Here is a 144,179-nt window from a genome sequence, read left to right on the forward strand (position 1 = left end):
GGCCTTCTGTCCCCACTCCAGCTCCCAGACATGGGCCTGCAGCCTTCCCAAAAGAATCAAACTTAAATCTTTTTTTTATTCCATGAACACATCACAGCTGGAACCCAAGCTAGACCCAGAGCCTGGGGCTCCTTGACTATCTAATAAAGAAGATTGGTATGATTACTTTGTTTCAGGGTCTTCATCTAATAAAGAAATGTAATAGATGGAAAAATAGAGAGAAGAAAGGAGAAATGAGGAAGGGAGAGAGAAAGATACTAAAGCAAACCTCCCTATACTGGCTTATCTCACTACCCTGGGGGTATTCATAGTAGTGCAAAGCAGTGCATCAATACATACATGCATACATATACATACACACATGCATGCACATACAAACACATGAATGCATGTGTATATGCAGGAGTGCGTAGACATGAATATATATGTAATGTATATATTTGACTCTAATGTATAAAACTAGTAAGGATTGGTTGTACATGATTGTGAGTCATTGAAATGGAAATGCTAAATGCATGTGAAAAGATGCTTCCTGAATGACAAATGCAAGTCATCCATCTCAACCAGTGGAACAGGAAGAGGGGACACTTGGGCATCCCACGATCACCTGGTGGGATCTGAATAGCTCCGACTTCTCTTTTTCCCTGTCACTGGGGAAGGTCGTTAACTGTGCTGGGTGGAAGGTGCCCCGCCCCTGCCTCTGTGCCTTTGCCCACGCTGTTCCTGTCTCCTGAAAAACCTCATTCCCAACTCCCTACTCAACCCCTCAGTTCATCCTCCTCCTCCTTAAACGGCCCAACTTAAGTCTTCCTATTCCAGGAAATTTTTTCCTGATCAACACAAGCTCACAACTCTTTTCTTGTCTGAAACCCTATACAATGAGTTCTTCTTTACTGTTATTTATTGTTGAGATTGTCATGAGGAGTTAGGGAGATAAGTGACATAAAAGCTCCCAGCACTAAGTCTAAAACATGATAGGTACTCAACAGTGAAGACTGCTATGACTATGCTGGAAATAACATAGAACAGGAAGCAAAATAAAAACAAAAATGTAAGTTTCTTGTAGAAATGTTTCATTTTAAAACACCTGGATTTTTTTTCCCACACAATAGTATTAAGGGTCTAGGTGAATGTAGGTTACGTGCTAGACACAGTTCTGAGCACTTAGCATGTGCTGTCTTGTTCTGTCTTCTTTATTCCCCCACGGTCATCCTTGGAAATGAGTTCCACCATCATCCTTGCTTGACAGATGAGGGAACGAGGCACACAACAAGGAAGAGGGTGTATGGGGCTTAACCCATCCTCCAGACCACTCTGCACCCCCTTGCTCTCCCCAACACGAAGCACAGATCTTGTAAGGTCAGAAGGTTCACCTTCAAAATAGCATTTCCTTTAAAAAAATGTTTTTTTTAATTTTATTGAAGTATAGTTGATTTACAATGTTGTGTTAGTTTCTGCCACACAGAAAAGTGACTCAGTTATATATATACATATCGTTTTTCATATTCTTTTCCATTATGGTTTATCACAGGATATTAAATATAGTTCCCTGTGCTATACAGTAGGACCTTATTGCTTATCCTATATATAATAGTTTGCATCTAAAATAGCATTTCCTTTTGTCCAAGCCCAAAGCCCAAAGCCCAAGCCCCTGGTGACTTTAAGTTCACGGATCTGTTTGTATGACCAGCAGAGTTGAGAATTGCAGTGTGCCTGGGACTTCCCTTTAAACAGCATGCTTCCCACTGCCTAGTACAAAAGCACAACACAGGAGAACAACAAACATTATCAACAGCATTTTTTCTCTTGAGTGTATTCATTTTAGCATTTTAAATTCATTTTTCAAGTTTCCTATAAGCAGTTTCTCTATTAAATTGGACTCCTCAGAACTCACGTAAACTCTTCACTCTTTTTTCCTTCCCTAGTAAATTACATTTGTTTTGTTTTGTTTTGGAAATAGGATTTTGATTAAATTTTGTTTCCTTTGAAAGAATAAAGCAGTGAAAAGAATAAAACACTTTTAAGCAGGTAAAATTCGATTCTTCTCAGGAAGTGGAGAAAAGTTCACCAGCAGAACCCAGGGAAGATCTGGGCTGATTCCAGGCTGGCGTTGGGTTAAGCTGCAGTGCCTGATTCAGGGGCAACCGCACTGGGCAACCGTCCATCTGAGAGATGAAAATCCCTCAACTGCTGCTGGCGTGAGTCTCCTTGGTGGCCCAGATGCATTTCAGGGCCCAGCGCTCACTCCTGGCAGAAGCACTGCCCTGCAGTGGGCCCTGGAGCTGCCTCCAGTTCAGACACGGCCAGCTCACTCAGGGATCACGCAGGGGCCATTCAGGGCTCCCCCATTTGGCTCGATGAACCTTCAAGAGAAGGTAGGCCACTAGAATCATTTTCTACATTCCAGATATTTATCTGATATGACCTTTGAGCCCTTTATAAAGATATTCTCTACAGGTGCATAGTAGTAGTATTAAAGATCACCAATTAAGAGAAGACATTTTAATTAAAAACTAATATAGTCATTGGAAAGAATGTTTATATTTTGCTCATTATAGGGAACAGAGATAGAGTTTGCTAAGGACCAAGGACTCCTGGCCCTGGGTCCTCTCAGTGGCTTCAGAACCAGGATGGCCTCTGCCACAGTGTTTCCCAGAGCTGCTCCCATCCATCGACTCCTCCTATTCAGAGAAGCGGAGAAAACCTGTCTATAACAGGTCTCCTAAAAGACAGTGAGGGGTCACGGGGTCCCAGCTCATGCAACTAACTTATTCCTGCCTCTCTGTACCTTGATGGGTAATGGCCGGACCACAGGAAGTATTTGCAACTCCTAGAAAAGAAGGGGATTACAAATTAACACAATGTAAATATAATAAAGTAAAATGTTATCCTAAAACAGAGAGGTGCACAACTGTTTTTCTTTTACAACGTGTCTCTGTCTCTAACTAGCTAGGTGACTTTGAACAAGTCACTTTATCCCCTGTCCTTCCGCCCCTGAGTTGTTCCCTCTGAAAAATGACTGAATTTGAACTTGATGGCTCCTGCATGCCCTTCATGCCCCGCAGTCCCGGGCACTCTGGGCTGCCATGCGGGGATGATGGCTTCTTGGCAGCTGAGGCATCAAGTGAGAGCAGCATGGTGTACCAGGTACTTGCAGCCACAACTTGATTTAATTTAAACTGTATTTCATGAGGTAGATATTAATATCCCCATTACAGATGGGAATACAGAGGTTTAGAGAGAATAAATGATATACCAAGGTTCCTAGAGCTGGTTAAGTGGTAGAGCCTGGATTCAAACCTTGAAAACCCATGCTTTTGGTGGCTCTGCGTTGAGATCCTGCCACTATGCTAGACATTGGAGTAACAACCCCAGGTACACAGCACTTACCAGGAGCCAGACACAGTTCTAAGCACTTTGCATATACTAATTCGCCTAATCCTCACAACGGTCTCATGCCATTTCACAATTGAGGAAACTGGGGCACAGAGAGATTAAACAACTTGCCCAAGGTCACAGAGCTGGTATGTATAGGAGGGGTATTCATAAGCACAAACGATAACTTAGAACTGGGTTTCTCCTTTAAAATAAAGTAGGGAAATACTATTTTTTTACATCTATCTGTAGAATATTGGCACAGAAATTTTTCCAATACCAAATCATCTACCTTTCAAAACTTCCTCCAATACTAAGATTCTGTTCCCCAAGAAACCTAGTCTCAGCGTCACGCCAGGACCCTCAGGTTGGGTATACTATAAAATACATTCGTTTCTAGAACAATTAATTTATCCTTCTTTAAGAGGGCTCTCCTAATTATGTTAATCTGCACTTTTAAAAAAAATGTGTAACGTAGTTATCCAAAACTTGAAAGATGAATAGGATTCTATAACATTATAAATTGTTTATTTGTAGTATCCTGAACTGCAACTTAATAATTTCACCAAGCATAAAATAAGCTCTTGTTTAAGTAAAATGCTGGACAATCATTGCTTGGACAATCTAAGATCACCCTTTTGAAGTTTTTCAGGATTTAGGATTCAAAATAACATTTTTAAATGACTCAGTGTTTATACAACACCAGCACAGGGAGATGTGGGTGAAGGTGAGAGAGCAAAACACAGTGCTCATATATTTTATAATTATTTATTGAGTATGCACTAGATACTTGTGAATACAGTGATGGAAATATTGTCACAGCTCCTATCTTTGGTCAATGGAGAAGGCAGACATTAATTCATACATACACAACTACATACTTAGGTTTTATTACGTGAACCCAAGAAGTGCAGAGTCCTGAAAAATAAAGAAGTGCAGAGTCCTAAGAGAGCTTATAACTCAGGGAGGGGAGAGCTCCCTGAGAAAGTAATGTTTGAGCTGAGATCTGAAGGATATATATCTCAGATCGTGGTTGAGAGATGAGAGCATCCTAGGTACAGAGTGTGCATTCCAGGTACATGTGCCAAGACGCACAGCAGAGGAAAGGAAGGGCTAGTGGGGATGGGACGCAGGAGGAAGGGCGCTTAAGGATGGGGCTTCAGGTAACGGCGTGGCTGGCACAGTGGCACATCCAACTCTACTCCCTCTTTCCCGAAAACAGAACCCCACTTTATTCAGGCAGTGGGCAGAGACCCCTTGATCTCAGGGAAGGCAGGCCCAGCCCCCAGACTCAAAAGATACGTCATAACCGGTTGGCTAATTCTTTGCCTCCTTTCCCAGTGACCGGAGAGGGGTTGGCAAGTGGCCAGTTCTGACCAATAAAGGAAAAATGCAAGCATGCTGGAGGGTTCTTGGGAAAAATTAGATTTCCAAATAAAACCTCAGAGATCAAGAGAAGACATCCTTTTTGCCTTGCCCCTCTTGTCCTGACTGTATGTGGCAGTGCGGCACTGTGGTCATCTGGAATGCATGACAATCTTAACAACACAAAGCCACCGGGTGGAGGATGGCAGAGTGGAAAAGTAGCATCTGGGTCCTTGACATTTCCAAGCCTCTGAGCAAACCCTGGAACTGCCTCCCCCAGGCTCCTTGATATGTAGGATCATGGAAGGCCTTTGTTTAAGTCATTATTGCTCAGGTCCTCTTATTCACAGCCAGATGCAACCAAAACTGATATGTGGGGGAAGACATTTGTTTCAGTGGTCTATTGTTAAGTCATGGACCACCTCAGAACTTGATGGCATAAAGCACCCCTTTATTATTATCTCTCACAGTTCTGTAGGTTGACTGTGCCCAGCTGGGCAGTTCTCACTTGAAGTCTTACAGGTGGTTGCCGTCATACAAAAGCTGCAGTCATGTGAAAACTCGACCAGGTTGGATGCCCAAGGTGGCTCACTGACGTGTATGTTGGCTGGGTGCTCAGCTGGGGCTGTCAACCATTGTGCCTATTCATGGCTTTTTCACGCAGCTTTAGCAGCTCACAGTATGGTGGCTGGTTTCCTAGAGGGAGTATTCTAAAAAACAGTGTTCTAGCAGAAACAGTAAAGTTTTTTATGACCCACTTTCAGAAGCCACATGGCATCACTGGTCAAAAGCAAATTGCAGAGCCAACCCAGATTCAAGATGTGAATACCAGGAGGTGTAATTCAGTGGGAGGGTCGTCTTTGAAGACTAGGTGCCATACAGTTGAAGGATTTTAAGTGATGAGTGATGTAGTCAGATGGTTGCTGTATCGAATGGATCGGTGGAAAGGAAGATAAAATCGGGAGACCAGTGAAGTGGCTTTCGAGGATTGTGATTGACTCCAATATCCATTCTGTTCCTCCCATTGTGTATCAGCAAATCATCCCTTCTCTCCTTTACACTGACTGATTCAGGTGTGGACAGATCCAAGTCATGCAGACCAGGGAGACTTGAGCAGAACTCTCAGGGTCTCTTAGAAAATTCGTTCCTTGCCCTTAAGAAAAAACCTCTTGAAACCAGTCTCTCTCTTTGCCTGGACGTGAACATGGAATCATGCAGAACTGATTACCATCAGCTGCTGTCTTATAGCCAGTGAGGAGTACTGGTCTTAAAATTATCTTGATATTGGTCTTACAAAGAAGTTGATACTGTGGGTAGTGGAACAAAGATCTCAGAAGAACCAGAGGCTTCAATAGCTTTGTTGAGCCACAGGACTGGAGTTATCCAGGGATGACCTGAACCTCACTTTTTAAACTTTTCACAAATTATTTGATTGATTGATTATCACTGCATATTTTGCAAGGCTACGGGTATAATTAAAGACATTAGAGCAGGTGTCCAGAAGGACAAGGGATGAGAATGGGAGTGGGGACTGGAGACAAAGTGGGGGGAAATGAATGGATGGATGAATAAAGAGACTACAAGTGATTTATAAACTTAGCAGTCTGAATAACTCAACTTTATACCCCTACAATAATAAAAATAATACTAATGAATTGAGAGCCCTTAAGAAATATTATCTAAGAAAGGGTTGCAGGAATGGATTCAAGGGTGTGTATACAAAACTACCTGTTTGATATACTGCAGGGTAATGGGAGATTTAAGGGATTTTCAGTTAATTTTAATAATATGCCAACAAATCTATTTGATTTTAGATCCAAACAGAAATTTTTCTACATCCCACAATAAGATATTTTTCCACTGTTCAATACACATAAATCACTGATAACAGTGACTGACACATAATGCTAAATACGTTAGGTAAAATATTATAAAGAACAATTAAAGATACAACTTGGCTTAATTTTGATTTTTTTCCCATTTAGTACATATACTATATACACATATACATATATACTTATGTATATTATAGCTTAAGAATTCAGATCAAAGCACGAGGTTTATAAAAATAAAAATCTGTCCTGGCCCACCCTTCCCCAGCCCAGATTCCCATTTCCAAAAGGCAACTACTTCTTTGAGTTACTTCTAAAAATTTCTTTATATTTTTAAGCAGCTTGCTCTTCTTGTATTTATGATGTTTTCATTTTGCTGTTATTCATTAACAACATGTTATAGAAGATGAAGATTCAGGTGTCTTAACATTATCCCTCACACACATTTCAACATTTCACCAACTCCCATCTTCTCAATATAGTTGAACCCATTTTTCAGTTAAGTCCATTCACAGTGTTTCTATTATTAAATGACTTTAAACGTTGTTCACTGTCAAGCCAAATAGTGATTCCTCTCTGTAACATTTTTCTTCTGGGTTTAATTGCCTCTTTTTGTTAATTTTCTTGATGTTGGACCCACTTAGATCCATTCCTTCTGTTCTCCATCCCGTTAATCCAATTTGGCCTAGTCACACTTAGGTCTGCCCACAGCTGTCATCCTGGAATCTCCTTCCCTTCTTTTCTGTGTGAGGTGTCCCATGCCATCTTCTTCCTTGTTTTGCTACTCATTTGGGAGTGGCATATCACCCAGGAGTTTCTTGAGAAAGAGTACCAAGGTGGATCGGTTATTAAGAACTTGTGTGCAGGCATCAGTGCTGTTCTGTTTTCCAGACATGGAGTAACATCACACCTCCTCGCCACATGAGTAGAAGTGGCATGTCACCTTCATGCCACAGCACTAATTGCTAGTGTGAAACTGGCAGTAACACAATGATAGGTGATGTCCAGGATGGTGGCCGTTGTGTTGGCCTGGATCATGAAAAAGGGCAGTGTTGCAGAAACTCCCCTACTCTCAGGTTTACAAAGGGGTGTAGCATAAGCTAGAAATAAACTTGTTATAATAAGCCACAAAGATTTGGGGGATGGCTATTACTGTAGCATCACCTAACTGATGCTAATTGATATACACTGTATGTCTTCATTCTACTTTTATTATTGAGTAATAGTTAATGATAGACTCCTTTGTTGGAAATCATTTCCTTCAGAAGTTTGAAGGCATTGAGGACTTCCCTGGTGGTGTATTGGTTAAGAATCTGCCTGCCAATGCAGGGGACAGGGGTCCGATCCCTGGTGTGGGAGGATCCCACATGCTGCGGAGCAACTAAGCACATGTGCCCAACTATTGAGCCTGAGCTCTAGAGCCCACGAGCCACAGCTACTGAGACCGCGTGCCACCACTACTGAAGCCTGCATGCCTGGAGCTGGTGCTCCGCAACAAGGGAAGCCACTGAAATAAGAAGCCTGCGCACCGCAAGGAAGAGTAGCCCCTGCTCGCAGCAGTGAAGACCCAACACAGCCAAAAATAAATAAAATTAATTAATTAAAAAAAAAAAGTTTGGGGCTTCCCTGGTGGCGCATTGGTTAAGAATCTGCCTGCCAATGCAGGGAACACGGGTTCGAGCCCTGGTCTGGGAAGATCCCACATGCCTCGGAGCGACTAAGCCCATGAGCCACAACTACTGAGCCTGCGCGTCTGGAGCCTGTGCTCCGCAACAAGAGAGGCCGCGATAGTGAGAGGCCCGCGCACCGCGATGAAGAGTGGCACCCACTTGCCGCAACTGGAGAAAGCCCTCGCACAGAAACGAAGACCCAACACAGCCAAAAATAAGGATAAATAAATAAATTAATTAAAAAAAACAAAAACAAAAAAACAAACAAACAAAAACAGTTTGAAGACATTGGTCTATGCTGTCTGGCTTCTAATATTGCTAATGAGAAGTCTGACCCTATATTTACACTTGATCCTTTTTATATGACCTGTCCTCCTATCCCCCCTTTTAGAAGATTTAGGAGCTTTCTTTATTTTCATTTTTCTTTAACTTTACAATGGTATAAGTAGTTGTGGGACTTCTTATAATCAGTATGTTGGGCACTTGAGGGAGCCTTTCAATCTGGAAACTCATGTCCTTTGGGGAATTTTCTTCTATTATGTCTTAGATTGTTTCCTCTCCATCTTTTCCTATGTGCTGTCTTTCTGGAACTCAAGTATATGAATCTTGCAATTCCTAAACTGTTTCTCTCATCTGTATGTCTTTTGTCCCTAATTTCTATCTCTTTGTTTTTTGGTTATATTTTCTGGGACATTTCTTTAACTTTATCTTTCAATACTTTTAACACATTCTTTCATTTCTGCTTCCATGTTTTTTGTGTGTGTTTTTTTTTTAATTTATTTTATTTTTATTTTTATTTTTGGCTGCATTGGGTCTTTGCTCTCTCTAGTTGCAGAGAGCGGGGGCCACTCTTCGTTGTGCGGGCTTCTCATTGCGGTGGCCTCTCCTGCTGCAGAGCACGGGCTCTAGGGGCGCGGGCTCCAGAGCGCAGGCTCAGCAGTTGTGGCACACGGGCCTAGCTGCTCCGCGGCACGTGGGATCCTCCCGGACCAGGGCTCGAACACATGCACCCCGCATTGGCAGGCGGACTCCCAACCACTGCGCCACCAGGGAAGCCCTGCTTCCATGTTTTTAATTCCCAAGAGCTCTTCCTTATTACCTAGATGTTCCTTTTTATGACATATGGCTCTTGCCTCATGGTTGCATTATATTCTTCTTCTTTCCATGAAACTATATTTTTTCCTTCTTCATTTCACATTAACCCTGTTTCCCCAAGTTCCTTTTTTGTAAAATAAGCTTTTTATTTTACAGTAGTTTTAGATTTACAGAAAAAATTGTGACGATAGTAGAGTTCCTATATAACTCACAACTAGTTCCCCTATAATTAAACAGCTTATACTAGTATGGTGCATTTGTCACAACTGCAAAGCCAGTTGTGCCAAGCTCTTTTTATTCTTTGTTTTGGTGTTTTTCTTTCATGTTAAATTATTTTTTCAACTCTGCGGTGACTCTTGGATGACCATTAATATTTAAGAGTTAGGAAAATCCTGATATATAAAGTAAATGGGATTTTACTGGGCTTTAATAAAACAGTCTTTTCAGTGACTATGGTAAAGTCTGTCACTATATTAACATTCACTTTATTCAGTGTCTGAGTGGGCAGCAGTCCAAGGTAGGAAAAAATTAAAATTCTAGAAAATTTTTTTAAATTTTAGAAATTTTTTCAAATGTACTGGAAACTAATACCTAATATGACCAAATAGAAGTAATATCTGAGGAAATATGGTTAATAGGGAAAACAGGAGGCCATCTTAAAGTAAATGTAGTTAATATACCCAGAAAGTGGTGCTTTAAGGCAGAGCCTTTATACCTCTTTTCTCCTGTATCTACACTCATTTCCATTTCTATTCCTTACCTCTCTTCTGAACTTCAGATCCAAACATCCACCTGCCTATGGGACATCTCCATGTAGATGTCTAACATTTGCTTTCAAACTTGCTCACCTTCAGTCTTCCCCATCTCAAAAAATGGTAATGCCATTCACTCAGTGATTCAGGCTAAAGACCTTGGAGAATCCTTGATCTACCTTTCTCTCCCATCCCACAGTGGCAAATCTTATCAGTTCTATCTTGAAACTGTCTCTGGTATGATGACTTCTCACCTCATCCAACTCTACCACCAGCGTCTAACTAAGTCAGGGCCTTTGCAGTAGCTCCCCTCATCCTACACCAGCCACACTCTCGTCTTTGGTATTTCTTGAACTCCCAAAATATTTTCTCATCCCTTGGTCTTTCCCCTACCTATAACACTCTTTCACCATACATTCATAAATTTCATTCCTTTATTAAAAGTTCTGCCCAGGGCTTCCCTGGTGGCACAGTGGTTGAGAATCTGCCTGCCAATGCAGGAGACACGGGTTCGAGCCCTGGTCTGGGAAGATCCCACATGCCGCGGAGCAACTAGGCCCGTGAGCCACAACTACTGAGCCTGCGCGTCTGGAGCCTGTGCTCCGCAACGAGAGAGGCCGCAAGAATGAAAGGCCCGCGCACCGCGATGAAGAGTGGCCCCCACTTGCCACAACTAGAGAAAGTCCTCACACAGAAACGAAGACCCAATGCAGTCATAAATAAATAAATAAACCCAAAGTTTAAAAAAAAAAGAAAAAGTTCTGCCCAAACAACAACTCTTTAGAGAGCCTTCCCTGTCCACTTTCTGTAATTCTTTATCTCTATACATACTTTCCCTTTCTTCATAGCATTTCATGACATTAAGCCGTATATTTTGTTGTTTATCTGTTTATTACCTGTCTACCCACTAGAGTGTAAGCACCAAGAGGGCAGGGATGTGACATTTTTTGTGCATTTCTATGCTCCAGTGCCTTAGGAAGTAAATGCTCAATAAATAAATGTTGATGAATTCCACATCTAGAATTTTAAATAATTTACTTCTCTAGAAATTAAAAATGATCACTGAAATTAGATTTTAAATCAATGACCTGATGGGCTGAATAGGCACAACTAAAGACAAAATGGTGGACTAGAATATTGACACCAGGAATTTTACCAAAATGAAGCTTAAGAGGACAAAAATTGGAAATGTTGGAAAAAAAGTTAATCTATACAAAATTTAAATACATACATATAAAGAAAAAGGAGTTCTTTATTGTGGTAAAACATACATACATAACAAAATTTACCATTTTAACCACTTTTTTTTTTTTTTTTTTTAATTTTATTTATTTATTTATTTATTTATTTATTTTTGGCTGTGCTGGGTCTTCGGTTCGTGCGAGGGCTTTCTCTAGTTGCGGCAAGTGGGGGCCACTCTTCATCGCGGTGCGGGGACCGCTCTTCATCGCGTTGCGCGGGCCTTTCACTATCGCGGCCCCTCCCATTGCGGGGCACAGGCTCCAGACGCGCAGGCTCAGCAGCTGTGGCTCACGGGCCCAGCTGCTCCGTGGCATGTGGGATCTTCCCAGACCAGGGCTCGAACCCGTGTCTCCTGCATTAGCAGGCAGATTCTCAACCACTGCGCCACCAGGGAAGCCCCCATTTTAACCACTTTTAAGTGTATAATTCAGCACCATTAAGCATCCTTTTATGTGCTTAGTGACTATTTGTATACCTTCTTTGGTGAAATATCTGTTCAAATCCTTCGCCCATTTTTTAACTTGGTTGTTTGTTTTGTTGTTTTTGTTCAGTTGCAGGAGTTCTTTATACATTCTGGATATTAATCTCTTATCACTTACGTAGTTTGCAAATATTTTCTCCCATAAATAAAAAACTGTTTTAAAGGTAACATAAATAATGAGGTAGAAATAGTCAAAAAAATTGTTCTAGAACTGAAGAAAGACATAATGCTTCAGCTTGAAAGAAACCACCTAGTACCCAGCAAAATAAATGAAAAATGTTTAACATTACTACATATAATACTTGTGTGTGTTGTGTTAGTCTCAGACTCTTGATAGTGATGCTTATGGTTAGGAATGCCTGAGACACTTGCCCAGGGCCTATATTACAAGCAGCCAGTCCCCACAGACATTTCCCTGACCTGAGCCAATGTTGTGGCTGGTCTGGTCCTTGCAGTACTTATTATGATTGCAGGATGCACTTCAGCAAAAACCATCAGGGAACTTTAAGGAACAAGGTTTATTACTCACAGGTCTTGGAGGGTACACGGCAAGCTCCAGGGCCACACTGTGAGGTCATGGAGAGGGAGGGAGGGAGGGAGGGAGGGATGGCGGGGCGGGGGGGGGGGGGAGAGAGAGAGAGAGAGAGAGAGAGAGAGAGAGAGAGAGAGAACCTAGCAAGAATCAGGGGCTCTGCCTTTGTTAGGGTCCCAGGTTGGGGTGTGTAGGGTTTTGCAGGTTCACTCTGTCAGGAGGAAGAAATTTTTCTCTACCCTTCTAGGTTCTTCTGGCTGGTCTAAGAATTAAATTGACATGAAACAGATTAACAGGAGAAAATCACACAAAATTTTAATAACATGTATACATTGGAGAGACCCAGGAAAACCGCATAACTCACCAAAATGGCAGGAACCCTCACCTTACATATCATCTTCAGCTAAAGACAAAATAGGATGTTGGGGATAGCAGTTTGGGACTTCAAAGAGGGGGAAGGCAATTTACATGGAGATGGAAAAGCAACTGTTTGGTAAACAGATGTTTGCTGGCCATGCAGAGACAGTGAGACAGAGAGGAATTTTAAAAAACACACTGCTAGGTTCCTCCCTGTGTACACACCCAGTTCATACCATAGTTATCTATGGTGATAGCTCCCTTCCTGAAACAGGTCCTCTATCTACATTCTTTAGGCAGTTAGGAGGAAGGTCAAAGGTTCTTCCTGAGTCTTTTGGGCTTTGATTTTTTTCAGCTCAAAATAATCTGCATGCCAAAGAAACATTTTGGGGTGAGAAATTTTGCTCCTCTGTAGTCCCACTTTTGAAACTTCAGTTTCACAGTCCAGAAGTTAAGTTGATAGATTGCTTTATATCTCACTGAACCAGTATCTCAGTCCTGATCAGTTCAGTTACTCATTTCAGGAAGCAGAGATGCAGGTGGGCTCCCAAAGCTAGGCCTATAGGGTGTGAGAAGTTGGGTATTTAATAAGAGGCATTTCTACAGAGACAAAGGAAAAACAATGGTTAATGATTGGAGCAAGTTATATACTCACTGTCTGAGTGAGTTCTGATTGCTGCCAGTGCAGAAGGTTTCTTGATGTCAGGATTGAAGCATCTTTTGCAGTTTGAAATGTCTCTGAGGATGTCATCAGGTGTTCAGGTAAACTTTCTGAGTGCCTTACACAGCAATAAGCACAGAGATGGTCTAAACATGGGCTATTGAGGTGTAACCTCTCTTAAGTTTATTCAAGTTGTTCAGTTTCAGTTCACAGGGCTTCAGGAAAAGGGCAGTTTTAGTTCTCAACGATTCCAAGTCCAAAGTGGGAGAAAAATTGGAAACATTAGTTTGAAAAGTTGTAGTAAAAGATTTGAGTAAACTAGAAGAATTCAGGATCCAGACCAGCTAACGAGTGGAAAAGCAAAACCTTGAAGACAATTAACAGAACTAGAATCTAATACCCATGACTGTGTATTAAAGTTCTGCTGAAAAACAACTTTTTTCTCTAAAGTCATCCTCATTTCTAACAAAGATAGCTGAATTAACATTTAATTTGTTTGCCAAATAAATTTAGTTTCATTAAACCTAGCCTGATTACTTAAATCCAGAAAGAATAGTGATTGACCATAAAGACTATTTTAAATTTGCTTCACTGGAACTTTTCACAAGGAATCCCAGATTAAATTTTTATTAGCCTATGGAGGCCAGGAAGCCATGAAGCCACACCAAGGACTTGCCATCTGACTTGCCTGTAATACCTATATATTTGGGTGAATTCCTCTCTTCTTGAGGTCCCCCAAATATTCTGAGATTCTTGTGCCTGCCAGGAAGTGACCTTCCTTACTCACCTGGTAAGGCCACTGAGAACCTGTTAGCAGGGTACCAGGCTAACTTTCCAAGGGATTTTATGGCTCCCTAAAGTCAGCCTCAGTTCCTTAAGGCTGTCTGGTTGTATCTGATTCTATGCACATTCTCAAATATGACTTTCCAGCCAAAGCCATAGCCAAAGTTTCCAATTGGGTCCTGTTATAAGGGGAACAGATTCTTAGTGAACTTATACAAATAACTATATTGCCATGAAAATAAGAATACTCACGAAGAGTCTCCAAATTCTGGAGCAATCAGGTAGGGAGAAAAAAAGATAAATGTTTCAATGCTACTTACAAATGTATAATTTACCAAGTAGCTATAATATTGTCAGCTTAAGAGGAAAGATTTCCTTATATCTGGAAAGCAAAGATTAAAAAGCCTGTAATAGTTCAGATGAAAAATCATAAAACTTATGATCATGTTCATCAGTTCATTCAGTTTGGTATAATTAATTCTTATTGATCTTGATCTTTGTTAGCAGTTTTATGAAACCATCAGGGTTTTCATTAGAGTTCTGTAATTTCTTACTCAGTTAAGTATATGATTTGAAAGTTATCAGAAAGGTATATATGTCAAAAAATTCTTTCTATAAATCTTCTTGAACATGAAGCATTTTTGTAAAAGCATGAGAGTAAAACAGTAACTGTCTATAAATGACAAAATACTTAAAATGGTAAGGTTAAAGATCTTATTATAATGCAATTGACAAGGAAATTTGGTTATTTCTGTGACATACAACATTATAAAATAATAACTAGAATTGTGATGGATATTATACCAGGACATATCTGAGTTTTAAGAATTTTATATAATTTCTATAACATTTATATTAGTAACATTCATTCATACAATATAACCTAAGGTTTATCTCAAATTATCACTCATTTGACAATGCTTTCCATGTAATTTAACATACCAAATAAGCCTAATAAGTTTAATATCTCTCTTTGAGGTTTTTCAGGGGCGCTCTGAAAACCTCAAAGTTAGCTAGAGGTCAAAAAGACTTCATCTAGAATTTGATTTGGGGAAATTTGTCAAAGATATCAAAAGGTTTAAAACACTTGGTCAAATAGGATCATAGGTCACTGTGAAAGAATACTTATTCACTTAACCGAAGTGACAATAAGATATTTCAGGGGCTTCCCTGGTGGCGCAGTGGTTGAGAATCTGCCTGCTAATGCAGGAGACACGGGTTCGAGCCCTGGTCTGGGAAGATCCCACATGCCACGGAGCAGCTGGGCCCGTGAGCCACAGCTGCTGAGCCTGCGCGTCTGGAGCCTGTGCGCCGCAACGGGAGGGGCCGCGATAGTGAAAGGCCCGCGCACCGCGATGAAGAGTGGCCCCCACTTGCCGCAACTAGAGAAAGCCCTCGCACGAACCGAAGACCCAGCACAGCCAAAAATAAATAAATAAATAAATTAATTAATTAATTAAAAAAAAAAAAAGAATTGTTTAAAAAAAAAAAAGATATTTCAAAGGCAAATACAGAAACTTACAACAGATTATTTAAAAGGTAAAGAAATTTTACAATCTGCTATCAAAAACAGATCAATATTGCAAGATAACTTTGTCCACTTAACAGAGAGAAAAATTCAAATTCTAGTTTTGAAACAGCTTAGTTTTAATATTAAAATTCATTCACTCAATTAAATTTATTATATTTATTCTAGATTTATTCTATTTTATTCTTAGCCAGTCCTAACCACGCAGAAAAAGTTTTCTCAGGGTTTCTTTTCCGTAAACCTCTATAACACCTTTCTTTTGTATATTCAAATTTTGTCTTATGCTTTCCCTTTCTCTCTCTCTCTCCTTTTTTTTTTAACTTCTTTTTAGGACAAAATTACTTGTTTTCCCCTTAAGAAAATGCATTTCCATTCCTTATACTTTTTTCGCCTTACATATAAAGATGTTTTCCTTATTAATTTTAATAATTTTAATTATTTATATTAATTAGAGTTCTTAACCCATAGAAACCTTAATTTCTAGTGAAAACTAAGGAGTGAGCAATTGTGACCTGTTTGTTATACCAGTATTTTTTGGTTGGCAAACATGTGAATACATTTCATAATTTCTAGAAACATACATTTCCTCATAACATAATAATTTTTTTTCAATGTGGTACATGACGTGTTTCTAATAAATCTAAACATATTCAGTTTTTCTGTAATAAGAAGACAAAAAGTAGGTACATTTATACTTGTTTAGCAATTAATATTTCAGCAATTTATCATATTTGGAAATGATCTAGACATTCGATGAATTTTCATCATTTAATTTAACTTAGCAAAACTGTACAGTTTTGTTGCCAAATTATTTTGGAAGCTGTTTTTAAGATTTAGCTTACTTACATTTATCTACATCACTTGTTCCCCAAGATTATGTTTAGATCACCCTTGAAAACTTCAGGACACATTAGACAAAGTCGATCAACATCCCAAGCTATTTTTCTTGCTGGCAAATTTTGTATCAGAGATAACATAAACTTATTTGACTTTTAATACATTTTTTTGGGAATTATTTATTTATTTATGGCTGTGTTGGGTCTTCGTTTCTGTGCGAGGGCTTTCTCTAGTTGCGGCAAGCGGGGGCCACTCTTCATCGCGGTGCGCGGGCCTCTCACTATCGCGGCCTCTCTTGTTGCGGAGCACAGGCTCCAGACGCGCAGGCTCAGTAGTTGTGGCTCACGGGCCCAGCTGCTCCGCGGCATGTGGGATCTTCCCAGACCAGGGCTCGAACCCGTGTCCCCTGCATTGGCAGGCAGACTCTCAACCACTGCGCCACCAGGGAAGCCCCCTTGACTTTTAATAAACCTAGGTTAAATAAAAGTTTTACATTTAATGCTGACAACTCTAAACACATGCCTATTTTAATTGAACTGATAACCTTAAATTTACTTTTATTTGTTAAAGATTAATCCTGGATCACATGAACTTGAAAAATATTTGGGTTTGTTTCTATTACATTTAAAAATATTCAATTTGTAAGCACTTTTAAGCAAAGTAAACAGAGCTCTTTTACAAATTAATTTCAATAATACTATCAGAGGTAGAAAAAAATACCGTATCTCCAACATACACCACAGACATACAGACACAACCAGTGATCTCATAGCTTCATTTTAAAACTTCAGTCATGAATCAGGTATTACAATATAAAACTCACTAGTTTCTAAATAACAGTTGGAATAAGCTGTTTATCTGCTCAGAAGACTAAGGTTTTTTACTATTTGTGGAAGAGACTTTTAAGATTTGCATTTGTCCTTGAAAAATCTTTACAGAGAGTATGAATTAGATTTTGGGGCAAGGAAGTCTTTCCAGCAGGTTGTACTTTTTTAAAGCTCTCTTTCCCTCTTTTTTCCCCCTTTGGTTTCAGGTACTACCTGACTGAGGTCACAGGGCCCAGTCTTAGGCAATAATGAGCTGTGTTTACATTTCTGATTAGGTAGAGATTACAAGACAATGTTTTCAATTTCCCCAAAGAACTGGGTTGCTGCCTAAATGATAGGAAAAGGCTGACTTGCTGGTCCCATTACATTTTCTTTCACTTGCTTCTTTATATCAAGGAGATTTCCAACAACTAAAATGGAAATCAAAATATTTCTATGTTCTAGAATTTCGGGGTTTATGTACCACATCTTTAAAAAATCTGCACAAGGCATTCAACAAAGGCCCTCTATCTGAGTGCATAAGTCAACCCTAAACCAGTTCACCCTAGGGATAAAAATCCTCCGCTACTACTCCTGTCAACCCCCAGTTTCCACCTTACACTACGTGGGATCAGGCAACCCTATTGACTTCTTTTATATGTTCAATTCACGTACGACGTTGCCCAAAAGGTGGATTTATATGGCCTGTCTTACAATACCAGGCAGGGGAAGCATTCCACAGTGAGACACAAAGTTCACTCCCACAAAACAATCAGGCAAAAGAGACACAATCATTTTACATAAAGCCCATTCAAATATTCCCATTTTCTCCAAACTGAGGTAAATAGAGCAGACTTGTTTGGGGCCCTTTAATGTTGGGGGGATGAGTAGGGGAGTAAGTACCCACATCAGTGTTTGTTTTATATATCACACTTCTTAATAATTATCAAAAGATTTTCATTCCTCTGTGATGAATCCCATGATTCTTCCTTTTTTGATTCCTCTTTATTCTGCCTCTAGCAATATTTGTTAGACGTAGGTTGTTGTGAGGTTGCCCCTGAGCAGAGCTATTTACTTAGGTGGCAGCTGCCATTAAAAGTGCTAAAGAAATTCAGGCAGGGCAAACTTGACTCAGAGCAAAGTGTCAGGTTTGCTTTCTCACCACTCAAGTGGCTTATTTTTCCTTGTTAGACCCTAGCTGATACATTGCTTCTAAAATGATCCCATCAATCAATTTTCAAAGAGCTGGCAGAGAAATCCTGGCAAATGCAAGCCAGAGCATGTCTCTCTTCTGTTCAGAACCCTCCAACAGCCCCCATGTCATCTGGGAAATGGCAGAGTCCTGAGAGCGACCTACAATCCCCATAAGACCAGGCTTCTTCCTCACTCCTAACCTCACCTCCTACTCTTCTGTCCTCTGGCTCAATCCAATCCAGCCAGATTGGCCCCTCATTCTGCCTTGAGCATTCTGAGAATGCTCCAACCTTAGGGCCTTGCACCTGTTAGTCTCTCTACCTGCAAAGTTCATAGGAGCTGAGAAATTTTTGTAGTGTGTAGCACAAAAGACAATAGTATTGACTAGGTATCTGCATGGCTAGCTCTTTCATTTGCAACTAGGATTTAAGTCAAAAGTTAACTTCTCAGTAAGCCTTCCCTGGTCATCCGATCTAAAATATCAACCTCGCAAACAATTTATAATCCCCTTCCCTGCTTTATTACTTTCTCTCTAGCATTTATCACTATCTAAGACACTATATATTTTCCTTGTCTGTCTTGTTTCTTTCTGGTTCCCTTAGTAGGATATAAGCTCCAGGAAGAAAAAGATCTTTGAAGATTTTGTTCACTTCTTTGTCCCTATCTCCTTAGGCTTATAGTGGGTACTGGTTAAATATCAGTTGAAAAAGTAAATGAAAAGAAAATGTAACCTCATGAAAGAAGAACTGACTGTTATGAATAAGAAATAATGAGCCAACTGAATTGCTACATTCACCAGAACAAAATACCACAAAACTACAGTGAATTAAAAAAAACATGGTGCAAACCACTTAATGGCAAAGGAATAGTATCTAGATTACACAAAGAACTCTTAAAACTGAACAGTTAACATAAAATCCAGTTGGAAAATGGGCAAAAGACAGAAATAGACATTTTACCAAGGTTGATATACAGACCTCTCTCATCCTTATTTAATAACAAATAAACATATGAAAATTGGAAAATGCAAATTAAAACTACAGTGAGATATAATTACATACCTATCAGAAAGGCCAAAGTAAAAAATTGTGACAACACCTGGTGAGGATGTAGAGAAACTAGATCACTGATATGTTGCTGAGGGGAAAGCAAAATGGTACAGGCACTCTGCAAAATAGTTTGGCAGGTTTTGTAAAACTAAACATAAAATTACCATATGACCCACCAACTTCACTCCTGGGTATGAATCCCAGAGAAATGAAAGTTGATGTCCACACAAAAATCTGTACACAAATCTTAATAGGAGCTCTAAAACTGGAAACTACTCAAGTGTCCTTCAACATGTGAATGGCCTAACAATGAGCAGAGCTAACAATGGCCTAATAATGACCTAACATCCATATCACAGAATACCACTCAGTAATGAAAAGGGAAACACGATTGATACATGCAACTTCCTGGATGAATCTTAGGGAATTACGCTGAAATTTCAATGCCAATCTTAAAATTTCCCCTATGGTATGATTCCATTTATATAAAATTCTAAAAATGCAAAATTATAGAAATGGAGAACAGATTAGGGGGTGTCAGGGGACAGAGACTGAGGAGGGAGAAGGGGAAGTGGGTGTAGCCATAAAAAGGCAAAATGAGGGATCCTTGTGGCAAGGGAATGCTTCTGTATCCTGACTGTATCAATGTCAGTATTCTGGTTTTAATATTGTACCATAGATTTGCAAGATGTTATGATTGAAGAAAACTGGGTAAAGGGGACATGAGATCTCTCTGATTTATTTCTTACAACGCCATATGGACCTGAAAATATTTCAAAATAAGTAATTTATTTTTTTTAAGTAATATTGTATCAGAATGGGCACAAATAAAATAGATTAATGGAATCAAATAGATGCTCCAGAAACAAACTCTATCAAGTTTGGTTTTCCAGAAGCAGACTACGAGGCAAGGATATGTGTGAAAATGATTTGTTAAGAAGCATTCTCGGGAAAAACTGGTGGGAGAGATTGGTGGTAGGATCAGAAAAGAAAGGAGGCTGTAGTAAGTTGAATAGTGGCCCCCAAAGACATGGTCTTATCCCAATCCTAATCCTACATTGTAAATGTCACCTTATTTGGAAAAAGGGCTGTAACAGTTGTAATTAAGGATTCTAAGATGAGATCATCCTAGATTATCCAGATGGGTCCTAAATCCTGTGACAGTATCTTTATAAGAAACACAGAGGAGACATACACAGAGAAAGAGGAGAAGACCATGTGAAGATGGAGATAGAAATAAGAGTGATGCAGCCACAAGCCAGGGAATGAATAGAGCCACCAGAACCTGGAAGAAGAAAGGACACATTCTCCCCTAAAGCCTTCAAAGTGAGTACAGCCCTGCAAACAGCTTGATTTTGGATTTTTGACCTCTCAGAATATAAGAAAATAAATTTCTCTTTTTTTTCCTCCCACCCCATTCGTGGTAATTTCTTATGACAGCCCTAGGAAACTAATACAGATTTTGGTACTAGGAAGTGAAGTGCTGCTGTAACAAATACCTAAAACTATGGAAGTGGCTTTGGAATTAGGTAATGGATAGAGGTTGGAAGAATTTTGAGGTGCATGAGAGAAAAAGATTTGAAGAGTCTGCAAGTAGAAATATGGGCTTTAAGGATAATCCTGGTGAGATCTCAGAAGAAAGTGAAGAGCATGGTAGAGAAAATGTCTGTCATCTTAGAGAATGGGGATCCCATCATGACCAGAATGTTAGTAAATATGGATGTTAAAGTCCTTTCTGTTGAGGGCTCAGAAGGAAATGTGGAACATGTTATTAGAAACTAGAGGAAAGGCAATGGTGGTGATACAGTGGCAAAGAACCTAACTGAATTGTGCCCTGTAGCTACGGTGGAAAGCAGAACTTTTAAGTAATGAACTTGGATAATTAGCTGAGGAAACTTCTAAGCAAAGTGTTGAAAGTGTGGTCTGGTTCCTTCATGCCGTTTCTTCAAAAATATGAGAGGAAAGAGGTAAATTGAGGAAGGAACTGTCAGGCAAAAAAGAACACAGCACTTGATGACTTGGGAGGTTCTTGGGTTATCCATATTGCAAAGGATGAAAAAATTAGTAGAGTCACTGTTGGGAAAGTATGCTCTGGAGAGAGGGCCAAGGATGCAGCTGGACAAACTTTTTGTAAAGAGATTAACTATGTGACTCATGGATCCACTCAATCATCTCAGCAGAGCCAGAAGTAGAGACGGGGTTATTCAGACAAGATCTCTGGAGGACTCTCTGTTTATGGCACAGTCTCATGACGTACATGGGAGACCCACAAGGTTTCTGAGAATGTTGTATCAGCAGAAACACGGTCAGCTTGGCCTGAAGGGACAGAGACAGGACAAAGTGAAAGAGTGCTGTTGAATTTCCAGAATTCTGTTGAATTTCCAGAGTTCTACAGGGCTGTTAAAGCTTCTTAGCTATAAGCATATGCTCCCCTTCAAGAAAAATGAAGAATGACTATAAGGGCAGAGCCATGGACTCAAGAGGTAGAAGCTGGAGGTGTAGGAGCAGAGACCTACCAATCTACCATAGGTGCAGAGGCCTATGGAGCTGTGTGCCCAGATGATGTAGCTTCATAACACAGAATTATTCTCAGGTCTTGAAACAAAATGAAACTGGCCCTGCTGGATTGCTAACTTTCTTGGGACTGATGACTCCTTTATTCCTTGCATTTTCTCCCTTTTGGAATGGAAATGTCTATCCTATTCCTGTCCCACCCTTGTATTTTGTATGTGACCTTCTGGCTTTACAGGTCAATAGATGGAGGATTTTGCCGTTGGATGGGTTATACCTAGAGATTCATTCATATCTGATTTAGATGACTTAGATGATGAGATTTTGGACTTTTTGAACTGATTTAGATGAGGGTTGAAACTTGTGGAAATGTTGGAACGGAGCAAATGTATTTTGCATGTGGGACAGATGTGAATTGTGGGCCAGAGATTGGACTGTAGCTGAGATGAATGGTGGGCCCCCAAAGTACATGTCCATGTCATAATCTCTGGAACCTGTGAATATGGTCTTATTTGGAAAAAGTTTCTTTGCAGATATAATTAAATTAAGGCTCTTGAGATGACATCAGCCTGGATTATCAGGATGGGTCCTAAATCCAATGACAAGTGTGTGTAAAGAGACACATATAGGACAGAGAAGATCATGTGAATACAGAGGCAGAGATTGTAGTTGTGCAGTCACAAGCGAAAGAATGCCAGGAGCCACCAGAAGCTGGAAGAGACAAGGAAGGATTATTCCCCAGAGTCTTTGGAGGGAGTGCAGCCCTGTCGACAACTTGATTTTGGACTTCTGGCCTCCAGAACTGTGAGAGAATAAATTTTTGTTGTTTCAAGCCACCCAGTTTCTGATAATTTGTTATGGCAACCTTAGGAAAATAATACAGGGACCATGCAAGAGTGCAAAAGCCTGCAAGGTTCCACAGGGTACCCATTCCAGTGATCTATTGTAGCAGATAACTTCTACATAGCAACCAATCCCAAAGCAGTGGCTTAGGACAATAACAATCATTTGTCTTGCTCACAAATTTTGGGGTTGTCTGAGCTTAGCTAGACATTTTTCACTCAAAGTCTCTCAGGTGGTTGAACCAGAGGGTGATTAGAGCCAGGGTCATCTTGAAGGCAACTTCCCTTACATGTCTGGCACCTGGACTGGTAAGACTCAAACAGCAGGGGGCTGGAGCAGGTGGGGTCACTTCACCATCTCTTTTCCTGTGTATGAGGTACCCACATGATCTCTCCACATGGCAGCAGCAATCTACTGTAGAAGTTGTCACAAGGTACACCCAGATTCAAGCAAAGAGAACATAGACTCTACCTCTTGATGGGTGTGTCAAAGAATTTGCACACAGTACCCTTGACTCAATCTAGAGGAGATGGTGAGGTTCACCCCTTCGAATTGTCTTGCTCTGTGCGGCCAGGAAGCTCCAATATTTTACACCCCAGCAACCATCAGTCACCCACCCAGTAAAGGGCTGCCTGAGAAAACATGTTCTCAGATCCTTCCAGTTCTCCATGAGAGTAGGAAACATGGGTTCTGGCAGCCTGAAGGTAGGCCTCTGAAAATTGCAGGAGCTGGCTGTTGGGAGTGAATGCACCTGGGTGAGGCAGCGTGCGCAAGCATGGTACTGGATCCCAGGGCACCAACACCATCGGGTACATAGTGGCAACTTCATGTGCAGTGCATAGTGCTGGTGCCATTTCACAGAATTTGGGAAAATCAGGATTACTCAGATAAATGGCACTGAGAAAAATGGTTATTCCTTTAGGAAAAAATAAAGGCCCATACCTCTCATCATACAAAAATATAATTTCCAGAATAATTAAAGAGCTAACTATAAACAACAAACTGAAGCATGGGAGGAAAACCTAAGTGTGGTGAAGATGGTCTTTCTAAGCAAGATACAAACCCACAGGCAATAAAGGAACAGACTGACACATTACATAAAAATTAAAATATAGGTATGACAAAAGACAATGTAAACAACTAGACAGAAATTGGGCAAAAATAATTGTCACATATGAAATAGGAAAATATAAGATATTCAGAATGCATAAAGAACTTCCATACATCCATTAGAAAGTGAAAAATAACTAATAGAAAACTGGGCAAAGAATATGAATTGATGATTCACAAACGGACTACAAATGTCAATAAACATATAAGAATAACCATGAATAATTTTACTTTCCAGCAGCAGGGAAAGTAAAATTCAGTGGAGACATTTTATCTCCATTAAATTAAATTGGCCAAAAATTTTAAAAGATTGATAATATCCATCATGAGATAGAGTGTGAATACACTTTCAAACATTTAAAATTGGTTGAGCCATTCTGGAGAGCAGTATGGCAGTATTTATCGACATTAGCGTGCATATTGAGTAAAATTCGACTCTGAGGAAACTTGTCAGATATACCCCAACACGCACAGAAAGACAATAGGGCACATCAATGTTTACTGTAGCATTGTTTGTAACAGGTGAAAAAGTAGAAAAAACCTAAGTGTTCACCAATAGGAAAATGTTTAAATAAAACGGAAAGAGAAATACACATAACAAATTATTCCAATCAATAGGCTTCTTCGTTGATTAAAAACACAAGATTTATAGCCAAAAAAAGAATGGAAGAAAAGCAATTGTAGAACAATATTGTCCCTATGCTCCCGGTTATATTGAAGAATTCCAACCGAAGTGTGTGTGCACACCACGTTGGGATACAGAGGCTCTTGAAGGTTCCACACCAAACTCCTATATGGCTTAACACCTGCAAATCCTTAGGCTAGGCTTTATACACAGTAAGTGCTATATAAGAGTTGTCTATTTTTTTTTACGATAATGCATTCCTGCATTACTTATGTAATTTAAAAGTAAAGAATATGTTTGCGATTGCATTAATAACTCCCTGCACCAAACTGCCTCACAAGCGCGAGGACCATTCATTAAAATCTCTCCATCCTGAGAGCCTAGCACGGGGTCTGGCACATAAGGGCCACGTTGTGAACACCTGCTGCGGGGACCAGCCTGCCGCTTCCCACCCCTCCCCGCACCCAAGCGAGACCTCAAGTTGACCTTCCACCCCGAAACTTTCCTCAGCCAGCGCAGCCACCGGCCGCCCAGTACGCAGGCGCGAGAAGGCGGGGCCCAACTCACGGCAGCCCCGCCTTCCGGGCGTGTAGACGTCACTGGACCGCGCCGCGCAATATCTGACGTGCCTGCGGCCCGCCTGCCGGAAGGAAACCCTGGCGGCTAACTATGGCGACGGTGGCGGAGCAGTGGGTGCTGGTGGAGATGGTCCAGGCGCTCTACGAGGTGAGCTTGGCGGCCCCAGGGGTCCACGACCACACCCAGCCCTGGGGAGGTGGGACGTTTTGTGTGGATTTTTGGTCTGAGGCCTGGGCAGGCCTGGCCCGGTTACGCCCGGACCCCCGGCGTCCCTCGCTGGAAAGGCTCATAGGCGCACCCATTTCCCAGTGGCGGAATGTAGGGAGGCACGGGCGGGAGCCGGAGCCGGGGGTCTCGTATTGCGCTGCTGCGAGCGCGGAGCCCTCTCCAGGTCCTGCCCGGATACAGGAGAGAGGCTAGTCAAAAACAAGAGTTGGGACTGATGGTAAAACGGAGTGATGAAAGTAGAGTGGAAAATCTCAGTCTGGAGAGGTCCCAGGGAAGACAGGTTCTCGGAACTGTGGAGCAGGGAATAGAGGAAAGAATTGTAATAAGTTGGACTTTGTTTTTGTTGGGACGTGGGGTTAGAAAGGAAGCCGAATGATTTAGGTATGTGAAATAGTTTGTCATTCTTCCCGCCTACGTCCCATCTTCTGTCTCGTAAAGATAAAATTATTTTAGTAAAAATTTAAAGAAAGACCAGTTCGGAGCTTTTTTGAAAGGCCAGCTGTTTCAAGTAGGTAAAATAATATGAAATTTAAATGTCAGTCTTGGAGAATGTTCATTCATTTGACATTTAGTGAGTTTCCATGCACTGTGCAATGGAACTTTCTGCGTGTTCTCTGAGCTGTTCAGTACAGTAGCCCACTAACCACATGTGGCTGTTAAGCACTTGAAACGTGGCTAGTGCAACTGAGGGGCTGAATTTTTCATTTAATTTAATTTAGATGTGTATTGAAATAGTTGAATGATGCTAGTGACTACAGTATTGGACAGCAGAGATCTAGATGCTAGGAATAGTGCAATGAGGGAACCGGTAGAAGTCCCTGTGCTTACAGAGCTTACATTCACTTAAAGTGAATCTGTTTTCTTTTGATAATTTTCTTAAAACTTAATATAGCGTTTACTGGTAAGGGTGATGATGCAAGATGTATTATTGCAAAACCCATCAGGACTTTTTGAAAAAAAAACAGGAGAGCAAATAGAGCTTAGGTGATGTCCAACCTTAGGTAGATTATAGTGACTAAGAAGAACCACTAAAATCTATGATTTCTTTCTTAGAAATGAATAATTTCTACTATATGTTGTTGCTGCCTTTTTGAAGACTGCCCTTTGACTATGTAACTTCTCATACCCTGGTATTGACCATGAGTGAGACTTGAGAGAAGGTCTCCTTGATGTAACATTTCCTAGGGAAGAAATGAAGCCACATTTATGATTTTTATTAATTCAGTAGACATTTCAACTTTTCTTAGGATTTCTTTGTGGAGTGGAATGTTTAGTGACTTGGACTTATGTTTGTCAACTATAATCCAATTATTGATAAAACCAAAAGGATTTTTTTAGTCGAGTCCTCATTCTTAAATGAATTATAGTCAGGAGGGATCAGCAAATTTTAAAAATAGTCTTAGATTTCTGGTTTTGCTTCTAATTTCTGTGCACAGTGTATGCAGAATTTGAGGAGTCTTGCTGTGTACCCATACATATGTAACATGTATGTAGTTTTAAAGTTATTTGTCCAATGACCTGAAAGTTTATTTATGAAATAGTCAGCAGTTTCCCTGGTCCCCGCTTCTGAACTTTTTTAACTATCGTGAATCATCATTGCTTTTTTTTTGTCTAATGTTTGAAAATAATTTGTATTTACGTTTCTAAATACCTCTTTTTTTTTAACATCTTTATTGGAGTATAATTGCTTTACAATGGTGTGTTAGTTTCTGCTTTATAACAAAGTGAATCAGCTGTACATGTACATATCTCTTCCCTCTTGCATAAATACCTCTTTTAAATGACTTTTCAATGACAAACTATTGGAATGTAGCACCCGATAACTGACTTATGGAGGTTTAGTTGATACCTGGAATCTTTTATATGCACTTACTGTATCTAGTTGTGTAAGACATAGAAGTCAGCCTGGCTTTTATCCTGGAAATGTTCAGTTGAAAAGAAGACCTGATGTGGATAATTTCATTAAAGTACCTTTGTGGATGTTGACATGGAACACACTACATACTTTCGGGGAACTGTGGTAGAAAAGAGACCTGCTATTTCTTTAAGCACTTATAAAGTCTTTTTTTCTCTGCCACGTTCCAAGGAGAATTTAAAGAGGCCTATTGGGGATACAGGAAATATAGTAAGTTGTGCAAAAGTCTTTGAGAATTATGGAAACTGGTGTCCAAATAATTCTCAATTTATCCATGGTATGTGGGGGTTGTAGAAGGCTTGTGAAGCTGTGAAATGATTGTTACAGTCATTTCCCACCAGTAAAAATATAAATTACCTGAAGGATCTGATAGTTGATATTGTTTGACTATTGGAATTCTGTGTCAGATTTAATTTTAAAACTTAATTTTATTCCTAAAGATGTTTTTATTCCTAACGCTGCAGTTTTAGAGATTTTTCATGTAGGAGAAATTGCCTTCTGTTAGAAATGGGAAAAGGAATGAGTAGAAATGAAGTGAGCTTTGAAAGTAAATTTTAAGAAGTAATAAATAGGTTAAAGGTCATGGGAGCAGTATATGCAAGTGAATTAAATTTTATGTGCAGGTTTTGCAAATGTTTATTTCACTTCTTGTTTTTGCTTCTGTTTTTGACTGACTCCTAGGCTCCTGCTTATCATCTTATTTTGGAAGGAATTTTAATACTCTGGATAATCAGACTTCTTTTCTCTAAAACTTACAAGTTACAAGAACGATCTGATCTTACAGTCAAGGTAAGAAGTTAAATCTCTATTTTATTATTTGGTGTATGATTATAGTTGCTACATCTTTCGAAAAAGGACTTGTGGTGGCTCAACTATAAATGTTAAAATATTTTCTGGAATGTAAGGAAATCAGGGTAAGCAAAATACGGGGAAGCCAGGGATAAAGTGAATACACAAAGGAGTACCATGTTACAGGCCTTTATACTTTGCTAGGAGTAAACAGCAGCCTGGGAACGTACTAGATGCTGGACGGGAAGCATGGATGCATGCTGCATTTCAAATGTCCGTATACAAGAAAGATTACATGAGTTGCTCGGGAAAAGCACCACTATTCCTGAAGCCTGAATGAAAGTTTTCCCTGTAGTCTTTATAAAGGAAATTCAGAGTTAGAAAGAATCCTCCCCATCCCACTGCTCTCCACCTTCCCACCCCAAATCAAATTTTGATGTGTTCTGTATGGTAAGGGACCCAGCTCCAGCCCAAGCTAGGCAAACCTTAGGAAGCAGAAGTGTCGAGAGGACTTGCAGTCCTGCCCACTTCGAGTCTGTTAGTATGAGGGACCAAGGGGTTTGTGGCATCCCCTACCTTCTCACGCACGTAGGAACGCTTAGTAACTGTGCCCCAGGTGTGAGAGGAAGAGCAGTTTTGACTGCAGTGTGGTTTCTGTAGCTTGGATTGTTTCCTTATCCGGCCTCTGTAGCAGTGTGCCAGAATACTACTTAGGGATACAGAGACGGTGAGAGATGTTTTCCCACAAAAATGCCTGAAACTTTGGTTCACAAGGCAGCATTGAGTGCGGCACAATGATGGAGCACAGCTCTCTTCTGGAGCATTCACAGAAGGAAGTGCAAGTGGAATGGAATTACAGCAATGTGGCGATTGTTTCCCTGGTTTCACTGGCTGCCCCTGCTGTCCTGATCATTCATATTTGTCATGAGATGGTCAGGCAGTATCCCCCCTAGGGGACAAGGGATATGCAGCAAATGGTTCTTAGGGCAAATAAGTTTTGGAAACCTGGGTAAAGAAGACTAAAGAGGTGTCTCATTGCATGATTTCTTGTAACCTTTAATATGACAGTGGCTATCTGAACTGCTGTTTGGAGAACTGCCCTAAACTTGACCGTAGATCCGCAGCCCCGCCTGTGTTTTATGAATACCGTGTGAGGCGAGTGCGCCATAGAACACACCTCTGATGGTGTCGCAGCAGGATCGGGCTCTCCGGGCCAGAAGCCCTGTCGCTGCTCTTTTCCCTTGGTATTCAGGAACTCCACGTGAATGACCGTGAGGCCATGGAATAGATTTCTAGCCCAGCTTTTTAAGGGGTTGATCATTGCTAATATTCTTAGTTTCAGTTTAAACAAGTCAGTCCACACAAATATGCATTTTAAAAGAAGGATACTGAAACATAATTTTAGGATAACCCTCTAAAAGCAGAACTTACCTAGAGCAAGATTCAGTAATCACTGACATCTTACCCTAAAAGCTGTGGAAGAAAAAAAAACGATATGAGTGTTTCTAAAGCTTAACTTATGGCAGCAAAGAAGAAATGCCCTTCTCAGTTTTATAGGTCTGCAGAGTCTCTTTTTTTATTATTAATTAATTTATTTATTTTATTTTTGGCTGCGTTGGGTCTTCGTTGCTGTGCGTGGGCTTGCTCTAGTTGCAGCGAGCGGGGGCTACTCTTCGTTGAGGTGCGCAGGCTTCTCATTATGGTGGCTTCCGTTGTTGCGGAGCACGGGCTCTAGGTGTGCGGGCTTCAGTAGTTGTGGCAGGCAGGCTCAGTAGCTGTGGCTCACGCGCTATAGGGTACAGCCTCAGTAGTTGTGGTGCACGGGCTTAGTTGCTCTGCAGCATGTGGAATCTTCCCGGACCAGGGCTTGAACCCATATCCCCTGCATTGGCAAGCGGATTCTTAACCACTGCACCACCAAGGAAGTCCCCTGCAGAGACTCTTGAATATCAGGCAATCTTGAGTTGATTCTCAAATCTGTCTCTGTGGTAGCAAGTGGACAGTATGCATGATACATACTTCAGGCTTGTTCAGGCTGCTGTTCTGTGCAGTCATTGGCAGAAATAGATGAGGAATTTATTGGCTGATTTATTCAGCCAGCATTTTTGAGTGCCTGAGCATCAGGTGAATATGCTCCTAGCCATGCCCTAGAATTGCCTATTCTAGGATTGCCTATTCTCTATTTCTATTGGAGAAAAGTGCACAGAAGCATTTAACAGGAGTGTGAAAATAGAAGTATTGAGAGTGGGCCTATGTAAGGCAAGAATTACTGTGGCTGTCATGTTCATCAGGTGCCTCATCTCATCCTGTACATCCAGACTACATTTTCAAAATTACATTGTTTTCTAGTTCAAGGAAGGATAAGAAACTCAAAATAGTCAAAATACTTGGAATGCATGAAATAACAGGTAAAAGGAATAAAGTGGTTTTTTATGAGAAATTTCCAAACAACTAAATCCTATTACAATAATTATTATAAGAGAGTCTTTTGGTATATTTCAGTTACTTCTGAATCCTTGCCAATGGCTTGTAGAAACAGTGCTTTGTAGTCTAGTTGATCCCTTCCTGTGACAGTCATGCCTGTAAGAACTTAAGGCATGGCTGTCTGTCATATCTTGCAGTAGAGGCTGAGCTCCCTTACCTGCAGTCATGCCTCTCACCTTTGTGTTATAGACTTTTTGTTTTATCATCAGTAGCAGTTATACTTCCTACTTCCCACAGTGAAAAATCCTGAACATAGAAATACAGTTTTTAAGAAATTTCCAGTCAGCCACAAAGCTTCATGGAAAAAGAGCCTTTAGCCTGAGATAAGGAAAGAGGTGAGGGGTTAAGAGCACAAAACTCAATAGTGATTCTGTGTCATTTCCAGGCACAGCAGCTGGACGTGTGTGTCTAGCAGTGTGTTCATTATGATGGTTCCATTACAACAAACAGCTTAGATACCGCTAGAGTTGCTGTCCAGTAATTAGCACTGCACTGTATTTTAACTGCTTTTCTCCTGTAGGAAAAGGAAGAATTGATTGAAGAGTGGCAACCAGAACCTCTTGTTCCTCCTGTCTCAAAAGACCATCCTGCTCTCAACTACAACATCGTTTCAGGGTAAATTGTTTTTGCTAGTCAAGGGCTTATATTTGGTTTCCTGTAGGAAACCAAAGTATACAGTGGTTTATATAGTATTCCTTTTTTAACTGAAATAAGATTTTTAGAAATTTCTGGAGATCAGAAACTGCTTTTTAATAGTCTCCAATTTGGGTTTCTGAGTTTGTCCCTTTTTAAAAAAATATATATATATATATATTTTTTAAAGTAATACACACATGTAATATTTCAAATGGGAAGACAGTTAAAATGAAAAACAGCATTCCTACTTTTTCCCACCTGGATTGTTTCTGATTTTAGATCTGTTGAAGGTTACCTTCATAGCTAGATATTAGCAGTATGCTTACACTACTGTTTCTTGATTGATTAATGATAGTCAGTGCCTGTTGACTTTCACAATATGAATTATGAAACTTCAGCTCACTTATGCTACCTACCTCCTGGCTTCCAATGTTTTATTTATTTTTATTTTTATTTCTTAAATTTGAGTATACAGAAAATATCAGGCACATATGTATCTACCACCCAGAAGTAATAGGTGTTAACATTTTGCTCTCTTTACTTTAAATCTATTTTTTAAAAGAAATAAAACATTAGAAATGCAGTTGACCCTTGAACAGTATGGGGGTTAGGGGCCCTGACCCTCTGGGCAGTCAAAAACCTGCATATAAATTAGAGTCAGCCCTCCAGATACCCAGTTCCTCCAGATATGTGGTTCTACATCCATGGATTCAAGCAACTGTGGATCATGTAGTACAGTAGTATCTACTGTTGAAAAAATCTGTGTATAAGTGGACCTGCACAGTTCAAACCCATGTTGTTCAGGGGTCAAGTGTATCACTAAAGAAATCCCTTCCCATCTATCACTTACTCTTGCCTCCCAGGCAAGATAACCACCATCTTGAAGTTGGTAGATGTTTTTCCTTTGCTTATATTTATACTTTTGCCACAGCATGCCTGTTGCCATGAAAGTGTTTAGTATTCTATTTAAAAATATGATGTAGGATAGTCTCCTGAGTATGTCCTTCTACTTCTGGTCTGATCTGAGAGAGGCTTGTATTCTTCACTTTCGTGAATTTCTTTGGTCTCATGAAAGTTTTACTTGTCCTGAAATCAGACTTACCAATCATTAATGTTATGGTTATAAAATCCTTCCTACCACAAAGGTCTAATTTGCCTGTTTTCCATATGACAGTTAGTTGTCCCAACATTATTAGTTGAATAGTCCATTTTTTACCTACTGATTGGAAATTTCCCTTCTTTCATATGTCAAGTTCCCTTATAAAGGATCTGTTTCTGGCTTTATTTCTATTCTTTTGGTATATTTATCTCTCCCTGTGCCAGAACCTCGCTTATACCACAGCTTAATAATAGGCCTTGACTAGAGTGAGTCCTTCACCTCCTTGTTCTTCACAATTGTCTAGGCTATCCTTGACTCTTCACTATGAGTTTAGGTTTAGCTGCTCAGATTTGACCAGAAAATGGGTTTGGGTTTGTGACTAGTAATGCATTGAATTTATGGATTAATTTGGAGAGAATTGGTATATTGCTAATACTGAATCTCTTCACCACGTACCTTGTGTGTCACTTGTATACTTAGGTCTTTTATGTCTCTGAGAGAAGTTACATAACGTTCTTCATAAAGATTTTGCTTAACTTTTTTTTCCCTACTTTTTATTTGGAAATAATAGTAGATTCACATGCAGTTGTAAGAAATAATACAGAGAGATTTCATATACCCTTCATCAGTTTCCCCCAATGGTAACATCTTGCTTAACTATAGTACAGTATCACAACCAGGAAATTAACATTGCATATCTTTTAATAGCTTCGTCTCTGGGTTCCAAAGAGTTTTCACTTCTGTCATGAGGCATCATTTTCTTCTTGTTTCTGTGTTATTGCATTGGCTAGGATACCTACCATGCAGTGTTGAATAGGAGTGGTAACAAGGGCCTCTGTATCTTGTTCCGGATGGCTTTTAAGGGATAACCTGTATGGTGTTATAGGCCTTCCTTTCTCTTCCTAGTTTGCTAAGGGAACTTTTTGTTAGTTTTAAAGTCAGTGTTAAATTTTATTAATTTTTTTTTTTATTTATTGAGATGGTTGTGACTTTTCTCCTCTAATCCATTGCTATATTAAATTGTGCTGATCGATGTTTTTTACATTAATTAAGCATATACATAAATTTTTATGAGAAAAATTGCAAGCAACCATGCCACTCATCCTCACCCCAGATCTCAGCTCTGTAGACTTGCAGAAAGATGGGAGATTTACTCTCCGGAAAGGCTAAATATCAATTGAAAGTCCTAAGAATGTGTGAGGAGGCGGGTGCCATTCTAGAACAGAAAGCAAGTATATAATGAATAATGGGATGCTAATCCCGTTTCCTCCAACGCAGCTTTCAGAACGTTGGCAACCAGATTTATATCCTCATATACACCTCACTGGAGGATTCCTCTCTGGTGAAACTCAAAGTCAAGAGAATAAAAACAGAAAATTTTGAGTTTGGGGTCTCCACAGATGAATAAACAAGTCTGTGTCTCATTATCATAGAGTGAAGCCCACCATTTACAAAGAAGCCAAGCCCATTTACACAGTGCTTGCAATTAGCATTTCAGTGTCTTACTCTTAAAAATGTGTGGACAACCTTAAATTATGGTCCATTGATTTTCAACAGAATGCTGAGACAATTCAGTAGGGAAAGAATACTCTTTTTAACAGATTGTGATGGGACAACGGGATATACACATGTAAAAGAATGATGATGGACCCTGACCTCACACCATGTGTAAAAATTAGCTCAAAATTAATCATGGGCTTAAATTTAAGAGCAAAAACTATAAGTTCTTAGTTTAGAAGAAAGAAAACAAAAGAGTAAATCTTCATAATCTTGGATTGGCCAGAGATTTTTAGATACGACACAAAAGCACAAGCAGCAAAAGAAAAAATAGACAAACTGGACTTCATTAAAATTAAAAACATTTGTGCTTCAAAGTCCACTACTAGAGAAATGATACAAAACCCCACAAAAATGGAAGAAAATATTTTCAAGTCATATATTTGTTAAGGGGCTAGTATCCAAAATATTAAATATATAAAAAGAACTCTTACAACTCAGTGATAAATCCTATTTAAGCATGACTATTTGGTTAATTTTTATTAATTGTTGTATTTTTTTTTTTTTTGCTAATATTTGGTATTTTTAGCATCAGTATTGAAAAATGAGTTTAGTCTTTTTCTTTTCCCTTACTGTGCTGGCCCAGCTTTGGTATCAGAGGTATATTAGTCTTATAGTTTTCGTGGCAACACTATTTGTGTTTGTTCTGTTGAGCATAGATTTTTAATCATGAATTTAATGTCTTCAGTGAGTTTTTTTTTTTTTTTTTTTTAAGGATTTTCTTTTTAATTAATTAATTTATTTATTTTTGTCTGTATTGGGTCTTCAGTTCGTGCGAGGGCTTTCTCCAGTTGCGGCAAGCGGGGGCCACTCTTCATCGCGGTGCGGGGACCGCTCTTCATCGTGGTGCGCGGGCCTTTCTCCATCGCGGCCCCTCCCGTTGCGGGGCACAGGCTCCAGACGCGCAGGCTCAGCAATTGTGGCTCACGGGCCCAGCTGCTCCGTGGCATGTGGGATCTTCCCAGACCAGGGCTCGAACCCGTGTCCCCTGCATTAGCAGGCAGATTCTCAACCACTGCGCCACCAGGGAAGCCCTTCAGTGAGTTTTTAAAGCTGTTCATATTTCCTTTTTGAGTACGTTTTTGTTACTGCCATTTAGTAATTGTTCATTTCTTCTTTTGTTTTCAAATGCATTGGCATGAAGTAGTTCATAGAAGTAGTTCATGAAGTAGTTCATAGTAGCTCCTTTCATATTACTTCTTCTGCCCTGGGTCCTGGAGTGTTTGAGATTTTGTGTGCAGTCTCTGTTTCCCACAGCACTCTGGCTCTCCCTAGAGGAAGCTCCACTGACCTTCAAAACCAAATGTTTGGGACTTCCCTGGTGGTCCAGTACGAATCCACCTTACAGTGCAGGGGACCCGGGTTCAATCTCTGGTCAGGGAACTAAGATCCCACATGCAGTGTTGCAACTAAGCCCACGCACCACAACTACACCGAGCCCACGTGCCTCAACCAGAGAGCCCACGTGCTGCCAACTACAGAGCCCACGCGCTCTGGAACCCCTGCGCCACAACTACAGAGCCCACACACCCCAGAGCCTGCACGCCACAACTAGAGAAGAGAAAACCTGCACACCACAACTAGAGAGAAGCCCACGTGCCACAACGAAAAATCCCGCATGCCTCAATGAAGATCCTGCATGCCTCAACTAAGACCCGGTGCAGCCAAAAAATAAATAAAATAAGTAAATAAATAATAAATTTTTAAAAAAAACGCAAATGTTCTGGGGGTTCATCTTCCTGGTGCAGGACATCCAGGCTGGGGAAGCTCTTGTCGGGCTCAGACCCCTCACTCCTTGGGAAGGGCTTCTGCAAGTGTAATTATTCTCCCGTTTGTGGATCACCTACCTGCGGGTATCGGTCTTGACTATACCATGTCTGCACCTCGCCTACCCATCTCATTGTGATTCCTTCTTTATATCTTTAGTTGTGGAAGATCTTGTCTGCTAGTCTTCAGGTCATTCTCATTGATAGCTGCTCTGTAAATAATTGTAATTTTGGTGTGCCCATGGGAGGAGGTGAGCTCAGGGTCTTCCTAGTCTGCCATCTTGGCCACTCCCAATGCAATAAATTATTATTTATTTATTTATTTTTGGCTGCGTTGGGCCTTCGATGGTGCACGCGGGCTTTCTCTAGTTGTGGCAAGCAGGGACTACTCTTCGTTGTGGTGCACAAGCTTCTTGCTGTGGTGGCTGCTCTTGTTGAGGGCTCTAGGCGCACAGGCTTCAGTAGTTGCAGCATGTGGGCTCAGTAGTTGCAGCACACGGGCCCTAGAGCGTGCAGCTTCAGTAGTTGTGGTGCGTGGGCTCAGTAGTTGTGGCTCGAAGGCTCTAGAGCGCAGGCTCAGTAATTGTGGAGCACGGGCTTAGTTGTTCTGTGGCATGTGGGATCTTCCCCGACCAGGGATCAAACCTGTGTCCTCTTCATTGGCAGGTGCATTCTTAACCACTACACCACCAGGGAAGTCCCAATACATTATTTTTTAATTAAGGTGTGTACATTGTTTTTTAGACATAATGCTGCTGTACACTTAATAGACTACAGTATGGAGTAAACATAACTTTTACATGCACTGGGAAACCAAAAAATTCATGTGGTTCTCTTGATTGCTATACTTGCTTCATTGCGGTGGTCTGGAACTGACCCCGCAGTATCTCTGAGGTGTTCCTGTATACACAGTTTTCTTGAGTTCTGGATTCTTTCATTCGTCCGGTTGTCTGTTCTCCCTCAAGTGCCAAACCTGTTGTTAATGGGGGTCTGTAGTATTTGTTTCTTTCTGGTAAAGCACCATTGTCCTATTTCTAAGTTCACTTATGTAATTACTGACTCTCACTAATAGTGTGGTTGTGGGTTTTGGCTGGGAAGGGTTTTATTTTCCCTCCTTTGACTCTTCTGAAGCCTTGCTGTGGAGACGTCTTTCTGTATCGGTTTTATTTGCCTCTGTGAGCAACTTTGAAGTGTCTTCAGCTCCAGTATTCCTGTGTTAAGTGCCCTGTCTGGCTTGCTGCTGCAAGCCTGCATGGGGCACAGGTGTTAGCCTTCCACTTCTCATGGAAACTGTTCTCCTTTCCTGCCCCATGTGCTAGGCAGAAACAAGGTGTCTGCATCCCTACGTCATGCTGGCAGCTTATCGACTCTGGTCAGGGGCTTTGGGTGTACTTATTCCTGATAGTTTGATTTCTCTGTGTGTCACAGTTTTTGTAGAATGGCTTCAACTTTCACAGCAGCAACTGTTAGTACAGACTTGTCTATGTGGATATTTTGTTTTTTCATCTTTTTGTGGGTGCCAACACCTCCACATCAGGGAGGACTTACAAAACTGAAGAAGTCCTGGGAAGTGGGAAACTAAATAACAGTGGATTATTTGAAAGAGAAGAAGCTCTTGAAGCAATAGGAAAAAGGAAGAAAATATGTAATGAACACCTCTTATAATGACAAGTTGAGAGATGAAGTAATTGAGGCTTATGCAGGCCAGGTAACATCCCTGAGTTTCTGAAGTGGTCAGTAGCCATAATACTGATGGGATCTGCCTGACTCCACAACCATGTTCTTTTCACCGAGTCTTGTGTGAGTTCATCTGCTTTTGTGAATTTACTTCAAGTAGTCATTCTTTTCCTTCCCTGGTTTCCCAGCATCTTTCGTTATTTTTCTCATAGAAAACCAGTTCTGTTAAAACATACCAGTGAGAGTGGTGTTCCCCCGTCTTTTCTGACCACAGTGCATTTTACAGAGCAGCTCAGTGCACAGAGCAATGCATGTGTAGAACATTTCCGTGCCACCGTCCTTTCCCTGGCCCTGTTGGTGCATTTCCATTCCGTCCTATTCTTATGGTTTACTTTAGGTGAAATAGGCTGGCTGTGACTAAGTGAATTGATCTCACAACCCTTTAAGAGCTCATGTCCCATAGTTTGGCCAGTGTTTTTGAAGCATGACTTAAAGCTAGAGTATTTGTCAGCAGAGGACATAATAGGTTGTCTCCTCAAGAGCCCATCTCTTGTCTCAGCTGAACTCAATCCATGCTTCTCCTATGCAACTGGCCACTCTGTTTTCCCCCCTTTTTGGATGAGGGGGATTCCTTTTAAATGGTATTCCAGCATTAACTTTAGAAATTGGGAACAGCGCTTACTTATTTTGGTGGCTTCCTGTAGGTAACATGTAATTTTTTTTTAAATATTTATTTATTTTTATTTATTTATTTATTTTGGCTACGCCGGGTCTTAGTTGCTGCATGCGGACTTCTTAGTTGCTGCATGCAGACTTCTTAGTTGCAGCGTGCATGCGTGATCTAGTTCCCCACCAGGGATCAAACCCAGGCCCCCTGCATCGCGAACGCAGAGTCTTACCCACTGGACCACCGGGGACGTCCTAGTAACATGTATTTTTAAACCACTTAACTGTAAGATTGTTGCTTGCTCTGCCTCTTCATACCTTTGATCTTGATCTTTTTATGTTTCCTCCCTGTGTGTCTCATTCCAGGTACTTTATTTAGCAGCTTCTTTCTTAAGTGAGTTTTAGAGCTAAAGCAGCGGTGTGCCAGTAATCTAGGCGCCGTGGACTTCTAGCTCACTTCTTTATCTGAGTAGTGCGGGCGACCTATTAAGAGTAGAGCTGATGACCGAGTGTCTGACTTTTAATATGCTACTGTCTAATTCTACTTCTTAAGAATAAAAAGAGAGAGAGGAGACTAGAGTGCAAACAGAGTAGAATGGCAACACTTGGGTGTCCTGTCGCCTTCCCTCTTCTGGACAGCTGATAATGTGTGTCCTGTAACAAGAATGACTGCTGAAGTATACCACTCTTGTCTCTTTCCCCAGCCCTCCAAGCCATAACATTGTGGTGAATGGAAAAGAATGTATAAACTTTGCCTCATTCAATTTTCTTGGACTGTTGGATAACCCTAGGCTCAAGGTAAGTAGCACATATGCTGAAGTGGACAGATAACATGACTGACATAAGCATCTGGACATAAAATAAGAGACAAATGCAGAATATCAGAAAGGGCTGTGTAAGTACTTACTCTTGACTCTTTAGTGACAGAGCTGTAACCTAGTTTTCAACAAAGGGAGGCAAGGGTGTCCTAATGTGGCTTAGTGTTGGGTGACAACCAGAGAACTATATGAACCAGACCCAGGTAATAGTTGGAGACGTATCTAGGAAATTGCTTCATCTCCTGTTGGGATTGTGGGCCAGTAAACATTTTTTGAGGAAAGACCTATGCCCACAAATGCCAGAAAGTGCGAATGCATTGAGTTAACCAGGTTTTAATGATCAAGCTAATATAACTTTTCCATGTTTTAAGTCGTATACCTAAGTCTTCCCATCCCTCTTTTCTTTATATCCTGTTAGAATGGTCTTAGTACTAAGAAAGGGAAAGCCAGGGTACTGGGGAGCTATGTGGGTTAAAGAATAGGAAATGTCATTTTTAAACTGTTGAAGATATATTATTACAGTCTAATTTTTTTTTTTTACTTTCACGAAGGCAGCAGCTTTGGCATCTCTAAAGAAGTGTGGTGTGGGAACTTGTGGACCTAGAGGATTTTAGGGCACATTTGGTATGTTTTCTGTCATATTTTTCAGACTCCTGCTTTCAAGAATTAAGATTCAGTTTGATTTCAGAACTCCTTGGAAAAGGTACCCTTAATGAGTTGTGGTAATAAGCTGGCGAACTTTCTAGATTTTGTGTTTGAGATCATTGGTAGGAGCTGCACTGGTCTGGGGCTGACTGTCCCTGTGGAGAAGAGCCATAGGTACCTAAGGCACACTGTCTCAGTAGGGCGAAGCCCGAGCTCTTGCTGCATTTGCCCCAGGAGACAGTGGTGTGAGGAAACTGTTTCTGCCGGGCATGACAGTTGTAAGGGGAGGCGTCCGGCTGTGAGTGGCTCTGCTCTTGGTAGTCGTGCAGGAGCCCAGATTCTCCCTGTCTCGTTGCTCTAGGCCTGAGGGCACCATCTTTGTCTGTGTGGCCGAAGCCAGGTGATGAGTATGGGGGAGCAGGCGTGCAGGGCATGGGTACCTGTTCAGGTGGGCGGGTGGGGTTGCTCATCATTCTGCCCACATTCTGTTGGTGAGAACATAACCCAGGTCACGTCTCCCAGCAGAGGGGCTGGAAAGTTGCTCTAGCTGGGCGGCCACCACGTGCCGGGAGGAAAGTGAGAACGGATTTGGGGGATGGGGCAGGTCATACACTGTGTAGCCCTTTTCTTTCTGGAATGAAGACAAAGGATCATTGATTTCCTTGTGTGTGAATGACCTGGAGATGGGCTAACTACATATTAGGATGAGAGTGTGATTTCAAACACTATGAACTCCCTAAATCAGAGTCATCAAAGAAGACCCTGGAATTTTTATGGTGGTTTTTTATTAAACGTATATTGTTCTTTGCTTCTGAAAATTTCAAAAATGTTGTTAAATAATTTTCCAAATGAGTGTATTACTGGAAATAACATTCTGGTTTACAAAATGTCAGAGGGTAGGGACAATGGGGCCAGGGAAGTCTCTTTTGTCTTCTCTACTTATTTTCATTTCTGGGTCTTTGTTGTTTTCACTTTAACAGTTAAGATGTTTTTATTTAAGGGAGCACCTTTCTTTATCCCTTAGCTAATTTAGTGGTTAAATTATTTTTATTGGAAACAGATGATGGGAGTTGGTGTCCAAGAATCCTACAGCTGGAAAGGATCTTTAAAATCTTGTATTCCAGCATCCCAGCTAGTCAGAAGAATAGAAAGCTCAGAGAGGTTAAGTGACTTCCTCATGGTCACATAGCTAATTAATTTCAGCCCTAAAACTAGAAAATAAGTATTCTGATTTGCAATATTAATGGCAAGCTCAAAGACTTAAAAGAGCTCAGATCAGAGGCTCCCTCTTTCCTCTAGCCTAGTGCAAACATGATTTGTTTGCCTGCTTTTTATTGGTAGGGTATTATTTCCTTCATAAGAATTAGAAAACCAGAAAAGGTATTTTTTTTACAGGGTTGTTTGTTGTAATCTGATCAACAAGGCTTTCTTTCCATGATCTGCTTGCGGGGTAAAGAAATTTTTTCTTGAAAGCCTCTCTTTCTAGTAGATTTTATTTGCATGTGTGGCCTTGGCTCTTGCTCGGGAGTTAAATCTGAGAAGACCGATAAGAGATTTATTGCTAAATTTAGTGGAAAAAAAGTTTCAAATCTTCAAGACCAGTTTTCCCAGAGCTATGGAAATATGTTGTTTTAATTGCCCAGTCAATTTTTCATTTGGGTCACCTGAAATACGTGTAATAGGATGCTGTGTGCCTCTAAACTTGGGGAGGGGGGGTCGTTAAATTAATGATTTAAAAATTTTTTAAGTTAAATATAGTTGACATACAATATTATGTTAGTTTCAGGTATACTATATAGTGATTTGACATGCATGCATTATGAAATGATCACCATGGTAAGTCTAGTAACTGTCTGTCCCCAAAGTTATTACAATATTTTTGGCCATATTCCTTATGCTGTATGTTACATCACCATTGCTTATTTATTTTATAACTGGAGCTTTGTACCTCTTAATCCCCTACACCTAATTTTCCCCACCCCTGATCCCCTTTCCCTCTGGCAACCACCCCTTTGTTCTGTGTTTCTATGAGTCTGTTTTCATTTTGTTTTATTTTGTTTGTTTTGTTGTTTAGATTCCACATATTAGTGAGATCATATGCTATTTGTCTTTCTCTGTCCAACTTATTTCACTTTTCATAAAACCCTCTTGATCCATCCTAAATTAATTTTCTTGATTGAATAATTCAATCCATGATATAAACCTCAAAGATTTAAAGAGATAGTGAAGTCTTCTCCCCACTGCCATTCCACCCCCAAAAAAGCCAGCTGCTATCAGTAGTTTCTTGTTCATTCTTCCAGGCTTTTTTCAGTGTGTGCAAACCACTTCCATACATTTTCCCCCCCGTTTTACAAAAATGGTAGCATACCACATACGTGTGGTGTGCTGTTCAAGTGCGTTTTAAATTTAAATTGGATTTCATCTTTCAAGTGTCTGAATAGGCCACCAGAGTCAATATAATGAACACATAATTGTGTATTAGCTACTCTGAACTACTTATTGGTCACTGTGTCATCCTTATCCTAATGTAGTAGAAGGTTCAAACAGACTGTGGTATCTGGACAAAGGTTGAAGGTTAATTGGCAGTGTGATGGTTTTGTAATAAGACACCAAACCTACAGCTTGGAGTAATGTGTATTGTTTTTTGAGTACATTGTCCTTCCTGTAAACTTGTTTTGTTCCTTTTCAGCAGTTGCCCATGCTTGCTTATCATCTTTTTTCCTTTCTTTATGTGTATATCGTATGTATTTTTACTTGGTTTTCCAACAGGGTATTTTCTGTGTTTTTCCTTATTCTGGAACTAATCACTTAAATTACTGTAGTTGTGTTAAATTACCTTGAAATTTCAGTGTTAGATAAGTTCAAGAAGCTACTTGAGGTCAGCTAAGGCTATATTTTAAATCTCTAAAATACCCTTGGGACTTCCCTGGTGGCACAGTGGTTAAGAATCCGCCTGCCAATGCAGGGGACACAGGTTCGAGCCCTGGTCCAGGAAGATCCCACATGCCACGGAGCAACCAAGCCTGTGTGCCATGACTACTGAAGCCCGTGCACCACAACTACTGAAGCCCGCGTGCCTAGAGCCTGTGCTCTGCAACAAAGAGTAGCCCCCACTCGCCACAACTAGAGAAAGCCTGCGCACAGCAACGAAGACCCAACACAGCCAAAAATAAATAAATAAATTTATTTTAAAAATAAAAAAAATAAAATACCCTCTATAATTCAATTATTCTGAATATTTAGGGTACGTTTGCCCTTTGTACTGAGCATTAAAGCAGAAGTGAACTTCCCTTTCCTCTCATTTTAGTAGCTTACATGTGAGGCTAGGGTCTCTTTCCCAGGCCCAACCAAAAGGTTGCTTTTGATTTTGGCTTTTTCTTTTCCTGGAAGTACTAATATCACTCAGGCATCTGTTTTCAGTGATGAAAATGCTCCCTCTTTTAGCTCTTTTCTCAACTTTTCAGATAGTGAATGAAAATCACTTATTGGAAAAGTAAATTTCCTTATTAAAACATTTTCTGTTTATTATTTCATAGTAACATAATAGATGATACTAGATGATTAACACAGAAAAAGAAAATTGACAGTTGAATTAAAATTCTTCTAGTTTCTTAGGCTAAATGTTCTCCTGCCTCCTGAAGGCCCAGCAGGTTCTTAAAATAGTCTTGTGAGGACTGTGTGGATCCGAAGTTTTCCACCTTCTCATCTTATTGTTTTAATGTGTAGTTTAGAATCAGTCAAGTGATTTTATCAGGTTGTGGAGCCTTCCTTTCCTCTAAGGCTAATGGGGCCCCTATGCACTTTGATAGTTTCTCTTGTTGAACCTCTCTGATTGTTTTGTTTGTAATGCATTCAGATCTCATTTACATGTGGTTTATCCCTGTGCCTGGGATCTGCTTTGCATACATGATGCCTACTTGACTCTTTGGTCTTAAACTAAATCAAAAGACAATTAGTGGCAGAGTTTCATGGTGAGAGATAGTGGCATGTAATTGTGTTCTAGAGCCAATAGTAAACAATTGTTCATTTGTTTATTTTAAAAAATATTTTCTCTCTGTTGTAGGACCATGACTACATGTTTTAGTAGGAAGGGCATTTGGTCATAAAATTCCTAGATCTGCCACTTCTTCCTACCAGTCATGGAATTGTAGTTTTCGCAGTGTAGGCAGGGAATGATCTTAGTTGCACAACTTAGAACATTTTGGTAAGAATCACATAAGATACCGTATGTGAAAACATTCTGGAAAACATTCAGCACTGTTTTTAATGTTCTAATGAGTACATAGGTGATATTTGTACTTTTAAGAAAATTGTCCAAGTCTCAAGGGATTTAAAAAAAGTATGTAACACAAAAATATGGAGATTTTAAGAGAAAATATAGTTGGTTGTTTTTAAACTGTTCTAAAGTTGGGTATTTCATAGTCTTTCCTCTGAAAAACAATCAAGAAGGCCATAACACCTCCTTTTATTCTGATAAATAGGAACTTGAACAAGTGGCTTTAATATAAGATAGTCCTTAAATATCCAGGATTTGGATAACTTAATTAGCAGATAGCGTACCTTTTTTCCTTCTAAAAGATTACTTTTTTTTATTCTACAAATATTGAGTTAATTGAACAAACACCAGCATGTTGCTTTTTCGATGCCAGACATCGTTCTGAGTGTTTTATAAGCATTCTCTTGCGGTTCTCCTAACAATCCTTTGAGGCAGGTAGAACTGTTAACCATTTGACAGGGGAAGGACCTGAGAGGCACAGAGCAGTTTTGGGCCTGTCCATGGTTCACACCTGGCAATGAGGGAGCCCAGATCTGAACCCCCTGTGATGACTGCCATGGCCAGGCCTTGTGTTTGGTGTGGGGCATCCTGCCCTGGCCTTGCCTCCCATCTGTTACGTTCTGGTGAGGGAGCAGGTGCCAGAAAGGGCAGCAAGTGCTGAGAAGACACAGAGGCTTTCTGGTCACCTTCCTCCGTGGCCTCTTGCCTACCATATTGGTTCCTAACAGTGAATGAGAGAATGACGCATGCAAATCTGTGGCACTAATTGTTGAAATGGATCATACACACAGAAGATAGGCATCCAAAGTTAAAGAACATGCCCTGGTAGTTTTTCTGTTTGCTGCCTCCCCCGCCCTTGGGTTAAGAGTTTCTTCCTTGCAGAGTAGCTATCAGACATCAAAAGAAGTTATGCAACTGTCCGTGTTTACCTGTCACAAAACCTGCTTTGCAAGGCTGACATCAGCTAAAACCCAGTGTCTTTAGATAGGAGGAGGAAAGGCCCATCTTTTTTAAACTTTTGGGACTAGGCAAGAACCAGTAAGTCATTGATTTATTGTAGAGGGATTCTTCTTACCACTTTATGGCAATGACATAAAAATGGCTATGAGTATGTATAATGAGAATACTAACATAATTTTTATCAACTGGGTAGCTAACTCTAAAGCCCTAAAACAAAGCCAAGATTGTTTTACTGTTTTATTGCTAATCAATGAGGAGAGTCATTTAGAGCTACAGAATGATTTAAAATCCTTTTTTGTAGTTGGCAAAAACAGTTTGTCTGTATCCATAGCATGTTTTTTTCTTTTTAAAATGGAGATACTGAATGAGAGCAATTCACTGTGGCTTGGGTTGTCCATCTGCTAGCTAAATTGTTGAGATTTGGGATAGATAATTCCCAGTTCAGAGGCAGCATTGTAATTTGAAGGAGGCCTCCTATGGGGGACCTGGCCTCCTGTCTCATCAGAAGTGAGAGGCAGCAGAGTGGTGGGGACCTATCTGTGGGCAGGGTGCTCAGAGAGCACTAACAAAGAGGAAAGGAAGACATGCCTGAGACACGCCCGTGCTCAGCTGCATGGACGTAGCTGGTTCTCTGGTGCTTTGCTGCTTTCCTCGTTCTTGCCAGACTTTGCCTGCAACACTTCCCTGGCAGCATATCTCGTGGAAGGGCGGGCAGTCAGGAGCAGGATCAAGTCTTCAGACTTGGTGGTGTTGATGTCACAGATTTGATGCTTGAAGAGCTAAGCACTCTTTTGGTGCCATTTTGATCAACCGGGATGCATTCTTCTACACGTTACTGTGAAATCTCATATTTATTTAGTGTTGCTCTAATGAAAGTGTCACTTCTATAAAAACGACTACCTGATTGGTAATGGAAATCAAATGGTATTTCATGTGTTTTTTATGCAATAAGCTATGTTGGTATACATTTTAACTTATAAATGGGAAGAAGCATGCCTAGTTGTTTATCATTACTTGATGGGATAAATTGGAATGGGATAAATAGTTCATTTTCACAATTCTATATCATCCTTTAAGAAGTCTACAAGTGAAGTGGTCTTCAGTTTATTTTATTATTTGGATATTGCTGCTAAATTTTCTAATTCCTCACTATACCTCTCTTGCCATCAAACTGAGGTGTCGTTCGGACCCTCTGTGTCGTCTCATCTCTCACTCAGTAGCTGGCGCCCACCCCAGCAGCCTTTGGTTCACAATCGAGGGACCTCTGCGCCTTTAGTCAGAAGTCACTGTGAATGTGTTGTAGTTCTGAGTGTAGAAGGGACCCAAGTGCTTCAGACCAGGGGAGTGAAGGCACAGCTTAGCCTTGTATCTGCCCTCTGGGCTCCGAGTTCTCCATTGACAGCTGCCAGATGCTTCTCTTAGCTGTCTCACTTTGTCAAGTGGCAGAAATCCTATATTTCTCTTTGATCCAGTGCTTATCAGAGTATTTTTATGTGATACTTACTAAATGTTTGATTAACAATTGAATGAGATTGTTGGACAGCCCTCATTTAACTACTTATTAAAATTTAGTCCTTTGTGAAGTTGTATCTTTTATAATTCTTAATTTTGTCTTTTACTAGTTAAAAAGCATCACAGTAAGATTAACTTGCCTCTGATAAATCAGTGAGTGGGTTTACAGATTTTAGACACTTTATTCAAATGTTCTAAAAAGTTGTTTATTCCTGTTGCTGAGCTGACCTTACTCACTTGTTCCTCCCTGGAAGTTGGTGGAAATCTCACACTTAACAGCTAACCAGGTCTCTGTTGGAAATATTTAGTCCACTCAGTGTCCAGCCTTGTATCCAGCTGGGTGAAGTTGTTTCTTTTGTATATCTCAGTCCTGCAGGTCTTTTCCCTCTCCCCCTTCTCACCAGGAATGTCTCTGGTAGGGAGGGGCATACTTGGAGGGAAGGCTGATGCTGAAGGGGTCTCCTGGAGCGAGGCTCCCAGCCACAGGTCCTCGACATCTGAGCCGGAGGGCTCTGCCGGGCCATCAGCCCTCTCCACCGCCCCTCACTGGGGAACGTCTGGGTCCCCCTGCCACTGCCTACACTTCTGAGTTCCCCTCAGTGGACATGCCGTGGCTCTGAAAGTCTGCCTTTACTCCTCAGAGTTCCTCGTTTCTCCCGTGAAGCTCCAAGGCTGGAGGGGCCTGGCTGCATCCTTCCTGTATCAACTTCTGAGTTCTCTTTGCGCAGAGCATGTGGTAAAACTCTGATCTCGTTCTCCAGACTTGGGTCCTGCTGTAGTTCAAAGAGCTAAAGAAAGTTTAAAAAAATTTTCTCTGCCTCATTTTAAGACACTTGGAAGTTTTCTAGTTCACAGCCAGCTGGTACACTATTTATTTTAGACATCGCTGGTCCCTCCATCCCAGGGTGTGAAGCCTCATGGCTTAGCCTGGGAAGGTGAAAGGCTATATGGAACGATGATGTAAGAGAGAAAAAAAAATACCAGTTTAATAATTACAGTTTATCCCTATAATTACATCAACATTCTTCTTAAGCTGCTTCCATAAAAGGACCATATTTCTCTTTGTACTATACGTTTGAATTCACCAGTACACTTCAAAAGAAATTTAGACAGAAACTCAGTACTGCAGAGTGATGGCAGGTGCCACAACTAAGTGCTGACACAAACTGTTAGAGGAGTGACCACCACAACTGAAAAAGTTCCTGTCTCTTGATGCAGAGTATGTGGGGTTCTTTTTAACTTAACTACTTTTCTTTTTTCTTTCTTTTCCTTTTAAAAGCTGGTTGACAGTTGTCTTCATGCCTGCTTTGGTCACTTCTCCTAAAATGCAAAACGGCGTTAATAAGTTAATGTCGTACATTGGTAAAGTCTTGGCATTGTTGGTTGAGGGAAGTTAAAGCAGGCAAGGTCACTGGACCTTGAATTCTTATTGCTAGAGTGATATAAAAGCAAAACCTAGAGTCAGAGCTGTCCCAGTCACATATTTATAGACAAATGAGTAGCTGATTCAGCTCACAGAGTATAGAAACAGTTTTGGCCCAGAATTATCTTAGTAGATATTGTATGACTTGTAACTTAAGAACAATTACATTTTGACCACAAGGTGACAGTATTAATAGCTAAACTGCTTATGTTATTTTATTTATTCTTTAGTCAAAGAAAAAGAATTATGAGACAGTTTAACCATTTAACTTTGTACTCTTGAACTAGATGTGCACTTGGATTTGGAAGACCGCCTGGCAAAATTTATGAAGACAGAAGAAGCCATTATATACTCATATGGATTTGCCACCATAGCCAGTGCTATTCCTGCTTACTCTAAGAGAGGGGACATTGTGTTTGTGTAAGTAATCTTTACTGACATTTCTTATCAGAATTCCTTTGGAAATAATATTGGCCCTCCTAGAGAATTCCTTTGTTAGAGGTCATCTGCCTAAAATAATATTGATTTTTTTTTTTTTTTCATTTTTAAAGAAATATATAGTCACCCAGCCAAGTAGTTCTGCAGAACTAGTGAGACCTCCACTGGAAGGATGCCTTAAGGTGTCGGTACTTTGTTATCTGCCATTATGATTTTATTTATTGATGTTGAGAAGACCAAACTTATGTAGGAGCGGACCAGCCCTCTGTTTTCCCTGTGCAGCTCTGTGACAGTGTGGTGTCCTTGTGAGTCCATGGTCGTAGCCCACATAGCCACTCATACTACCTGATAAAGTCACTCCACTTCTCAGTACCCTCGCTGCAACTCTTGGTCTCTGCTGATCTTGCTTCATGGCTTGTTAAGAATATAGAAGTCATGAGTTGCAGACTTCCTTAACTTTCCAGGAACAAATTACACACTTGCATACATGTGCACTAAATGTATGGTGTTGCTTTTTACTGTGGAGGGGAAGAGCAGAGAGGAGTAGAGTGAGGGCTGGCATAGCCCAGGCAGCTGGTTATACCCGTCAGGAGCACCTGCCACTAGCCCGAGCCTCTGTTATCTTTTGAGTGGACAATTAAATGACTCTCTTCATTTAGGTCTCAGAGTGACTTTTGTTTCCTCTTTTCCTTTTTGACACCATAGCCAGACACTCCATTTAAGAGCTTCCATTGTTCCTAAAATAAATATCCAAGTTCTTATTATGATCTTGTACATTCTAGACTACTGTTTTAGGCCCATTTTCTACCATTTCCCCTTAGGTGGTCATGCTGTGTAGCCTTACCAGCCTTATATGCTAGTTTCCCCTCAAGGCCTTTGCACGTGCTAAGACCCTAAGTCCCTACGCCTAGAACGTTGTTCCTCCTCTCATCTCCTACTTAATTCCTGCTCATCCTGCACATGTACCACCTCTGCAGGAAAGCCTTCCCCAAGCTCTCAGACCAGGTCAAGACCCCTTGCTGCATGTGGAGAAAATTTTACAGCCAGAGGAGTTTGGTATCCTTGTGAATCCATGACCACGCAGGCATTTACGTGCCTGTCAGAATCACTGTTTCTCAAGCCTCCCTTAACTTACATATGCAGGTGTGTGCGTGTGTGCTCATGGGCGCCCGCACCGTCTGCTCTTGGCTCAGCTTGCCTCACGCTCACTGTACTCTTTTACACCACTTTCAACAGTTCATACCAGCCCGTTGCCTAGGATAGCATGTGCCATTTAGTGGTGCTCAGTAAATACCTTCAGTAAGAGAATGAATGGAGGCTGGAGCGCAAAAGAGGGGTCCAAGTGACTGGACTTCAGAGCCCGGCTCACCTCAGTCCCTGTACCATCCTGCTGCTTCTCACTCACTGTCGGAGCACCTGTAGTGCAACAAGCTCAAGCACACGCTGCAGGGCTGGCTCTTCCTGGGGGTTTTCAGCACGCTTGTGTCCCATTCTTCCCCACAGCCCTGTGACAGTTACCTGGGAGCACTCCAGCACATGGCCTGGGCCTGAGTAGAATTGTTTCCCAATGTGACCATGAAAATGAATGTTTCTATTAATTTCTTGCACATAGTTTAAAAAATCAGTAATAATAAAGACTCATCACAAATTTGAGAGCCAGTGATTTAAACAGTGATTCTAGGTTTTTAATAAAGCATAGTTGCAGACAACTACAATACAGTGTCAGCCAATATCGCTTTATACAAGCCCCCACCATAAATTCCTTTTTGAGTTTAAAGTCCAGAAGAAGTTTACAGTTACAGTTGAACTTGTATGCTTCCTTTGTCAGATAATAAATACTATATTGTCCTTTTGGTTTTCACTGCTAGGAAACCTAGTCTAAACTCACTTTCAAATCTTATGCCTGGTGTCTTAGAACTTCAGTTTCTAATGAGTCATTAGACAACTTAATTATTCCCTTATACATAATTTTAAATATTCCACCTGAAATTCATTTGAAAGTAGGAACACTAGAGGTAAAAATGGTGTTTAGTAAATTATTTGACAAATTGTTTTTGATAAATTCATTAGGCATAGACAATATGTTCGATGTTTTATTTTCTTTCTTTTCTAGTAAACAGTGATAATGCTTTGCCAGTAGGTCTCAGAACAATGGTTGTTTATATACCTAAGTCTTTCCTTGTCACTCTGTCTGTATATTACTTTGTGTACCCTTTTCTAATGAAATGTTTTATATTGAGATAATTGTGGATTCACATACACTTGGAAGAAATAATACAGAGATTTTATGTGCCCTTTACCCAGTCTTCCCCAATGGTCACCTCTTGCAAAACTGTAATACAGTTTGAAAAGTGGGATGTTGACATTGATAAAGTCAAGATAATCCCTCTTGTTGCCACACCCATATCCCTTCTACCCTACCCACTCTTTAGCCCCTGGCAACCACTAATCTGTTCTCCATTTCTGTAATTTCATGATTTCAAGATTGTTGTACAGGGACTTCCCTGTTGGCGCAGTGGTTGTGAATCCGCCTGCCAATGCAGGGGACACGGGTTCGAGCCCTGGTCCGGGAAGATCCCACATGCCACGGAGCAACTAAGCCCGTGCGCCACAACTACTGAGCCTGCGCTCTATAGCCCGCGAGCCACAACTACTGAAGCCCGCATGCCTAGAGCCTGTGCTCTGCAACAAGAGAAGCCACCGCAATGAGAAGCCTGCGCACCGCAATGAAGAGTAGCCCCCGCTCGCCGCCAACTAGAGAAAGCCCGTGCACAGCAACAAAGACCCAACACAGCCAAAAATAAATAAATAGATTAAAAAAAAAAATGTACAAATGTGAGTCATACAGTAGGTAAAACATTTGAGGATTGGCTTTTCTCATTCAGCATTAATTATTTGGAGATTCTCCAGGGTTGTTATGTGAATCACGAGTTTGTGCCTTTTGATTGCTGAGTCATATTCCATGGTATGGATACACCACAGTTTGTTGAACCATTCACCTATTAAGGATATCAGAGTTGTTTCTAGTTTGGGGCTATTACAAATAAAGGTGCTGTAAATATTCATGTATAGCTTTTTCTGTGAACATAAGTTTTCATTTCTTTGAGGTATATGCCAAGGAATGCAGTTGCTGGTCATAAAGTATTGTGCGTTAAGTTTTTTAAGAAATTGCCAAACTTTTCCAGAGTGGCTGTATTATTTTACATTTCCATGAACAGTGTATAAGTGATCTAGTTTCTCCAACATCCTCAGGAGCATTTGGTGTTGTCGCTTTTTTTTTTTTTTTTAGCCATTCTCATAGGTGTGTACAGATATCTCATTGTAGTTTTAGTCTATATTTCCCTGATGCTACCATACTTACTGTTTTTAGGCTTTGGTCTTGGCATCAGGGTAATACTTCATAAAGTCAATTTGAAAGTGTTCCCTCTTTTATTTTCTGGAGAAACTGTATAAAACTGTTGTTAATTCTTTAAATGTTTGGTAGAGTTCTCCAGTAAAAACAGCTGGACCTCGAGATTTTTTTTTTTTTTGGAAGTATTTTTACTATGAATTTAATTTCCTTAGTACTTGTAAGGCTATTCAAATATTGAGTGAGTTGAAGTAGTTTGTGTTTTTCAAGGAGTTGGTCCATTTCTTCTAAATCGTCAAATTTGTATGTGTAGCATTGTTTGTGATATTCCCGTACTATCCTTCTAATGTCTGCAGATCCCTGTTTCCTTCCTAACTGGTAATTTCTGTCTGCTCTCTTTTTTGTCATTTTTGCTAGAGATTTGTCAATTTTATTGATCTTTTCAAAGAATCAGCTCCTTGTTTCATAGATTTTTCTACGTTGTATTTTTGTTTTCATTTCTACTGATTTCTGGTATTATTTCCTGCCTTCTGCTCATTTGCAGTTTAGTTTGCTCTTTCTAGGTTCTTGAGGTGAGAACTTCAATTACTGATTTGAGACTTTTCCTCATTTCTAATGTATTAGTGCTATGAATTTCCCTGTCATCACTGCTATAGTTGTGTTCCACAAATTTTGATGCGTTTATTTTCATTTTCGTTTAGTTCATTTTTGTGTTTTATTTCTCTTTGACCCATGAGTTATGTAGAAGTGTGTTGTTTAGTTTCCAAGCATTTGGAAATTTTTAATTTGTTACAGTTTGTTTTATGGCTCATGATGTGGTCTATCTTGGAATATGTTCCATAGTCACTTAAGAAAGAATATTCTGGCAAATACAGAGAAAAGGCCACGTGAGGACACCAGTGAGAAGGTATCACTCCATGATAGGACACATGTGATTAATTTCCTTCTTTATACATTTCTGTTTTTCATATAATAGTATTCAATGATCAAATGTTACACTGATCATTATTTTTTAAAAGTCACTGATATGCAAATTAAAAACCAGAAAAAACATACAAATTGTTCATTTGCCACTTCTATCCTTTAATCCAGTAAGAGAGAGTGCTAGTTTTGCATGTCAACTTCCTAAGGTATACTTATATAAAAGTTTTAGTGAGACAAAAAGCAATTTACATATGAAACTTTATTTACCTTTTGAGAGAAATTTTTTTTTTTGTCATTATCATTAAATAGAAAAAAAATATTCTGCTGAATGGAGTGTTCTATAAACGACAATTAGATCTTCCTAGTTGATGGTGTTATTGAGTTCTATATCCTTGCTGATTTTCTGTTTGGTAGTTCTGTCAGTTGTTGTAATTTGTCAGTTTCTTCTTTCACTTTTATCAGTTTTTGTGTCTTATCTTTTGTAGCTCTGTTATTTGGTGCATATTTAGGATAAGTTTTCCTGGTTAATTGAGTCTTTTTATCATTATATAACATCCTTCTCTGTCTCTGGTAATTTTCTTTGTTCCAAAGTCTACTTTATCAGATATTAACATAGGCACTCTGCTTTCCCTTTTGAATGTTTGCATGTGTTTATTGTATGTAATATATATGTATACCCTTACTACCTATATTATTGTATATAACATACATACATATATATAGCATATAACTATATATATATATATATATATATAACTACATGTGCGCCCTCAGTGCGCCCTACACACACACTTTCCCTTACTACCCATCTCATTACATTTGAAGTGAATTTCTTATAGGCAGCATGTTTAATCCACTCTGCCACTCTGTCTTTAAATTGTATATTTTAGCCATTTACATTTAATGTAATTATTGATATATGGGATCTTAACCTCCCAATTTTTATTTTTTGTTTCTTATTTGTTCTCTCTGTTTTTTGTTTTCTTTTTTCTTTTTCCTGCCTTTCTCAGGGTTAATTGAATGAGTTTTGGAGTTCCATTTTTATTTATCTTATTTATTTTATTTATTTGTTTTCAAGTGTTTCCCTTTGTATAGTTTTTTAGTCATTGCTGTAAGTATGATGTTGTATGTACGCATAAGTTATCACATTCTACTGGTGTTATTTTACCAGTTCAGTTATAGAATCCTTTATCTTCTTTTACATCCCCTTACTCTCCTTATTTATAATACAGTCGTTTTAAGTATTTCCTGTAAACACTTTGAGAACCACATCAGATAGTGTTATAATTTTTACTTTAACCATCCACAATGACTTAGAAAACTCAAGAGGGGAAGAAAAGCCTAGTGTGTTTGTTCATACTTTTTACAGTATTCTTTCTTCCTTCCTGATAATCTAAGATTCTTTTATTTATTTATTTTTTCTATGTGGAGAGCTTTCTCTAGCCATTCCTCTAGGGGAAGTCAGCTTGGGACAGAGTCTCTTAGTTTTTTTTTCAACTGAGAATGTCTTCTCCCCCTCATTCCTAAAGGATATTTTTGCTAGTTTTGGATTCTTGGTTGCCAGGTCTTTTTTTTTCAGCATTTGAAATACATTGGGACACTTTTTTCTGGTGTTCATGGTTTCTGATGAGAAATCTACTGTCACTCAAATTGCTTTTCTCTTACATGTAAGGTGTCATTTTTCTTGTGCTGATTTCAAGATTTTTTTCTTTGTCATTAGTTTTCAGAAGTTTGACTATAATTGAATTGGCATTTATTTGTTTGGGTTTACCTGCAAGAATTTTGCTCAGCTTCTTTAATCTATAGTTTTACGCCTCTTCTTTAATCTATAGGTTTTCAGCCATTATTTCTTTAAGTACCTTTTTAGTCCCACCCTCATTCTGTTCTTTAGAACTCTACAGACTTGAATGTTGCATATTTTACTGTAGTCTCACAGGTCCCTGAGACTGTTCTTTCCTTTCTAGTCTACTTTCTCTCTGCGATTTTCATTGACTTGATTTCTACTGTTACATCTTTCAGCTCACTGATTCTTTCCTCTCTCCATTCTGCTGCTGAATTCATCCACTATGCTTTTTCTTTTGACTCTTTTGCTTTTTAGTTCTAATATCCCCACAGGATTCTTCTTTGTATCTTCCTTTTCTCTGCTGCAGCTTCCTGTTTTTTCATTTGTTTCAAGCATGTTCATAATTACTCATGAAACATTTTTATCATGATGGTTTTAAAGTCATTATCAGATCATCCTGACAACTCTGTCATCTTAGTACTGGCATTTGTTAATTGTTTTTTTTCTTTTTTTTTCATTGTTTGATATTTTCTGGTTATTGGTATGACAAGTGAAACATGAACAGTTTCATATTATGCTGTTATAGTTTATGCTTTATTTAAACTTTCTGTTTGAATTGGCTTTCTCTGACAGTCTTCCAACAAGGGCAGGGGGGCACTGCTGCCTCATTACTGTCAGGTGGAAGTACAAGTCCAGGGTCCCCACGGGGACTCCACTGACACTGAGGTGGGGTTATTTTCATTTCTTCTGGTTGTTGGTGAGAGTCCTACTCTTGTCTGAGCCTCCCCTAACACAGCCTAAGCATAGGCAGGGGAGAGTGTCTCTCCCTGCAGGAGATTGGAAGTTAGGTCTCTCCACATGGTCTTCACTAACACCACAGTGGGAGCCACTTGTTACTACCCAACAGAGATACAAGTTCTGGCTCCCTTCTCTGACAGCTCCCACAGGGGTATTGGGGAGCCTTGTTATGGCCTCGTGAAGGCTAGAGTCTGGGTCCCCCTCTCAGCCTTTGCTAGTGTGGAGGGGACAGGCCCAGGTTTTTCTGTGGTTTGGCTGCAGTAGAGACCTTTGCTGGGCTGCCCCCTTTCCTGTCCCTTTGGCTACAGAGAGCAGACTTTTGTCAGAGCTTTTCTGTCTCGCCTGTTGGCATTTCCAGTTTGCCAGCTGCATCAGTTCCAAGTTAGGAAATTCCAGGAACTTGTTTCATGTCATTTCTCAGATCCCTCGCTGGTCTGCCTTTTCTCTCCATTTTTCAGCATCATCTTATGTTTGTCTTATACATGATGTCCAGGATTTTTGGTTATACCCAGTGAGAGAAATAGGGAAAATATGTCTATTTTCTCAGAAGTAGAAGTGTTGCATGTACTTTTAAATAATACACTTAATTTAAGAAATATATCCTGCCCCCCATTAACTCAATTTAGGAGATCTTACTGAAGATTAATCTGCATGACTCAGAGTTCTCCCCTGGGTTATGTAGAGTCAGTAACCCAGTATTCCTTTTGATGGCAAAGTAATGGCAGAGTGGTGGCCTGTCAAATCAGAGATGCCACTGATGGTGAGATGCACCAATATTTCATTTATTTTTCAGAAAGAGAAAAGTACTTTGAATAAACTAATATGCCATCTATATAGTAAGATGCATGCTGATTTCTCAGAGGTCAAAATATGGCAAGAGTTTGCTTCGTAGAACAGAATCAGTATGGTAGTTATGTGGAAAGGTTTGCAGAGTGAAGTGCAAACAATAATATATTAATGTTCAAACATGTTTTATTTATTTGCCATGTTCAGTTTAACAAGTGGATGTTGGTCAACTTACAAAAGCAAGCATTCCTTTTCTGAGAATGTTGACAAGACCCTTTAAACCCCAATTTGGTGGGTCTTTCTTCCTTGCAGAGATAAAGCTGCCTGCTTTGCTATTCAGAAGGGATTACAGGCATCACGTAGTGACATTAAGCTATTTAACCATAATGATATGGATGACCTGCAGAGACTATTGAAAGAACAAGAGATTGAAGATCAAAAGGTATGATTCTTTTGAAGAAAATTACACAGTTCTTTTGTACTTTCTAACCAGCTAAATTATAAATGAAATGGTAATTTGTCATGAAAACTTGCCTGTGGATCACATGTGGACATTAAATAAGGGTGTTTCTGCTTATTAAATGTACCTCAGATTAGAGAGTCAAGCCTGATAGTAATTGCCTCATCATTGCCATAATTATATATGGCAAATTTGGGGGAAGGTTATCTAGGCAGCTTTCTAAAAGAGAGAGAGAAAAACAGCATGCATTTTGGGGGTGGAGGGATGTACACTCAACTCTACAGAAGTAACAACAGAACTCATTAGGGCATTAACAAGATGTATCTAGTGAATTCAAAATAGGCTTATTCATATCAGAATAAATCATGTATCGATTCACCAGAAGAAACCATGGCGGCAGATCTTAATTAATGAATTTATGAACAAAGTGAAGACTCTTTCTCCCTACCCCAACCTCATCCCAGATCTCTGAGCAGCTGCTCCCTGTGGGAAGCAGCTGCCTCACGCATGGTTTCCTTCTACGTTGCAACCTATTTACACTTCTTCTCGAGCACCTGTGTAGTCCCTTGGGACAGGGAGGGAATTAGGCAGGTGGAACTTGCTCCTTGTTGTTCTGATAGAGAGTGGAACAGAGGAAACGTGTTCAAAGCATCACTGTTAGAATTAGCATTTATTTGCCCCTGACAAGATGAACAGAGAAGGTAGTTCTGTGGTCTGTGGTTCTGCAGCAGGAACCACTGTGTGTGAAGTGTACTGGGAACCTGGTCACCACATCCTTTGTCTCAAACACCACTTTCAAGTGGACTTTCCCAGTGTAACTCATCCGTTACTAGAGTAACTGATAAAAATGCTCATCACATCCTTAATTTTGTGTTAATTTCCATTTTCCCAGATATTTGAATTATTCCTTTTGGATTCTGTCATCTTTGTTTAGGTGATAGCCTAAGAGCAGCACTTCATGATTATACACATTCGTGTGGTGAATACGCATAGACTTCTGCTATTTTATGCTAGGTGTGCTACAGACAGTGTTTTATAAGTATACAATGTAGAAGAATGTATAGGGAAAATCTTAAAATTGAGACCGTTCCACCAATGAATTCTTTCTACAGATTGTAAAAAGATGTCCCTTTTCTGATTCAGTAATAGAATGCTACCGTATTGAAAAACACTGCCTTAGAAAGTGTGACCAATGAACCAGTCTGCTGTAGAGTTATTTCGCCAAGTTAGCATTGTACAAATTTGGAAGACAACATATTCAAGTTCTGTGTGTGTGTTGTATAAGATTTATAATCTGTGGAACTTTTTTTTTAATGAATAACAAGAAATAAAGTTATCTTAAAATTTATTTCCATTTTATAGTTTTTACCTTTTTACTAATTAATTTATACCACATATTCCTGCCAAGAGTAGGCTTTCTAAATTACTTTACATTTTGGTTTTTAGAAATAATTCTTTTTTAATTTTGTTTTCACAAAAATAATAAATGTTAAATTTTTAAATATTTTGTACTTAGATGCTTATATTTCCTTTGAAAGTAAGTTAAATAATCTGAGTTTGGATCAAACTCTTTTTGTCAGTTTCCCAACTAATGGAGTTCATATGTTTTTTCATTCCTTTTCTTATAGAGTTCTCTTATCCCATATTAATCCTTCTTAAAAAAAAAAAGATAATAAGTAAAAACAGCAGTTCATAGAGGAAATGCAGATAACTGAGCAAATAGAAAATAGTCTGACCTCACTAACAGTTACAGAAATTAGGGTAAGAGTTTTTGCCTGTCCAATTAGGGAAAACTTTTTATGGTAATAATCAGTGCCACACTGATGTACAGGGGGCCTTCCAAAAACTCTGAGGAGAGCTTCAGTTGGCACAGCCTTTCTAGAGGGTAAATGGGCAGGTATATTCTGGGATTCTTAAATATCTATACCCTCTGGAGTGCTATCTTTAGAAGAGAATCAGAAATGGTGTCAGAGATCGAAGGGTATTCACGTGATGTAAAAAAACAAAATGAAGGAAACAACCTAAATCCAGCACTGTGGGAACAGTTAAATAATTTACGGTGTATCTACAAGGTGGAATATTAAATCTCCATTAAAATCATGGTTTAAATAATATTAAATAATGTGAGAATGTTCACAACATAATATTTTAAAAACTCAGGTCCTAGAACGATTGCAGTAAAATCCTGATTTGAACAAGGTAATTTACAAAGATATGTATTTACAAGAAAAAGTTACCAGTGTGTGGTGTAACGAGCTCATTTGTTAAATTCTTTTTTGTACTTTTCCATTTCCCAAGAATATTCCAAAAATAAAATATTCCTTCATTGAGTATTTTAAGATCATAAGAAAGATACTTTGTGTTTTAAAGGCAGGGAGAGGCGGGATGCCCCCAGGTCCTCAGCTGTGACCTCCCAGCAGACCCGCAGCCTCAGGTTTGACTTAGGGACGGAGTGAAGATGACCAAGAATGGTGTAAACTTTCGCATGCTTCAGCCGACACTTTTTTCAGTATTACATACAGCTGCGGGTTCTAAAATACCCCTTAAAGAATAGCTCTGATATTTGAGTTTCTAGTTGTTCATTAGAAGCTTAGAGGCAAGAAACCTTTGAGTAGAAAGGTGGCGGCAAACTCTGTGGAATTTTTTCAGTGCAGCATACCTGAAACATCTACAGATTCAGCAGTGGGAGTGGTTTATTAGTGATTTGACGTCAGTGGGGTGTGGGAAGGTGTGTGTTACTTGAAAGAGTCCCTCCACTGCACCACCTCCGAACATGACTGGGTGAGGTCATAGTCCAGTTTTACTTGAACCAGTAGTGAGGAGGAAGGAAGGAGAAGGGTTTCATCTGTTTTTTGGTAAGTAAGGGAGGTCAGGGTTTGTCTGTTTTTAAACTTTTTATTAGGAACATTTCTGGCACATTCAAAGGAAACAGTAGTATAGTGAAGCCCCCTGTACCCTTCTCCCGGCTTTGTTTTCAATATTCTGCCACTCTTGTATCATCTGAACCGTCACCTAACTCCCCACTCAGTCTCTGTGATGATGATGATTATCATCATCATCATTAGAGTTCTTTTTATTTTAGGTAAAATTTACATTGAAATACATTAGTCCTAGTTATACAGTTTTGACCAGTGGTTATACCCGTGTAGCCCAGGTATCATGGCCCCCATCATGACATAAAATGCCCCCATCTCCCCCAGAAAGTTCCCTTGGGTCCCTTCCCAGTCATTCTGGGCTTGGAGGGTTTTGTTTGTGTTTTAGTATTCTCAGTGTCTAAACAGTTTGTGTTTGTGTGTGAGGCCTCCTAGTTGACTGTGTGACCTGAAAACATGTCTGAGAGAAGAAAGCACTGTTTTTCATCTCAAAATAACAGGATCGCAAACCTTGAGCTTGAAATTAATATAGTCTATCTATTTGTTGATTTATCTTGGTGAATAAATCTTGTAGGGTGAAAGTGCTAGAGAGCACATAACAGATTTTGTATTTGGAGTTACTGAAATTTAAAACATCTATTTTTTTTTCTTTTAAAGAATCCTCGCAAGGCTCGTGTAACTCGACGTTTCATTGTAGTCGAGGGGTTATATATGAATACTGGAACTATTTGCCCTCTTCCAGAATTGGTGAGCAACTACGTTTATTTATTATTTTAGTATTCAGACTATTTGGCAGTTAGGCCTTTTGTTTATGACCATTTTTAATGTATAATGTCTTCATTGCTTTGCTTAATATGTATCATAAGCACATTCTGATCATACTAGAGAAGTAGATTAACATTAAATGCCAACCCTGACCTTTAAAGAGTAATCAAGACTGAGTTTTATAAAACCAACTTTATGGAGGTATAGTTGACACGTAATAAAATATACTCACTTTAAGAGTACAGTTTGATAAGTTTTGACAGATGTATACTCCCCTATCACCATCACCACAGTCAAGATATAGAACATTTCTGTCACTCCAGAAGTCCCTCATGCCCCTTTGTAATCAGTACCCCATTCCTGGCCGCAAGCCACCGTTGATCTGCTTTCTGTTCCTGTAGTTTTGCTTTTTGTAGAATTTCATATAAATGAAATCATATAATATGTATTTTGTAAAACTCAGCTTTTTAAAAGGGGATACAATACACTGTCTTTAGAAACCATGACTATTGAGATTTTTTTTTTTTTAGGTGAAATTCACATAACATAAAACTAGCCATTTTAGAGTGTAGAGTTCAGTGGCATTTAGTACGTGTACAGTGTTGTGCACTCATCAACTAGCTAGTTGTAAAACCTTTTTGTCACTCCCAAAGAAGACCCAGTACCCATTAAGCAATCACTCCGCATTTTTCCTTGCCCCTAGCCCCCACCAGTCTGCTTTCTGTCTATATGGATTTACCTATTCTGGATATTTCTGATAAATGGAATCATATAATATATGACTATGGCTTCACTCACTTAGAATGTTTTCATTGTTTATCCAATTTGTGGCATCATTTATCAGTACTTCATTCCTTTTTTCTTCTTTTTTTAAAAATTTATTTATTTTTGGCTGCGTTGGGTCTTCGTTGCTGTGCGCGGGCTTTCTCTAGTTTTGGCAAGCAGGGGCTACTCTTCGCTTCATTCCTTTTTAAAGCTAAGTAATATTCCATTGTGTGGGTATATCACATTTTGGTTTTTTTGTTAACAGATATTTGGATTGCTTCACCTTTTGGCATTTGTGAATAGTGCTGCTGTGAACATTCATGTACAAGTATTTGTTTGAATCCCTGTTTTCAACTCTTTCATGTATGTGCCTAGCAATGTAATTGCTGGATCATGTGGTAATTCTATTTTTAACTTATTGAGGAACTGCCATACTGTTTTCCACAGTGGCTTGTACCATTTTACATTCCCACCAGCAATGGAGGAGGGTTTCAGTTTCTCCACATCCTTATTACCAATGTATACTTTTTTTTTTTTTTTAATTTTTGCCATTCTAGTAGGTGTGAAGTATATTTGCATTTCTGATTTGCATTTCTTGAATGACTAATGATGTTGAGCCACTTTTCTTGTGTTGGCCATTTGTATATCTTTGGAGAAATGCCTCTAGAAGTCCTTTGCCCATTTTTAAACTGGGGTGTCTTTTTGTAAAGTTCTTTATGTATTCTGGGTACTAGACCCTTAATCAGGTATGTGATTTGCAAATATTTTCTCTCATTCTATAGGTTGTCTTTTCATTTCTTTGATAGTGTCCTTTGATGCACAAAAGTTTTTAATTTTGGCAAAGTCCAATTTATCTAGTTTTTTGTTGTTGCTTGTGCTTTTAGTGTCATATCTAAGAAATACATTGCCAAATCCAGGGTATGAAGATACACCCCTATGTTTTCTTCTGAGGTTTTTATAGTTTTAGCTCTTATTTTAGGTCCTTGATCCATTTTGACTTAATTTTTGTATATTCTGTGAGAGAGGGATTCAACTTCATTCTTTTGCATGTGGTTATCCATTTGTCCCTTTACCATTTGTTGAAGAAACTATTGTTTTCCCATTGAATGGTCTTGGCACCCTTGTTGAAATCAGTTGACTGTAGGTATATGGGTTTATTTCTGGACTCTCAGTTCTATTCCATTTGTCTATATGTCTAGCCTTATGCCAGTACCATGCTTAATTACTTAATTCATGTAGCTTTGTGGTAAACTTTGAAATCAAGACGTGAGTTCTCCATTTTTGTTCTTTTTCAAGATTGTTTTGGTTATTTGGCGTCCCTTGAAATTCCATTTGAATGTTAGGATCAGCTTTTCCATTTCTGTAAAAAATGGCATTGAGATTTTTTATAGGGATTGTAGTGAATATTTAGATTGCTCTGGGAAGTATTGCCATCTTAATGATACTGAGTCTTCTCATTGATGAACATGGAATGTATTTCCATTTATTTCAGTTTTCTTCAATTTCTTTCAGTATTGTTTGTGGCTTTTACTGTAAAGTCTGGTACCTCTTTGGTTAAATTTATTCCTAAGTATTGTATTCTTTTTGATGCTAAGTATTTTATTCTTTTTGATGCTATTATAGATGGAATTGTTTTCTTAATTTCCTTTTTGGATTGTTCACTACTAATTATAGAAATACAGATGACTTTTGTGTATTGATCTTGCATCATTCAACTTTTGCTGAACTTGTTTATTAGCTGAAACAGTATTTTTGTGGATCTTATTCTGTATATAAGATCATGTCATCTGTGAATAGAGCTAGTTTTGCTTCTTCCTTTCCAAGGATGGATGCTTTTCTTTTTTTTTTCTTGCCTGATTGCTCTGGCTAGAACTTCCAGTACAGTGTTGAGTAGAAGTGACAAGAGTGAGTGTCCTTCCTGCTCTTTAAAGGGAAAGCTTTCAGGCCATCACCATTGAGTGTGATTTTAGCTGTGGGTTTTCCATAAATGCCCTTTATCAAGTTGAGGAAGTTCCCTCCTATTTCTTATTTGTTGAATGCTTCTCTCATGAGAGGTTTGGGGTTTGTCAGATGCTTTTTCTGCATCAGTTGAGTTAATCATGTGGTTATCCTTCATTCTATTAGTATGGTGTATTACACTGATTTTCCTGTAATAAACCACCATTGCATTTGACCATTAAAATCTGAATCTCTGAGTCCATCAATTGAATAGGGATTCAAAATAAAGGTTTCATATCTTATTTTTTAAGTTTTTCACTATTTCTTGAGGAAATCTAGATACATCCTAAATGTCAATAAAAGAGATTTGTTTTCCTCTCCTTCCTTTTGTGAGTGTCAAAGACTGATAGAATAATGTAGGGGAGAGATAGTCGGCCACAAGATGTTAGAACTGTATGTTACAGGGGTACAATAATAAATCAGTACTGATGGGCAAATATACAGCCAGTGAAACAAAATGTAAAGTGTAGGAACAGATCAAGTACCTAAAGTACTGAGTATGTAAAATTACAGTATACAAATTAGGGTTTGACAAAAGGATTCCTGTTTTGTTTTACCTGTCTGTTTGTGTTCCAGTACTGTGATAATATTATTAAATATTTTCTAAAACATGGTTTTTAGAGACTATCTCACTCATATAATACCTCTTATTAATGGATGGGAAAGAATTAGTATTGAAAAGATGTAATTCTCCCCAAATTAGTTTGTTCATTGTTAATGAAAATTCAGGTAAAAGCCCAGTGAGGACCCCTCTCCCAATTTGATGTTGATTCACAAGATTAGCCTGTAAAATCTTTTTTTTTTTTTTTTTTTTAATGAAAGCTTCTTTATTTATTTATTTATTTATTTTTGGCTGTGTTGGTTCTTCGTTTCTGTGCGAGGGCTTTCTCTAGTTGTGGCAAGCGGGGACCACTCTTCATCGCGGTGTGCGGGCCTCTCAGTGTCGCGGCCTCTCTTGTTGCGGAGCACAGGCTCCAGACGCGCAGGCTCAGTAGTTGTGGCTCACGGGCCCAGTTGCTCCGCGGTATTTGGGATCTTCCCAACTCAGGGCTCAAACCCGTGTCCCCTGCATTGGCAGGCAGATTGTCAACCACTGCGCCACCAGGGAAGCCCTAGCCTGTAAAATCTTGATGGTTAAAAAATAAATTATCAGACGCATGATATGAGACATCAACCCATCTTATATATTTCTGTGCATTATTTCTATAGTTTCAGTGGAAAAAATCATAGTAATTAAACATTTAATAATTAAAATTATGATTCTGGCACAAGAGAAGATTACATGAGTCATGGAAAGATTTAAGAGCCCAACTTCTCATGTTATATATATAAAAATTTAGTGGTTGAGGGACATCCCTGGTGGCACAGTGGTTGGGAATCCGCCTGCCAATGCAGGGGACATGGGTTCGAGCCCTGGTCCGGGAAGATCCCACATGCTGCAGAGCAGCTAGGCCAGGGCGCCACAACTACAGCAGCCTGGGCGCCTAGAGCACGTGCTCTGCAGCAAGAGAGGCCACTGCAGTGAGGGGCCTGCACACCGCAATGAGGAATGGCCCCCACTCGCCGCAGCTAGGGAGAGCCCGTGTGCAGCAACGAACACCCAACGCAGCCAAAAGTGATAAATGAATAAATAAATAAATAAATTAATTAATTAAAAAAAATTTAGTGGTTGATAATCACTGTATTTTAATTCAGCTGTGAAACTTATTACATACATATCATAAAGGGGTAAATCAATTAAACACTAGGGGGAAAAATCTGTACATATGTTCAGCCTCCCAATGTATAAACCAAAAAATTTATGAAATAATTAGAAGAACATATAGATAAATATGCATCTAAACCTTAGATGGGAAAGGACTTTCTTATAAGCTGGAAAACAAAGGGGAAAAACAAAGATTAAAAAACATATTAATGAAAACTTTTTCTGGATTAAAAAAATGAATCTAAATTGGAATAGTGCCTCTGAGGGAAGAATATTTACAATATTTCCCTAGGAGTTTTTATGTATAATCAGACCAGTATTTAACAGATAGATTACATGTCTATACTCATAGTGTCTTAACAGTTCCTTCTTTAAAAATTGGCATTGTGCTGTCTATATTACTGAGTTAAATTGAATCATTTTAGAGCATCTAAAGTACAGTTAATTTTCATTATTCATGGTAGTTATGTTCTATAAAGTGTGTGTGTATATGTGTGTATGTGTGTGTGTGTGTGTGTGTGTGTGTGTGTGTGTATATATATATTTATGTTCTATAAACCTGCTGCAAATACTGAATTACCAAATACTGAACTTTTGCTCCTAGGGCAAATACAGAGTTAGTTTTCTGCAACCCTCTAGTCACCACGTTTTCATCAGTTACTCAGTACATAACCGTGTTTTATATGTGTTTCTGGGTAAAGACACCTTATTTAGTGTACACCGTTGACGTAGCCATATTGAACTCCCAGCCGGCAGTGCTCTAACTCCGGCCTGAGTGCAGTTTATGTGACACACGCATGTTTTCCGTAAGGCACATCACAGCCTTCTTGCGCTGAGGCCCTCTGGGCCGAACTTCAGCGCTGTGCTTGGGGGCCGTTGTGAACAACAGAATCACAAGGAAAAGCACAAAATGCGAAAAATGTGGCAGTAAACAGAATGTGAGAAGGACACTTGTTTGCAGTATAAATAAGCTGAAGCAGTAGCCTGTTACCTCAGCTGGGAAGGTGCATTTCAGGTGACTCAAAGTTTTTCACCACCCTGCACATATGCCCTAAGTATTGATTTGGAGGTTACAAATAAATTTTAGCAAGTAGGCAGATTCACAAATACGAATTTTATGAATTTTCAGTATTTTAAAGTTGTGTTTATTTACCACTTAGGTTAAGTTAAAATACAGATATAAAGCAAGGATCTTTCTGGAGGAAAGCCTTTCGTTTGGAGTCCTGGGGGAGCACGGCCGAGGAGTCACTGAACATTTTGGAATCGATGTAAGCTCTGCTTTTTTGGAACATTCCTTCATATAGTAACCATGCAGTTCCATCCTGCTGGGCAGGTTTCATGGGCACAAGACAGTGTTCCTCATCGATGTGCAGGGTGCAGCTTTGGTGTCTGTCACTTCACTGAGCCCACAGAGGATTGGGTCAGCCAGACCAGGGTCCCCATCTTCCCTTGGAACTCAGTGGCTAATCATAGAATTTGTGTTCTGTTTACACGGTAACATTTGATCCCAGCTTTCAGTGTTTCTTCTCTAGAAACAGTTAAATTTGCCTTCCATTTTTTCTTTAAAATCAGTAAGAATTCTCTAAGTTGTCCTTTAGAAAGTATCATAGCAGTGAAAAGATGTTCTTTCTAATATTTAAAATTCTGTATTGTTATTTGTGTGTATGGGGGTGATTTATATATATATATATATTAGAAATACCACCAGCATGGATTCACAAAGCCACTCAAGGTCCCAGACAACTGGAGTGAGTTTTTTATGTTTTCTCTTGCTGAAAGGAAATGAGCCTCAACTAGCCCTACTCTTAGTGGGTTTTGCTCCTAGAGCCTCGGAGAGGAACAGTGTGGGCCCATCTGCAGAACCTGTCCTCACCGACCACTGTGTAACCTGCCCTTACCCACCGCTGTGTGGTTGATGTGAAGGAAGCTTTTCTCCAAATCTTGTGCATAAAAGTTTTGCAGCTTGTGTTAAAATGTTGAACTATAAAATATAAACTCACCTTAGATTATTTGCATCCCTCTACCCATACAGACCTAGAGAAAAATGTAGAGCAGAATGACTATCACACCAAGTTGACTGAAGCATACTCTTCAAAGACAAACTGACATTTGGCAATGAAATGCACTGAAGAATTTAAGATAAATGGAAATTAATTCAAGTAAAATTTACACCAGAGCAATTTTTAAGGCATGAAAATTTTAAAGAAGGAAAAAGCACTATCTAATTTCACTGTTCTCGTTTTCTCACTGCTTCCAGCAGTTGTCTCAGAGGTAGTATTTATAATGGCTTGAGTAAGAGTGCAGAATGTATGGACCTTATTTGGACCCTAATTCAAACAAATACTGTGAAAAACAGGCTTTGTGAGACAGAGATACTTGAACACTCAGTATTTGATATTAAGAAATTTTTCATTTTTTAAGTGTGGTAATGTTTTTGAAAGAGGGCATATCTTTTAGAAATGCACACTGAAATATTTATAGATGAAAACATGTAAGGTCTGAGATTTGCTCCAAAGAGATGAAGAGGGCAGTAGGGGGCTTATACGTGGAACAGGATTGTCCGTAAGTTGATAATTATTGAATCTGGTGATGGGGATTCTTTATACTTTTGTATATGTTTGAAATTTTTCATAATGAAAGGTTAAAAAAAAAGAAGAAGAGTGCGCAGGTTTCCTTGTTGGATCTGTGGAACACTTGGAAAAACACCAGATGTGATCTGACCAGTCATTATTATGGCCATCAGTGAGTAATTACAGAATGGCTACTGTATGCAGGATGGAACTTGGTGCTGGGGGCTGGAGCAGACGGTGAGGACCAAAGGAGTGCTGAGCCGTTGAGAAGGTCGTGGGTACTCAGGAGCCCAGTGGGCACATTAGGTTCATCCACTGCCCAGTTGGTCCACTTTGGTCAGAGCCCATGATGGCCCATTGCCATCATGTTTGGATAAATTGATTTCATTTTTGAAAAGGTGGAAAAGGTAAATGGAATGTAGTACTTGTTCCAAAGTGCTCAAAACCCTGATAGATTTCTTTTTATTTCTCTCAAGTACCTTCTATGGAGAAGGACAGCTGAGACCACTGTTTTAGCAAGGAAATGATCTTATCTTGTACCTCTGAATATGTTTAGTATCAAACAACTTTAGATTTCATCTTTTATCTAGCTCTTCCACTGTGAATAAATTGTCGATGAATGATGGAATGGCAAAAACGTATAAAGTGAGACATCTTCAGAGGTGGGCTATGAAACATCGGTCCTTTTAACAATTGATTTTGTATGACTTACCCTTTATTTTCAAGGAGGTAGTTTGAATCCAGATGTTGACATTAGTGCTGAAATTTTGTCTCTAGGATTGACATTGGCCTTTTTTTTTCCCCCTCCTTTTCTTTAAATTGAGAAATAACTCCCACTGTCCCTCTTTTCTGACAGATTGACGATATTGATCTTATCAGTGCCAACATGGAGAATTCACTTGCTTCTATTGGGGGTTTCTGCTGTGGCAGGTCTTTCGTAATTGACCATCAGGTGGGTTCTTTTTAAAAACAAAAGCAAAAACTGAAACCCGTTGCTCCACTGGTCAACTAAAAATGTAACCGCTATTACAAAATTTCATTCTAACTTAGTTTTTCACACAATTTTTATTTAGAAGTAGATTTGTTAAAGAATCATTCAAAATATTTACATTTAGAAATTATCTCCCTTTCTAAAAAAGTTTTGGTTTTGTTACATAACTTCTGTACATGCCTGGGTCTTAGCACCTCACCATTTATACGTGCTATTTGGTAGGGAGTGCAGAGATTTGGTGCCTTTAGATTTTTTAGCCAAAGAAAAACAGAGCCAAAAATAGTGTTTATGTTTTATAACTTGTTTGTTTCTTCTCAGCGACTTTCCGGCCAGGGATACTGCTTTTCAGCTTCATTACCTCCCCTCTTAGCTGCTGTTGCAGTTGAGGCCCTCAACATCATGGAAGAAAATCCAGGTATAACCTTTAAACCCAGGAAATCAAAGATATTTCAAGTCATGTTAGCCATGCTGCTGGTTTGCCTTTTTGGAGAAATTAGCTGGAGGAAATGATTTCCCAGACAAAGCTCTGGCTCTGAATTACATTATCTGGCAATTTATGGGAAAAATGATGGTGAAGAAGTTGTCCCTGCCTCAGGGTTTCCGGGTTAGAGCTTCTCTCATGTTTCTGGAGATGAAGCCAGAGCCAAAGCAAAGCTCGCTCCCTTGGTGGGCAGAGATGCCAGAAAAAGGAGGGACTAGCTCTGGGCCAGTCATCATTTAGTTTATCGGGTTTTTTTGAGAAATTAGCTGAAGTATGCTAATTTTTGGTACTTATAATTTTATAACTGTTGTCTAGTTTTCCCCATCAGCCTTTGATTCATGAGTTGGTGCTGAGGCCATACAGGTTTACCAACTATTAAAGCTTGCTTAATGGGCAGTCGACTCAATTTAAAATGTGGTTCTGGGCTGTGATAGCGCCTCCTCACCAAAGACTAAAAGGAAAATGGAAAAGCAGGCCTGGTATTTGTAATTTTAAATTTTATAAATTTCTAAAGATTCAGCATTGGTTTTAATTCAGAGAATCAGTAAAAGTGAGTGTTTCTGTGTGCACATTCATATACTTGTCAGATACCCTGCCACTCCTGTCTCCTCAGATCTTTCAGTTTGTGGATTTTCCTTAAAAGAAAGTGAAAATATCAAGAAGAGATCATAAACATGACTGCAGTGTCTATTTTTTTCCCAAATTGTTTAGGGTCCAGAAATATTTAATATATTTGTACCCTTTTGTTCTTGGCCAGATAATTTATAGTATCTTAATAAGAACAGAGCCATTGTTTTGTTGTGGAAAACTTCATCCCAGATTTTGCTGAAAGTTGGGTGAGCAGGTGCCAGCTAGTATATGCCACAGATGAAAGTTGGGGACCTTCAGAGGAGTTACTGGCTGTCTATTTGTGTGTTATTAGTGGGCAGAAGGATTTGCTGCATTTTAAATTGATGAACTGGATCTTGAAAAACATTTTTAGATTAGTATATCCAGTCTTCCAAGTGTACTATCAAATGTATTTGTTTCCTTCAGGTATTTTTGCAGTGTTGAAGGAAAAGTGCAAACGAATTCATAAAGCTTTACAAGGGTGAGTTTTATATATTTTCAACCAACTCAAAAGTTTATCTGCACAACATTTAAACAACTTGTGAAAAATTTTGAGTGTCACCTCTTTGGTTTTCAGTGCATTTAATAGGCTTGAGTCAGTTTGTCTAAATCGCAACTAAGAAACCAAAAACACAATTCATTCAAATTTGTCTCTGTGTGTGAAACCAGAGCATCCATTTTGTCATTGTTTTAAAAAATCATAACTTTGTTTTTCTAAAAATGATACAAGCTCATTGGCAAAATATTACAGTAGTACAGAAGATAACAAAGATGAAAAGAAATAACAACATGCTGCCACCAGAAATAACCAGCATAAACACTGGAGAATTCCCACACATCTGTACGGGTAAAAGGATGTAATTAGATGACAGTGGGTTCATACTGTCCATGCTGCTTTTTAGAAAATTACTCATTTTTTTAAGTTACTTCAAGAAAAAGAAACAAGTGAAATCAAAGTGAACCTTACGAGTGTTCTGTCTACTTTTGTCTTAACTACACAAGAGTAGTTCTTTAAGATTCCTCTAGAATTGAGAAAAACATTGAGGCTAGTGACATCTTCAGGCAAATTTCTTATCTTACAGAAAATGATCTCACCTTGCCTGTGGTTTCTTTTTGCCTTTCCAAGTTGAAACCTGCCTTCTCAGTCATGGAAGTCCTATCCCTATTGCCAGATATGGAAACTAGAAACTTTTCTAAAAAGGACAGTTAATAAATAAGCGGGTCACAGATGTTCCAGATAAAGTAGGGGGAGAAATAATTGAAGTCTGGGTCTGACTTATGATCCTAACAAAAGTTCTTGCATGATTTGTGGTAGAGAGATATTATTGTTTCCAGTTACATTAGCTTATGAAATCTTAATAAACCAGCTCAGCCTAGCACATTGGAGTCACTGTCAATTCATGAACACCTACCTCAGGTGCCCTTTATTCTATGAGTGTTAATGTGTTTATTTTTTAAGTCCAGTCCTCTACTTTTCCCAGCTCTCTCTCACTTTTTCTTCTCTCCAAAATCCCTAACCCTCTGTCTCACTCCACCCGCTTTTAGCTGACAGCCTTGCCTCATGCTGTCACTTGGGAACTCCCTCATTTTCCCTCACAAACCTGTACACCTGCGGGTATCCGAACCAGTCTTCCCTCGTGTTATAGCCAAAGAAACGTTCCTCCATCCATCACAGCTCTCCTTTCTTAAGGACCGAGTGCCTTTGGTTGTGTCCTCTCCTTTCTCTTCAGTCTCTCCCCTTTCCTGAGTCATTTGATTAGCATTCAAGTACACTCTGCCCTATCTTGTCTTAAATTCTTCTTTCCCGTGACCCCATACTCCCCTCTAGCAACTAGCCCATTGCTCTGCTTCTCTTTGTAGCCAGTCTTTTTCCAGAGTTGTTTATGCCCTCTCCACATCCTCACCTCTCATGTACACTTGAAACTACTGAAACCCACCTCTGCTCCTGCACTTTACTCAGAGTGTTCCTGTGACTACCGAGGGATGACTGTATTTTCTGATGTTAAAACATCCTTGCATTCCTGAGTAAACCCCTCCTTGATTACAGTATATTTTTCTGCACTGTTAGTTAGGATTTTGAATTTTTATATCCATATTTATAATTTAAATGAGCCTATAATCTTTTGTTACAACAACCTAACATAACCTAGAAATCAATGTTGTGGTAGCCTCAATAAAGTATTGAGCAGTTTTTCCACTTCCCTGCATTATGAAGCCATTGTATAAGACCAGGCTTGATTATTTGTTTCTTTAAAGTTGAGCAGGACTCCTCTGTAAGACTCTCTAGACTTGGGGCCTTTGGGCTGGGTGTAGTCTGTGATTCTCTCTCTTGTGTCTGTATTATTTCCCCTTTTTATTTTCTGTTTCTGTCGTTTTCATTCTTACGATAATCTTTCCAGGATTTTGCCCAGCACGTTTTTTTAAGTTTGGTTTTGTTTTTTACTCATATTTTGTTTTCTTTGATTGATTTTTTTCCCTTATTTTTCTGCTTCCTTGTTTCATTGAATTGTGTTTTTTTACTCTTTTTTAGCTTTTTACATTTAGGTTATTGGTGTTATTATTTTCCAATAAATAGCTTAAAGATAAACATTTCAAAGCAGTAAGTATTTTCAGTGTTCAGTTCTAAGTAATTTTTTTTGGTCTCCTCTAATCAGTGATTTGCTTCTCTCATCTCTGAGGTTGCATTTGGGAGAGGAAGTCAGCGGCCTATGCTACTTTGGGTCCTTGCTGGAATCTTGAAAAGCCCCTAAATTCTAACAGATAATTATTCATGTCCAGCGCTTTCCCCACACTAAGCACATGATGGAGACCATGTCTGAATTGTTGATTGTTCTATCCCTAGGACCTAGACTAGTGTTTAGTATTTCCATTTGGTAAAATGGGTAAAGTAATATGGTAAATAATGTGCTCGCCAGAAAAGTTTTTTTAAGTATAACAGGCTCTGAAATACAGCTTCTAACTTTCTGAACTCAAGTTATAATTCTCTGTCCGTTTGGTTTTAGTTAAACTTTAATGCGACATTCAGCATCCAGGCAGCCAGAAAGAGAGCATTTTGTTTCATTCCTTCTCTCACCAACTTGCTCCACCTAACATGTGAGATGAGCCCATTTGATCGAATAGTAAGCTCAGTTGGGCTTGTAGGTGCCTTGTTTGTATCAGGGAAAATCCAGGCCATTTAATTCATGTGAAATGCAATTTGAAAAGTAATTTTTTAAGTTCTCCCTGAGAGTACATGACCTAAAACAATTAATACTTCTTTGTGTACAAGTTTAACACATTCAGAATTCACCTAGGAAATGGGTTTTGAAAGCATATTTCTTAGTTTCTACAGTAGTAAAACAACTGATCTATAAGGTTTCCCCATATTCCAGAAGCCCTAGAGTCTGAGATTCCATGATTCAAATCTGATTTATTGAGAGATCCTAGTGTGATGCATTATATTTAAAGAAAGTAGACACAAATTAATGATGTTCAAGGGTGGTGTGAAAGGCAGGTGAGCTTAGCTTCCTCACTTCATGTGATACTCGGCACAGGTAGTCATTCAGTAAAAGCTTGTTGAGTCCTAAACATATTTGAAGAATTGAATATGCTAACAAGTGCTTTTTGTGCTCATTTCATTCTAAGGGAAAAGCAGATCTTTCCAGGTAAAGCAGACTAAATGAAAGCCATTTAAAATGTTTAGCCCAATTTCAAATAGACATGTATCACTATTTTTGTCCTAGGAGATAGGTCAGAAATCAAACCATACCTGGCTAAATTATATGGCCTACAGTTCTCATAACACTGCAATAATCATTTGAAAATACAGGCTTTCACCCCTAAAGAAATCTCTCTTCCTTCCTGAGAAACAGCAGATTTCTGTGCTGTTAATCCTAAGAGAGAAGAAAATCATCGTAATTCAAGAAAAATTTAAAATTAAACATGTACACAAGAAGACAGCTTTACAACCTAAATATATTGTTGGTGACCAAAATATAAAATTTTAGTGTCAGACATCATCCCTGTAGTTTATAAAAGACAAGATACAAACTAAAGATTTAGCAAATAAGGAAGCAGCATTAACAATTATAATATGTTATCCATGGAGGAAACAGAAGTAATAGAAAATGATGGTGCAGACACTTCCCTAAAGTGGGTGATGAGGGAGGCCCTCAGAGGAGTGACCCTGGACCTGGGACCGGGCGTGTCTGGCGCTAGCCGTGCAAGAACAGGAGAGAGCAGGTGAGGAGAGGAAGCGACAGGGCAGAGGCCCAGGGCTGAGTGGGCCTGCAAGGGGCCCCTTGAGGAGGGGGTGGCCCCAGCCAAGGTGGGTGAGGCATGTAGACCGTCTGGTGGGAGGCTGGGGATGACGCACGTGTTCTCTGTGAAATGTGAGCCGGAGGGTCCTGCGGGACCGGGAATCCTCTTCCCCGCCGTGCTGCAGGGTGTCCTAGACTAGGAAGCACTGCCCAGAGCGTGCGTTTTTACCTCCCTTTGTCAGATCTGGAATCCCACCACATGATGTTTCCCATGGAAGTCCCAAGTTTCTGTCACATTCATTAATGCAGACTTTGTAAAATTATTTATATGTGAGAAATCTGAGCTCGGAAGAGGATTTATGCTTGTGTGTGTGTTTCCCTTCCTCAGCATTTCTGGATTAAAAGTGGTGGGTGAGTCCATTTCTCCAGCATTTCACCTCCAGCTGGAAGAGAGCACTGGGTGTCGAGAAAGAGACGTTAAACTACTTCAGGAAATAGTAACTCAAGTGAGTATCCAGTTATTCGGGCGAATCTCTTCATACCCTTCTACCCTGAACCCAAGGAATTTTTAAGGTCATTTTTAAGAATGCTCTCTTTGCCCTAAGAGATTGGGTACAACAGAAGTTGTGGTTATCCCTCTGGTGACATGGAATTGTTCTGATGCCCAGCCTTCCTGACGTCTGTCCCTGCCCAGTGGAGTCTGTAGCACGTCTCTACTGACAGGCTGCAGGTTATTCCATTGGGTCAATTTTCAGCTCACATTGAAGTTGTGTTCTTTGCCACATTGTATTAAAATACGCTTTGCTTCCACTCTGAATAATTAGTCTTCCAGAAAACCCAGTTGCTTCCTATTTACAAAGCCAGGCTTTCGCACATGTAGGTGGGGATGGCATTCTGTATGGTGATGGCGCACAACACCGGACAGCTGACTGTCTGGGGCTGAACACCCAGCATAGCTCAGAAACAGGTCGAAATAATCTTGTAAGCAAAAAGGAAGGAAGACGAGCCACTTCTTTACCATGCCTAACTTGGGAGCTTGATTTAAATGTCTGACTTCTGAAAGTCTTACTACTAAGTGTACCTTAGTTATTAACTAAGAAACGCATCACTAGGGAAGATCCCTTGGCCTTTACTGTTCAGTAGAGCTGCGTTCACCCAAGTCCTCTCTCCTCACTTTCCTCCTTCTGAAGAACGGTCAAGTGGCCCTGCAGCACTGAGCACCGAGGGTGGTGCTGCCTTGTACTTGAATCTGAAATACATGGCGTACGTATTTGAGAATGAAGACAGGCTTCACCCTGCTTCCCTGTCCTGCTTGTCCTGACGGTTCCTTTCAGAGGCTCCTTCCCCGAGTCCGTGCTGCCAGGCGTCAGGGTAGTGGTGCTGGTCAAGTCTGCCGTGTGCCCCTGCCCGGCTGTGGCACAGCAGGCAGTCACGTGGCTGCTCAGTGTGGAGACTGTGGTGCTAAGCCAGCCTCTGGCTTCACCGCTGGCTTCAGCTGACCTGTACCCGACGATGTGTGAACCACAGTACCTGCAGTCATTGATTCATGGAGAGCTTCTTGCAACTTGTGGATCATTGATTCGTGGAGAGCTTCTTGCAACTTGTGGCCTTCCAGAATCAGTTGTCCTAAAAAAACAAAATAAAACCAAACCCAGAATATGAGATTCCTAATTAAGGAAACGTGTCAGATTGTGAATGAACAGGCTGGAGTGGCTCTTGCCTTGCTGAGTGAGGAAAGGTCACAGATGTCTCCTCAGGTGCAGCTCTGCAGACTTGAAAAAAAACTCTTTAAAGGGGAAAAGCATCCCACAGACCTTTTTTACTGCCTCGGTGTTTTTATTGTCATATTACTTAAATGTATAAGCTATAAAAGGAAGTACAGCATCCTTTTAATTAGAGCTCCTGTACAAATGTAATACCAAAACAAATTTAGAAATTAAACATAAGCAGAACAGACAAGCCTAGTTAAGAGTCAAATTATGACATTACCTTCATGTGACAGCTGAGTTTGTTTTCTAACTGAGTTGCCGGGTGGTGTGACTGATGCTGACCGCCGCCAGAGCAGCCTTGTGAAGCTGCATGTCCTGTGTTGGAGTCTGTGGTGACGCCGTTATTATCCCAGAGCCTCCCCTCGAACCCCCTCAGGGTGCTTCTCTACACACTTTGTGTCACGGGACGTGGGCCTTCTCTAGGTGCCAGGGTGTCAGTTCCAGTCAGATCCACCTCAGTTCTTTTCTCACTGGGTAGCAACAGCTAAGGTCTTACTGCTGCTCTGTTCCAGAGGGAGACTCAGAAAGGGCATGTGAATCAAGTGACTCGATACTTCTCTTACATAGGTTATCCTCATAACAAAAAGAAAAAGTGAGTCTGGACAATTCACAGATCCCAAAATTACATCTGTGGGCTCCCACTGGATATTGGCTGTCTTCAGGAAATCACCTTGAGAGTTGAATGAGGAGAGAACAGGCTCTGGGGAAGGGAACAGAATACTATCTGGAAACTGCATTTGTAGGAAGGAGGAGGAAAACTCTTAGAGTTTCTTTGCATCATTGCAGCTTCCATCTTAATAAGTCTTTTGTCCTGTTCCTCTTTGCTTTTTCTTTTCAATATTTGAAAGAGAAAAAAGGATCGTGACACCGTAGTTCTTGTTTAAGGTTTGCAGAACTGAGCAGTTCTGCCAAATTTTTGTTGACTTGCTTGATAAAACAGTTTTTACAAACTGAGCTATGGTTTATACTGTTTCTTAATTAGACAGGACTAGAAACGGAGCCAGTCCAGATGTTTGCAGAAGGAGTTAACTTTTCCAAGTACACTTCCAGAATGTAGAATCAGCAAAAGACATTGCCTGCCGTTGTTTTCCATCTTTTCCTAGCAGAGGAAAACCTTGCCTCACAGCTTACAGAATGGCCCCTCTTCAGGCAAATACCTGCACTGCCACACGCTGGCAGTGATTGTTCTTTCCTTTACAGCACCCCTTGCTCTAGCTGGTTGTTCGTTTGTTTGTTTGTTTAAAAATACGATTCACGTTCCATAAAATTCACTCTTTAAAGTATACTGTTGAGTGGTTTTTAGTATCCTCACAGGGTTGTGCAGCCATCACTATCTGATTTCAAAACATTTCATCACCCCAAGGAAGAAACCCTTATAAACCATTACCCTCGTCTGACTTTATGCTTTATTTTGATAGTAATTATTTAATTTAAAAAAAAATGTTGGCAGGTAGCTGATGTATTGGAAAGCTGTGCAGAATGTGACACCAGACTCTTCTGTGCTTGGTAGCACTGTGTCCAAGTGTAGCACATGGGAATCAGAGGTGTTGTTGATATTTGACGTGTGAGCAATTCCTCTCTGAAATGATTCTGCTGGCGTTATTAAGTCCAGCTCTTGGTTAGCCTCCGGGGCTTTGTTGGTCCTGTTTCCCCTTGTCCTAACTCTGCTTTGCCTAAAGTGGTAATCACTCGTTACCTATGGCTGTTTAAATTAAGTCAGATTCAAAGTTCAGTGTTACAGTTGCACTAGCCATATCTCCAAGTGCCCGAGAGCCACGTGGGCCCCTGGCTGCCGTCGTGGACAGCACAGGATGGACACCTCCATCATTGCAGGAAGTCCTGTAGAGCAGTGCTCTCAAGATGATAAGATGATTCTGTGGTGTTTTGTTTTGTCTTTTAGCAGTTATAGTTGGAAAGGTGAATTAAAACTACTCTTGAGAGGAGCATTTCAGTGCACCTTCCTGTTTTAATGACCAGTGTCTGCAGTCCAGGCTGCAAATGTATTCCTTTTCCTCATACAGTGCATGGACAGAGGCATCGCGTTAACTCTGGCACGCTACCTGGAGAAAGAAGAGAAGTATCTCCCTCCTCCGAGGTTGGTAGACTTAAAATTATGACCTGAGTCATTGTTTTCTACTTTAAACTTTGTATGAAATGTATTATGTTTTGAAATTTTTTGAAAGACTGTCACAGGATAAGGAAGAATGTGTATTGTTAAAAGATAGAACATCACCTGTTTCTGTTCTTAAACGAGATGTTTTCCCATTTTAATTGAAAATCCCCTCAGGACTCTGTAATTAACTTAATGAAACATCTGCGATCCCAAGAACGACCTGGGACAGCCCAGGTTCGCATTGGCGACGACCTGCCACTGTGCTGCGGTAGCGTGTGCTGGGCCAGCTGTTTCCACCACCAGGATAGTCCTTACGGGGGGCGGGGGTGGCACAGTCTGGGGGGCGCTGCTCATCCCACCTCTGGCCCAAGTGCTGTGTGGTACTTCATCTGACAAACACGTATTAAGCACCCAAGGAAAAGCAAAGTGACAGTGGGGAAAACCTCTACAGAGGTTCAAGCGGCCCTCAGTGGGGAGGCACCTCGACTCATGATTTAAAATTGGCGTTCATTCAACACCTGATTCTGTCCCCTAAGCACTTAAACAGTGTAGTCCAAGAAGGTAGACACCCAGAGCTTGAGGGTTTCAGGGTCATGACACAGGTCAGGGAGGTCACAGAGGAGGAGGGCATGGTTAGATGGTTAGTTCTGGCCTGGGAGGGACTGAGGCTTCCTAGAGCAGGAGACGCTTAAGCCGAGCCTGCAGAATCAAGCGTATCAAACAAGCTGGGGTGGGCATCGGGCCTTCCAGCAGGGTCTGCAGTGGTGTGGAGACCTACAGGTGCATCTGGGGAGCCCAGAGCACGGGTTTGATGGAGAGGGAGCCTGGAGGAGTCTGGGAGAGACCCAGAGAGCACTCAGAGTCAGCGCTGTGCAGGCGTGGGGCCCTGGGCTGGGTTCGGGAAGGCTGTTCTGGCAGCAGCTCGAAAGCACCCTAAAGATCCTGCTCTCTCCGTTCCAATTACACCATCCAAAGTTGTGATCCTGTGTTTCATGAGGACGGGGGCCACCCTCGTGCCCTCAGGACTCTGGGCACAGCCCAACTCAGTGTGTATGTGTCCAGTGGCTGATGCAGATGTTTGCAGAGGGGAGTGAGAGGGACCCGGGTAGAAGTGCCCTGTCAGGCTGATATTTCTTGTCTTCAGTTTCCTGAAAACTTGAAAATTTCTGCCCCGCATCAAAGTATTGTAGGACTTCTGTATGACTTACTGAATTACGCTTGTGAACAACCACACGCTCATTAATATGGGAAACGTTGACTTCCTGCTTTGGGCCTGATACTGCTTGCAGTGGTAGATTTAAAGGACAGAGTTCCCTGCCGGCCTGGGCAGAGCCCTACTGCAAGGTTACCTGGACTAGATCGCTACTAGTGCAGGCAGGGAACGGCAAACTCCTGTCAATAGCAGGTAGTAAAGTGCTTCCAGCTTGCAGGACACAGGTCCCTGCCACAACTACGCAGCCCTACCGGGGCAGTGAGAAAGTGGCTAGGGACAGTAGGCCATGTTCCAGTAGAAGAGCTTCATTCACGAAAACAGGTGGCAGGCTGACCCTTGGTATAGACTCTCATTTGACTATCTTTTGTGTCCCTTATTATTTCTCAGCATTAGGATTGTGGTCACAGTGGAACAAACAGAAGAGGAACTGGAGAAAGCTGCGACCACAATCAGCAAGGTGGCCCAGACCGTGCTGCTTTAGTCTGGGGCCTGGTGTCCTCTCACCACGCAACACGCAGACAGGCCTGAGTCACTGCACAGTGAGCCACAGGGGGCCTGCGGGTACCAGATGGGGCGTCACTAGATGGTGTGGGTATCGACTCAGTGTATGACCACGAGAAGGATGCTGGGTACTTAAAAGAAAACAAATCCAAAAGCCCAAGAACTGATTTTCTTAAGAGAAAAACTAATGACAGCATATAACTGATATTTAAATTGTGCTATTTAGTACTATTTAAACGTTTTATTAATACTAGTATTTTATATTCTTTTTTTTGTTGTCATTGTTTAAAAATGGAGCTTCAGTGTATCTTCTTTCCCTTCTAATGATAAAGATTGTGAGCACTCCTTAATATCTCATAGAAAATTGTCTGCAACGTTAAGGCTTAGAGGCACTTCAGCATATATGATACAAAATGTATTGAAGATCTAATTCAAACACATCTTTTTCAGTCTTCGTCATGTGAAGCTCAATGTATATATTGGCTAATATATAAAGGAATACTTTATGTGTGATTATTACAAATTTTTCATTATAATATATTTGAATCCTAGAATTTTTATATACGCTAAATACTGATGTTGCACCATTTCTAACAGTGAATCTTAGCATCCCTAACCAGAGAATAGTCATTATACTTCCTAAGTGAGCAATATTTTAAATCAAATACTATTTTATTTTAGTATAATTGACCTTTACATTCGTTATGCGTTGACTTCTAATCTTTTCAGAAGAGGATTATTGTGATGATCCCAAAATAGAAATCATGTCCTTGATACTTTAGAATATCTAGAATGTATTCTTTTTTGTATAGGGACGTATAACTACAAGCTTTTTTTCTAAGCTAAAGAAAATGAGACCTTTATTTCTTTTCAGCTTATGAATTCCAAATATCTAAAAAAGATGTGAAAGCACTAAAATTAAAATTTTTAAGCTGTGCTTTAGCTATCTGTTTTTTCTTTAGCAAACCAAGTTGGGTGGTGTAAATGTTTGTGATATGTGCCACAAGGTAGTACATAAATATTACACTATTACTCCATCTCTTATTAAAGGGAAAGGAATAAAATTATATTAAAAATGTCATTTTATAATATATGTTCATATTAACAAATGGTCTTCAACATCTTTTTAAATAACATATTTTTTTAATGTTTAGTTTCTATTTTGCTTGAGGTATTTTGTACATATGTGCCTTGTGATTGCTGCTGCTTTAAAGGATACAGTACTCTTTGGGGGATGAATCTGTTTTGTTTTGTTTTGTTTTTTAATGAAATAAACCTACATTCCTGATAATCAGTCTTTTGCATATGTAATCTATTCAACAGAATAGTCTTTTGATTTTAAATTCTGCAGACCTAGGGTAGTATTCTCTGTGTGTGTGTGTGTGTGTGTGTTTGTGTCTTGGGGGTTTTTGGAAAATATTAATTTAATTTCTTAGTGCCTTTCTTCAATGTACAGTATCTGAAATTTCCTTGGTTCCTACTGATTTAACCCTTGGCCGCTTATGACTACAAAAATACCAGACCTATTATTTTTATAAACAGATTAGGATTGTAACTTTTCAGCTACTTTTATAATACTCTGTAAGTCAAAATTGCAATAATCTAGTTGTTTATTGCTACATTTAAAAAATGATTGGACGTTCCTGGAAAAGATGGTGGACATTATTTAACTTTATTAACATTATTTAATGCTCACACATTATTTAACTTCAATCCTTGAAACACATCAACACGAACCAAAAATAGAGTCTTTATATTAAAGCTATACAGTGACCACAATCTGGTAATATACACCACAGAAAATATCTACTGGAAGCAGTAAATTTGTATGAAGCAAGCAAGATGTTGAGAAACAACAGTCATCTCAAACCTCAAGCAGGTTACAAATTGCTGTTTTAGAAACAGAGAGAGAGGGTTCTGAAGTGCTCTATCAACGGACCTCTGTTTAGAAAGGCAGTGGCTGGGTGAGCAGCATGGAAACCTTTTGAGCTGGTTTCCACTCAACAGTTGCCCCCAGGGGAGAAAGAAGCCACCCACAATGGCTCCCTTTCTGTTGTCCACAGGAGGCTCTAGCTCAGGAAAAGTGGGGCTTTGAGTCAGGTTAGGACACGTGGACCACAGGCCTAAATATAAAGCTTAAAACTACAAAACGTCTAAGAGAAAGCACAGGAGGAGATATTTTAAATCTCTGGTTAGGCAAACATAGATACAATACCAAAAGCGTAAGCCATAAAAGGAAAAATTGGTAAATTAAGCTTCATTAACTCATTGTTTAATTTGTTCTTCAAAAGACAGCTTGAAAGAAATGAAGACAAGTCACAGACTGTGAGAAAATATTTGCCAATCATATATAATAAAAGATGTGTATCCATAAGTATAAAGAACACAACCCCAAAATAAGAAATCCAAAAGCATAATTTTAAAATGGTGAAAGACTTGACATTGCATCAAGAGAGACATTCAAATATCTAAACTCATGAAAACGTATTCGACCTCATTAGTCATCAGAGAAATGCAAGTTAAAACTACAAAGAGATACTATTACACACTAGAATGACTATAATCAAAAAGATAACACCAAATATTGGCAAGATATGGAAAAAATTGGAAACTACATTGTTGGTGGAAAGGTAAAATGGTACAACTACTTTGGAAAAGTTTGGCAGTTTCTTAAGTTAATACAAATTTGTCATGTGGGCCAGCAAATCCACTTCCAAGAGAAATAATAACAAACGTTTGTGCAAAAAATTGTACACAAGTATTCATAGCAGGATTTTTTTTTAAATTTATTTTATTTATTTATTTTTGGCTGCATTGGGTCTTTGTTGCTGCGCGCGGGCTTTCTCCAGTTGCGGCGAGCGGGGGCTACTCTTCATTGCAGTGCACAGGCTTCTCATTGCAGTGGCTTCTCTTGTGGAGCACGGGCTCTAGGCGCACGGGCTTCAGTAGTTGTAACACGTGGGCTCAGTAGTTGTGGCTCGCGGGCTCTAGAGCACAGGTTCAGCAGTTGTGGCGCATGGTCTTAGTTGCTCCGCGGCATGTGTGATCTTCCCCGACCAGGGCTCGAACCCGTGTCCCCTGCATTGGCAGGCAGATTCTTAACCACTGTGCAACCAGGGAAGCCCTAGTCATAGCAGGATTATTCATGATAGTCAAATGTCTGCCAACTGATGAATGAGTAAACAAAAAGTGGTATATTCATACAATGGAATTTTGGTAAGTGAAGAAACCAGATGAAAACAACCACGAAATTATGTGATTCCATGTATATTCAATGTCCAGAGAAAGCCAATCTAAAAAGAAGATAAGTTAGTGGTTGCCTGCGGCTGGGGGTGAGAATGAGATTGACTGATGAAGACTGTCAGCACCAGGGACCTTTCCAGGAGGTGTTCTAAAACCGGATTGTGGTGATGAGTGCACAACTCTCTGAATATACTAGAAACCGTTGAATCAAGTACGAATCTCTGATAATGAACATAGCTACTAATGAACTGACTTTCTTCCAGTCATTACATCAAATACTTTCTTATCTGTGTTGTCCATGATGAACATTTGGAAGTCTATGACTTGGAGGGGGTGGCAGGCGTCAGCACAGAGGACAGTATGCCAGAACAGAACAGGAGGCAGCCCAAGGCAAATTCGAAAACAGAACAGGGTCTGGTCGTAGCTCATTTACTCAATAGCCATGAGTCCTTGGACAAGACCCTACTCCTCACTGAACAAGTTCTTTCTGTGAAATAGAGAGTTGGGCTGAAGGACTATATTTGAATTATCTTAAATCCTCCTGCTGTCTTAGTGTTTCCCAGGCCAAGTTGGAAAATTCTCCTTGTCTCCAGACAGACCTGTCACTGAGAAAGAACTACCCATACACACCTTTCCCGCAGGGGATGTGGAGGCCCCTTTGTTCGGCCTCACACCAACCAATGTCCTATTTTGATGACAATGCACAAGCCAGAAAACTTCAAATCTTGGGTTCCATTCCCCCGATTGTTGGTACTTATCCTCAGAGTGACTGTGCCCTGAGCCCCACGCCATCCCTCCCCTGCTTAATGGCTTCCAAGAACTTCCTTGGAGGCACCCTCCATGCTGCTCGTCACCATGGGCCCCTTTGTCCTCTCACCCTCATTTAGTCCACAGACCCCGTGACATCTGAGGAGGCTGCCGAGGGTTCCATGCACAGTGCAGAGGAAGCCCTGGAGTCAGGTCATCTAGAGGAGAACCAGCATCACCACCTGCCATCCGTGTGAACCTGGAGAGTGGCTTAAACTGACTGTGCCTCAGTTTCTCCATCTGTGAAATGAGAGTAATCGTGCCCCAGCCCACAGAGCCGTTGTGAGAATTAGGTAGGTGAGACGATACATGGAAATACTTTAAATTGCACCTGATGTGTAGTAAGTACAAAATATGTGTTATTATTATTATTAATGATAATAATGTGATTGAGACAAATTGGCAAAAAGAACTCGATACAGGAGTGCAGATCTCTTACCTCTTACATGATCCAGTAGGAAATCACTCCAGGAGGGCTTAGGACTTACATGGCATCCAGGTCCGTGATTTTTCCTGCAACTGCTTTATGGAAGCCACCCCAAATACTGAAGACTGAAGGAGTATTTCTGTCCCCTTAATTCACATGCACGGCTTAGAACCAGCTTCCTGCATGTTCTGTTGACAATCCAGATCTCCTGGCGGTTAATTCCAAGCCCACCCCTCCATCTCCCACACGGGGGCTGATAGCTGAGAAACGGAGTGTCCCACCCACCCTGGGGGCTGGAGCTGAAGAGAGAGACCTCTGTTCAAATTCCCAGCGTGTTTAGGCTCTGATGCCAGTGAAAGTGAAAGAGGCAGGGAAAGTGTGTGTTGTCGGGTTTCCCAGCTCCTTGCAGGTAAGAAAGACTTGTATTTGCAGCTTGGCCCTTTCTCAGCTCACAAGCTCAGAACTAGTAGAGGTCTGGAGGCCAGACCTCCCAACAGGCTGCCTCCATGCAGGCAGGCCTGAGTGCCCTACCGGGATAGCAGAGATGTCTCTCTACCTACGCATCCTAACACTGCTGCTGCTGAGCTGAGTTGAGTTAGAACAGGGCTGAGTTGCCATTTCCACGGCTTCAGATCTGTGGGTGATACATCATTTTATGGCTGTCACATCTGCCTCTTCCACATTCTTGATTTCTTTTGTTCAAGTGAAGAGAAAACCCTCATTTGCCCTGTGCAGTCGACCCACAGTCTCTGCTTGGAGCTGAGCACCAGGGGATTGGTGAGTGCACGTGGCTCACGGTTCCTCCACATCTGTTTTCTGTCCCTTAGTGGCTGGGTGGCCTCCCGGCTCGTCTGACTCCCCAGCTTAGATGGATGTGCAAAGTCCTTATTCTTCGTCCCTGGGGATGAGGAGCCTTGCTTCCTCGTTGTTTACATTTTTAAAATTACACAGTGATTACATGTTCAAATTAAACATCCGAACAATAAGGAGGCATGAAGAATAAAACTTGAAAATCCTATTTCCACCCATTCCACTCCCCTTCCCAGGGGTAACTCTTATTCACAGTTCATTGGAGATCCTCCAGGACCAGTTTCTATTTACATATATACCTATATTCAAATAGATTTTTTTAAATGCAGAACAACAGCCTTGTTCTTGTTCCTTGTTCTGACTTAACCTAGGAATTTTTCTATACCAGGCCTTCATTCCTTTTACTTTATGAAGAGTATTCTGTAGTTTGGATGTGTTACAATTTATTTGACTAATTTTCTTTTCGTAGACATTTAAGTTTCTTATTTTTTTCCTACGACAAACAATGCTGAAATGAACATCCTGGAACATGTAACTATATGTGCCTCTGTGGGGACTTCTACGATGTGGGTTTTAGAATTGGAATCTTGAGTCCAAGAGTTTGCAAAGTCTTTCTTTGGATAGGTACCAACAAATAGTTTTATCAGGTATCTATATGACAAGTTTTTTTAAATTTCTTTTCTTGACTTTGTTATCTTTCTCTCTACAACTATTTCAAATTTTTATGCTATCAAGTCCGCCAGTCTCTTCCATTATGGCCTGGAAATTTTGCCTTGCTAAAAAGGTGTCCCCACTCCACAATTATAAAAAGGCCATCCTTTCTCCCTCAAATACTTCTTCGTATGGATCCATAGCCGCTTGGTGAGCCGTTTGTCTTGCCTTGGCTAATGTCAGAACTTTCCAACTATTGTTGATTTCTAATATGTTTTTGTATCTGGTAGGACAAGTCTCCTATCTTTCTCTTGTTCGAAATATTCTTTGACATTCTCACACTTTTTCTCTTCTGGAAGAATGTTAGAATCAACTTATCATATTTTAAAATCGGCACAGTTGTATCTGCACCATACAGCCTTCAAACATGTTGATGGAGACCTTAATTCTCTCAGGCACAAACTACCTGATGAGATCAAATGCTCCAACCAGCTGTGCTGATGGAAACCTCTTCTGAACATGCTAGAAGATCCACAGGGAGGGACTTCCCTGGCGGTCCAGTGGTTAAGACTCCACGCTCCCAATGCAGGGGGCACAGGTTCAATCCCTGGTCGGGGAACTAAGATCCCACATGCTCCACAGTGCAGCCAAAGAACAAAATTTTTTTTAAAAAGAAGATCTATATTTATTAATCTTTGTCCCCTCTGCCCCCTGCATCAGTGCAACCTGACCCTCATTGACCCGGTAAACATTGAGTGAATAGATTCTAGGACAAGAGCAATGAGCTCTTGTTACAGACTCACGGCGTTGGCTCTTCCTTACAGCCTTGTACAACCCTGAGTAAATAGCTTTACTTTATGACAGTTGGCTTTCTCATCAGTAATATGGTCACAGTCTTACAAGTCCTGCCTACCTCTCGGTGATTCTCAAACCAAATGTGTGCCGTGCGGTGTCAGAGCACGAAGAGAATGAGCTAAGGTGAAACTCCCTGTCTAATGAAATGAAAAGGGGACGAGGTGGAAAGACAGGTAAAAGCTCGACAAGAAAGCAAATGTTCTCCTTAGACTGTTTGCTACCCATCCCCCAACCACCCACAGAAGGCTCTAGAAGAGACAAAAGACATCCTGTTCTCAGGATCCCTGGAAGTCTTAGGGAGCTGCCTGGGACCTGGGGGAGTAAAGCACCTCCAAAAATGATGGATGAACTTCTGCTTAAAACATCTGACAGAATTGCAGAAGAGCGTACAGAGCCCAGACCCAGCAATGACTCCTTCTCTCCTTATCCTTACCTGTCTCTGCTCCTCCTTGGCCTTCTGTCTGTTGGAAATCAGACCAAGGAAAACGATGGTCCTTAACTGAAAGCTTACAATGTACCAGATGGTGTTCTAAGCACTTTTTCATCCTCAAGGAAACCCTGTGAGGTGGGGATTATTGACATCCACATTTTATGGTTGAGGAAATTGAGGCACAGAGAGGTGGAGTGACTTGCCCATCATCACACAACCAATAAGAGGTAGGATCTACATAGAACCCAGGTAGTTGGGCTCCAGCGACTATGTGCCCATCCACCAAATCACACTGCTTCTTATGCAAAATCACATTTTCAATGTGCCTTCTCTCTCTGTTGGTTACATGTATCTGAGGATCCTAAGAATCTTAGATATCCATCTAAGAGGTATATATTGATACTTACCTCCAAAGTAAGGTGTTTGGAGTGATGTTCAGCTAATGTTAATGTTAATTCATATTCAAAATGAAAATGCTTTGGAAACTATAGCGTACTTTAAACATAGAAGATTTATTTGGTTTACGAATCACTGTGCTGTATACCTGAAACAAATACAGTATTGTAAATCAACTAAATTTCAATTTTAAAAATTCATTAGTTAAAAAAAAAAAAAGACTTCTGCATCCTAATTCCGGGAATCTGTGAATGCTACCTTATTTAGAAAAAGGGTCTTTGCAGATGTAACTAATTTAAGGTTCTTGAAATGAAGAGATCATTCTGGAGTATTGAGAATTGGCGGGGGGGGGGGGGTACCTAAGTCCAATGATAAGTATCTTCAGAAGAGAGACACAGGGGAGATGAGAAGACGTGAAGACAGAGGTAGAGATCAGAGAGATGTAGCTACAAGCCAAGGAAAGCCAAGGATTACCAACAGCCGTCACAAGCTGGTCATCTTACCCCAGAGCCTCTGGAGGGAGTGCAGACCTGCCAACATCTTGATTTTGGACTCTGGCCTTCAGAACTGTGAGAGAATAAATTACTGTTGTTTTATTACCTATCCCCCCCCCCCCAAAAATGATTTCTTGGTTTATATTTTTATGCACTCTCGCATTTGTATTTCATATCTATTTCATTTTCAATATAATTTTTTCTGTTCAATGTATTTTTGTGTTCTTGTAATCTGCTAAAAAGTCTTATAAAATATGATATATTTAATTCCTGTATAAGATTTATTAGATCTGTTTTTTATTTGTCACTTGTGTGTACCTATTTGAATCCTTCTATTTTGTAAATAGTATGTTGCCATCATTTTTGAAATTATATCTTAAAATTTTTATTCTTTTTTTTTTTTTTTTTATAGCTACTTTATTTTATTTATTTATTTATTTTTGGCTGTGTTGGGTCTTCGGTTCGTGCGAGGGCTTTCTCTGGTTACGGCAAGTGGGGGCCACTCTTCATCGCGGTGCGGGGACCGCTCTTCATCGCAGTGCGCGGGCCTTTCACTATCGCGGCCCCTCCCGTTGTGGGGCACAGGCTCCAGACGCGCAGGCTCAGTAGTTGTGGCTCACGGGCCCAGCTGCTCCGTGGCATGTGGGATCTTCCCAGACCAGGGCTCGAACCCGTGTCCCCTGCATTAGCAGGCAGATTCTCAACCACTGCGCCACCGGGGAAGCCCAAAATTTTTATTCTTATGCAACATTTTCAGTGTAATTACTACGGACTAGATGACTCTAAGTGAGATATTTCCTTTAATTTTTTGAAAGATATGGATGAGGCTATTTGACATTAGTTCTTTTTCTTTTAAATTTAAAAATCAAATTATATTGAAGGATTTCTACTCCAAATGTTCCCACCTTCAGCCACACTGTCACGAGGCAACCACTTAAACCTTTTTCTCTTTATTTCTTCTGGAGAACCAAACATTTATCTAAATAATGTTATGTCTCTATTTCCTAATTTATCAGCCTTAATTAGGATCTCCTATTTCGAAAATATTTTGTACATATCTTTTCCCCATTTCTCTATTTGAATTACTACCTTTCATCTGTTCATTCTTCTAGGAGTTCCTGGTTTATGCCAGGTAATAACCCCTTATAGTTTCATGCAATTGCATTTCTATCTGTCCTCTATATCTTAGCTGTCTCATTGAGCAGAAGCGTGCATTTTGATGTAACGAAAGCTATCAACATTTTTTCCTTACAGTTTTTGCTTTTGAAGTTTAGTTTAAGGACTTTTCAACACTCTTAGCTCTCCACTGATTTCAGATCTTTATTTTCACATTTAGGTCTTTAATCCAGCTAAAGTCTATCCCTGTATCAGGATTAGGTAAGGGTCAAATTTCATTTTTATTCTTCTTCACATGGTGAGATTGTTTTCCCAAATCATTCACTAAGCAAACTGTTGTTTCTCCATTAATTTATTCTTATAGTTTATCTTATATTAAGTCTCATACAAAGAAGGATCAGTCTTTAAGTTATTATGTTCCCTTGGTCTGTTCATCTGTTCTTGTGCCAATTTCACTGTCTTTATTAAATTATCATCTTTCAACATTTCTTAATATTTGGCAGGGCACACTCACCCTTTGTTTTCTCTAAAATTGACTTCACTATTCATAGATTTTTCTTCCTTCATATATGTTTTAAAATAAATTTAGTTGAGTTCCTCAAAAAATATCCAAGTGGAATTTTCTGATATTGCATTTCATTCATAGATTAATTTAGGAAGAATCAACATCTTATAATATTAAATTGTCCAATCTAAGAGAATGGGGTATCTTTGTAAATATTTATTCAGATCTTCAATCTCCTTTATTAGAGTTAAGTTTTCCCATAGAGGGATTTTTGGATTCTTGGATAATTTCTAGATATTTTATACTTTTAGTTATTGTAATTTGTATTTTACTTTTATAGTATGTACTGGCCAGTTTTGCTGGTGTAGGAAAGCATTGACTTTTTTTTCAAATTTATTAGGAATTTATTATAGAGTAAATGCTCCAAGTAAAAGAAAAGAATTTTAAGATTGGATAGCAAAAACTTAGGTATATTAAAACTCCACATAATGTCCACTGTGTGTAAAGTGACATTAAAAAAGTATGGTAGGGCTTCCCTGGTGGCGCAGTGGTTGAGAATCTGCCTGCTAATGCAGGGGACGCGGGTTCGAGCCCTGGTCTGGGGGGATCCCACATGCCGCGGGGCAACTGGGCCCGTGAGCCACAACTGCTGAGCCTGCGCGTCTGGAGCCTGTGCTCCGCAGTAAGGGAGGCCACGACGGTGAGAGGCCCGCGCACCGCGATGAGGAGTGGCCCCCGCTTGCCGCAGATGGAGGAAGCCCTCGCACAGAAACGAAGACCCAACACAACCAAAAATAAATAAATAAATAAATAATGATTAAAGGTGCTAATAATTTAAAAAAAAAAAAGTAAGGTAGTATAAGATTGAGCAATTAAGGAAAAGCAAACTGATATAACTACTGATATACTTACTGATGAGCGTCATTAAGAAGTAGGACAGCAGGGATCCTTGTTCCCTCTTCTTGCCCCAAACACGGGCAGATGTCTAGGGGAAGAGTTTTCATAACTGGATTCCAGATGCTTTTCTGTCTTTCCACCCAGACTGGCCACTACAGTTCTGCCTCTTCCAGGAAGCCACGTCTCCATCACCAAAACTGTTGGACTTGTGACTTGATTATTCCCTTCTTCCAAGGAAAGTTAGCCTGTTTGTCTTGGTTCCCTTTGTCTCTGAGTCTCTCCGGGGTGACACAGAGGGCCCACGTGAAGTCTGCACATACACTTGGTTGTCTCACAGGAGAGGAATGCTGAGGCTGTGGGATTTATTTCAGTTTCTTTGAAGTAGGAACCAAGCCTGCTTGTTGTCTCAATGGAAGAGATGAGCTCGTCTTTCCAAGTTCCTCGCTGCATTTTTCAATTCGATGTTACTGCTTCAATTCCAACAGATGTTTTTCCCCCAGGATTATCCTGCTGAATTGCTGGGTCTTGGGGGACTCCTCTTCTCTCCACTGTCCTCAAATCTTCTTCTTGTTCTAACCAAGAGATCAGAGTGGGTTTCAATGATTGATACCCTGCTGTGGTCAGGTTCTTGTAGTTCTCTAGCATTACATCTCTGAAAAGAGTCCAGTAAAGTCCACTCTTCCTGGGTGAAGTCCACAGCCACATCAGCGAAGGTCACTGAGTCCCAAGAACAATTTCTCAGACACTCAGTCATCATCCTTTCTGCCTCTGTGTTTTCCTCAGGAAGGCAGAAACGGTCCTTAGAAAGGACACTTTTTTCCATTTTCATTTCTTGTAGGTACTGAAAACAATTCATTATATATATGATATACACATCATATTTGTATTAGACACCACTGGTTAAGACTGCAGCTGGACATTTGAAGAGAAGAAAGATGAAATTTTTTTTTCAGTTGACATTCTTGAGCTTCCTTGATGGATGTTGGAGAAGCTTGAGGCTCTGGGCTTCCCTTTAATTTATCTCTGGCTTATTCCTTTATGCGTTCAGTAAATAATTAAGAAGTTATGAGCAGTTGAGAGCAGAAACATTCAGAAACTGTCTTGGCATTATAATTCAAAGTTCCAAGCACACTCTGAACCACACGATGACCAGCATGACTCCAGCACTGATTTTTATAAGTTGATTTTGAAAACTTACTGAATCATTTGCTGACTCTTGTTTTTTTCTAGTTAGATGTTCATTATACCTCTTATTTCTTTTTCTTTCGTTGTAGCATTGTCCAGGATCTCCAGAACAAGATTAAATGGTGGCAGTGGTAGTGGGCACGTTTATCTTGTAATTAACCATAAAATAAGTTGGGAAGTGTTCTCTCCTCTTCTCTTTACTGGAAGAGGAGCAATTTGTAAAAATTGGTATTAATTCTTTAAATGTTTGGAGAAATTGTCTATTTGAAAACATCTGAAACCTGGGGGTTTCTTTTTCAGGAGCTTTTATTACAAATTCTATTTCTTTAATGATTATAGAACTATTCATGTATCTATTTTATATTGCTGAATTTTGGTAGTTTGTGGTTTTTAAGGAATTGGTCCATTTCTTCTACGTTATCAAATTTATGAGCATTGAGTTTCTTGTAGTATTTGTTTCTTATTATTTTAATGGCTGCAGGATCCTTTGTGACATTGGTGATTTGTGTCATCTCTCTTTTTGTCAAGAGGTTTGCCGATTTTATTGATTTTTTTTTGACAAATGAGTTTTTGGTTTCATTAATTTTCTCTCTTGTTTTTATTTTCATTGACTTCTGCTTTTTTGTTGTTGCTGTTTGTTTTGTTCCTTCTGTTTGCTTTTTGTTGTTGTTTTCTCCTTTCTTTTCTATTTCCAGTCTTTTGAGTTAGGAATTTAGACTACTGATATATTTTCTCTTTTCTAATGTAAGGATTTAGTGCTATAAATCTCCCCTCTCAGCCCAGCTTTAGATGAATCCCACCAACTTTGATATGTTGTATTTTTTATTTCATTTATGCAATTTTTTTATTTTTATTTTTAAATTTCTTTTGAGACTTCCTCTTTGACCCATGGATTATTTAGAAGTGTATTGTTTAATTTCCAAGAATTTGGAAAGTTTTCTGTTGTCTTTCATCTACTGCCTTTTTTTTTTTTAAATATCTTTAGTGGAGTATAATTGCTTTACAGTGTTTTGTTAGTTTCTGCTGTACAACAAAGTGAATTGGCTATATGTATACATATATCCCCATATCCCCTCCCTCTTGAGCCTCCCTCCCACCCTCCCTATCCCACCCCTCTAGGTCGTCACAAAGCATTGAGCTGATCTCCCCTGTTCAGCTACTGACTTCTTGATTTGATTTTGTTATGGACAGAAAACATACTCTCTATGATTTCAATTCTTTTAAATTCATTAAGGTTTGTTATATGACCTAGGACATAGTCATCATGGTGAATGTTCCATGAACACTTAAATAGAATGAGTATTCTGCTATTGTTGGGTGGAGTGTTCTATAAATGTCAGTTAGATCTACTAGGCTGATGGTATTGTTCACTCATCTGTATTCTTCATGATTTTATCTCTGGTAGTGCTACCAAATACTGCAAGTTGGGTACTGAAATACCCAACTACAATTGTGAATTTGTCTATTTCTCTTTTCATCTCTATCAGTTTTTGCTTCATGTATTTTGAAATGCTGCTAGGTGCTGCATACATACTCAGGATTGCTACATCCTGGTGGGTTGATTAATCCTTTATCATTATGCAATGCCCACTTTTGTTCCAAATAATTTTCCTTGCTCTGAAATTTACTTTATTTGATATTATTATGGTCACTCTTACTATTTTCTAATTCCTATTTACATGATACATCTTTTTCTATCCTTTTACTTCCTACTTATCTATGCTATCTGTGAAGTCATTTTCTTAGTCTGTATATAATTGATAAATGTGTATTATTCACTCTATCTATTTTTAATTTTTTTCCAACTTCTGAAGAATAATTGATCTCTTTTAACTGGTTTATTTAAATTAATCATTGATGTGTTAGAGCTTAAGTTCTGCCATTTGGTATTTGTTTTCTATTTGTCCCTTTGTTTCTCACTCCTCTATTTTTTTCTTGCTTTCTTGTGAGTTACTTGAACGTTTTTTAACATTAGATTCTTCTTTATTTGTAATATTTTTTCATATACCACTTTGTATAACTTTATTGGTGGTTGCTTTAGGTAAATTACCTATGTAATTTATCACCACCTATGGTGTCAGGGTTTTTACCCTTTTGAGTGAAGTATAAAAACCCTATTTCCATTTAGATCCCTTTACCCTACCCACTTGTTAAATATAATTGTCTTAAGTGTTTTCCACTATATACATTGAGCACCATATCAAATGGTACTATGATTTTAGCTTCAAACTTAAAGTATAATGAAAGAAACTCAGAGGTGTAGAATAGTCTGTTGGGTTCACCTCTATATTTCTTCATTCCAGGGTTCTTTCCCTCTCTGAAGGTCCCATCATTTGTCTGCTGTCATTTTCTGTCTTAGTCTGCTCAGGCTGCCGTAACAAATACCACAGAGTGGGGCGGCTTAAACAACAGAAATTTATTTCTCACAGTTCTGGAGCCTGGAAGTTCAAGATCAAGGTGTTGTCAGGTTTAGTTTCTCCTGAAGCCTCTCTCCTTGACTCATAGATGGCTATCTTTATGCTGTGTCCTCACATAGACTTTTCTATGTTCATGTGCCCCTGTGTCTCTTCTTCCGGTAAAGACATTAGCCCTATCGAATTAGCGCCCCACCCTTATGACCTCACTTAACCTTAATTATATCTTTAAATATCTTATCTCCAAATACAGTCTCATTGAGGATTGGGGTTTCAACACATGAATTTTGGGGGACACAATTCAATCCATAACATTTTTTTTTTATGTTTGGAGAGCTTCCTTTAACCAATCTTTAGATGTAGATCAGATAGCAACAGATTCTCCTAATTTTCTTTCATCTGAGAAGTCTTATTTTCCATTCATTTCTGAAGGATAATTTTGCGAGATATAGAATTCAAGGTTGACAGTTCTTTTATCACTTGAAAGGTGTTGTGCTGCTAAGTTCTGGCTTGATGGTTTCAGATGAGAAATACGGTGTCATTAATTTGGTCTTCCTGTATAGTTAATGCATCATTCCTCTCTGATTGTTTTTAAGATGTTTGTTTTTTGTCTTTAGTTTTTCAGGAGTTTAATGATGATGTGTCTTAGTTTGGACTTGTTTGGGTTTATCCTATTTGGGTTTCACTTAGCTTCTTGACTCTGGAGTTTTATGTCTCTTGCCAAATTTATGAAGTAATTAAGCATTATTTCTTTGATATAATGAAAGAACTATTTGAGTATTTTTTCAGCCACACTCTCTTTCTCATTCCCTTCTGGGACCCTGATGATAGAATGTTATATATTTTAAATATTTAGTTACATATCTGTTTCATAGATCCCTGAGGCTCCGTTCATTTTTTTTCAGTCTATATTTTTGTTTTTTTCATACTGTATAGACTCAGTTGATCTGTCTTCAGGTTCATGGATTCTATCCACTGTCATCTTTACTCTACTATTGAGTCTACCACGTGAGGTTTTTTTTTTTAATATTCATTATATTTTTCAGTTCTATAATTTCCATATGGCTGTCTTTTGTATTGATAATTTCTATTTTTTGCTGAGATTTTCTATTTTTTCATTTTTTTCAAGAGAATTTATAATTGCTTGTTGAAGCATTCTTATTAAATACAAGGATTTTTAAATCCTTATCAAATAAATTCAGCATCATAGTCATTTCAGTACTGGCATTTTTTAAATTTTAGTATTGGATTTTTTTTTTTCCTCATTAAAAGTGTGGTTTTCCTGGTTATTGGTATAATGAGTGAAATTTTATTGTATCCTACACATTTTGGTTATTATATTAGGAGATGAGTGAACTTTTATTGTATCCTACACATTTTGGTTATTAAGAGACTTTTAAATGCTATTTAAATCTATTTTATTAGACACTCACCCTTTTTAAGTTTAATGTCTAGGTTCTGGCCTATTTTTGTGAGCTGTAGTTCCAGTGACAGTTTAGTTCTCAGAGCTCTTGACATTCTATTCTGGTCTGCTTCATTCTTTGGCATTTCTGGGGCTCTTGCTCAGTCCCTGCAGGTGTTGCCTGAAGGGGTGGAAGTTGCTTTCCTGGGTCACCTAGAGTGCAAGGCCATGTTCAGCCAAGGGAGGTGGAGGGACTGAAACCACAGGGCCTGGATCTTCTCATGCCATTGGGTGGAGAGTGGAGCCATGACAGGCTGTGCTGATGCTGCCCCGCGGTGGATCAGTCTACCCACCAGTGCCCAGAAGGGGTGGAGAAGGGGTTGGGTCAGCCCAGTGTGACTTTGAAGGCAAGTGGCACCCTCTGCTGTGCCCCCTTGTGAAGTGGGAGTTAGCATTCCACCCCACCCCCCACCATTTTGGCTCTGTTGGGTTTCTCCTTTCTGGGTTCTTTGGCCAATGCCTTTCTTGTCTGTCTGTTTGTTTGTTTGTTTGCTTGTCTATGCACATTGGTGATTCCAGGTTTCAGGCCTCTCTGGCACCCATATGAGGCATATAGGAGATAAAAGAACTCACCACATCATCAGTCCTGAAGTCCTGAGGTCTCTAACTAGTCCACCTCTTCTTTCCAGCTTTCAGAATCCTTTATTCTTGTCTGTTGGATTATTTCCAGGCTATTTAGTTGCTTTTTTGGGGGGGGGGTGGTGGAGGAGGGATAAATGAGCCTACACTTTCTTGTTCTGGAACTGGAAATGCTATTAAAGATTTTGCATATGGAAAGAGGAATGAACCATTTAAATTGCATGGCTGCAAGAGCCATTTCTGGGCTTTGGTACAGAGTGGGCACTCTGTAATCATTATTGGTTGAATGAATGAAAAAAATGGAGTTTTCATACTTTAATTTCAGTGTCCTGGAGGCATGTGTAAGACAGAGCCCTGTTTTCCTGAATTCTTGGACAAGTACTTCTCAGGGCTTTTAGGCTTCATCTTTCTGAGAAAAGACCACAATGAACTGGTGGCCTGAAGGTAGGAGATTGCTATTGTTCAAAAGCGGATGACACTACTATGTCCTTATTTCTGTCTATCCATCCATCCGTCTGTCCATCCATCCATCCATCCATCTCTCTGTATATATATAATCACCTCGAGGATCATTATTCTTTTCTCTTTTCCAAAAAGAAGAAAACTTGCTCTTAAGTATTCAGACATACTTAGCATAATAAGTCAGGACTCGAAAACACCCCCTTAGCTAGAAACTTTCTTCAAGAAAAAGGCCAGTATTTAAGATACAGAAATGATAAAATTTTTGAAATTTTACTCTTAGTAACACCAGATGAACATGACAGAATGTCAGCGTTTTTTAAAGATGTTAATGTTGAGATTTCAATGAGATTGCCTTCAGCTCATATTTCCTTTTCTCTGTGAATATTATGCTGCCTCTCAGATGTGGCTTTTTAAATAAAAACATCTTAATGAAGCAGTAAATAATTCTACAGTGAGGGGATCAGCTGTGTGGGGTGTGTTTCACAAAGGATCACACTCGCAGGTTTTATTTTTGTCAATCTGAATTTTACTCCCCAGTGGATACCCCACTTTTTGTATTCAAGAGATGAAATACATAAGGAATTCATTAAGAAATCAGGCTTTGGTGGGACAACTTTGATTTGACACTTTTGAAATATGATCTAGGTCACAGTGGTGAATGGTGCAAACCTCTTTTTTGGCAACGGCATCTGGACTCGATTATTTTAAATTAGGTTGTGGGGTGCTGGCATCCACCCCTCTGCAAAACTGCTACTGCAGACAGCCCTTGTTCCCCGAGATGATATGACAGATTAGATGAGTTCTGAATACTTAGAAATAAACTTTTATATTAATTCTCAACTTTGTTGTTTCAGTACCCCGTTTTTATAAGCTTTTAGAATGTCACCTATTATCTTTCATTAGTAATGATGGCTTTCATGCCAAAGATAAATTAAACCTGGAGCATTTTATTAATATTTAACTTCTTCCTTCAGAAGGATAAGTGACACTAAATAGGTTCTTCAGCAAATATTTATTAAACGAATGGAAAATTACCCCAAGGTAATCTACCATTAAGAACACGCAGTTGTGCTCCAGGAGGTCCGTGGGCAGCTTTGTGGCTACCTGCACACTTTGTCCCACGGGCTTCACTCCCTTTCCATCTCCAGTGTTCAGGAATTCAAAACCCAACTGTCTCCTTCACTCCACCCTGACTGCAGTCAAACAAGAGGGTGTAAAATTGGGTTTAAACCCAGTTTTCGGCAGCTAATATGTACAGTTTTCTGATTTCAGGAATGTTTATATTTGAAAGTTGATTTTTCAGAATCAGAGTCTGGTTAAAAAAGAAAGAAAAAAATACACTTTAACATCTAAAGAGTTTACCAACTGTACTTCCTCTTTTATGTTGTTTCAGAAATAGTCACACAGACATTTCTTAAATAATTTCATAGAAACCAAATTCCAAGTGTGTTTATGTTTCAAAGATGAATGGGTTATTTTGATGAGCTTTCAAATTTGAAAGGGCTTTATAACAAATATTTTGGGAAGAGATTGTGCACCAAGAAGATATGGAATGCGGATCTTCATTTGTACCCACACGTCAGGGTGACACAATTGGATCCCACTTATTCTTCTCCCCAAGACTTAGCTTAAAAGCACCCAAGGGTGTAGACTATTAGCATCTGTCATATTATATCTCAAAGCTCTCCAAGAAACTGAACTCATTTAAACCCACCCAAAACCCACTTACAGATGAGAAAAGAGACAGGGAAACTAACTTGCCTCTCGTCCTACAGCCAGGATGTCACCAAGACCTGTTCTTGACTCCTATTCACTCCATTTGCTTTACTTTTCTCTATCACACAGCAATCCAAAATGGGCTAAAAATAGCCCTGGAAGATAAAATGCTGGGAAAACAATAATTTCCCAAAGGGCCCTCGAATCTCCCTTAATTTCTAACCAACGTGACTTTCCTTTGTTCCACTGAACTGTAACAGTCTTTGTGTCCCACTCACTTACTTTTAAATTTGGGATTTTTTTTCCCTTCAAATGATGGTGTTTGGGGTTTTTTTGTGGGTTTTTTTTGTGTGTGTGTGTATCAAAAAATAACTTATAAATCACAAAGTGAGAGAAACGCATTTATTTGTTAGAGAATAGCTGTTTAGAGTCTTGGGAACATTATTGATATTCCTGGGCTATTGTTTCCGAATCCCTTTTCATCTGTTTCTGGACAGGCAGGGCAGACTCTTCCACGTTAAGAACAGAGGACTCTGGAGTTTTTCAGGAAGATAGAATGTCAATAAGGGTCTCCCAGTTTCTTAGCTCTATGACCTCAGGCAACGTTTTGAGCCTCAGTTTCCCCTTCTATGAAATGAGGTGGGACAAGCTGCTTCCCAGAGGTGTGGGGCAATTCCACAAGGCAGAGGTAATCAGATACCCGACCCACTTAGGGCAGAGCCCTGATTCCAGCGATGGCCAATCAGAATGGAAGCACAAAACTGACGGCCAATCAGAATGGGCGCCCACAGCCAGCCTCAAACTCAGCTCTGACTAAGCGGGTCACGCAGGGCATCCAGCCTGGTGCTGATTGAATGTCTTACTGACTGACTGTGGCTGAGCTTGGGCTCCCTCAGAAGCAGACCCTGAAATGAAGATGAAAGTGACAGCAGTGTATCTGGGAGGTGATCCCGGGAAGCACCTGCAGGGGAGCGGGAGGCACTGACATCTCTCCAGGGACGGATATCAGTGAGAGGGTCACGCTGTGGACATCAGGGGCTCAGTCCTGCTGGGAACCTCTCAGTTGACTGCTTGGAGAGTCAGAGGGCTGGTTAGTGGCCCTACTCCTGCCCCTCTGGCTGAGGGCTGCTCAGCACATTCTTGCCCACTCTGCACAAGCTTCCGCAGCCACAGGCGCTGGCTGTAGGTGTCACAGATGGGCAGACATGAGCTCTGAGAGAATGTGGCATCCACAGCGTCTGCTACGACTGCTGTTACAGGTTTTGCAAAAGAGGACTCAGCATTTAGCGAGTCTCCAAGGGGACAGTGGTCACTTTCAGCAGAGGGTTAAACCTAGGACTTCGGAGGACCTGGAAGCGCCCTGCCTGGTGTGCCGCCTCTCCCTGTTCTCTGCACGGTGAGCAGGCCTGGCCTGATGCTCAAGTTCGACTCCAGGCACCGACAGCAGGCCTTCACCCCAATCAGTCATTGGGCGAGTTGCGCTCCCAAGGAAAGGAGCTCGCTACAACTGAGACAGACCCTGAAGGAGCTGACAGCTAGGGGCAACAAGCCCTTCCTTCAAGGAGTAACTTGATGGCGTGTCTGTCCAGTACGTTCTAGAATTCTGGCAGGCAGGCTCTCAGCTGCCCAGGGCCACCCCCTCTGAGGGTCCTTCTTTGGAGAAAAAACCTCCAAGCACTGACATGTGGAGTGAAAGAACTGGCTCACTCCTAGGAGGCCACTAGCCCCAAACTCCCTCAGCCGGCTTCTCAGCACCTGACTCTTCAATACAAGCAGATGGATGAGGGTCACCGTCGTGGGCGGGACCAAAACAAATGGACAAATCAAACATAATCAGGTGAAGAATTATTTACACACACATTCCCGTGGTTGGATATCATCAGAAATAGAAGAGAAAATTCTGCATTTGTGAATTGAGAAGAATTATCAGAGACCCCAAAAAAACAGCCGAAATTAATTTTTTTTTAAGTTCAGTAGGTGGCATGGAAGATAAAGTTAAGGGAATATCAGGGTAAGAAGGATGGAAAAAATAGAAAATATAAGAAAATTAGAGAATCATTCTAGGAGGAACAATATCGAATTACCAAAGGTATAGAAAGAACGAACAGGAAAATAAAATGTTAAATGTTAGCGGATTCACATTCACTTGGGTTTTTTTAATTAAATGCTTCCGCTTCAGTCAAATATTCTAGCCGAAGCTGAATTAAAGAATATGGGGCTTAGAGTTATCTACTTCCGCCCAAAACACCAGGGAGAATCGATAATCTTAAACTTCCATAGAGAAAAAAAATACAGATCTTCTATTGTGACAGACACTGTGGATGTCCCCAGATCAGAAGCCTGCAGTATGGACCCTCCTGGGGGGATAATCATGGTCAGCCAGGGCCCCTTGGCCAGTTACTGGACAGGGTGTGTTGTGGCACAGCCCTAACCAAGGAAATGCAGGGAGACATCTACTGGGACTGTTTACTCTTACTGCTACTCTCCTTGTTGCTCGGGCTGTGATGTGTGGAGCTGGTGCAGCCGTCTTATCCCAATGAGGAGCACCATTGCTGACACACTGAGGAGGGAGGAACAGAGCTGGAATGAACCTGGAGCCTTGAAGAGCATGGGAAGGTGCCAATCCAACCTTGGGATTGCTTCCTTCTAGACCTCTCTTTAAGGGAGCAATCAGTGTACTCATGCTACTTTTAGACAGATGTTATGTTCTGGGGAGAATCAGAACCATGCACCCCAAAATATGCCACTTTGGCATAAGGATTATTTTGAGCTGAAAGCAGTTGAGAAGCAGCAGATATAGGAAAGGCTCTCTAGCCTCCCCCTATCTGCCTAAAAACAGGGCATAAGTTTCCCTTCGTGAAGCTGTACCCCTCTCCCCTACCAGGAAGGGAAGAACCACCTTTATCGCTGGAGATGGAGGTGCTAAGTCTGCATTAAAAAACCTTACTAAATAATCCTTATCTTTCACTACTTTCTCCCGTATATTTACCTCCCCAGAATTTACTGCCTCTAGAAGCCTAAACCCCTCTCCTTTATCTAATTGCATCTCCACAATTTATCACTTTGTTAAAATGACATAGAAGTCCCCAGGTCTAACCACTCCTTGGGGCCTTTACTTTTTTTCTGTAGAGGTCTCCATGTACACATAAAAATTAAAATGAACATCAAATAAAATTTGTGTGCGTTTTCTCCTGTTAATCTGTCTTTTGCCAGTTTCATTTGCAAATGCAGCTACAGAAACTAAGAGGGTAGAGGAAAAGTTTTGCCTCCCCTACAGCTCCTTGCTACCCAAGGCAGCTTAATTAATACACATACAAAGAAATCAGAAACAATAGTAGCATGGAACTTTTCAGCAGCAATATGAGAAGTTAAAAGAGTAAGAGATTAGTAGAGAGTGCGCATTTCCCTCTGTCCTCACCAGCACTTCCAGTGGGTACCCCATGGTTTCTCATTGTCATTTTAATTTATATTTGCTGATAGCCAGTGAGACTGAGCATTTATCCCAGATTTATTGGCCATGTAGATTTCTTCTTCTAGGAACTGTCCACTCATTTTATACACTTTGAATTCCTTGCTCTTTCCTTACTGATGTGTAAATTTCCTTTTGTCTTCTGGTACTAATCCCTTATTCTCTATGTTGAAAATAACTTCTCAGTCTGTAATTTGGGGAGATTAGGGCTTGCATTCTGGCTGTGTCATCTTTTTTTTTTAAAGACTTTGTTTTTTAAAGCAGTTTTAGGTTCATAACATAATTGAGAAGGTACAGAGATTTCCCATATATCCTCTACCTCCTCACATGCATAGCCTTTCCCCTTATCAACATCACTCACCATAATGGTACATTTGTTACTGAGGATGAACCGACATTGACACATTATAATCACCCCCAAATCCATAGTTTACCTTAAGGTACATTCTTTTTTTCATTTATTTCATTTATCTTTTTTATCGAAGTATAGTTGATTTACAACATTGTGTTAATTTCTGCTGTACAGGAAAGTGACTCAGTTATACCCATATATACATTCTTTTTTATATTCTCTTCCCAGGCTATTAAATATAGTTCCCTGTGCTATACAGTAGGACCTTGTTGTTTATCCATTCTATATATAATAGTTTGCATCTACTAACCCCAAACTCCCAATCCATCCCTCCCCCACGCCCCCTCCCTCTTAGCAACCACAAGTCTGTTCTCTATGTCTGTGAGTCTGTTTCTGTTTCATAGATAGGTTCATTTGTGCCACATTTTAGATTCCACATATAAGTAATATCATATAATATTTGTCTTTCTGTTTCTGACTTACTTCACTTAATATGATAATCTCTAGTTGCATCCATGTTGCTGCAAATGGCATTTTTCGTCCTTTTTTATGGCTGAGTAGTATTCCACTTTATATAGATAGATAGATAGATAGAGAGTACACTCTTGATAATTGTACATTTTATGGGTTTGGATAAATGTATTATGATATATCTTCATCATGATAGTATTATACAGAATAGTTTCACTGCCCTAAAAATCTTCTAAGCTCTGCCTCTTCATCCCTTGCTCTCTCCCCCTTCAATGACAACCACTAATGTTTTTAATGTCTCCATTGTTTTGCCTTTTACAGAATGTGGTATAGTCAGAATCATCCAGTATGTAGGCATTTCTAGACTGAGTTATTTCTTCCTTTTTTAAATTGAAGTATAGTTGATTTACAATATTGTGTTAGTTTCAGGTATATAGCACAATGATTCAGTTATATATATATGTCATATATACATACACACATATATATATGTATATATATATATATATTCCCTTTCAGATTCTTTTCCCTTATAGATTGGTTGTGTCATCTTTGAGACTGAACCAACTCCTTTGTGATCTTAGGCAAATTACTCAACTTCAGCCTCCTCTTTTCTAACCAGGTGATATAACCCAACTCACAGGACTGTTTGGGGCATTAAGTGAAATAAAGTATGTCAACAGGGTAGTAGATTAATATATGGAAGTAGCTTTTGTGATTTTTAGAGCAAGAAAGAACCTTAGAAATCATTGAGTCCATTGATCATCAAATCAATGCTATTTAGACAACACTTACCAGCTACCAGGGGCAGTTTTGAGAGTTTTACACATTTAGCCTGTCTAATCCTCACAACCATGCTATTCAATAGATACTATTATTACCCCAATTTTAGTATGAGAAAACTGAGAAACAAAGAGACTAGGACACTTGCCCAAGACATCTTGGAGTGGGTAAGCAAGATAAAGCTATTGATACAATTTCTGCTCTTTTATCAACTGGGAGGAGTGCTCGCAACAATTCAGTTAAGAAAAAAAAAAAGAATGTTGTTTAAACAGGAGATCATTTGAAAAGGACTGATAACCACTCCTTAGCTATTGCAAAGACATCTCAAGTTTCTAAAGAACTATAGGTTGGGACCTACACCAGGGTGCAAGGAGCCATGAACCCAGACCTGAAGTGTCAGCTACAGTCCTCCTCCCAAGCCCACAGCGCCCCAGGCAGTGTTCCCTGATCATTTCCCATAAGTTTGCAAGAAATGCCTTTGGATGCTGTAAGGAGGGACCACCCACCCTCATTATACACAACTGTGCTCTTCTGGGAAGAGAGTCTGTAGCTTCCATCAGATTCTCAAAGGGGCTTATCATCCCAAACAAGGTTAATTTACTAAACAAGCTACCAGTCTAAAACTTAAGCTCCCCGCAAAAACCTAAGAGACAGAACTTTCTTCTTTTTACTTTTACAATGAAAAGAGCTCCAGTTTCCCTGAGCTGCAGGGGCTCCTTGAGCAAGATTTACTCATGTGGATAAAAGAGAGTCAAGTGGTGGTGTAATGAGAGGGGGAAAAAAAATCCATTTTTTCACACTCTTATGTTCAGTTCCTGGGATCCTGCAAATTAAACTGACAAAAAAAAAAACAAAACAGATTAAGGTGAGAAAAAGTTTATGTCATATACAAATGAGGGAGCCTCACAGAAATGAAATGAAAAAATGAGTGAAAGATTGTGGAAACAGGACAAAGGAAAGGGGGTTTATGTTTCTAGGGGCAGTAAATTGAGGGAAGATAAATATATGGGGGAAACTAATGGAAGATAAGGGTTGTTTTAGTAAGGTTTGTTGGTGGGGATCCATCTCGGTATTGACTCTGTGATAAGAATGTTCTCTGCTTAGTATGGAGAGAGCACTTTATCACTGGAAATTGATGGCCTGCTTTTAGGTGAGAAGGAGGAGGCCAGAGCCCTTTCTGCACCTGCTGTTTCTCAAGTGTTTGAAGCTCAAAATAATCAATATGCCAAAGTGGCATTTTTGCAGTGGCGTATTCTGATTTTTCAGTGAGGGGTATCTCCATCACTCCCCTCCCCACCTGCCCCATCCCACCAGCCTTCTCCCAGGACAGGGTCATTCACTTTCATTAAGCAGGTAAACAGCCTGGAGATTTTTAACCAGAATGGATACTCTATGCAAACAAATGCTCTGGGGACTTGGATGAGCTCTGCTCAATGACCAGACGTTGTGAGGCCCTGGGATTTGGGCCCCTGGGGGGACCTTCCCAGTGTCAAGGCCTCCGCTGCCCACCCCCCCCTTTCCCTGAACCATCAGGGGCACTGTTTACAGCCACTTAGTTCATTCCATCTCAACTGGAATTCAGGCTGGGCAGCTATATTCCAAGTGCTTTCTTCAATGCTTTCGAGGTTTATTGCTATAGAAAGAGTTTTCTGAATTAAACCCATCTAGGTTAAAATCCATTCAAGGTTTTAGCAGAGCTTGGTGAACAAATGCTAATTCGCCTATACGGTTACACTTAGGTAAGGAAACTCGTGGGCTTGTTGAATTTAATCCAATACTTGGCCCACAGCACTCCAAGGTCTGGAGGGAGTTTGTTTAAGCAATCCTATTTCTCAAAGCCGAAACATAAGTAAATTAAAATTCTTTACTGTATTGGGGAAATTTGAACAGATCACATTTTCCTGGTGGTACTATTTTCAAAAGGAGAACGATGAATCCAATTGTGTGTATTTTACAAGCTAACATAATAATCTCCCTAACACCGTTCTGATGTATAAACAAACAAGTGTGGGTGCCCAAGGGGGAAACAACTGTGCATTTCAATATGAGGAGCAAAACGGAAAAGACATCCTGTCTCTTCAACAAAGGGAGATTTCTAGTTCATTTTGAGCATGGTTTAAGGGTTACACTACAAAATCTTTTAAATAACATTTTATTATGATAGAAATAAATATATGTTCATTGTATAAAAACTTTAAATTGTTCAGGAAAGCATCAAGGACAAAAATCACCCTTGATCCTTCCCCACAAAGGTAACAAACCAATTATTATTAATACTTGCAACGAGTAACTTGATTAGTGATAGAGTTAGTTTAGGGGGTAGGGGAGTAACATTTAAAGAAGAAATGCTTGAAGATGGTCCACATAACACTTAAAATCAAAATAATAATAATAATAGTTATATATATATATATATATATATATATATATATATATATATATATATATATATATTAATTCCGTGGAGTAGGTATTCACCCCATTGTATAAATGAGAAATGTTTTTCTGAATGAATTTCTGCTGGCATCTTTATGAATTGTCCTATTTATAATGACACTGTTCCTGAGTGATTGGAGCAATAACCATAATTAATGATTAGCATTTAATGAGCCCTACACTTTATCAAGCACTTATTTGATTTTTTGATTTTTTGATTTTTTTGTCAAGCACTTATTTTGATTTTGCCTCAAAAACCAGGCAAAACCTCTCACGAATAACAAACTTTTTATGACTAAAAATTTAATCGTTAGGTCAAGATTAATTAGCAGGATATTGTATTAAGATATTAGAAAAAATCCAGTGCCTTTGGCATGGAGCACCCGTTGAAATGGTAACTAGCATAAAACAAAGGCTACCTCTGACTTTAGAACTGTTTTGCATCAGTTACACACACCAGGAGGGAGGCACCGGATTTTGGACCCAAGGGATGACGAATGCAGCAGCCACGTACAGAATGGAGTCTAACCCTTTGAATAAATAAGTATCTGCAAGTCCATACTGGTGCAAATAAAAACTTGAATAAGTAGATAAATGGGGAAGTAGCAACAGCTCTTTCTTACAGGTGAATTCCAGTTAACAATGGTATAAGGAACGAGGGAAATAGAAAATCAACATTAGGTGGATACAGACATAATAATCGTTGTAGGCAAGATCCGCCGATGGGTGTGAAAATTAGTGAGGAAACGTTTGAGAAGAAATAGGATAGTTGCATTGTCTCAAAATATCCCCCCCCCCTCCAATAATGACACTGCATAGTGGGGACCCCAACAGACAACCTTCCCCAGGGGACTGAGGGTGACCTCACCAAGGATCGGACAGACCCACATGAGGAACCCGGAGAGGGCACCTTGCACTAAGAAAGGTGCAACACCGCTTGGGTGGTTTTCCTGCTGAAAATGTGTAACCTCAACCTAATCATGAAAAAGCATCAGACCCAAATCAAGAGGCATTCTATAGAAATAACTGACCAGTGCTCTTCAAGACTATGTTAAGGCCATGAAGGACAAAGATGACTGAGGAACTGTCCCAGAACCGTGGAGACTAAGGAGCCATGATAACTAGATGCAAGGTGGGATCCTGGAACAAAGAAGGGACGTAGTGGGAAAACTGGTGAGACTTGAATAAGGTCTGTAATTTGTGTAGTAGCAACCTTTCAACGCTAATTTCCTGGATTTGATCACCATGGTTTGGAAGATGTTACAGGAACCTGGGTGATGGTATGCAGGAACTCTCAGCCCTATTATACAACTTTTCTGCAAGACTAAAATAAGGTCAAAATAAAAAAAAATATAAAGAAAAGAAGCAATGGCAACAGAGAGAATGGTTTCCTCCCACTTGAGCACCAAATCACGAGTCCCACGGGTGGCCGCTCTCCGTCGCTGGCGTGGATCTGTGATCAGTGATCTGGCTGAATCTCTCATGGGCAACTGGAACAGCCCCAGGAGAATCAAGGGCAAGATTTATTTAGTCTCATGAAAAATGGAAAGGTGCCAGTTATTAGTAATAAGAGAACTGGCTCTTGATCACCAAGACTGGCGTATGACTTGAACAGAAAGTCGAATTAAGGAATCTTCAAAGATATGCCAACAAATTGACTAAAATGTGTTCATAATTTAAAATGGAAGGCATGCATGATGTTCTCAAGCTTGTGTTGAGATTGCTGGGGGGCAGCAAATAATACCCCTCTTTGCTTCTCCTGAATTCTGAACTAATTGACAAATAAGACAGTCAGTGACCAGGATACCAGTTTTACAAGTGTTAAAGTGGATTGGAGAAAAGAGTTTTTCCTTTACTTTCTAAGGGCTTTTTTTCTTAATATCCTCCCCCAGCCCCATCCAGTCACAGGCAGATCTGAGCCACCACAGCCCCTGAGAAGGCAGAAGAGCCCAATGACCAGATCTGGAGAGCCTGTTACCTCCAAAAGTCGTGGATGATCCAGAAACCCTCGGCTTCCCCCAAACACCCATCAGAGAAATTCCCCTCTTCCCTTGTGCTGACTGGAGTGAAGGAGAAGAGATTCCTTGCTCCTGGGCTAAGCTCAGAACGCTGGGGGGAGAAAAAGGGAGGATGATTTCCCTACGGCTTATATCTAAAAGTCTAGCAAAACTACATGAATTAAGGTTGCCAGGGGCTTGGGGAGAGGGATGAATGCAGAGTTAGTGTTTGATGGGGACAGAGTTGCAGTTTTACAAGATAAAAAGAGTTCTGTGGAGGGATGGTAGTGGCATAACAACGTGAATGTACTTAATGCCACAGAACCATATACTTAAAAAATGGTTAAGATAGTAAATTTTAGGTTATGTGTACTTTACCACAATTTTTAAAATTTTAAATTGAAAATGAAAAAAAAAGGTACATGAATTAATAACATGGCCACAAATCAATTATGACTTTACTGTACCAGTACTATTCAAAAGCAAAATGAAATGCCATCACTATGTCTGGATTTATGCCTGCTCTGGAGAGAAGCAGAAAATGGTCTCAGAAACTTTCTTTTAATTATTCTTTCTCCAAGGACCACAGCATAGGGATGACCAGAAAAATAGTTCTCTAAGCCTTTGTACTTGCTTCAGGAGTGAGTGAGTGAGAGGATGCCGTGAGTTTCCCAGTGATGAACAGGGAAGAAGCTAACATGGGGTCCTAGCAAAGATAAAGTCAGTGGAGACAGTGATTGTGGGGAAGTCATTCAGGATAGCGTTTTGTTCTACATCAAAGGCACAGATGATGGACCCTGATCAAGGTCGCATGGGGAGGTAGAGGGGGCACTGCGTCCCCTTCCCAAGATCCCATCTTGACTCCTCTGGATACAAAGTGGCTCTGAGATGGCTCCAGATGGAGACTGAACCCATGACCTCTCCGCATAAAGACATCATGACACCCACTACGCCATCTGGGGCTCATAAAACCACATTCTCTATCTTTTCTTGGCTCTCAGGCTAGTCAAAAGCTGAAGGGCAATATTTGGGACGGCTCTGGTTTATTCGTGGGCTTTAATTCAGAACACATTTCCACAAAGAGAGGCAGAACAAAGCACAATAGCACTAAAGTTCAATTTACATTCTCAATCAGTGAAACAAAATGGAAATAAAAAACAGTTGTGCAAGAGTCATTTATAACTAAACTATGGCTCCAAAAGAGCCTTTCCTATAATGTCATGGAATAAAAGACATTTTTAAACCACCAGCAAGAAAAGCTTAAGTGACCAAAAAAGGAGAGGTGAAGGCTTTCTATTAAAAAAAAAAAATGAAATGAAATTAGAGCACCCATGGCAGCGTGCAATCTCTCTCTCCTAATTTGGCAGATACAAAGTCATTTCAGTATCTCCTGATTTAAAGTGTTTTCCTCCTGGTGTTGTTGGTTTTGGTGCTGCTAGGCATTGGGAAGTCAGTGCTGTCACAGGAAATTCTGCAGGTTTCACTTCACAGTTTGGCGAGACTCCTCCAAGACCACAGCGCTTGTCTGCCATCACATCTCCGTGATTTCCAGGTACAAATTTGCCATAGTGAGTTATGTCTGGCTTGTTCTGCAAAAAAAATTTACCAAGTGCTAGCAGATGGCTACAATTGCAACCACCATTGGCAGCTCCGCAGTTAAGAACCAGCACACAAAGCACGAGTGTTCTTACAGGATGGGAACCGTTCTAAGATTGCAGTGCTAAATAAAGGGACTCCCTGAGTTAAATTTCAAACTTGATCTCCCACAGCTAGTCAGCAGCAGAACCAGAAGGAGACTCTTGACTCCACGTCTTGCACATCTTCTGCAAAGCTAAGAAATGAAAGTTCTTAGAAGAACACACACAAGCCCTCACAAGACTGGTCCATAAAGCCGCTCACAGCTCCTCGGGGTGCCAAGCTATCCTCACCACCAGGCCTTCATTTGTGCCGTATTTTCTCTGAAACGTTTCTGAGTCCCCGTGCTAGTTTGTCACTGTCTGTTTAGTGTTTCTTTTACAGGACCTTTCCCACATTATATTGTAACTATCTATTTATAGGCCTGTTTCCACAGTTGTACTGTAAACTTCCGAAGGATATGGGACATCCTTCAGTCATCCTTGTCTCCAGGGATTTCAGCCCAGTGCTTGGTACGTAGTCAGGGCCTTGTGAAATGTTTATGGAATGGATTAATGCTCCATCCATACTAAATGCAGTAATTTTTCCAAGTTAGGTTTTTTTCCATTTTGGTTTTCCTTTAATTTCTGTATGGATACCTACTAAAGAAATCTACTTAGAAGATACATTTCGATAGGGTAGGAAAGAGTTGGAGGGCAAACTTGTTTGTTAGCTCCTCCAGAACCCAATTCATAAAGTCAACTCCTTTGCTTGCCCCTAAGAGAGTTTAGAATGGCTTAATACTTGGATAAACAACAAGGTCCTACTATATAACATAGGGAACTATATGCAATATCCTGTGATAAACCATAACAGAAAAGAATATGAAAAAGAATGTATATATCTATAAAACGGAGTCACTTTGCTGTACAGCAGTAGTTAACACAACACTGTAATTCAACTATACTTCAATAAAAAATTTAAAAAGAATGGCTTAATACTTGTTTCCCAGACTCCCTTGCAGCTCAGTGTGCCATGGGAGCAGTTATGGCCAAAGATATGTCAGTGAAGGTCCCATGGGAGGTGTCCCCTTCTTCTTGCACTGAAGGTCACCGCAGCCACCTCCAAACAGGGGGCAGCAAATGTGAATCTGAAATCCATCACACCAAGGATGGAGGAGCAGGGAGACAGAAAGATCCGGGATCTCGGGGTACATCACAGAGCAGCTGAACCTACATCGGCAACTGTTATCTCCAGACTTCCTGTTCTATAAGAAAAAGAAGCCCTTCTTTTTTTGAAGCCATATTTAGCCCAAAGGTGGCCTAATGTCTTTGAACATTTTCAATTCAACAAAAAATAGTGGAGCAATTGCTCCGAGCAGAGCACTGTGCTAGTTTGAGGGGAAAGACATAGTTTGACTAAGACAAAGCATCAAGGAAGAGGCTTTTTGGAATTTATAGCAAAGCCTATTTGAGAGTACTGTCATGTTCCCAAGTCTTATAATATTTTGTTTTTTCTGCTATGACTCCCCAGTATAAGGCTATGTATGTATTTTTTCTGAACAATTATAAAATAGGTTGTAGCTTTCATGACACTTTACCCCTGAATACTTCATAAGGAATCATTTCCAGATATAATCTAATGCTCAGTCCATATTCAAATTTCCCCAGTTGTCCACCCCAAACATGTCCTATAGTTCAGCCGTCCCCAACCTTTTAGGCCCCAGGGATGGGTTCCGTGGAAGACAATTTTTCCATGGACAGTGGGTGGGGTTCAGGCGGTAACGCGAGTGATGGGGAGAAGCAGATGAAGCTTCTCTCGCTTGCCAACCGCTCACCTCCTGCTGTGCAGCCTGGTTCCTAACTGGTTCCTGCTGTGGACCACTACCCGTCTGCGGCCCAGGGGTTGGGGACCTCTGCTCTAGTTGGTTTTTAGAACCACGATCCAAGCATTGCATTCTGTTTTTATCTAAACTAGCCCTCCCAACCCCTTATATCTGCATGATATTGGCTTGTTGGAGAGACCAGGCCAGTTGTCATGAAAAGTGGCTCACTTTAAGGATTTTTTCAGATTGTTTCCTGTTGGTGTTATTTTATTTTATTTTTTTACTTTTTTTTTTTGGCTGCATTGGGTCTTCATAGCTGCGCGCAGGCTTTCTCTAGTTGTGCGTAACTTCTATTTTGTTACAGACCAATGAGGCACATCCCTTGGCTTATACCTGATTGCGGCCACAGTAATTGAATTATGTTCACTTCACATCTCTCCTTGGTGCCCTTACTGGGTTCCACTTCCCATTTTGTACACTTTGTCTTTGGTATGTTCCCTTTGAACATACCATCTACTTGATCTATTGATGATGTGTTCGTTTTTTGTCTGCTTCCCAGCCCGAGGGCAGAGATCCTCCTTCCCTTTGTTGATGTATCCCCCAGGCTCCTGGAAGGGCATCTGAAGCATAGTGGGTGTTCAGGACATGCCTGCTGAGTGAAGATGTCAGCTTCCTCCACTGGACTCTGCCCCTTCTCCCCTCTCTGCATTCTCATGCGGGAGGGTAAAGCACAGTGCTTATTCTCAAATACATACAAAGGCCTAAAGTTACAGAATAAAAATGTACATCGTAGTCCCAGAATTTTCGAATCAGACAGTATGCTCGATATCAATATTTGGGTCCTAATAAAATCTCATATGTAATTCACTAAGGATTAGATTCTTTTCTAACATTTTATGAGTTACTCCAAAGGGGAAAGAAATATCTCTTCAAACTTTCATTTAACACAGAGTGTCTTCTTAGGGGTTGTGGATTTCTGGGCGCTGGGGAGGGCCTTTGGTTACTTGCAGACATTCGGGGTAGGTGGCCTCAGTGGGGCAGATGCGGGGCAGCGGGGGGGGGGGGGGCTTGGCTGCTCAGAGCGGTCCCAACCAGCTCGTCAAACATGTTGCAGAAAAAGGCACGTTCAGTAAATGTGGGAGCTGACAGTCGGTCGTTCTCTCCCTCAATTCCACCCGGTAGTGCACAACAGACACTGTAAGGGGTGCAGAGGAACCTTTCCAGTGAGGTCAGAGGAAGCAGAATCTAAGACTGGGTGGGGGGCCTGGGTCCACCCCTTCCACCTTCCCACCTCCACCTGGTGGGCTTAAAGACCTGAGCACGCTGGTGGAAGCAACTGGAATGAGAATTTGTATCTCCAGCTGTCAAAGGGAACAAGTTTGTCTGGAGACTTGGCTAAATTGGTATTGTAGGAACCCAGGTTCATGTTTGGTAAGAAGAAAAAAAATTAAATGAGGCCGTTAAACATGTGAAATGATCCTCTGAGATTTTTGAGTGACATTAATACTGGAAGTGAGGTGGAGGGGTGGAGGGGGAGGAATAATATTTGGAAGGCTATAAATCTCGGGTTAGTTGTTCAGATAGTCCTGTGCTCAGAGGCAGAGAGGGATCTGTGGGTTGATTGAACCGTTATTTTTACAAGCTGGCCTTTGCTTTAATAGGAATTTATACTGGATGAGTTTGGTATTTAAAGAAAGAATGGACTCAGAGAAAATAGGCTCATGTACAAATCCGGAGCACATCATGTTACACAGTTTGGCTGAGGAATTTTGGTTGCCTGAGAAATCAGCTGTTTAAAAGCAAGGGATCTTGTGTAAAAATCCTAATTATGTTAGTAGCTATAAGGAACACTTACTGAGTGGAGAAACTGACTTAAATGTGCTAATTTTTCCAGGATTTTTTACTTTTCAAAAATTAGGAACTGAGGGCAAGAGATGCACCATTAATTTATTTGAGACAGTTTCATAATTAAGCAAGTACACTTAAGGAACATATTAAACTACTACTTTGGGAATAATTTTAGAATAACAGCAAAGTTGCAAAAATAGTACAGACTGTTCCTTGTACCCAGTTTCCCCTAATGTTTCCATTTTATCTCCTCACTTAAGAGTGTAAGTTATACTCCTTAAATTTTTTATGGTTTCCTTAGAGTTTACAATATGCATTTTTAAAATAATCTAATCCCACCTTGAAATAACACTACACCACTTGATGGGTGCAGGAACTTTATAACATAGTATTCCCAATTCTTTTCTCCCATCCTTGTGACGTGGCTGTCATTAATTTCACTTATCCATGTGCCATAATTCCTTAACACATTGTTACTATTGTCCCTTAAAACAGTTATATGTTATCCATTAGGCCACCAGGGCTGATAAAAGTTATTTTTTAGATTGATTAAGAAGCAGAAAACTCAAGGATTTCATTTTACCAGCATTCATTTCTCCTTGGAAGTTCCTCCTTTATGTAGATATAATTTTCTGATCTTTGTCAGTTGCTCTGTTTTTAATGTTTGTGGTAACATAGGTGCCAAAGGCTTCAAATTCCTCTAATGTCCTTGTTTTTGTCTCCCCTTTTTTTTTTTTTTTTTTTTTAATACTTATTTATTTGGCTGAGCCGGGTTTTAGTTGCGGCATTCAGGATCTGGTTCCCTGACCAGGGATCAAACCTGGGCCGCCTGAATTGGGAGCACAGAGTCTTAACCACTGGACCACCAGGGAAGTCCCTTGTCTCTCATCTTGATTTGGGGTTTCCCTAAGTACTGTTGCTCAGCTTGAGTCTGTGTCTTGCAGTTCTCTTGGCTGTGATCTACTCTTAACTATCCTGGAGGCCTGCGGGTGTGATGGTGAACTGTGCGGGAGGGAAAACATTCTATAATCTTGCAGTAAATCCCAGTCTCTAGTGGGACTCTGTTTGAGGGTGTGGCCTTCACAACTGTTTCTGACTCTCCGCAAGGATATGGCTCTTTCCCCTGCCCCTACGCCTTCCCTTGGCTGCAGCATTTCCTTGAAGCCCTATCCCCTGCTGACATGTTCCCCCAACACACCGCATCACATGAGAAAGGAAGGATGTAGAAGGCTGAATTGGGGGAGAATTTATTTCCTCTAGCTGGGATAAGATTTCAGAATTGCACTCTGGCCAAGTCCTTTCTCTGGAGAGTAAGATTCTGCTACATAGAAAGCTCCATTGCCACCCCTTCGTCCCCACCCCCTCCAGAGCCACCAGGGTACCTCTCTCCATCCTCACCATGAGAGCCTGCAGGGGTTCCTGAAGGTAATGCCCTCCAAGAGTCTGGCTCCCAGGATTTTCTCCCTCTCAACTAGTCATCCTTGGCTTCCAGCAGTTTGTCAAAATTACCTTTTAAGTCATCCTGCTAGTCTATGGCTCCTGCTGCAGGTAAGCAGATCTTGGCTCCTATATCTCTCTGGATGTGCCTGTCTCTCCAAATTTTGGGGTGACAATTAGCCTTGCAACTTTAGTTCTTTGATGAGTCTATGAAAACTTGCTGATTTCCAGTTTTTCCAGATTTTCCTTATCGTAAGGATAGGAGTGATGACTTCTGGAAACTGCTTCTCTTAATGTTAACATCTTATATAACCATAGTACAGTTGTTAATACTAAGAAATTAACATTGGTACTACACTATTAAGTAAACTGCAGACTTCATTCTACTTTCACCAAGTCTTTCCATTAATGTCCTTTGTCTGTTCCGGATCCAAATAAGAACATGTTGCATTTAGTTATCTATCTGCCTAGTCATCCTCAATCTGTGAGAGCTTCTCAGTCTTTTCTTGATTTTCATGACTTTTTCAAGTTTGAATATCTCTCATTTTGCTTTTTTCTGATATTTTCTCATGATTAGACTTGGGTTATGGGTTTGGGGGAAGCATAGTACAGAGGTGAATGCTTTTCTTATGCATCATATCAGAGGGTACATGATTTCAAGATGACTTATAATTGAGGATGTTATCAGGACCACTAGACTTAGGTGGTACCTGCCAGGTTTATTCACTGTAAAGTTATTCTTTTTCTCTCTCAAATCTCTGTTAGCTAGAAACCCAACACTAAACCCAATACATGGTCAAAATAAAACTCCACTTCTTGGAGGCAGGAATATCTAAATATCTTTATATATTATTTGTAATTTTTCTGTAATTTATTTTTCTGGTCAATGATTTATTTATATAAGTATGGACTCATGGACCTTTATTTTATTCTTTGGTTTATAATCCGGTATTTGGTTGTTTGTTTTGTTGCTCAATTTGTTAAAATTGTCTAGTTTAATCTCTGGGCTTATAATTCATTCAGTCTGTGTCTGTTTTAAGTAAATGAATGTCAAGTTGCTGTTTCTCCCTGCAGGTGCCTGTCACTCTCTAGAGTTCCTGTTGGTTGCTTGTCCTGCAACCTCAGTTTTAGGAAGGGTTTGAAAAAAGTCATTAATTTCCAACAACACTCTTTCCAGCTCTCTACATCTCTGAAGTCAATTGTAAAATGTTGATATCTGCCTTTCCTGCCTATCAGGAACACCTTTCCATTTATTCAGAAAAATGTTTCAGAAAAATACCTGGTAAAACATGATCTAAGAACTCACATGAAAATAATGGATGTATAATTACAATATAATTTTTGACTCATTGGTTCTATGTGCTTTGAAGTCTTTTCATCCAGGCTGGTGACATTAAAGAAAATAAAAATGGACAGATTATTTCTTAGTTTCATTTCCATTCTCTCTCTTTGCATCACTTCCACTTGTCCCTCACTTGATGGAACCTATTACACACATGAGGACCACGACTCTTGGCTTGTTTTACACCCACCTTATCAATCATGCTGTTTTGCCTTACAGCAATATGCTCACTCCCTGCTTTGTCCACAGTGGAGAACATAGTAAATTATCTAAAACAGAAAGCTCACATTACTCCCATAAAGCACAGAAAACAAGCAGGGGGAATGTTCATGTGACACCCCCATCAAGCAGCCCTCGCAGAGAGGTATAACAGTAAATATCAATGGCGATAAAAAGGGAAGGCTTTTCAAATGGCCACACCTCCCAGGATCTTAGAAAGAAATGCAACGTGCATCTAGGACTCGAAGAGGTTTAAAGGTCAAAACAGGTCAGAGAGAGTAGACCTAAAACCATCTTATAGATTTGAGCAATTACCTGAGGGAAAAACCCATTTCCTAATATACCTGACAGATGCTGAGGAAGTAGTAGGGAAATGTACCATCTTGTATGATAAAACACAATAAAAACGTATTCTGACAGGAGACCGATGACATTTAAATTGTAAAAAGCTGTTTTCATCTTTCTCTCCAGACAACATTAATTAGAAAGAGATCCATACCTATGGCGGGTATTACCCAAATGAACTGGATAATCCGCAGACCACTTGATTTAATAAAAAAAAAAAAAAAAAAAAAAAAAAAACTTTTGATTGTTGAGGGCTCAAATTATTTGTCAAAAAACAGAAAACTTAAGTTTCTCAATTGAATATTATCACAACATTAAAGGATGACTCCAGAAACACTAAAATTGGAAAGGGAAGCAAAAAGTGTACTGCATATTAATGGCCTTCCTATTGTATCTTCAGCTTCTGCTGAAATAAGTAATGATTCAATAGGAGAGAAAGGGAATCTTTCTGAAATTCACCTTAATAACTGAGCAGCAGGCACTTCCTATACTTATGGCTTCTTTTATTACAGAGATAAAAATCATCACATAGGTCAGGGAAATAATCCAATATAATACTGCTTAATTTTTTAGGGGAGGGGTCTTTATTTAACACGAGGGTTCCTCTCTACTATACACACTATCCTAGTTGGATTAGGTTTTCTGGAAGAGTTTTCTTATTGATTTACATTCTAAACACATGCCCTAAAGGTTTCATAAGAAATATACATGTAAGCCTAGAAAAGTACTGAGCAGGATTAGGTTTTAGAGTTTGTGAAATACAAGAAACAACATTAGGATTGTCAAGAATATGATGCAATAGAAAAATAAGTCATTTAACATACTGGGTTACACCAAATTCTTTTTCTGCATCTACTAAGGTGATCATTGGACTTTCCTCCTTTATCCTATAAATATGATGTGTAATAATGATTGATTTTTTTGAATGTGAAAACAACCTTGTCTTCATGAAATAAACTCTCTTTAATGGTTTTTGTGTCCATTCCCATTTCCCCAAGATTTTTCACTTCTTAATTTCTGGCAGTGCTAGATTTCTCTCATCCTCTTTCATTCCTTCCACCTTGCTGGAATTTACATGCGTCGCAATCCAGACATTAGCATTGTGTGTCGTAGCAGAGAATGCTGAGACCAAAGAAACAGGCAAACTGGAAGACTATGGTGGAGGTCGTGGCATAGCTGTTAATAAGACCAGGAACCTTTCATTTCAGGAAGAACCACAATCTCCCTCATAAACATAGATGCATAATTCATAAACAGATCATAAGCAAAATATAGCACAGTGAAGATAAGATCTGTGATACTAAAGTCAACACATACATTGTCTTCAGATCCAATGACAATTCATATCATCTGCGGTGCATAAATGAGCAAAGGTAGTGGGCTATTTCCCCAAACTGGTACTTTACTATAAGGATGAAGGCTAAAAAATTCTATTTGGTGGCATAATAATAAATACATGATGGTTCTTATTAGTTTTCTTTTATTTCCTCCTTAGTCCCATGCTGCTATGTTAGGCATATTTTAGTGCCCAATATCTACTTATTGGCTTATTGGAAGGCCATCTTCATTATACAAGGACAATCAGGTCACAGTTGGCTTGAGCTGTGTGGTATAAAAATACAGGACTAAGAGTCAAGGGACTGTGTGATAGGCCTATTTCTGCCACAAACTAGACATATGATCTTGGGCAAGTCACCCGGCTCAAACCCTACCTAGGCCTTGCATGCAAGAGGGACGCCTGGGCCCACAGAATCTCAGGGTTTCTCCATGTTGCTTGAATCTGCCCAAAACTGTCCCTGCTCTCCAGAAATTTGCTATCTAGGAGAAAAGTCAGACATATCCATAGATGATTCCGCTATCAAGCAAATGCTAAGTGGTTTGACAGAAGTAGGATGATACATGTGGAGACATGTACTTTGCAGGATTCTCTAAAATTCTCTTAAAGGAAGTTTTTAAAGAACTACACTTTGAATCATGCTTACGATGTTACAGTACTGTTGTAAAAGTGCAGAAAGAAGGAAAACCTTGATCAAAACAGCAAAGTAGGGTTGAAATGCATATCATCAGAAGTTTCAGTGAAAAGTGATACACTGGGAATTTCATAGTAAGAACACCTTGACAAACTGCACAGTTATGGTCTGACATTGCTAAGAGCAATTCTATTTTCAGACATGCTTGTGATGCTCTTTTTTTGTGTTAGATCCCACAGATATACATTATTTATGTCACACATAAACTATTAAACTATTAAATGGTCAGTATTTTAAATGGAACCATACCTGACGCTTCACAAGTGTTATGTGTTTTTAAATACGAAGTAAATAAAATAACTCACAGTATACCCACTATCTTACTTGACATTCTTCTATATTTTTCTTAATTTGTTCCTACATCATTTGATGATAAGAGGCAATAAAGTAGCAGACTTGAATTTCAGTCCCAGCTCCAGAAAGAGACCTTTGTTTGACTTGTTAAGTATAAAGTTGTCTTATCTCTTGAGGAAGACATTAAACATGATTTTGGTGACTACTAAGAGAGTTAACTATGCAACAAATTATTCTCTGATCAAAATATGCATAAATTGGAAATAAATATACTAGCTTAGGGTAATAAGAACAACTTATACAAGACCTCTTTTGGTATAACCAAGATTATCTTTTTATCAAGTAAAAAATCATCTTTCCATAATCTGTAAGTGTTTGTATGTGTAACTGTCTAATACCTACAAAGGTGAATATCTAAGCACTCATGTGTACAAAAGGGTTCAGAGAATCAATAATTTGTACTCAGGAAATGATGCCCAAGACCCCCTCCTCGGGTTCCATTAATTGGCCAAAGTGGCTCACAGAATTCAGGGAAATACTTATATTTACCAGTTTATCGAAGGATATGAGAAAAGATATAGATGAACATTCAGATGAAGAGATACATAGGATGATATCTGAGAAGGTCACAAACTCAGGGGCTTCTGTCCCCGCAGTGTTGGTGTGCGTCACCCTCCCAGAATGTGGATGTATTCACCCACCTGGAAACTCTCCAAATCCTGTGCTTTAGGGATTTTTACGGAAACTTCCTCATGTAGGCATGTGATCAGTCATTAACTCCCTTTTTAGCCCTTCTCCCTTCTCAAGAGAATAGTGGGGTGGGGCTAAAAAGGTCAAGCCTGCATCATGGCTTGGTCTTTCTGGTGACCAGCCCTCACCCAGGAGCCATCCAGGAGCCCACCCAGAGTCACCTCACGAGAGCAAAATGAAACCAAGCCCAAGCTCACTCTGCTCGCTGCACGACAGGCCAGTACATCAGGAGACGAGGTGTTGGGGTAAGGAATAATGACTTTGTTCAGAAAGCCAGCAGATTGAGAAGATGGTAGACTAGTGTCTCAAAGAACCATCTTCCTCCAGTCTGAATTCAGGCTCCTTTTAAACAGAGGAAGGGGAGGGGGAGGGGCCCACTGCAAAGCCAACCAGTGGCTGAGTGGGACTGCTGATGGTTGCTCGCTCATAGCCACGTGCCTGCCCCATCCCTATCACAAAAAGACACTTTTATATAAAATAGATAACTAATAACGACCTACTGTATAGCACAGGGAACTCTACTCGATACTCTGTAATGACCTATATGGGAAAAGAATCGAAAAAAGAGTGTGTATATGTCTATGTATAACTGATTCACCTTACTGTACAGCAGAAGCTAATACAACATTGCAAATCAACTATAACCCAATAAAAATTAATTAAAAAAAAAAAAGACACTCCTATCACCCAGGAAATCACAAGAGCTTCAGGAGCTCTGTGCCAGGCACTGGTGGCAGAGACCAATATATATTTTCCATTATCTCACAGAATCATATTGGAAGGTGATTCCTTGCATGCCCAAGCCTGATTTTCTAGGTCAAGATGAGACTCACATTTCAGTCATAAGTCCCCCTGCAAATGAAGCAGAAATCAGGACCCACCATGATCTCCATTGATTCTAGTTGTCTAAATTAGGGACCTCCATGCTCCTCAGGTGCCCTAGTTGTTCACACTGAGGACTGTCATGCCCCAGTGACAATATCATAAAGGGTGAAGAGACTGTAATAAAAGCAACAGTAGATGCTAGAGACATGTTCTTGAACATGTACATTCATGACAGTATAGCCAAATAAATATTTCACATATTAAGAAAAATTAACCAGCTAGTGATTAAAAAGTACAATCCCTAAGTGAATACCCAATTCCACCTGCCAAAAGGGATGTCCAATGATGTCATAGGGGATTTCCTATAAGACTCAACGTGCCCTCTCTATAAGGTACAGGCAAGACTCGAAGCTCCAGGGTCTGGAGAGGGTAGGGTAGGAGGGGGAAGGCAAGGTGTATTATGAAAAAGAGAATATGTGTAGAACACACTAGGGATATCAGAAAAGGCTACTGTAGATGACTTTAACCCAGGTCTTGGTCCTCCAGTCCCAGTGTCTACTCTAAAGATGAGAACCTAAGCTCACCTAACCCATTTCTGACTTCTGGGTGATCCACACATGTTTCTAAACTCTGGAGAATGGAGACTGTCTATTTTGGGCAGAGTGAGAAGAAATGTGGTCAAGACAATATACAAAAGATTTAGAGAAAATGAGGACATGCTTAATTTTTGGATTTGAATATACTGCATTCGTCTGTCAAAATGTGTGTGTGTGTGTGTGTGTGTGTACAGTTTTTGTGAAGCTTTTCTAACTTCAGAAGTATATAATGTTACTAACACAAAACATATCATTTAGAGGTTAAATTACTTATCTTTTTGTTATACTTGGTTTTGTAAATTTGAAATAATCATCATTAGTTTGAATTTTTGTGTTAATTATTCTGAGTGAAGTCGGCAAAGGTGGATGGAAACTATAACAAATTAAATATTCAAAATTAAATAAGTCTAAAAAAAGTTCTATTTCTGGGTTGATGAAAGTAAAAAACTTATTATATGGGAAAAGTGGTGTTCATATTTGCAACAATGTGGATGAATCTAGAGGACATCATGCTAAGTGAAAGCCAGACAGAGAAAGGCAAATACTGCCTATTATCAATTATATACAGAATCCACACAGAAAACAGTCAAACTCATAGAAACAGAGGAGTGTTTGCCAAGGGCTAGGGTTGGGGGAAATAAGGAGAGGGTGGCAACAGGGTACAAACTTTGTATGAGATGAAAGTCTTAGGATCTAATGTACAACGTGGTGACCAGAGCTGATAATACTGTATTGTATAACTGAAATTTGCTGAGAAAGTATTGATACAACTTAAATGTAAATATGCGAGATGAAAAAACGATGGAATTGTGAACAAAGGAGATTCTGAGAGTTAAAATCGTTGGGAAACAGCCAAAATCCTGGGAGAATTTCAGAGTTTCAAAGGCTATGAAAATGGTGGGTTCAAGCCGAGATCCCCAAGAGATCTGAGGAACCAGGAAAAATGTGATTTCCAGGTGGAATGGATAGAAAATTGACTAAGGTCTAGAAGACCCATGAGGGTGAAGGGATAGAGCTGTGGGGCGGATGGTGGGGAGGGGCCGTGGTCCAGCCTCCTCCTCTATTACTCCCTCCCCCACCCTCAGGAGCCCTTTGTGACCAGACCACAGCTCTATGATGTAGGCCTAGGACATCAGTCCCCAAGTACACATCCTGTGCTCAGTTGCCTGAAGCCAGCAATGTGATTCAGATGATGGAGAATCCTCTCTTTACTCTGAAAAGCACTTTTGATACTTGGCTGTACTCCAGTCGCACTTCCTGGGCGAGTGCCACCATCCTTGGCTTTCTGTGTGGACTGGGGCTCTATTTCCTGTTAGTCTCCTACCTCCAGAATAATCTATCTTCACCACCTCCTAGGAAACATGGAAACATCACGAAGGTAAGGAACCCTTGGGCCAGACCCACAAGCACATGCTTCTCCCTTCTTTTCTATTATTATTTCCATTTTTCTGAATCACCTACAGAGACTCCTGAAATGGGAAAGAATTGTTGATTTCCAGTTTTTCCAGATTTTCCTTATCGTAAGGATAGGAGTGATGACTTCTGGAAACTGCTTCTCTTAATGTTAACATCTTATATAACCATACTACAGTTGTTAATACTAAGAAATTAACATTGGTACTACACTATTAAGTAAACTGCAGACTTCATTCTACTTTCACCAAGTCTTTCCATTAATGTCCTTTGTCTGATCCAGATCCAAATAAGAACATGTTGCATTTAGTTATCTATCTGCCTAGTCATCCTCAATCTGTGAGAGCTTCTCAGTCTTTTCTTGACTTTCATGACTTTTTCAAGTTTGAATATCTCTCATTTTGCTTTTTTCTGATATTTTCTCATGATTAGACTTGGGTTATGGGTTTGGGGGAAGCATAGTACAGAGGTGAATGCTTTTCTTATGCATCATATCAGAGGGTACATGATTTCAAGACGACATAATTGAGGATGTTATCAGGACCACTAGACTTAGGTGGTACCTGCCAGGTTTATTCACTGTAAAGTTATTCTTTTTCTCTCTCAAATCTCTGTTAGCTAGAAACCCAACACTAAACCCAATACATGGTCAAAATAAAACTCCACTTCTTGGAGGCAGGAATATCTAAATATCTTTATATATTATTTGTAATTTTTCTGTAATTTATTTTTCTGGTCAATGATTTATTTATATAAGTATGGACTCATGGACCTTTATTTTATTCTTTGGTTTATAATCCGGTATTTGGTTGTTTGTTTTGTTGCTCAATTTGTTAAAATTGTCTAGTTTAATCTCTGGGCTTATAATTCATTCAGTCTGTGTCTGTTTTAAGTAAATGAATGTCAAGTTGCTGTTTCTCCCTGCAGGTGCCTGTCACTCTCTAGAGTTCCTGTTGGTTGCTTGTCCTGCAACCTCAGTTTTAGGAAGGGTTTGAAAAAAGTCATTAATTTCCAACAACACTCTTTCCAGCTCTCTACATCTCTGAAGTCAATTGTAAAATGTTGATATCTGCCTTTCCTGCCTATCAGGAACACCTTTCCATTTATTCAGAAAAATGTTTCAGAAAAATACCTGGTAAAACATGATCTAAGAACTCACATGAAAATAATGGATGTATAATTACAATATAATTTTTGACTCATTGGTTCTATGTGCTTTGAAGTCTTTTCATCCAGGCTGGTGACATTAAAGAAAATAAAAATGGACAGATTATTTCTTAGTTTCATTTCCATTCTCTCTCTTTGCATCACTTCCACTTGTCCCTCACTTGATGGAACCTATTACACACATGAGGACCACGACTCTTGGCTTGTTTTACACCCACCTTATCAATCATGCTGTTTTGCCTTACAGCAATATGCTCACTCCCTGCTTTGTCCACAGTGGAGAACATAGTAAATTATCTAAAACAGAAAGCTCACATTACTCCCATAAAGCACAGAAAACAAGCAGGGGGAATGTTCATGTGACACCCCCATCAAGCAGCCCTCGCAGAGAGGTATAACAGTAAATATCAATGGCGATAAAAAGGGAAGGCTTTTCAAATGGCCACACCTCCCAGGATCTTAGAAAGAGATGCAACGTGCATCTAGGACTCGAAGAGGTTTAAAGGTCAAAACAGGTCAGAGAGAGTAGACCTAAAACCATCTTATAGATTTGAGCAATTACCTGAGGAAAAAACCCATTTCCTAATATACCTGACAGATGCTGAGGAAGTAGTAGGGAAATGTACCATCTTGTAAGATAAAGCACAATAAAAACGTATTCTGACAGGAGACCGATGACATTTAAATTGTAAAAAGCTGTTTTCATCTTTCTCTCCAGACAACATTAATTAGAAAGAGATCCATACCTATGGCGGGTATTATCCAAATGAACTGGATAATCCGCAGACCACTTGATTTAATAAAAAAAAAACAAAAAACTTTTGTTTGTTGAGGGCTCAAATTATTTGTCAAAAAACAGAAAACTTAATTTTCTCAATTGAATATTATCACAACATTAAATGATGATTCCAGAATCACTAAAATTGGAAAGGGAAGCAAAAAGTGTAATGCATATTAATGGCCTTCCTATTGTATCTTCAGCTTCTGCTGAAATAAGTAATGATTCAATAGGAGAGAAAGGGAATCTTTCGAAATCCCCAAGAGATCTGAGGAACCAGGAAAAATGTGATTTCCAGGTGGAATGAATAGAAAATTGACTAAGGTCTAGAAGACCCATGAGGGTGGAGGGATAGAGCTGTGGGGCGGATGGTGGGAAGGGGCCGTGGTCCAGCCTCCTCCTCTATTACTCCCTCCTCCACCCTCAAGAGCCCTTTGTGACTAGACCACAGCTCTATGATGTAAGCCTAGGACATCAGTCCCCAAGTACACATCCTGTGCTCAGTTGCCTGAAGCCAGCAATGTGATTCAGATGATGGAGAATCCTCTCTTTTCTCTGAAAAGCACTTTTGATACTTGGCTGTACTCCAGTCGCACTTCCTGGGCGAGTGCCACCATCCTTGGCTTTCTGTGTGGACTGGGGCTCTATTTCCTGTTAGTCTCCTACCTCCAGAATAATCTATCTTCACCACCTCCTAGGAAACATGGAAACATCACGAAGGTAAGGAACCCTTGGGCCAGACCCACAAGCACATGCTTCTCCCTTCTTTTCTATTATTATTTCCACTTTTCTGAATCAACTTCAGAGACTCCTGAAATGGGAAAGAATAGGACATCTACTCCTAAGAATAGGACGTCATCCCTCTAAGGGCAAGCCAGCCTGGGCAGGGGATAGAGTGAACACTAGGATTTGTATCCAAAGATCTCAGACCAGTTGTCCAGGTGTGGTAGAGGGCTCCAGGGCAAGTCTCACACACAGTGACCAGAGGTCGAGGACTGGATACTGAGTTCAATCTCAGCCAGAGGACAGGCCCATGAGCAATGGATCACCAGCTGTGAACACGTGTCTCGGATGAGGGCTGATCTGCTGGCAGTGCTGAGGCCCTGAGAGCCTCAGAGCGGGGGTTGGAGTGGCCCTGGCCTCGGGAAGCAGAGACCCACCTGCTGGAGCTCAGATGAACCCGTAGTTCAGAGAACGTGTGTGTTTCTTGAGCAGAGGAACAGTGACAAAAGAAATCCAGGGTGAATCTCACATTGAAAATCCTTCTTTATGTCCTTCACAGAGAAGGAAAACAGAAAATATTTTTATCCTCTTTAAAAATGAGTGAAAGGAAAGAAAAACCACAGAGCTCTGTTAGTTAAATGTAAAAAGTCCTATTATGTATGGACACTGAGTGTCTGATGCTTGTCTAGAGAGGGGAGAGTGAGAATTGGGTCCCAGGTCCTCGTTTTTTCTGTCTCTCAGCATCAGACGGAGTGGAGGGGGAAACACAAGGTTAAGATGAAAAACAGAGCTTTGCAAGGTAAGTTGTGCCATCCAGCCCTGTGTGGCCCGAGGGTTGGGCCCCATCTCTCCCAGCCCTGAGGGCCCACTCCACAGGCTCCGAGGAGGCCAGGGGCAGGGCCTGTGCCTCAAGAAACAGAACCCTCAGGGAGGTTCCTGGGAAGGAGAGCAGAACCCAGATACTTCCCAGAGTCCATGTGCACAATGAAGCAGTAAGGGGCCCGGAAAAGGGTGTGGCCCAGCAGGGGTGTGTGGGCTACAGTGGACCAATAGCGCCTGGATTGGGAGGTGGGACCTCCAGGTCCGACCGTGGACAAGTTGTTTAACTTTGCTCAGATTCCTGTGTGATGTGACCCCTGCCCATTGTCCCCCACAGGGAGGATGGGAGGGCAGCAAGGGGTAATGGATATGGAAGTACTTTGTAAATGATAAACCCTTTCATGAGCTTCGCCATCACTGTCAGGGATCATGTGGCCCTGGACGCTGGTGCTCGGGCTCCAATCTCCCAATGGTGTCCCCTTAAAGGGACACAGCACTTAGCCTCCTGTAAGACCCCCTAAGCCCTTGCCTTCACCACCATGACCCAGTCTGCTCTTTTCCAGTTTTCAGAGATTGCCTGGAAGAGGTTCGGGCCCTGACTTCACGTCTACAAAGGTAAAGAATTTTCCCCTTCTCTCCTGGGTTCTTCTTCCACCCAAAGCCTATGGTGTGACACCTGGGCTGCAGGCAGCCTGGGGCTGAGCTGGGAGGGGGAGCGCTGAGGGTGGGGTACGGCCAAAGCCCTGGGGTAAGGGACAGCAGGAGCACTGTGAAGTCAGCATGGGGGCCATGGAGGGCCGTGGGCCACAGGTGCCCACCCCTGCCTGGCCTGCCCAGCCCTCCTGGCCCTGGGCGCTCCTGGCTGCAGCTTGTGCCTCATGTCTCCTCAAGCCACCTGGGCAGGCTCCCTGACAAGGGCAGCTCTCATCAGCTCTCCTATCAAGACCCCCCTGGTGAGGTGTGCAGAGCAGCGTCTGCTGGAGCCCACCCGCCCTGCAGGGAACCTGCAGAAGAGGCTGTTCCTGCCACGTGCCCATCAGCTGCCCTGGCTCCTCTGACCCAGGGTTCTTTACCTGTGGCCTCCACCCTGTCAAAAGAACCTCAAGACCAATCCAACTTGAAGAAAATCACCCTTGGCACTGTTGCCAAGAGCTCACCTCCAGGTAACTCTTTTTTGGCATCTACCATCGCAGCCATCTTGAGTCTTGGCCTCGCATGCTATCCCATTTTGTTCCTGTCCTTCTGGTGGAAGACTACCAAGGCCTTGTTCTTCCCCACCTCATCACAGAGTGAGTCCCGGCAAGAACACCTGTCCCACCAGCCACCAGGGGCCCCCTTCCAGGAAGAGCCCACAGACAAGCAGGTAGAGACTGGTAGCCCCTCACTTGTCAACCCTGAAGTCCAGAAGCTGCTGGAGATTCTAATCACCATGAAAGTAGAACTAAAGATTCATAAGGGGAAAGAAAAGGATGGGTCATTCTCGGAACAAATGAGCTCAGACTACCACCTGAACACTTTAGGGAATGTGTGGAAATCACTGGGTGCTGAGCAGGACAACACAACCCCTCAATCTTTCTGGAACAGGAAAGACAAAACAGAGCAGCTACCCGGTCCTCGGCAGCTCTTACACTCCGAGGTCTTGAGGGACCACTTGGAACTGACATACACCCAGCTCTACTGGGGTCACCTCTCTCTGCACAGCGAGCCCCTGGTGGCTACTAGGAGCTCTACTCAACAGCAGGCACCCTTTGTTTTATTCAGTGGAGTTTCTAATGGCTTTCCAGTTTCAATTCAACCTAGAATACCTTTAGGCCCTTCCCAGGCCGCAGTCTTGCCCTGCCCGGGGGTCCCACCCCAGCCTTTCACTCAAACCTTGCCTCCGTGCCAGTCCCCACCTCTGGCTCAGATCCAGGCCCAGCCCTACCTCCCATCTTCTCTCCCATTCAGACCACCTTATTCTCCACCCCAGATGAGTACCTGTGGACTAGACTGTCCTACATTTCAGAACAAGACACCATATTTTATCCCAACTGAAACTCAATGGCTGAAATGCCCCTTGTTGCAGAAGCAACTGAAAAGTGGGAAGCCTTCATCCTCTGTGGTCAAAAGATCTCAGAAAGGCTTTAGCCAACTCAGTCTCAACCTTCCCCAAGAGAGGGGGCGCTCTCAGGCCCAAAGGTCAGTTTCTATTCATCATGAGGACTTAATTGGCCCTGATCTCCAGAAGCAACATCTTCAAAAGAGGCTCATCAAAGATCAAACCAAGAGGGGCCTGTGCCTCAGTATCCACCTGTCTCTGTCTCTGGAATTGAGTTCCTCTCAGTGCCAAGTTTTAAGGACTTATCAGGCACAGGGCAAGCAGGGACCCTGGCAGCCCTCTGCTTTTACAGGCAAAAGGAGACTGGACCCACAGAAGATAAGGTCCAGGCGCCCTAGGAGATCCCATAGGAAGGGTCAAATGCAATTTCAACCAGGGAAGGATTTCGGCAAGGGTCTAAGGCCATGTCTGAGGAGGATCTCCAAAGCTTCCTCCAGGGCCAGGCTCCCAGGGAAGTTTCTGCAAAGAAACTCTGAAAAGGAGTCTGAAAGATACCTGATGAGGCCCTTGATGAGTGACTCTGGAAACTGTTTACCCAGTAGCCCAGAGAAGAAACATCTAGAAGAAATCTTGAAAGCCCATTTGAGCACAAAGTCGACGCAGATTAATCAAGGTTTGATCCCTGTGATTGTGCGTGAATCCTGCCTTGCTGCCAACTGTGTTTTTCCTAAGCCCCACCCTCACGAGGGAATCAGAAATCTAGCACCCTTGAAGTCTTGGAAACCCTGTGTAAACTCCTCCCGTATGCTTTCCTTCCTCAGTCCAAGCATTCGGCAGATGCTGGAAACACATATTCTAAGGTGGTGGGTAAGGCACAGGTGGGGCCTACCCAAACAGGCCTTTGAGCCCATAAATCTCAAGCCATGTGGGGCTCAACCCTTGTCCTCTCCAAGGTCCACCTTTTCCCCCTCTGCCACCTGGCAATCTGGGGCACACTCAAAAGCCAACTTTGCTAATAAGTTCTTGGGAAAACCTCAGCCCCATCAGGGAATGAAAGTGATAACAAAAGCAACAGTTCCCACCCTGGTGAGTCCCCTCCCTGTTCCCTCACCTGAGCATACAGAAATCCAGAGGGCCCTGGGAAAGACTTCACCTGGTGACAGCTATGGGCCCTCAGAGGCCCCTCTGACTGGACAGGAGGGCAGACTGCCTTATCAGATGCCCACAGTCAACCTCATGGGCAGAAGCTGGGAGAATGGGACTGTCTTGGGGTTTCCAGCCGCTAGGAAAACCCTGTCACTAACAACAAAGTCAGTTGCCCAACATCCAAAGGAGCCATGCCTTAAAACACAGGTGGCTCAAGGCCGTGCCACTGGGGAGCTCCTTCAAGACTCTCACGCTGATGTGCTCCTTCCTGCAGACACCTTGGCTTCTCATAGGTCTCTTTCCAGTTCCCAGAGGGAACGTGCCAGTGAGGACGCGCCCGCGTTCCAGGCGGTGCCATGTGACCTCAACGCGAGTGAACGGAGCAGCCGGGGGCCGCGGGAGTTCAGAAACCCAACACGTACGGGCTCATTCAAGAGCCAGAGCGAGATGTCTGCCCCAACCGAGGAGCGGAGGGGCTCTAAGAGGCTCCAACCTGGAAAGCATGAAGAAATGAGGAGCAGCCAGGGACAAGAGGAACCCAGGGAACCAAAAATTAGGGACCCGTGTAAGGGCCAGTTTGCCTCAGCTGATGAGGGGGTGGTCTGTGAGAGGCTCAAACCAGAAGAGGATGAAGAAATGAACAGCCAGAGCAAGATGTCTGCCCCAACTGAGGAGCGGAGGGACTTTAAGGGGCCCCAACCGAAAGAGCATGAAGAAATGAAGGGCCAGACGGAGGTGCTCGCATCAGCTGAGGAGTGGAGGGGTTTCACGAAGCCCCAACCAGGACAGCATGAAGAAACAAGAAGCCAGAGCGAGACGCTTGCCCCAGCTGAGGAGTGCAGGAGCGTTAGGAGACTGCAACCAGGAGAACACGAAGAAACGAGAAGCAACCAGGGACAACAGGAACCCAGGAAAGCAAAGGTTAGGGACCCGTGTAAGGGCCAGTTTGCCTCAACTGATGATGGGGAGGTCTGTGAGAGGCTCAAACCAGAAGAGGATGAAGAAATGAACAGCCAGAGCAAGATGTTTGCCCCAACTGATGAGAGGGAGGACGATTGGAGGCCCAAACCGGGAGAGTATGAAGAAAGGTCTTCAGCACTAAAGGCTTCTCAAGCAAGTGGGATGAGCCACGCTTCTCAGGTCAGGGAAAGAGGAGAGTCCCTTGGGAGCAAACACCCCCAGCTCTCGCCAGAGAAGAGAGAGCTTTCACCAGAAAGCAAAAAATGGACAAGGCGCTTTCTGCAGTATCTTAGCCGCAATAAAAAAGGCAAAAGAACAGAAGAATCCCTTCAAAAAGGCAAGCCTGTATCAGCCACTGCTCACCACCAGGAGCCAATCAAAGGCAAATCTGTTGTAGAGAGCAGGGCTATTGATCCTCGGGCGATTGGAACAGCTGTTGGACAGGCCCTAGTAGACAAACTGGGGCTTCACCAAGGACTCTGTGCCTCAGAGTTAAATCAGCACCCAGAACAGCTCCAGGCCCCAGCAGAGGGGCATTCCCACTACCACAGGGTTCTCTCCTCTTCAGAACAGAGAAGAGTGTTGAAAGATACAGCCTACAGTCACCAAGCCACCCGCAAGGACCACAGCTACCTTAACAACAGCAGGCATACCAGAGGCAGGGGCGACAAGTTGGCCTTCCCACCCAGGGAACTGGAGTCCCCAGTCAGACCCTGCCAGCACAGACCAAGGGTGGCAGGTGACTCAGGCCACCTGCGCCATCTGTGTTCCCTCTGGTCAACCAGAGCGTGCTTCTCATGCCTCTCCCGGTAGGAAAGCAGTGCAAGAACAAGTGCAGTTCATAAAAAGAAAACCTGTTTCTTCTCATGTTAACACATTGTCTATGTGTTAATGGCTTCTTCCTACCACAATTTTTGTTTCCCAAAATAAATGTTTCTTCTCATGAGAGGTGGTGGCCTCTGTCTGTGCCCTGCTGGGGGGAAGGGAAGGGATCAGGGTCCACTCTTCCCAGGTGCCTGCTTTGGCTTCCAGATGGGATGGGGCCATGGAGGGAGGTTGATCCCAGCATGGAATACCCATCCTCACCTCAATTCCCTCACTGCATTTAAGTTTCCATAATAGCAGCATTACAGAAACAAGCAACAGCATTCAGGACGTGTCAAGGTGAACTAAACCTAAAGACCTCCCCCTTCTCAGGAACCGGCTCAGTCCTCTCCTGCTCTCTCTCTACCCTGAACTTGTGGGACTGTAGGGGAGGGGTCTGCAGAGGCTGAAATTCCCCTCAGGCTCCAGCAAGTGTCAGAGACAAGTTCACATGTCAGAATAAGGAGGGAGCCCAGAGTCCAGACGTGGCAGAAACCTTGCCCCCATGTCTTGGTGGGGATAGATGATGCCTGCCCTGGAAGCTCCTTCTCTCCCCGATGGAGCTGGGATTGAGGTGGGCCGGGAGCGTCACCCGTCCTCTGTCCTTCTCACACTCTGGAGCAGCGGTGAGGAGGAGGACCGCGCACTCCCAGGTCTGAGGGTGTGAGGTGACGAGCATGGAGGCCGCCGAGGGCCATCCACCCCTGCCCCGGAGGAGAGGACAGCCCTACTCACAGTGCTCACCGCCCCCTGGGGAACGAGCAGGGGTGTGACTGTGTGTGCAGTCACCTCACTGTCTGTCATGTGCCCCTAGGGTGGGATGCAGGGCAAGGAGGCAAGTGGCAGAGGCGCCCATAAATGGCGCAGTGACCAAGGAGCCCCTGGCGTCCCACCACCGTGTACAGGCCCAGAGAAAAGAAGTCAGGGGCCAGTGGCTTATGGTGGCCCCAGCCCAGACTCTCCCCCTACTCCAGCTCCCAGAGCCCAGACAGAGGGAAGGCCCCTGGAGCTCCTCCACGGAGGGCCAGGCTCCCAGAGGCCGTGGAGCCCCCAAGCAGGGAAGGTTCACTTCCCCACAATGTATTTAATCAACTTTCACAGGACTGGGAGCTCACGACAGACTCGCGGTCTGTGACCTTTACCTACACGCGTGGCCCAAGGAGGCCCCCAGGGGACAAGTGGGACTTCACAGGCTCAGGGATTGTGCTGGGGTCGTAGCAAGTCTCACCTGCTGTCAGCCTTGCTCACCCCAGAGCCTGGAGGGGGAAGAGGCCAGCAGACAGGATGTGTCACCCAGCGGGCTGGAAGTGACCTGCGGAGAACAAGGGTGCCGTCAGCTTTCCTCCCCGGCCCGTCCACACGGGAAACCAGGGAGACAGGAGCAATTCCACAGAGCAACCCGGGGCTCTGTGTCACAGTCACTCCCGTGCTGCAGAGTCCTGCTCCAGGAGGGTCCCCTGATCCAGGTGACAGCTTGAATGGCCCTGCCCTACGCCTGTCAGGACCCCAACATGCGGGACCAGGACCTGCTGAGGGGGAGCGGCCACAGGCCTGCTTGTGCTGTGCTTTCTCCCTGGAGCCAGGTCTCACCTCTGGGCCCCTCCTCCGGGGCCGACACCGCACTGGGGGCACAGCCAGGGGCCCTGGGAGGGGCTGGGACCCAGAGCACAGCACAACCTCCAGAGCTCAGCAGAGGCTGGCACAGAGCGGGGCCCCTGAGCCTGACTGCTGCCGGGTCCTCTCAGGGGCACCAAGAGGTGAGTGCTGGGTTTGAGGGTGCTGGACGCCCAAGGCACCTGTCGGGAGAAGTGACACAGAGGGACACTGACAGAGCAGCAAGAAACAAGAAGCTGCAAGTCCCTTTGCCCTTCTCCTTCTGTGAGGTGCAGAAAGGCCAGCAATGGAGGGCCCCCCACTAAGAGTCCCCACAGGGGGACCCACACTGACCCCACACGGGGACCCACACTGACTCCACACGGGGACCCACACTCACCCCACACGGGGACCCACACTCACCCCACATGGGGACACACACTGATTCCACATGGGGACCCACACTGGTTCCGCACGGGGACCTGCACTCATCCCACACGGGGACCCACACTCACCCCACACGGGGACCCACACTCACCCCACATGGGAACCCACACTGATTCCACATGGCGACCCACACTGGTTCCGCACGGGGACCCACACTCACCCTACACGGGGACCCACACTCACCCCACACAGGGACCTCTCAGAGATAATACATAGACTTCACAGAGACCTCTCACAGGAGCCTTATACAGAGCCCTCGCTGAGAAGAGAAATCGCAAGGGACCTGCACACAGTTCCATGCAGTCCACACACAGGCGCCCAGCGCCCCAGCGAGACCACAGAGACCCTTCAAACAGCGGCCTGACACCCACTCAAATGACACCCTGACACCCACTCACCCACTTCTGAAAAAGAAGAATTACAGATTCCCCATGAAAACCCGCAAAATCCTTTCCTTCACAGGTTTTAGTTAGCTTGAGCTCTGACTCACAGTTGAAAGAATGACAGACTTTGAAAAGAAGTAAAACTCTGCCAGCATCTAATGAGGGAAAAATCTTTGTCCAATTTTAAATATCGTTCAGTCAAATGGCATCAGGGGGTCACATGCTTTGTTTTGCTGGGGACAAGTTCCTGCACTCAAAGTGACTTCTCTCCTTTGGAAACATGATGTAGAGAGGCCTACAGCAAGTGGGATCCATGGTGAAATGAACCAGCAAAGAGGCATCTAACCCCTACTTCCTAGCTGTGCAAATGGCGTGGGATTTCGCACAGAATAGCTTGTGTCAGGTTTGTGAGGTTTGCTTTATTTTTCAATGAAGTGAGCCACCTTATCAGACACAAGAAGCTTATTCACAAATGTGACAGATTTTTGGCAATATCTCTACTACATTATCTGGCATATTTGTACTTAACTGCCTAATATTAAATGATATTGTTTATTTTACTCCTTTTAAAATACAGTAGTACAGTCAAGATGGTTGTATGGTATGCATGTCTCTAGAACGTGAAAAAATCCTAATGTTCACCTGTGATAACTTAAACTTCTGAACCATTTAGAAGAATTCATATTTTATATAATTAATAAGAAATGTGCATTTTCCAAGACTCAGGAAATTTATATTTTATTTATTTATTATAGGGCTACAAAAAGGATACATTGCTTAAAAGAATTTTGAAATCTTAGAAAATATGTCACTTAATTGGTGCTTGAAATATATATTACCTCATATCGCTTGGGAATTGGCATTTTAACATCTGTTAAAGAAAGTATATCTTTAATCAGCATTTCTATTATAATAATAATAGAGGTCTCACTGTCTGCCTAATACTTTCCAAATTTTGCACTCAGTTGAGACTACAAATTTCTCATTGGTCATAAATTCTGTTGCCCTTTACATGGTAAAAACTGGATAATGTACAGATGTCAAGTATTATGTCTGGTTAAGTCTCTCAGGTCACTCTGTGGGGTAAAAGTGTCATGGTCCTTTCTCTCAAAAGAGAGGAGTGAGCTGATGTGAGGGCCCTGTGTATTTTCTTTAATTAAGAAAAACAAATATTCAGGCTGTAAAATATTTTACAAAATCATAGCTATTAATTTTTTGAAATGTGCTCCCTTTGTGACATTTTCTTATATTACTGAATCACAGAACTTGGGAAAGTAGCCACAGATGTCCTCTAATAGCCAATCAATAGTATTTACTAACTAGACTAGCTCGTTGTTTTCCTATAGATACCCACAACTACAACATCTCACATTCATGAAAATGACACTCTCTTCTTGGAAGTTTAAGCCAATATTTCTGAACCATGTGTTTGAGATAAAACTAAATTCTAGTAAGAGGCATTATAAAATAATGTAATTCCCAACAAAATATATGAGGATTTAGGAAATACTGGCATCTTTCATAGGAAAACACAGTTGCCTCATCTCATCCTGATAACAAGAAATTTGAGTGACACAGCTCTTTGGTCTAAGCATTTGTGTGTGTGTGTGTGCTTCAGCTGGTCCTCTGGATGGGATGCATTAACATTCTTTTTTTAAGATTTGTGGGCTAGAATAATTTTACATAAGGGATGCATAGGATATGCGGTTTATAAATTAGGCTCTATGGCCATTCTCATCCCTCATGGAATGGAACATGAGGGTAAACAGAACAACCGGCACAAACAGTTTCTGGAAAAACCATTACATTTCCTTGAACTTTCCCAGTAGAAGAAAAAAGGTGGGGACTTCAGGTAGGCAGCTGAGATACATTTGCCCCACAAATAAGTACATAAATTTTAGTCTATTAAAACTGGAAGGACTCCCCCAAAGCTATCTGATGAAAGGATTTGCAAAGAGTAGATCAAGAAGGACAGGCAGGTCTCGGGTCTGCTGGCCATGGCCAGGATACCACCTAAAAGATTTGTCCATAATTGAAGGAGGAACTACAACTTGGCCAAAGTGATGGGTGCTGCTCCTTCCCTCTATTTACTCCTAGATGACCCTGCCTTTCACCACCCTACACCCTAGAGCCCTCCTTCATTGTCTGTCTGGGGACTTAACTACGGACTTTAGATGAAGGAGATTAGGTGAGGAAGAAGAAGAGGAGAAGGAGGAGAGCAGGAGTGGGGAGGGAACAGGAGAAGGAGGATGATGAAGGAAAGTCATTACCAAAAAATGACTGTGGCCTCTTCTGTAGTCTGGTCACCTAATGAACAAATGGGGACCCTGAGACAGAGAGGGATTCCCCAAACCATACAGATATTCGCTTTCCACAACTGACGCAGACCAAATGCTTCCTCTGCTACATCATATAACCTGTGTGAAAGAATCCTTTTCATAGATCATCCAGATGATAAACCTAGTGTAAATTATTTCCACCACCACGAGGTTATGGCACGTATTACTGTTTTAGCAAAAAAAAAAAAAAAAAAAAAAATCGTTTTGCCACTTAAAGTATTTAAGAGTATACTACCTTTCTTTGATAACAGTCTGTTATTTTTCATCATAGCATGGCTTAAAAGGAAAAGAATAACAAGAGAAAGAAACTTCCAGGAAAAACAATGCAATGTAGTGTGATCCACATCCACCTCTCTGGATAGAACTCCATCATGAAAAACATTAACTCTCTGAATCTTGAATCCACCTGCAATTCAAGGTCATCCATGCAGATTTCGAGAGTTGAAGGCAAAAGTACACAAAATCCAGTTCCTGGAAATACCATCCCTGCTTTGCCCCCATGTCCCCACACACCCCCTCACCTGAGCGGCATGGAGTTTCACTAAGAGACTTCTTGATGGGGAAGCCCGCCAGTCAGAGTGGACAAGACAGTATGCTAGAATGCAGGAAGAAAATGTTAGAACTTCCATTTGCATTCCTCCTCATCTCATTCTTTTAAAATTCCTATATCTGTATAATCTTTGTCTTGCATATAAATTACGGAACCATAGTACATGCATTTAATTTGCAAATGCATAAATCTACACACTGGATCTTCATGCTCAGAAAACTTTTTACTGAGTAGGAGAAGGATAGAAATGTTGGAGAACACTGACATGAACCAGATTCCTGGCCTTTTCTAAGGAATCAAACCAGAATCCAAAACAGCCATGGGCTCTGGGCTCTGTCAGGCAAAGCACATGTGTGTGGCCTGTCCAGGGAGAAGGAGAACCATGAAGAAACTCTAGAATATCTGTTTCACCAAACTCTGAAACTCAGAGGGACCCCGTCAGCCCTGAGTTTCACCTTGTAGGCAGAGGGCAGGTAACACACGTAAGGGGACCATTCTCCCCCCACTGGCCTGCAAACACCATGCAGCTGTGGATTGGTAGGGACCCCAAGTCTGTAGTAAGAGCACAGATCCAGTTAGAATACAGTGCAGGAACTTCCGGACCTTCCAGCAGCATCAGAGCTGCAGGGGGAATGTGTGAGGGTGTAGAAGCAAGGGGGACCTCAGGCAGCATCTAGCAGAGATTGGTGAACAGCAGCACACACCATACCCAGGAGAATGGCTTTTCGTTAAGAATGCAGTGGTTTGCATTTACATTAGATTGTTGAAAGCATCCTGTTGCTTTCGAGGCAAAATTCTGAAGGCAGTAGTTTTATTTACTAATTTAAAAAACAGGATTTACATATAGAAAATCCACTGGAAGGTGTTTTGGATCAGGTAAACAGTTCTGAAGAAAGAAAAGAAAAATGGACTCATTAAGTCAAATTTATGGATATAGTGACTTGACTAGTAAGCAGGAGAGTAAAAATATTAGACAAAATTAAACATCAGATCAATATACCTAGGGTGCACAACCACTGATCACACTCACAAGCTGGCATATTGAGAAAGGGTCTCAGCTATTAGGCCAAGCAACTGCTGTGATCCAGCTTAAGCACAGGCAGATCGGATACACTTTCTCCCAATTCAGGGGTTTTAAGCTAAGATGAGGGGAGTTTAGTCAATAATGAAGTTTTAGTGAAAGCAGCATCTGTAGTTGTCAGCACTTGCCATTGGAAGATAATGTGTGAACAGCAAGTTGAGAAAGAGAAGTATTTCAGTTTTGATGCCAAAACCAATCACTTGAACACATGACTAGATGTAGAAAATGGACTTAAGAGTCTATACTGGTCGATCCACTGCACACTGTCTACATTACCCAGTAATCTTCAGTAGTTGTCAATATTTCACACACTCTGATCTCTAACACAGCGGGAAGGTCAGATATACTTGTCAAGGTCAAGCTGGATGTCAGTGAAGCACTCAGTGAAAGTGTGAAAATCTTGCAACTTGCTCTCAGATAGATGACCATCAAATGAAACATTTCATGATATGATATATAATAAATGATATATAATATGACATGACATGATTAATGTATCAATACACAAAGGAATGGTAAAAAATACTGATTGATATGATATGATATGACATATAATACAAACTATATGATATGATATGACATGCTTGATTTATCAATACAAAAAGGAATGGTAAAAAAAATACTATACATTACAAACTTGAAAAAAGTGTTGCCTGATAATCTCTGGAGACATACTCTATTTTTAATTTCATCCCACATGGCTTCATGGGCTATCATGTCTACACTCTTTTTATTAGGGTAACATTTTTGCTTTTACTCAGTATATGGATAATTTAGCAGTGGTTAAATTCTTTTTTATTAAAACACTTTGTATTCAAATTATGAGCAGACTTTATATACAGTTTATTTGTGCATGTGGATGTCTTCTTTGTTTTATGTCATCCCACTCTGATATCATTTCACCAGTTTCCTACTGAATAGAGTTGGGGAGGTGTACTGATAAGAGATTTAAATCCTAAGCAAAGGGAATCAACGTGCCCAGGCTGAGAAAGTATTTAAGGGAAGATGGATGAACTGAAATCTTACTGGTGGTTTTCACATTTATGAATGTTTACTGTATCAAAATATAACAAGTATAAAATATGGGAGTAGGGGAGCTAAGCAAATCTTAGAAAACAAATTCAAGCTACCAATGCACTTACTCTGTTAATCTGTCCTTCATACAAACAGATGTATGGGTTTGGCTAGAAGACCTGTACTTTTCCATTGATTTCTAAAATTCTAGAATGATGCCTTCCAATTGAAGCTAAATGCTTCCCCCATGCTTCATTTGTCTTGTGAGAGGAAAAAAAAAAAAAAGCAAAAACAACAACAGCCCTGATGATATCCAGAGGTAAGCCTGGACATAAATACCAAAAGGTATCACAGAATACCAATGCCAAGCAAGATTACTCTGAGATAATGATGAAGTGAGATAAAGTGAAGGCAATTCACAACTGTTTTCTAAGTACAGAAAAAGAAGTCACTGTGCCATCCCCCCAAAATACCAAACACTCCATTCTCTTGGTTAAAATGAGTGACATCTACTTTGTTTCCAGTAATGGCTTTATTTTGACTATAGTCTTCCCTCTTGTAGCTAAAATTTATTGAGATGAATTATAGAATTGCCTTGGCTTTCAGCATCCAATTTAAAGTGGCCCATCACTTTTAGACCCTCTCCCAAGTCACCCAACTAAAGCCCAAATCTTGTAGTAGCTCTTTTCTAACACCCTCTTACTGAGACACCCCAGGATTCCCCATGGTGTGTGTCTTCCCTCACTGCCATGAGTAATCAATCCAACTTGTTCTAGACTAAACTGGTTCCCAGGTATGTTCCTGGTTGTTTGGCTGGAGAACATAGACGTTGGAATGATCTCATCCTAACCAGCTAACTCTGGCACCCCGTGGAGAACACCCCCATTCTTCAGCCCTTTCACTAAACACTGCTTACTGCAGAAAGCCTTCTCTACTGCCCCAATGAGGACTGGTCCCCTGTGCTGTGTTGCCTAGACCACTTTGCACTTCTCCCCTGTGACAACCACTGCATATCTTTTTTTTTTTTTTTTAACATCTTTATTGGAGTATAATTGCTTTACAATGGTGTGTTAGTTTCTGCTTTATAACAAAGTGTATCAGTTATACATATACATATGTTCCCATATCTCTTCCCTCTTGTGTCTCCCTCCCTCCCACCCTCCCTATCCCACCCCTCTATGTGGTCACAAAGCACTGAGCTGATCTCCCTGTGCTATGTGGCTGCTTCCCACTAGCTATCTATTTTACATTTGGTATTGTATATATGTCCATGACACTCTCTCACTTTGTCACAGCTTACCCTTCCCCCTCCCCATATCCTCAAGTCCATTCTCTAGTAGGTCTGTGTCTTTATTCCCGTCCTGCCCCTAGGTTCTTCATGACCTTTTTTTTTTTTTTTTTTCTTAGATTCCATATATACGTGTTAGCATACGGTATTTGTTTTTCTCTTTCTGACTTACTTCACTCTGTATGACAGACTCTAGGTCCATCCACCTCACTACACTGAAAGCTCCTTGCAGGCAAGAGAGAGGAGTGAAGCATGTCTGACCACATTGCCAGTACTTACTCTAGTCCCTGATGAAAAGTGTTTATTAAAAGTTTGTTAATTAATGGACACAAGAATTAAAGTTTTCTAACTTACCTTCTGTATAAATCACAGGAGTGTAATGACATCTCTCAAGTAGCCAATATATTTTGAGAAGAATCTGTAAGAATAAAACAGCATTAAAAATTGATGTTTAATAGGGCAAAGAAAATTCCCAATTACTGAATTTATCATTTATTTTATATTTCAAATATGGATATCCTTGCAGCTTTTGAAATTTTTCATTGTAAAATTTAGGTGTTCACAGAACATGGATTAAAAAGCAGATTTACTTCGAGGTATTGTTTCTATTTTGACACAAAGTCATAAAAAAAAAAACTATTACCAAAGAAGATGTTTAAAATAATTTAAATATGTGACTTGTAACAGCTACATATATTGTAAATCTACTGTTCTAAAAATAAGGAGCAATTATCCCTTGTTTACTTTAACATTTAATATGCTGAACAGTCTGGAGAACCATTTATTTACTAACAAATATATGTAAAATAGGGTAGTGAAAAACAACTCCGTGTGCTTTTTTGACTGTTTGAAAATTATATTTGAATTATTGAAAAAACTGAAAATGTTTCACAACATTATTTGAAAGATGTGTAAGAGAGAGGATAGGAAAATATGCCTGCATATTTATTGCCTAACAATTTAAATTACAAATATGGAGAGTACAAACTTTCAGTTATAAGATGAGTAGTTCTAGAAATTTCATGTACAGCATGGTGACTATAGTTAGTAATAATGTACTGTATACTTGAAGTTTCCTAGAAGAATAGATCTCAAGTGTTCTCACCACACACATAGACACACAGGCACACACGCACACAAAAGATAACTATGGGAAATAATGAATATGTAAATTAGCTTGATTATGGTATGATTTCCTGATTTCACTTTGTGAAATGATTGTGGAATCATTTTCACAATGTGTATGTAGATCAAAACATGATATTGTACAACCTAAAAATATACAATTTTTATTTGTCAATCATACTTCAATAAAGCTGGAAAAAATACACAGACGTATATATACAGATATATACATGTATACATATATATGTTTTGTGTATGTATATATGCACATACATATGTGTGCGTTTTAGCATCCTTAAATTTGCATTACCTATTCCAGTTTTTGCTGGAAAATACTATTTTTATTGCTCCACAAAACATAGCACACCAAGGTTGATCAGCAGATTTGAATCCCAAGTAACTGTCCTCTCTCTCCAGCAGTTTCTGACAGGTTTGCCTGTCCTTGGGTTTGGTGAATTCCCTCCCTGCTCTCACCTCCACTGGCAGAATCCCCAGCTTACCCCGACCCTCTAGTTACAGCCCTAATCCTCCAAAAATTTCATGAACATAAAGAAAGGTTTCTCCTCAGGAAAACACTGCATGGTTCTACTGTTGACCAACTATGGGTTTATAATATGATCAATTCATGTGATTTGTCTATAAACCTGGAAGGGCAAATTGAATAGATTTTATTTTTTCTCAGAATAAGTGAAGGTACACATCAATCTACAATGGAAAATAAAATATCATTAAAATGTACTTAAAAAAGAACTCCTTGCCTAGCCCTAGATCCCAGAGGTTTTCTCCCAGGATTTTTTCTAAAAGTTTTATAGTATTATATTTTATATTTAATTTTGTGATCCATTTTTGAGTTAATTAGTGTGAAAGGGGTGAAGTTTGGGTTGAGTTTTTTTAGCCTGTGGACATCCGTTTTCTCCAGCATCATTTGTTAAAAAGACTAGGCTTCCTCTCTCAGAACGAAATTAGTAAAGTGAACAAAAAAATGAAACATAAAACTGAAAGTGAAGATTTTTATTCTTTGTAAAAAAGTTTTAATATCTCTCCGTTAATAAACAAATAACAATTTATGGATAGAGTTATGTTAAACAATAATTTTGCAATTGAATCATGCTCAAAATCAACCCACCAAGTTTGAGAAAAAGACCTCGTTAACTGAACCGCTATGGAGACCAGCACAACTCCCAGGTATATTGGTGAATTTGAGAGAGAACTTGATAGCACATGGCCGCAGTTTACTTGGCTGAGTGCCACCTGCATAGGCACAAATGACCCAGTTCTGAAACTCATCTGGCTCCTGAGCAAACGAAATGTAAAGGACTATGTATTAGTTTCCTGTTGATGCATAACAGATTACCACAAGCTAAGTGGCTTCAAATAACACCCATTTATTAACGTATAGTTTACAGCAGGCTGGATTCAATGGTCAGAGTATCATAAGGCTGAGAGGAAGGTGTTAGCAAGGCAGATTCCTTGTCTGGAGGCTCTAGGAAGACATCTGCCTCTAGGCTCATTTAGGTTGTTAGAGTACGGTTCCTTGCTGTTGGAAGTGCTAGGTCCCTTATTTTCTGGCTGTCACCCAGAGTCCTTTCTCAGCATCTTAAGACCACCCACATTCCTTTTCATGTGTTTTCCTCTGCCTTCAAGCCAGCAATGATCTATCAAGTCACCTTGTACATCAAATCTCTCTGACCTTCTCTTCTGCTGCCAGATGGAGCAAACTCTGTACGCAAAGTGCTTACCTCATTGGGTCCAGTCCACCTGGATAAACTCTATGTATTAAGATCAATCCATTCAGTTTTAACTACAACTGCAAATTCTCTTCACAGCAGTATCCAGATTAGTGTTTGAATGAAGAATCAGAGAACAGGAATCTTGGAAGACCAGGTTTAGAAATCTTCCTACTATAAGCCTGTAATGAGTTAAGTGCATTTAAGCCCTTCTGGGATTTCCCAGAGGGGTCTTGTAGTTGATGATGAAACATTCTAGTTAGTTACCATGTGATATTTACACATTAATCCTCTACATCTTCCTGGGACCTGCGATGTCCTCCAGCTCTTCCACATTCATCAGGTTCCATAAAGTTCCTCAAAGGCACTACCATCCTCACCTGGTGTGGCCGAAAATTCCACCAGTGGCAAAGCAGGAGATTCCTTGAGGTGCCCCTTGATGAGGGGCAGGAGAGAGGACATGGTCTTCTTTTCTGCTTTGGTTTACAAAATTTAAAGACGTATCAAAATTTCAGAGCTTTTGTTGACAGTTTTTTTGTTTTCACGTCTAACTCTTTGTCCTCTCCTCCATGGGGCTCAGGCATCAATGAATGGACCTGGTCCAGGTGATGAATCTAACTAACAGGAACAACCAGGGTTTGACCCGGACCAGACCTCCTCTAAGATGTCTAAGTTTTGGTCTCACTTTAACTCACGACCAATAACTTCACAAGGGCCCTCATTGTTGCCCAACAATTCTAACATATTCCTTTGTCTGTTCACTCTCTCATGCTCCTAAATTATTTCATACTTCACATCTTCTCTTTCTGAAAACTTTCCAAGTCTCCTCCTCAGTGACCACCCTCAGCTGATGACTTGCTTCTGCTGACTAAAAACAATTGCACAGCGTGAGAGTTGTGAGTTAAGTTTTATCTGGGGCAAAATGAGGACTATAGCCTGGGAAACAGCATATCAAATAGCTCTGAGAAAGTGCTCCAAAGAGGAAGTGGGGAAGGTCAGTATATATGTGATTTTGGTGAAGGGGGAGTACATGCAATCAAGCAGGTATTTTTTGCAGAAGGTTCTGCTAGTTTCGTGAAGGTTACTGCTAGTCATGAGGAGCAGACATCACCATGAAGAATTTTTTAGTGCTTTTCTAAATATGAGGAGATGCAAGAATTGGGCTCATAAAATCATCTCCTGAAAATATCTAACTGTCTAAGGACCTGTTCTGCCAGTTTCTTCCAGAGCACAGAGTGCCTCATTTCTGATCTCTACCCTGAATTCCTTTCAGGGGGTGTTGAAGGTCAGCAGATGCAGCAGCTCATAATTTAATTTTTGTAGAGGTAGATGGCAAGTGCCAATTTGTATGTGACATTTCCATAGGCCTGAGAAGACAGAAGCAATCGGAAGGCAACTTCCCTATTTTCCCCACATCTGCCCACCTACAGGCCATTGTGTCCATGCACCCTGCCTTCCCTCCTGACACAGTGGATTCACTGTCCATGCCCCGTTCAGAGACCAAACCTTCCACTTTGCACCAGAATCTATCTACTCTCTCCAACAAAAAGATACAAGGCAGTATACTGCCCCAGATATTCAACGACACCACCTCATGGATAAACAATAAAAATTTTATTTAATCATTACAATCAGCATACAATGGTACCATACTTTTTGCATCTTAAAAAATAAATACATAATACCTCTTTTGACCTCCATATCCACCTCTAAATACTCCTCCATTTCTCTTCTCCAACTTACATATATACTTGAAATTTTCTTTTTTTAAATTGAGGTACAATTGACATAGAACATTATATTAGTTTCAAGTATACAACATAATGATTCAATATTTACATATATTGCAAAATGATCACCACAACAGATCTAGTTAGCATCCATCACCATACACAAGAATTTTTTTCTTGTGATGAGAACTTTTTTTTTTAAAATTTATTTTCTTTTGGCTGTGCTGGGTCTTTGTTGCTGCATGTGGGCTTTCTCTAGTTGCGGCAGGCGGGGGCTTCTCATTGCAGTGGCTTCCCTTGTTGTGGAGCACGGGCTCTAGGCACGCGGGCTTCAGTAGTTACAGCATGTGGGCTCAGTGGTTGTGGCACATGGGCCCTAGAGCGCGCAGGCTTCAGTAGTTGCAGCACGTGGGCTCTAGGGCACACGGGCTCAGTAGTTGTGGCTCACTGGCTTAGTTGCTCCAAGGCATGTGGGATCTTCCCGGACCAGGGTTTGAACCCATGTCCCCTGCATTGACAGGCAGTTAACCACTGCACCACCAGGGAAGTCCTGATGAGAACTTTTAAGATCTACTCTCTTAGCAACTTTCAAATACGCAGTACAGTATTATTAACTGTAGTCACCATGCTGTACATTACATCCCTATGACTTAATTATTTTATAGCTGAAAATAAATTTTATTTTAAATGAATTTTATTTTATAGCAGATGCAAACTATTATATACAGGATGGATAAACAACAAGGTCCTACTGTATAGCACAGGGAACTATACCCAAGCACAGGGAACTATATCCAATTTCCTGGGATAAACCATAATGGAAAATAATATTTTTTAAAATGTCTCTATGTGTTTAACTGAGTCACTTTGCTGTACAACAGAGATTGGCACAACATTGTACATCAACTAGACCACAAATAAATAAATAAATAAATAAATAGGATGGCAAAGAGTAGAAATCAATCAGTCTCCTTCCTTTATTTTTAAAAGTAAGCATGCTGTTATGTTAAACAAAATTCAAAATTGAAAGTACGTAAAAATTCCTACAGAATTCATTCTGCAGAAGAGGCTGAGGAAATAACAAGCAAGGCAGCCATAGCAATAT

At 40.7% G+C, this 144,179-nt stretch overlaps 1 long non-coding RNA gene and 1 pseudogene across 1 annotated transcript; one reads left to right on the forward strand and one right to left on the reverse strand.

Moving 5' to 3' along the window:
- The first annotated feature begins 25,158 nt into the window (after positions 1 to 25,158).
- Positions 25,159 to 80,098, forward strand: LOC130708368 (serine palmitoyltransferase 1-like; annotated as a pseudogene).
- Positions 80,099 to 80,458: 360 nt separating this feature from the next.
- On the reverse strand, positions 80,459 to 85,205 carry LOC130708375 (uncharacterized). Its single transcript, XR_009008592.1, has 2 exons — positions 82,928 to 85,205; positions 80,459 to 81,885 (listed from the first exon to the last, which is right to left on the reverse strand). It is a non-coding gene; the product is annotated as an uncharacterized LOC130708375 (long non-coding RNA).
- Positions 85,206 to 144,179: the final 58,974 nt, after the last annotated feature.

The sequence above is a fragment of the Balaenoptera acutorostrata genome, chromosome 6 (assembly GCF_949987535.1).
Source record: "Balaenoptera acutorostrata chromosome 6, mBalAcu1.1, whole genome shotgun sequence".
Classification (NCBI taxonomy): domain Eukaryota; kingdom Metazoa; phylum Chordata; class Mammalia; order Artiodactyla; family Balaenopteridae; genus Balaenoptera; species Balaenoptera acutorostrata.